Source organism: Oncorhynchus keta, chromosome 15, assembly GCF_023373465.1.
Source record: "Oncorhynchus keta strain PuntledgeMale-10-30-2019 chromosome 15, Oket_V2, whole genome shotgun sequence".
In the NCBI taxonomy this organism is placed as follows: Eukaryota; Metazoa; Chordata; class Actinopteri; order Salmoniformes; family Salmonidae; genus Oncorhynchus; species Oncorhynchus keta.
The window spans coordinates 41194607-41316502 of record NC_068435.1 but is presented as its reverse complement, the minus strand read 5'-3'; the positions used below and the strand labels follow the sequence as shown (position 1 = coordinate 41316502).

Here is a 121896-nt window from a genome sequence, read left to right as displayed (position 1 = left end):
AATGTGATGGAGAGAAATAAAAGCTGAAATAAATCATTCTCTCTACTATTATTCTGACATTTCACATTTTTTAAATAAAGTGGCGATCCTAACGGACTTAAGACATGGACTTTTTACTTGGATTAAATGTCAGGAATTGTGGAAAAACTGAGTTTAAATGTATTTGGCTAAGGTGTATGTAAACTTCAACTGTATATCTTAGTCATTGTCATTAGTGGCCTGCATACTCAGACATGTCACCCATTAAGCATGTTTGGGATGCTCTGGATTGACGTGTACGACAGCGTATTCCAGTTCCTGCCAATATCCGGCAACTTCACACAGCCATTGAAGAGTGGGACAACATTCCACAATCAACAGCCTGATCATCTCTATGCAAAGATGTGTCGCGTGCATGAGTCAAATGGTGGTCACACCAGATACCGACTGGTTTTCTGATCCAAGCCAAAACCTTTTTTTTGTTTTGACATATCTGTGACCAAACGATGCATCTGTATTCCCATATTCATGTGAAATCCATAGATTAGGGCCTCATTTATTTATTTCAATTGACTGATTTCCTTAAATGAACTGTAACTCAAATCTTTGAAATTGTTGCATGTTTGTTCAGTATATATATATATCTCTATATCTCATATGTTAACTGCAGTGTTTTCCTTTAACACACATGAACACAAATACTTTGGTATTATTTAGAATAGCCTCATCTACAAAGAGCAATAGGCCTAGCTACCTGTGCGCTTTGGCACTCTTAACGTTTTGCGCAAAAGATTTGGTAAGGTACTCACCCGTTTGTCATGGAATCCTCGCTATCGTCAGCTCATTTTCCATCAGTAGCAATTTTCTCCTCAGCATTTCATTTTGGTTCCAAGATATTTCAAAATGTAATACAGTTGTCATCGATAAGTTAGACAATTTCTGCCACCACTGCTTTGGCTAAAACCTCCACGAGCGAGGTTAGTTGTGCATGAAGGGTGATACAGGTAGACATTTTGAGAGTCGTTAAGAAACAAACAAAAAAAAACGAGTCAAAGTTAAGTCTATGAATGTGAATTTTAATTCTAAAAGCTAGCTACATCAACCATGGACCCATCAACCAAACCGCATCAAGTTTTTGTTACTGAAAATACTAGAAAAGTGAACACCAAAGTTGGAATGGCAAAAAATAGGAATCCTCTTATAAAATATTTTATTTTTACTGACAAGTAAAACAGTGAACCCACAAAATTGAGACATTCACAATTTTACATTTACTTGAAAAAAATATATACAAGCAGAAAAATAACCAAATTTTACTCAAACGTGGCTGATTTTCCTGTTTTTGGTAGCTTGAGTAAAGAAAACTCAATTTGAACAACTCATTCATTGAGTAGTAGACAAACTTACCATCAAGGTCTTCTCAGAAAAAATGGTTACGTAACCCTATTAATTGGATAAACTATCCATATGTTTGATGTAGAAAAAAAAAATCATTCATTATTCCAAGTTTTTCTTGAACCTTTTTTACACATTATTGGAGATACCTGATGACAACAAACTAAGCACTACTCAAATATTCCATTTAATCAAGTGTAGTGGAAACAACCATATAAAACAAACATATTAATAAGTCTTATCAACACAATATAGTTGGACTTCCAAATTGTTGCAACACCGAGTTATTACCAATAGCAGCCATATGTCCAATTCTCATTTTACAACACTAGTATTGATTGAATTTTGATTAAGCACATCTGGCCTTTGATTAACTACCCTGTATGAAGTCTCTGATGAGCTTTCAGGCTGCTCTTCTGAGTGAAACTCTTACCACATATCTCACAGCAGTAGGGTTTCTCACCAGTATGAGTGCGCTGGTGTCTTTCAAAATGACTATGGCGATCAAAACTCTTTCCACAAATGGAGCATATGAAACATCTATTTCTTGTGTTGTCTGTGGTGGCACTGCTGCCCTCTGTGCTGTCAAAACCGTCTATACCAAGGGCAAATAAAATGCCTTCTTTACTGTTTGGTTCTGTGATGTACTCTCTCATTGCCGTTTCCTTCACCGCAGGTAGTGGTACCCGGTCCTGAAACCTGGGTAGTATTGTCCCATTGCCATCCTCTCGGTTCCTTGCATGTAGAGCCATTCCTGCATACTGCTCTTGCTCAATCATTTCCAACTTGTTTTTCTCATCCTGAAAAGACAAGTGTTCAAGTTCCACCTCTCTAGAAGCTGACGAATAGAACCCGTGGTGGTGGTGCATTCCATCAAAGAGACGGTGATTGTATTGGACACTGGGCGAATCTGGGTGGGACTTCTGCTGCTTTATACCATCGAAGGAGCAACCTGGATGTACAGATCCAGACTCGTTATCATTGTGCCTCTCTGCTGTAAAAGATCTACACAGCTGACTCTCCCTCTCATCCATGACATACTCTGGGTCATCCTGATAACCTGGTCGCTCTGTGCTTTGTTGGTGTTGATGTCCAGACAGATTGATTGTCTGGGCTTTAAACTCCTTCTCTCGCTCCGCTTTCACTACTAACCCCTGCCCCCTTCCCCCCTCCTCATCTTCACTGTCCTCAGAGCTAGGCTGTTCTTCAGCAAGTGAGGCCTGAGCCCTCTGTTCCTCTGGGTTCTCTGAGGGTCTAGGATGGACATCAGGCTTCTTATCAAGTTGAGGTTGTTCCGTTAGCATTTCAACACCATCTGCTTGACAAAACAAGAGTACCAAATATTTTAGCATTGATTATAACATCAAAATAGCAATCTAACATTAGCTGTTAAACTTCATCCTAAACCACCGAAAGAGACCAGGAAAACATTTAGTATCTGTCCCAAAAGACACCTTTTTCTGTATGTAGTGCACTACTTTGATCAGAGCCCTATGGGCCAAGGTCAAAAGTAGTATACTATAAAGGGAATAGGGTGCCATTTAGGATGGAACCTTAGAACAATTAAAATATTGACATTTTTCATGTATGAAAAACATCAACACGATTTTTGTCTCTTACCTCTGTGAGTCTTCAGATGTCCTTTGAGGCTGCTCTTCTGGTTGAAACACCTTCCGCATATTTCACATCTGTACGGTTTCTCACCCGTATGAATTCGCTGGTGCCGTTCCAGATGACCAACCCGCTCAAAGACCTTCCCACAGAATGAACAGATGAAGCACTTCTTGTCCTTGGTGACTCCTTGGAAGGTTCTCACTTTCCTTGGAAAACTAGAGAAGATAGGGCTATGGTTCAGTGTAACCCCTTCCATGCCCTGTGAGTCTGACTGTACTGTGCCGTCACTTGCTATCAAGAGTGTGTCTGAATGTCCATAATGTTGCTGTCTGAGCTGCAAAATCATATCCTCTCTGACATCAACATATGTTTTTCCTGGAAATGAAGCACTGCTGCATGATGCTTCCACCCTTCCTGGGACATGATTTAAAGCTGAGTGGTCAGGGAGACACTGTGACTTGTGACCAGAACTGCTGAAATATTCTGAATTGCTTGTCTCAATATCATGGTCTGCTTGTGAACCGGACATCCACGACTGGCTCCCTCTCTCACACAACGACAAGTTAGCAGCCAGTTCTTCTGCGTTTCCTGCAGTCCGTTCTTCTCCTTTATGATTCAGTGTCTGGGATGCATCCTTCTGCTCCTCTGGCTCCGACTTCACAGGTATCTCAGGAGTTTGGACCACTTCATTATTTTTGTTGCATTGCTCTTCCTCAGACTGACTTCTATCCAGGGGAGGCATCTCCTCGTTGTTAGCTTCTCCGTCTATCGACACTGTGTGGAAATATTACATTTGATTAATAAAATAAGAGGCAGGGAATTGCTTGTGAGTGTTCCAAATTGTACCCAATTACCTATATAATGCACTACTTTTGACCAGAGCCCTATGGGCTCTACACGATATAGGGTATAGGGTGTCATTTGGTACGCAGCCATGGAATTGCCTGTGATCTATAACCAATTTACTGTTTACATAATGATTCTAATCTCTTACCTCTGTGAGTCTTCAGATGCCCTTTGAGGCTACTCTTCTGGTTGAAACACCTTCCACATAGGTCACAGCTGTATGGTTTCTCACCCGTATGAATTCGCAGATGTCTTTCAAGATGGCCGTAACGTTCAAAACTCTTCCCACACAGTGTGCAAATGAAGTGTTTCTTAACCTGGCAAAACCTCTTGGTCCTCGCTCTCCTTGCAGTATTATAATTTGAGCCAAAGCCCAACACACTTCTAGGGTCTGGGTTTGACTGTACTGTGCCGTCACTTGTTCTCTTGAGTGTGTCTGACTGCCGATAATGTTGTGGCTGTCTGAGCTGTGAAATCATATCCTCTCTGACATCAACATATGGTTTCCCTGGAAACGAAGCACTGCTGCATGACGCTTCCACCTTTCCAGGAGGTACAGAAGAGTGATCAGGGAGACACTGGGAGTTTTGCCCTGAACTATTCAAATATTCTGAATGACTCATCTCCATATCATTGTCTGCTTGTGAACTGGACATCCACTGCTGGCTGTCTCTGTCATACATTGACAGTTCAGCATCCAGACGACCTTTGTCCTTTCTCTCTGTACTTTGCTTTGCTTGTTCCAGCTCCACTCCTGGCTCAGTCTTCACCCGAGTCTCATCTGCACGTCGAATGTCTTCTTCATCCCTTTTGTTACCATCCCCCCCAGACTGCAGTTTCTCAAGCGAGGTCCTCCCTACACAAGTAGTACCGCTTTTACCTGGCCCTGTGGAAATGAAGAAGTATTGCATGTCATCAAAATCCTTCATTGTTTGTTTTAATAATAATCCAAATGGAGCCGTGTCTGTTAGGGTTGGGCAATGGGAGACCTCTACTCCAAATATTGCGATATAGTCATTTTAGCGCAGTTAATGACTAGATAATTCCAGACTGTGCATTTTTTTTGCTTATTTGTTTACGATATTAGTCGCATTCTCATTAAATAATGTTATGTCGGAAAAATATGGCTTAGTTTTTTCATTAAGAAGCGGTCAGATGACGTGGATGCTACTGACAGGACTGTTTTGCTAGCACAACCTTGAATATGTTCTGGGATTCGTCCGACCGTCCCCACAGTGACCGTACGTACATATCCCAACCAGAAATCATGGATTACAGGCAACATCCGCACCGAGCTACTGGCAAGAGCTGACACTTTCAAGGTTCGGGACACTAACCCGAATGCTTATAAGAAATCCCACTATGCCCTCTGACGAACCATCAAACAGGCAAAGCATCAATAAAGGACAATGATTGAATCCTTCTACACCCGACTCGGATGCTTGTCAGATGTGGCATGGCTTGCAAACTTTTACAGACTACAAAGGGAAACCCAGCTGCGACCTGCCCAGTGACACGAGCCTACCAGACATAATATTAACTTTACCTCAATTACCTCAACTAACCTGTACCCCCACACATTGACTCGGTACCAGTACCCCCAGTATATAGCCTCGTTATTGTTATTTAATTGTGTTACTTTTTTTCGTTTATTTAGTCAATATTTTCTGAAAACTGCATTGTTGGTTAAGGGCTTGTAAGTAAGCATTTCACGTTACAAACCTGTTGTATTCGGCACATGTATAAAAAAATGGATTTGCACCATAGTGATACTGCATAATTGGTAAAACTGCAGTTTGGATTTGTAAATATAAGGCTCTTGCACTTTACAATATATTGTCAATGTCAAATATCACAACATTCAATTTAATCAACCCTAGTTTCTGAGGGGTTGTGTCAAAGAAGGGTGTAACAGTATGTAATAATGACATGACTTCACAATCACACCATCACTAGCCTTGTCCAAGCCAGAATAACTTACATTTTAGCAGACACTCTTATCTAGAGCTCTTAACCTCTAGGTTTCTGCCCCTATCACTCATCTGCAGGAAGAGGTCATTGATTTTATCCAGAGAGGCAGCAGCGAAACAAGTAGTTTCACTCACCCCAAAATAAACCGGTATGCATTATTTTGACCTAAGCTTTTTTGTTGACCTAAGCCCGTCCCTTGCCTTCCCGCCTTTGGGACAACGACTCCCATTGTTAGGGCAGAGATATGCGCATCTCGTAATTATATAGAGATCTCTGCTTTATCCCCTTACAACAGTGTATGATCATATCAATCGGTTTCACCGGCGCTACACGGAATGCAATAATATGTATTGTAAGTAGACAATAGTGCACGCTTTTACAGTGATTGTACATAAAGATAGGCTTGATTTAGTGTATATTAATTCCATTACAAATATTGCAGGAGGTGCATGCGCACTTGGTCAAAAACAATACTTAAATTCTTTAAAGACGATTTTTTTCGGTGCATGTAACTTTTTATTTGGAGCTTTTTGGAAGTACATACCGTCTGTAAACGACATTAAACTACATTCGTTATTAAGTACCGTTCGTATTTGTACATTACTAATCTTGAAAAACTGGTGAATGGCTGCGTCCTGGGTTAAAGGATAATCAACATATTCTGTAAATCCAGATTTTGGTTCAATGTGAACGTGAGTTGGCAGATTAAATAAACCTACATTGTTTACCTGAAATCGTGCTATTGCTAGCTGACCAATGTTACGTGCACAGTTACGTATTGCTAACTATTGATCGATAGTAGAGTTGCTGCTAACAGTACGTCGTCGTACCCACCTCCTCTCCCAAGATTCTCAGCAGCGACTGATCGACCATGATGAATGCGTCTCCGAGCCTGAATCCCACGAGTTCGAGCTCTTCGAAGCTCGCTGTCAAGTTGTTGCACATTATTTTTCAGGACGTTGATTTCATTTTCCCGTTGACACATTTCCACACGTAACACAACTATACCATCGTCGACTACTTTGCTAATTTCTGCAACCGCAGCTTTAGAAAGTACCTCTATGATGGAAGCGATCTGCGCCCGTAGAGAAACACTGCTCAACATTTTCAAACGTTTGATTAATCTTAACGCAGCTCTATCGTGCTCCTGCAAAAGATTGGAACTTTGTTACAAAGTAACGTTAATATGCTACTAGTGGGCTAATCATTAGGTTTAAAAAATGCTAGCTACAATGTTTCCCGTGTAGTGCTGTGTCGCTGCTCGTTTCTTCTTCTTCTTTGAGATTGGGTTTGCGGATCGCATACACCGCCATCTACTGTACTGGAGTGTGAGGTCAGTCATGGTCTACCTACAATACGTACAATTATTTTAATTAGTCTGGTTCCTCTATAGATTGTCGCCATAGTCTAGGACCTATAGGAACGTTGACTGAATAGTCTGCTTTCTACTATTTAGCGAGAGGCAATACCTATTTCTATAGATGAAGCACATTTTTATTCTCAGCTTCTTAACTCATCATCTAATTTATCCAGATGGCCAGCAGTAGCAGTGAGTGGGTAAAATCAATGGGGAAACCAAGCCCCCCCCCAGAAAAAGCCATACTACAACCTATGTGTTGTGATAATTGCTTTGTTTGCTCTATGATTTATCTTGTTCATTCATATGCCTCGCAACAGTGATATTTAGGCCTGAAGACAGTGGCAGAATAAATTCAACCACACCTTTGTTTTATCACAAAACCAGATAGCAACCTCTGTCCAGTGAAGTTCACAAAGCATATTGCATGTCCAGTAACAGTTACATGACCTATCTACAGCTTGGTCAAGCAAGTTAATGTTTCTGAAATTTTCAGGCCACTAAACATCTACTGATTTCACACCACAGAGAGTTACGGCAAGTCACAAAGAAAACAGGAGCTGTCTCCACTAATCCAGCACCATTTCAACTTCATCAAATCGCCTTTTGCTTAGTCTAATACAGTGATAACTAAAAGATACCAAAAACAATTTAGTCCAATCAATGTAAGCTAAATATGATGTGGCTGTCCATGGTTCTGACTTCTGTGTTTGTGTGTGTGTGTGTGTGTGTGTGTGTGTGTGTGGATGCGTGTTTGTGCAAGTAGAAAAACATGTTGACTCACCCTTGTAGAGAAACGCCAATGCCCTCCTCTCTTTCATGTTGATGAAATGGTCTTATCACTCTGTCATACAGTGCAGTACACACCATTATTTTTTGTTGTCCTAGGCTACCTGACTAAAATGCTTGCTCGCTAGCCTAACTTCCATTCATGGGCAACGTTAGCTAGCGAGCCACCGGAGGACAACAACACAACTAGATGTAACAATTCTAGTTTTTCTGTCAGTGACGTATGCTCTCAATGGGATTTGATAGGAGTGACGCCAAATCCAAGCTGGCTTCCCTTGACACTTTTTTTTTTGGTTTCACGGTTGAGCTCGATCAGTTTAGCTCATTGGATTTTTAAAAAATACTTTTTTTTTGTCAAGGGAGGCTAGATGCTCACTGGCTTCCCTTGTCTTCAATGCTACGGGCTGCAACAATGTCATACTCGTGGACCAGACAGCATTGGAGCGATGGCCTACACTGATGATTTCTAATGTAAGATACATTCAGCCTCTTGCGAATTGAAGGAAAATGTGGAAACCGAGAGATGAAAGATATGTGAAGACATCAAAAGTATGAAATAGCACACATGGAATCATGTAGTAACCAACAAGCTGTTAAACAAATCCAAATATATTTTATGTTCTTCAAAGTAGCCACCCTTTACCTTGATGACAGCTTTGCACACTCAAACCCCAACTGATATACATTTCAAAGATAAGATCGTAGCTGAGAATGAATCAAGGACATTTTACCTGGGAAATAGTATTTGTCTTGCTCACGTTGATGGAGCGGTTGGTGCCAGGACAACACACTGCCAGGTCTCTGACCTCCTTCCTATAGACCGTCTCATCATTGTTGGTGATCAGGCCTAACACTGTTGTGTTGTCAGCAAAATTAATGATGGTGGTGTTGGAGTCGTGCTTGGCCACGCAGGCGTGGGTGAATAGGGAGTACAGGAGGGGACTAAGCACGCACCTCTGAGTGGCCTCCGTGTTGAGGATCAGGGTGGCAGATGTTTTGCTGCCTACCCTTATCACCTGGCCTGTCAGTAAGTCCAGTATCCAGTTGCAGAGGGAGGTGTTTTAGTCCCAGGGTCCTTAGCTTAGTGATGAGCTTTATGGGCACTATGGTGTTCATTTTTTGTCCAGGTGGGAAAGAGCGTGGAGTGCGATTGCGTCATCTGTTGGGGCGGTATGCAAATTGGAGTGGGTCTAGGGTTTCCGGGAGGATGGTGTTGATGATCAGCCTTTCAAAGCACTTCATGGCTATTTAGACAGGTTACCTTTGCTTTCTTCGGCACAGGGACTATGGTGGTCTGCTTGAAACATGTAGGTATTACAGACTCGGACAGAGGGGTTGAAAATGTCAGTGAAGACACTTGCCAGTTGGGCCGTACATGCTCTGAGTACACGTCCTGGTAATCCATCTGGCCCCACGGCCTTGTGAATGTTGACCTGTTTAAAGGATTAGTGTCCCGCTCCTTGAAAGCGGCAGCTCTAGCCTTTAGCTCGGTGCGGATGTTGCCTGTAATCCATGGCTTCTGGTTGGGATATGTACACTGTGGGGACAACGTCGTCGATACACTTATTGATGAAGCCGGTGACTGAGGTGGTATAATCCTCAATGCCATTTGATGAATCCCGAAAGATATTCCAATCTGTGCTAGCAAAACAGTCCTGTTGCGTGGCATCTGTGTCATCTGACCACTTTTGTAATGAGCGAGTTAGTAGTACTTCCTGCTTTAGTCTTTGCTTGTGAGCAGGAATCAGGAGGATATAATTATGGTCAGATTTGCCAAATGGAGTTTGAGGGAGAGTTTTGTATGCGTCTCTGTGTGGAGTGAGGGTGGTCTCGAATTTATTTTTTATTTATTTTTTTGGTTGCACATGTGACATGCTGGTACAGATTAGGTACATTGGGTTTAAGTTTGCCTGCATTAAAGGCCCCTGTCCATTAGGAGCGCCGCTTCTGGATTAGCATTTTTTTTATTTGCTTATGGACTTATACAACTTGTTGAGTGCGGTCTTAGTGCCAGCATCGGTTTTTGGTGGTAAGTAAATATTTTTATATTTTCTCTTTTTTTTGTTGCTAAATCAGAGTAGAACATGTCAATTAAACGGATTTGTATTTTGCTGTTTCATATCTCTAATACATATATGGGACAATGATCACTGAGATCATATGCAAATATTCCACTAGACAAATAGTTATCATATCAACCTTGTTATCATTGAAGAGATAACAAGGTTTTTCACATTTGGTTTTGAGATCAATTGAGTCAGATTAAAATCAATGCATATACTCGTAAATGCAAATGAATTACTTAAAAATCATACAATGTGATTTTCTGGATTTTTTGTTTTAGATTCCGTCTCTCACAGTTGAAGTGCACCTATGATAAAAATGACAGACCTCTACATGCTTTATAAGTAGGAAAACCTGCAAAATCGTCAGTGTATCAAATACTTGTTCTCCCCACTGTATATGGAGCAATTTCAGTGTCAATTATCAACACTTATTGCAGGCATTTTGCTGGTATGGTTTATTACGATAAGTAGCCTGTACTAGAGAAATGTGAAGTTTAAAATAAAATAAATATGCTAATTGTTAATGGCTACAACCATCGAACTAGCAGTAGCAGTTTAAAGGATAATACAAAACATTATAAACACATCTCATTTATCGTTATCACTTCAATTTAGGGATAAGTTCAGGAAGTTCATGTAAAGCACAACACGTTGCTTGCTTAATGAGTTATTCCCTCGATCAGATCACACCTAGACTCGAACTCATGACCTCTGCCACGCAAACACACATGACCCCCCTCCAAAATGCAATTTCTCCCCCATTCATTTTGATGTTAACTTTGTTGTTGTGGGCCCCCCAAGTGACGCAGTGGTCTAAGGCTGCGTTACTACAGATCCTGGTTCAATACCAGGCTGTGTCGCAGCCGGCCGCGACCGGAAGACCCATGAGGAGACGCACAATTGGCCCAGCGTTGTCCGGGTTAGGGGAGGGTTTGGCCGGCCGGGATGTCCTTGTCCCATCACGCTCTAGCGACTCCTGTGGCGGGCCGGGTGCATGCACACTGACAAGGTCGCCAGGTGTACGGTGTTTCCTCCGACACATTGGTGCGGCTGGCTTCTGGGTTAGGCGTGCATTGTGTGAATATTATGTAAGAATGCTGTGCATTGACTACAGCTCAGCATTCAACACCATAGTAGCCTCCAAGCTCATCATCAAGCTGGAGGCCCTGGGTCTCAACCCCTCCCTGTGCAATTGGGTCCTGGACTTTCTGATGGGCCGCCCCCAGGTGGTGAAGGTAAGAAACAACATCTCCACTTCACTGACCCTCAACACTGGGGCACCACAAGGGTGTATGCTCAGCCCCCTCCTGTACTCACTGTTCACCCACGACTGCGTGGCCATGCACGCCTCCAACTCCATCATCAAGTTTGCAGACGACACAACAGTAGTGAGCTTGATGATCAACAACGACGAGACCGTCTACAGGGAGGAGGCGAGGGCACTCGGAGTGTGGTGTCAGGAAAACAACCTCTCACTCATCATCAACAAAACAAAGGAGATGATTGTGGACTTCAGGAAACAGAAGAGGGAGCACCCCCCTATCCACATCGAAGGGACAGCAGTGGAGAAGTATGGAAAGTTTTAAGTTCCTTAGCATAGACATCACAGACAAACTGAAATGGTCCACTCATACAAACAGTGTGGTGAAGAAGGCGCAACAGCACCTCTTCAACCTCGGGAGTCTGAAGAAATGTGGCTTGTCACCTAAAACCCTGACAAACTTTTACAGATGCAAAGTGAGAGCTTCCTGTCGGACTGTATCACAGCCTGGTACGGCAACTGTACCGCCCTCAACTGCAAGGCTCTCCGGAGGGTTTTGCTGTCTACACAACTCATCACTGGGGGCAAACTACCTGCCCTCCATGACACATACAGCACCCGATGTCACAGAAAGGCCAAAAAGATCATCAAGGACATCAACCACCCGAGCTACTGCCTGTTCACATCGCTACCATCCAGAAGGCGAGGTCAGTACAGGTGCATCAAAGCTGGGACCGAGAGACTGAAAAACAGCTTCTATATCAAGGCCATCAGACTGCGAAACAGCAATCACTAACCGAGAGGCTGCTGCTTACATTGAGATCCAATCACTGGTCACTTTAATAAATGTATCGCTAGTCACTTTATACAATGCACTCTAAATAATGCCACTTTAATAATGTTTACATATCTTACATTACTCATATCACATACCATCTATTGCACCTTGCCTATGCCGCTCGGCCATCACCTATCCATACACGTACATGTACATATTCTCATTCACCCCTTTAGATGTGTGTGTATTAGGTAGTTGTTGGGTAATTGTTAGATTACTTGTTAGATATTACTGCACTGTTGGAACTAGAAGCACAAGCACTTTGCTACACTTGCATTAACATCTACTAACCATGTGTATGTGACAAAAACAATTTGATTTGATAAAAAGGGCTTCATAAATACATTTGATTAATGATCATGCTGTTTAATCAGCTTCTTGATATGCCACACCTGTCAGGTGGATTGGATCGATTATCTTGGCAAAAGAGAAACGCTCACTAACAGGGATGTAAACAAATTTGTGCACAACATTTGAGAGAAATAATATGTTTGTGCATTTGGAACATTTCTGGGATCTTTTATTTCAGCTCATGCAACATGGGACCAACACTTTACATTTTTGTTCAGTATAGATTTTATTCTGGCAAATGTTGGACAAATTGAGTTTGGAGTCAATTCAGTTTAGCATACCTGCTAACATTTTTATAAAACCTATATCCGAGATAGCCCTCGAGCAGTTTTCTTGATGTCTGTAATCTTTTGCTGTTTCAGATAAGTAAATGGACAGCTGTGCTTCAGGCTGGAGACCCAGTCAATGAGGAGATGAGGATGCATTTGGTGTGAAGGACATTCCACTTGGGTCGGCTTTGGTAGATGTCAAGGTCTCTGTGTCCCATGATTCTTGTGTAGTTGAATCAGAGATTGTACCAATCTTATTCTTTTTGGATCCTAGGGGAGCAAAGGGCCTCAACGGTGCATCTCTGTTGAGGCCCTTTGCTCCACTAGGAGCTGCAAGGGACACATAACTCTAGAAAATCCATCTTTAACTCAGTCTTAGACTTAAAACCTGACAAGTTGACAATGCTGTCTGATAATTTCATCCTTCTAGTTTGCAGATTTAGAGTCAACTTTCATGAAGGTAGAGAGACCGGATGCAGGACCACGTGGATGGGGTAACTGAATTTATTGGGTCATTGGACAGGCCTACTTCCGTTCAAAACAGGGTCTCTGTCCCAAATGGCACCCTATTCCCTATATAGTGCACTACTTTTAAACAGGGCCCATAGGGCTTTGGTCAAACGTAGTGCACTCTGTCGGGAATAGGGTGCCATTTGGAATGCATTCATAGGGTGAGCTTACTTGGTTTCCAAACCTTGTTATACTGACCATGGTTTTAATTTGATAACATTTTTTGGTCCATATAAAGAGGGCATCAAATTCTTGACGTAAGTACATGTACAGTTGAAGTCGGAAGTTTACATACACTTAGGTTGGAGTCATTAAAACTCGTTTTTCAACCACTCCACACATTTATTGTTAACAACCTATAGTTTTGGCAAGTCGGTTAGGACATCTACTTTGTGCATGACACATTTTTCCAATAATTGTTTATTTCACTGTATCACAAATCCAGTGGGTCAGAAGTTTACATACACTAAGTTGGCTGTGCCTTTAAACAGCTTGGATTATGTAATGGCTTCAGAAGCTTCTGATAGGCTAATTGACATAATTTGAGTCAATTGGAGGTGTACCTGTGGATGTATTTGAGGCCTACCTTCAAACTCAGTGCTTCTTTGCTTGACATTATGGGAAAATCTAAATAAATCAGCCAAGACTTCATAAAAAAATTGTAGACCTCCACAAGTCTTGGGAGCAATTTCCAAACGCCTGAAGATACCACGTTCATCTGTACAAACAATAGGGCGCAAGTATGAACATCATGGAGCCACACAGCCATCTTACAGCTCAGGAAGGAGACGCGTTCTGTCTCCTAGAGAACGTACTTTGGTGTGAAAAGTGCAAATCAATCCCAGAACAGCAGCAAAGGACCCTGAGAAGATTCTGGAGGAAACAGATACACAAGTGTCTATGTCCACAGTAATGTCCACAGTAAAACGAGTCCTATACCGCTCAGCAAGGAAGAAGCCACTGCTCCAAGACCGCCATAAAAAAGCCAGACTACGGTTTGCACATGGGGACAAAGATTGAACTTTTTGGAGAAATGTCCTCTGGTCTGATGAAACAAAAATAGAACTGTTTGCCCATAATGACCATTGTTATTTTTGGAGGAAAAAGAGGGAGGCCTGCAAGCTGAAGAACACCATCCCAACTGTGAAGCATGGGGGTGGCAGCATTATGTTGTGGGGTGCTGTAGGAGGGACTGGTGCACTTCACAAAATAGATGGCATCATGAGGTAGGAAAATGATGTGGATATATTAAAGCAACATCTCAAAACATCAGTCAGGAAGTTAAAGCTTGGTTGCAAATGGGTTTTCCAAATGGACAATGACCCCAAGCATACTTCCAAAGTTGTGGAAGAATGGCTTAAGGACAACAAAGTCAAGGTATTGGAGTGGCCATCACAAAGCCCTGACCTCAATCCTATAGAAAATCTGAAAAAGCTTGTGTGAGCAAGGAGGCCAATAACCCTGACTCAGTTACACCAGTTCTGTCAAGAGGAATGGGCCAAAATTCACCCAACTTATTGTGGAAAGCTTGTGAAAGGCTACCTAAAGTTTGACTCAAGTTAAACAATTTATAGGCAATGCTACCAAATTCTAATTAAGTGTATGTAAACGTCTGACCCACTGGGAATGTGATGAAAGAAATAAAAGCTGAAATTAATAATTCTCTCTAATATTATTCTGACATTTCATTTTTTTAAAGTAAAGAGGTGATCCTAACTGACCTAAGACAGGGAATTTTTACTTAGATTAAATGTCGGAAATTGTGAAAAACTGAGTTTAAATGTATTTGGCTAAGGTGTATGTAAACTTACGACTTCAACTGTATCTTTTTTTGGCTTTGCAATTATAACTGAGTGATGTCTTTGCAGGAAACACCAGATACAGTGATAATGCCATCCAGAATCTCCCCATTGAGAATAATCAGCACTTGGAAGAAGAGGAGAATCATGCCCCACTAACCCTCCTAGAGGAGCAGCTGGCAGAAGATCCAGAGAAGCTCAGTAAGCTGCACCCGTCTGGGAACCGTGGAGAGCAGGAGATCAGTGTTCTGGAGTTTGTAATAAAGATGGAGAAGGACGAAAAACATTCTGGATTCGGTCAGGATGGATGTCAATAGAGGAACACAGAAAAGCAGGAGAACCCCTTGAGATCTGAGTTTGTAATGGATGAAAGAGACCGTCAAATGTGGTCATCTATAGTTCAAGGGAATGACTCTGACATAGTCATAGACACTGACTTTCCTAATTTCTCTTGTTGCAGTATTCAACAGTTTTTCAGATTGCACAGATGCTCAGGTACTATCCAAATAGCACCCTATATTCCCTATTTAGTGCACTACTTTTGACCAGAGTCCTGACCTTTTGTTTTGGATCTGAAACTAAATAATTGTGTTCATTGCTACACACCAGAGGGCAGTGTAACACTTCATTCACAGTCACTCCAGTGTAGTTTTGCTGAGGGAACAAGAACTAACCCAAATTTAAAGTTGTCCTTTACTGTTGGGTCCTTTCAAATAAAAAAATACAACTGTAATGGAGGGGTTGTCAACTCTGGAGGGGTTGTCATATGCCAGAAATAGAGAAAGCTATGATGCATTTCCAAGAAGTAAGAGCTTTTCAATACAACACAACTTTATTTGCTATTAGTTACAGCAAACAACGGAAAGGTGTCTTCCCCTTGCACCCTTGCACCAAGCCGTATTTCACTGGTGTAGACAGGAGGCAGTCGCAGGTTTACAACTACTGAATTTATTTAAGCACCATAGAACAAAGCGGGAAAAAACCCAAACACCGATGTGCTCAAAATATATCTTCACAATCAAAAGGAACAGGGCGAACCCAAAGTGCAAAATATAAAGTACTCAGAAAATAGTAGGAGAGATTCCTTTCAGGAAAACAAGTAACATTTACAATGACTGACAAAGACAAATGACAGAGGGAGTATATATACAGTGATAGAGTGCGGATTGGAACCAGGTGTGTGTAATGATGACGAGGGAGGGGGAGCCAAACGCTTAGGTACCCCCCCAGAGACACAGCTCCAGCAGCGGGGCGCCACCGATCTTGGGGACGGCCCCCAGGTACTGGAGAAGCTCACCATGAAGCAGTGAGTCCAACAGGCTGCGGACGGAGTACGCCGGGGCCCCCTCGACGTCCAAGGGAGGCGGAGGTGCTTCGTGGGGTCTAGCACTAGCCAAGGGACCAGCTGCCACCGGCCTGAGGAGAGATACATGAAATGAAGAGTGAGATACGGTAATTGACGGGGAGCTGTAATCTGTACGTCACCTCATTGACTCTCCTCAGGACTGGCTCAGCTTCCTGCAGTTCAGGCGAAGGGGCATGTCCTTTGTAGAAAGCCAGACCCTGTCACCGGGGTGAAAGACCGGGGCCACACTGCTGTGATGATTGGCCTGCGCCTTTTGCCGGTGGGTGACATGCTGGAGACTGGTGTGCGCTGTTCCCTACCACCTCGACATACTGGAACCAATCGTCCACCGCAGGAGCCTCAATCTGACTCTGGTGCCATGGTGCCAGGGTCAGCTGATAGCCTAGAACACAATGAAATTGTGTGAGGTTAGTGGAGGAGTGACAGAGGGGGTTTTGTGCGTATTCTGCCCAAGGCAGCAATGTAGCCCACTCCCCTGGCCGGTCCTAACAGTAACTACGAAGGTACCTACCCAGTTCCTGATTTACCCTTTCCATCTGGCCATTTGAATGGGGACCGTGACCCCCAGTCGTTCCATGAAGGCCTACCAGACACAGGTGGTGAAACTGAGGACCACGGTCCGACACAATGTCCTCCTGGATCCCAAAGTGTCAGAAGACGTGAGAGAAGAGAGCCTCCGCGGTCTGCAGGGCCATAGGGAGACCAGGTAGAGGAATCAAACGACAAGCTTTGGTAAAATACCAGTCCACAATGACCAGGATGGTGGTGTGCCCCTCCGATGGGTGAAGGTCTGTGACAAAGTCCACGGAGAGATGGGTGGAGTTTGCCATAGGGGAGGTGTCTAGGTGTCTTGTTCTATGCGCAGGTGGAGCAGAATGAGATTTAAACCCAGACGTCCTGGGACAAGGTGGGCCACCAGTACTTTGCGGAGAGACAGTCGATAGTATGGGCTATACCCGGGTGCCCCGACACAGGTGCTGTGTGTGCCCAGGCAAAGAGACGATCCCGCACATCGGAGGGCATGTAGATACGCCCCTCGGGACAGTGGGCAGGTGAGGGCTCCTGACGCAGGGCTCGATGGATGTTCGCGTCCACATTCCACACGACAGGAGCCACAATGCGACAGAGGGGAATAATGGGTGTCACTTTCTCCCTCCGATCCTCTGTGTCATGCACCCGGGACAATGCATCGGCTCAGTCTCGCTGGAGGTTCCTGGGAGAGGGTGATGATTGGCACGCAGGAGATTATCAAGGCAGATGGCCATGGCGATGAGCTGGTCCAGCGTGAGGTCCTCATTGTAACAGGCTAGCTTGGTCTGGATGTCCGCCTGTAGCCCCCTGCAGAAAACCGTCAACAGGGCCTGGTTGTTCCAGCCAGTGGACGCCGCCACGGTCCGGAAACCTAGAGAGCTTACTCCGACGCTGTCCTAGACCCCTGTCGTAGATGGAGGAGATGCTCACCTCCCTCTCGGCCCTCTATAGGGTGGTCGAAGACGGCACGGAAAGGTTGGGTGAAGCACTCATAGGACTGCACTTCTGGTCCATCCCTCTTCCAGCCAGAGCCCAGCCTGTCAGCACCTAGATCACAAAGGCTACCTTGTCCCTCTCGGAAGCCGTCCCAGCATGGCAGGCCAGGTGGAGATCACACTGCAAGAGAAACCTCCTACACTGAGCTGGGGTGCCGTCAAACCACTCCGGGAGGGGCAGGTGAATGTTGCAGATCAGATCGGGTGATGTAGATGGTGGTGGGGTGGCTTGAATGACCGCGGGGAGCTGGGAAGGTGGTGGTGTAGCCTGCAGTTGGTGTACGGCCTGGAGCACCTCGTTCATGGTAGTCCCGAGGTGCTCCAGGCACGAGTCGTGGTGGCGGAGCTTCGCTCCTACGGCGGAGAGTTCGGGATGTCCTGCAGCTTCCTGTTTTCTTGGGTCGGTCATTCTGTCACTGGTGTAGGCAGTCACAGGTTTAGAACTACTGAATTTATTTAAGCACTATAGATCAAAGCAGGAAAACCCCCAAAACTGCTGTGCTCAAAATATATCTTCATAAACAAAATGGCACAGGGCGGACCCAAAGTGCAAAATATACTCCGGAGATAGTAGGAGAGGGTCCTCTCAGGAAAACAAGTAACATTTACAATGACCCGACAAAGACAAATGGCAGAGGGAGTATATATACAGTGATAGAGTGGGAATTGGAACCAGGTGTGTAATGATGATGAGACAAGTCCGGGGTTGATGAGTGAAGGGCGTTTGCCAGCATTCGTTTCGGCAGCAGCTGGAGGACTTGGTGTGACACCGTCGGGGGAATTTGGGAAGGTTGTGGCTGTTTTAACTTCACTTATTGTGGTTTTCTATTCTGCACCATGGATAGTGCTGGGGTTGATCAATTGCCCGCGAATCTAAACCCACTGTGAATCATGTGCTAAAACCTAACATTTACTTATTGCATTCTTTTGCCTAAAAATCTATGGTTGGCCCATTTCTAGCAATAAAGTAAATGATCATCTCTCAAGGTTTTGTTTCAAAATGTTTATTTTGTCACAGCATAAAATAAATGAACCGTGAGCCTTCTGGCTACACAATCGTGGACTATACAAAGGGGGTACATAACATTAGGAACTCCTGCTCTTTCCATGACATAGACTGACAATGTGAATCCAGGTGAAAGCAACGATCCCTTATTGATGTCACCGTATTGATGTTAAATCCACTTCAATCAGTGTAGATGAAAGGGAGAAAACAGGTTTAAAGAAGCATTTTTAAGTCTTGAGACAATTGAGACATCGATTGCGTATGTGTGCCATTCAGAGGGTGAATGAGCAAGACAAAAGATGCGAGTGCCTTTGAATGGGGTATGGTAGTAGGTGCGAGTGGCACCGGTTTGATTGTGTCAAGAACTGCAACGTTGCCGGGTTTTTCACGCTCTACAGTTTCCCGTGTGTATCAAGAATGGTCCACCACCCCCCCCAAAGAATATCCAGCCAACTTGACCCAACTGTGGGAAGCATTGGGGTCAATATGGGCCAGCATCCCTGTGGGAAGCTTTCGACACCTCGTAGAGTCCATGCCCCTGCGAATTGAGGCAGTTCTGAGGGTAAAAGGGATACAACTCAATTTTTGTTCCTAATGTTTTGTTCACTCTGTGTATGATCTAATTAAATAAACAAGTCAAGACCCAGCAATTATTATTTTCCATTATTACTTTTATTCAAGACAGAAAAAACAAAATGTTCATAAAGCAGTTCAGTTCGAGTTTATTAAAAGATTTTTAAAAATGACTTGAACGTAAAAAACATGAAAAACAGTCTTAGTCTGTAATTTTAGATGGGCCGAACTGTAATTGTAGCTGACTGATTCTTAAGACCCAGCCAAGCACAGTGGTGTAAAGTACAGTACTTAAGTAAAAATACTTTAAAGTACTACTTAAGTCGTTTTTGGGGGTATCTGTACTTTACTTACTATTTATATTTTTTACTACTTTTACTTCACTATATTCCTTAAGAAAATATACTTTCTACTCCATACATATTCCTTGTCACCCAAAATTAGTTACATTTTGAATGCTTAGCAGGACATGAAAATAGTCCAATTTACACACTTATCAACCGAACATCTCTGGTCATCCCTACTGCCTCTCACCTGGGGGACTCACTAAACACACATGCTTCGTTTGTAAAAGATGTCTGAATGTTGGAGTCCGTGTCTTTCTGGAAAGAAAGAAAAAGAAAATGGTGCCATCTGGTTTGCTAAATATAAGGAATTTGAAATTACTTATAATTTTACTTTTAATACTTAAGTATATTTTAAACCAAATACTTTTGTACTTTTACTCAAGTTGAATTTTACTGGGTGACTTTTACTTTTACTTGAGTCATTTTCTATTAGGGTATCTTTACTTTTACTCAAGTAAGATAGTTTGGTACTTTTTCCACCACTGGGAAAACACATGTAGAATAACATTCTACACACAAACTAAGGTTATAGGCTACATCAAATAACCCGTTAGGCCTACCCTGTAGCAAACAAACAAAGTATTTGCTTAGGCTATAGGCCTATCTGTTTAACTTTTCTCTTTTATGCTGAAGTGGGCTCCAAAAAGCATGTGCATCAATGAATTGGCCACAGACTGAGAAGGCTCTCTTGACCTCCATAGAGGTAGCCTGGATCTTGGCGAGAGAGGATGCATGTTTTTTAACCAGTTTTTTTGTTGCTTAAATCAGGCAGAATTCCCTTAGATAGGATTTTTAACACGTTGGTTTTGTAGTAGGCCTCATTGGCATTAGTTTGAATAAAGCTGTGCCACACAGACAACCTTTTTTTAGTTCATAAAAGCTGTTAGGACAAACAGTAGCTCAAAAGCTGGAGCCAATTTTGTTACCTATTAACTGCAATTCAAGGTTGTGTATAGTTTCAGCATAAACAATGCGTGAGGTTTGAATTTATGGAGACTTTGTGTAAGTATATATGGTAGGCTACAAGAGCATTGATTATTGCTAATAAAGATAGCAGCTCAGAAATGGCCACATAATGACAGATTTAGACATTGCATATAATTTAACAGTTCCATTTCACGTCATGCAGTAGAAATAGTGTCTTGGCACACTTAGAGTATTTGAAAGGTATTCAGACGCCTTCACTTTCTCCACATTTTGTTACGTTATACACAATACAAAACAAAATCCCTTATTTACATAAGTATTCAGACCATTTGCTATGAGACTCGAAATTGAGTTCAGGTGCATCCTGTTTCCATTGATCATCCTTGAGATGTTTCTACAACTTGATTGGAGTCAACCTGTTGTAAATTCAATTGATTGGACATGATTTGGAAAGGCACACACCTGTCTATATAAGATCCCACAGTTGACAGGGAATGTCAGAGCAAAAACTAAGCCATGAAGTCGAAGGAATTGTTCGTAGAGCCCCGAGACAGGATTGTGTTGAGGCACAGATCTGGGGAAGGGTACCAAAACATTTCTGCAGCATTGAAGGTTCCCAAGAACACAGTGGCCTCCATCATTCTTAAATGGAAGAAGTTTGGAACCAACAAGACCCTTCCTAGAGCTGGTAGCCCGGCCAAACTGAGCAATTGGGGAGAGAAGGGCTTTGGTCAGGGAGGTGACCAAGAACCCGATGGTCACTCTGACAGAGCTCCAGAGTTCCTCTGTTGAGATGGGAGAACCTTCGAGAAGTGCAACCATCTCTGCAACACTCCAATCAGGCCTTTATGGTAGAGTGGCCAGACGGAAGCCACTTGTCAGTAAAAGGCACATCACAGCCCGCTTGGAGTTTGCCAAAAGGCACATAAAGATGAGAAATAAGATTCTCTTATCTGATGAAACCAAGATTGAACTTTTTGGCCTGAATGCCAAGCATCACGTCTGGAGGAAACCTGGCACCATCCCCACAGAGAAGCATGGTGGTGGAAGAATGCTGTGGGGATGTTTTTCAAAATATGAACGAAGCAAAGTACAGAGAGATCCTTGATGAAAATCTGCACTGGAGCACTCAGGAATTTGGACTGTTGCAAATATTCACCTTCGACCCTAAGCGCAAGCCTCTTCTGTTGCACAGTTGGTAGAGCATGGCGCTTGTAACGCCAGGGTAGTGGGTTCGATTCCCGGGACCACCCATACGTAGAATGTATGCACACATGACTGTAAGTCGCTTTGGATAAAAGCGTCTGCTAAATGGCATATATATGTCCTTGAGTGGCCCAGCCAGAGCCTGGACTGGATCCTGATCAAACATTTCTGGAGAGACCTATGGAGCGACGCATCCCATCCAACCTGACAGAGCTTGAGAGGATTGGCAGAGAAGAATGGGAGAAACTCCCCAAATACAGGTGTGCCAAGCTTGTAGTGTCATACCCAAGAAGACTCGATGCTGTATTCCCTGCCAAAGCTGCTTCAACAAAGTACTGAGTAAAGAGTCTGAATACTTATGTAAATCGATGTATTTTTATTTTGTATTTTTTTTATAAATGAGCAAAAGTGTATATAAACCTGTTTTTGGCTTTGTCGTTATGGGGTATTGTGTGTAGATTGATGAGGGAAAAAATTATTTAATACATTTTAGAATAAGGCTGTAACGTAACAAGATTTGGAAAAAGTCAAGGTGTCTGAACACTTTCCGAATGCACTGTATGTATCCAGGGAAAAGGGAGTGGGTTTAGGTGGGAAACCACAGTAAATCTTGTTAACCTGGTTCCCGTCATTAAACCTTAATAGGCCTTGATAGTGAAGGAAAAGAAGGCGAGTAGAGATAGTGGTAAAATATAGTTTGGGCCAACCCCCCACAAAATACAACTCAGTCTCAACTTACTATTGAGGGTAAGAATAGTAGAATACGCCAGGTGTAAGAATAGTAGAATACGCCAGGTGTAAGAATAGTAGAATACGCCAGGTGTAAGAATAGTAGAATACGCCAGGTGTAAGAATAGTAGAATACGCCAGGTGTAAGAATAGTAGAATACGCCAGGTGTAAGAATAGTAGAATACGCCAGGTGTAAGAATAATAGAATACGCCAGGTGTAAGAATAGTAGAATACGCCAGGTGTAAGAATAGTAGAATACGCCAGGTGTAAGAATAGTAGAATACGCCAGGTGTAAGAATAGTAGAATACGCCAGGTGTAAGAATAATAGAATATGCCAGGTGTAAGAATAGTAGAATACGCCAGGTGTAAGAATAGTAGAATACGCCAGGTGTAAGAATAGTAGAATACGCCAGGTGTAAGAATAATAGAATACGCCAGGTGTAAGAATAATAGAATACGCCAGGTGTAAGAATAGTAGAATACGCCAGGTGTAGGAATAGTAGAATACGCCAGGCGAAAGAATAATAGAATACGCCAGGTGTAAGAATAATAGAATACGCCAGGTGTAAGAATAATAGAATACGCCAGGTGTAAGAATAGTAGAATACGCCAGCTGTAAGAATAATAGAATACGCCAGGTGTAAGAATAATAGAATACGCCAGGTGTCAGAATAATAGAATACGCCAGGTGTAAGAATAGTAGAATACGCCAGCTGTAAGAATAGTAGAATACGCCAGGTGTAAGAATAATAGAATACGCCAGGTGTAAGAATAATAGAATATGCCAGGTGTCAGAATAGTAGAATACGCCAGGTGTCAGAATAATAGAATACGTCAGGTGTAAGAATAATAGAATACGCCAGGTGTAAGAATAGTAGAATACGCCAGGTGTAAGAATAGTAGAATACGCCAGATGTCAGAATAATAGAATACGCCAGGTGTAAGAATAATAGAATACGCCAGGTGTAAGAATAATAGAATACGCCAGGTGTAAGAATAATAGAATACGCCAGGTGTAAGAATAGTAGAATACGCCAGGTGTAAGAATAATAGAATATGCCAGGTGTCAGAATAGTAGAATACGCCAGGTGTAAGAATAGTAGAATACACCAGGTGTAAGAATAATAGAATACGCCAGGTGTAAGAATAGTAGAATACGCCAGGTGTAAGAATAGTAGCTGATATATCAAATATATCAAAGTGCTGTACAGACACCCAGCCTAAAACCCCAAACAGCAAGCAATGCACGCGTAGAAGCACGGTGGCTAGGAAAAACTCCATAGAAAGGCCAAAACCTAGGAAGAAACCTAGAGAGGAACCAGGCTATGAGGGGTGGCCAGTCCTCTTCTGGCTGTGCTGGGTAGAGAGGAACCAGGCTATGAGGGGTGGCCAGTCCTCTTCTGGCTGTGCCGGGCGGAGATTATAACAGAACATGGCCAAGATGTTCAAATGTTCATACAGTAAATGACCAGCATGGTCAAATAATAGGTCTGGAACAGGTAGCACGTCCAGTGAACAGGTCAGGATTCAATAGCCGCAGGCAGAACAGTTGAAACTGGAGCAGCAGCACGGCCAGGTTGGACTGGGGACAGCAAGGAGTCATCATGCAGGTAGTCCCGAGGCATGGTCCTACGGCTCAGGTCCTCCAAGAGAGAGAAAGAAAGAGAGAAAGAGAGAATTAGAGAGAGCATACTCAAATTCACACAGGACACCGGATAAGACAGGAGAAGTACTCATACTAATATTGCAGACGATGCCAAAGTGAGTCTTATTAATTACCCAGTGGCCACCATCTTCTCCCAAGTGGATGTGACTTTGGATGAACGCCTAATCAGTCAAGGCAGTGCCAATACCCTTATAGGGCCATCATGGAGTGCTTACTCAACTACTCTGAAGACACTCTCAAGACACAATTCAGCGCCAGGCTGTTTAGCAAGGATACTGCAGGAGTCTCTATGGAATCGATAGACCCATCCACCTGTGCAAACAAAGGACTGGAGGCGCGCGCTCGCTACAGTGCCAAATCTCGAGAGTTTCATCTGCTAGGGCCTATACACTCTCACGTTTACTCTTAAATTCGGTTGATTTAAGAATACAATTAACCAGGGCCAAGGATGAGTTTTGCCTGATGTCTGCCCAGAACGGGGACTTTAGTTTAAAAGTGTTGGGGGCAACACTTTTTATTAAAAAAGTGTCTGTATCTCCGGCAGTTTGTCTGGGTCACACACAGGCTTTGATGAAAGGAAATGCCCTTTACCCTCTCCAAAGAATTACCATGAAAACCTTTAGCATATCTGTGGGCAGCGGAATCTGCAGTCAAGAAAACCTTTTTCAAGGCCCTTTACCCCGATACATTGTTATAGGTTTGGTTGATCACGCCTCTAATACGGGCAGCTTACATAAAAACCCATTTAATTTTCAACACTTCAATGCAGAGTATGTAGCTCTCTGTCAGGACGGACATCAGATCCCTGCTAATGCTTTCCAACCGCAATTTAATAACAACATATCTGTGCGAGAATTTTACAATCTATTCCTGGCGACCAGGAGGCATCTAAAAGATCTCTCTTTACCTATTGACAGAAATTATTTTGTAGAGGGTTACACATTGTATGCTTTCAATTTATCACCTGATGATGACACCACAGGAAATTTGTTGGTGGTGTCCCAAGGTAACCTCTGGAAATGTGTTTCCGTACACCTTTAGCCTGTACCGTTAGCATGATTGTTTATGCATGCTCTGATTCAATCTTGGAAGTGAATGCCCGAAGAAAGGTCTTAGTGGATTATTATTAAGGATCGTTGAGCAAAGACATGAATACCCAAGAGTTGGAAGGGCTCATGAGCCGATTGATTGGAAAACAATTTTGTGGAGTGTTGGCTTGTGATGACCTATTGAGAAATGGCTGGAGCGGCCGGCCATGTTTATTGTCAATACCCATCCTCCTTTGTCATTCCAAGTAGCGGTCCCATTTGAGTCTTTTATCTTGTTCATAATGTATCTAACATTTTTCCTGTCACGTGCCGGAACATGTGTCAATATGTCCTGCATAACTTTATCTTCAACAGGCATTTGATCTTCAGCCGGTAAGATCGCAGGTACAGGCATTACAGGGGCTTGGCTCTCGCTAGGCGCGTCATCTTTTAAATGGTCCGGTAGGGAAAAAGTTAAATGGTTGGTCTCTCTCTCATCTTGTTTTACCAAAGCCAAATACCTTTGCAATAGGTTTGTGTATTTTTGGACCTTATCATAGGGGTTCAATCCTTTTCGATTCAAAATATCCTTCATGGCCGTATCCAAATCATTTTCCGCTGTTTGTCTGATATTTTCAGGACTCTGCATTGTTTTTTAAGTCTATCCAACTCTTGTTGTGGCACCAAATACATTTTATTGGCCATCACACTCTGTGTTCAACCCCCACGTTTGGCAGCGATAAGGCTGGTGATGAAGGGCATGGCTATACTTAGTAAAGGTAGAGGAAAACCCCAAGACTGGTGTATGCTATGTCTTTTCTTTTGAAGACTGGCCCTTTTATTGGCAAAGAGTGTGATTGTGGTCTTTTGTCTCTTTAATTTTTTCAATTGGGTCAGGTAGAGTGGAATGTGTCCTTTGAGAAGATTCAAAGCAATCTCACATAGGGATAATATGAGATCTGAAGAACAGTGATCCAAGATGGCCTTCCGTTCTGTAGCCCCAACTAGGCTTCTCAAGAGGGGCAGGTTTCTTTTTAAACGCAGAGACATAGCGGTTACTTTTTAGGAATGTACGCAGCCGGCCACTCCCACGGGAACAGACCTGTTCGTAGCCTCGGGTGTTCTGGAGTATTTGCTTTTAAATCCAGTATTAAATAAGAAAATGGCGCTTTGGTAGCATCCTCGTAGCTCTCCATGAAGTAGGATTTCCTTCCCGGGTACATCTGCTGAGTGTTAATTTGTAGTTTGTCTCTAAGGTTTTTGAACAAAGCCATGTAATTGATGTTCAAACTAATGGTATGGCTATTTTTACCTTGGTGAAACATATTCTGCACCAAGTAAAGCACGGACAGGTTTCTATGATGAGTATATTGGGTAAAAGCTTGTGCAATTTCGGGATGTTCGCTACCTGCAAATAGCATATCGTCCAAAACCAGCAGATTGTTTTTATGAGGAGGGAGAAGTTCATCATCAGACAGGGATTCAGATATTGCCACGCCCTGACCTTAGTTTGCTTTCTGTGTTTATAGGTTTTGTTTGGTCAGGGTGTGATCTGAGTGGGCATTCTATGTTGTATGTCTAGTTTGTCTGTTTCTGTGTTTGGCCTGATATGGTTCTCAATCAGAGGCAGGTGTTAGTCGTTGTCTCTGATTGGGAAAGATATTTAGGTAGCCTGTTTTGTCATTGTGGGTTGTCGGTGACTGTCTATGTTAGTTGCTTGTGTCAGCACAGTTCGTATATAGCGTCACGGTTGTTGTTCATTTATTGTTTTGTTCAGTTTACTTAGTGTTTTTGTCATCCATTAAAATGATGCATTCACATTGGTCCGCTTCTTACGACGATCGTGACAGAATCACCCACCACAACTGGACCAAGCGACGTGGTAACGGGCAGCAGCAACAGCAGCGGCCAGCATCATAAGACTCATGGACATGGGAGGACGAGTTGCACGGAAAAGGACCCTGGGCACAGCCAGGGGAATATCGCCGCCCCAAAGCAGAGCTGGAGGCAGCGAAGGCAGAGAGGCGCTGGTATGAGGAGGCAGCACTGCGGTGCGGTTGGAAACCCGAGAGTCAGCCCCAAAAATGTATTGGGAGGAGGCACACGGGGAGTGTGGCGAAGCCAGGTAGGAGATCTGCGGAAACTCCCCGTGCTTACCAGAGAGCGAGAGGGACCGGGAAGGCACCGTGTTATGCTGTGGAGCACACAGTGTCCCCGGTGCGGGTGTATAGCCCGGTGCGTTACATTCCAGCTCCTCGTATCGGCCGGGCTAGAGTAGGCATCGAGCCAGGTGCCATGAAGCCGGCTCTACGCATCTGGTCTCCAGTGCGTCTCCTTGGGCCGGCGTACATGGCACCAGCCTTACGCATGGTGTCCCCGGTTCGCCAGCACAGCCCAGTGTGGGCTATTCCACCTTGCCGCACTGGCCTGGCTACCTCGAGCATGCAACCAGGTAAGGTTGGGCAGGCTCGGTGCTCAAGAGCTCCAGTGCGCCTGCACGGTCCGGTCTATCCAGTGCCACCTCCACCCCCCAGCACTCTGGTGGCAGCCCCCCGCACCAGGCTGTCTCTCCGTCTTCTGCCTACAGGTGCTCCCTCCATTCCAGTGCTGCCAGAGCCTTCCTCCTGTCCTGAGCCGCCAGAGTCTCCCGCCTGTCCAGCGCTGCCAGAGCCTTCCTCCTCTCCAACGCTGCCAGAGTCTCCCGCCTGTCCAGCGCCGCCAGAGTCTCCCGCATGTCCAGCGCCGCCAGAGTCTCCCGCATGTCCAGCGCCGCCAGAGTCTCCCGCCTGTCCAGCGCCGCCAGAGTCTCCCGCCTGTCCAGCGCCGCCAGCGTCTCCCGCCTGTCCAGCGCCGCCAGAGTCTCCCGCCTGTCCAGCGCCGCCAGAGTCTCCCGCCTGTCCAGAGCCGCCAGAGTCTCCCGCCAGCCAGGAGCTGCCAGAGACGTCAGCCAGTCCCGAGCTGCCCCTTCATTTTCATAGTTTTGAGTCACGCCTTTGGCTTTCAACACCACTTGATTGTCTTTAGTCCTAAAAGCATAGCTTTTGGGACCACAGCAGGACCATTCTGTGATATGGTCACCATCTTTGAGTTTACTCGTTAAACCAACCAGATAGCTGGGCTTCCAATCACCATGTTTGCTTACATAGACCACAGAGTCTGTGTAGTGGTAAAGAATCTGCCTCTGTAGCTAGTTACTGACACTACCTGGGTGGGGGCACCCCACCGGAAACCCCACCAGCTAGATACAAGGTCGTCAAGGTTCTCATTAGCAGCTTTGAGAATTGTCTTGTATTTTATGCTCTCCCCTCAGGGACTTTGGCTTTGTAGGACCAACCCTGACAGGCAGGCTCAGAATCTTGAGAGGGCTGTGCTGCTCTAGTAGGTCTCTGTCCACATTCCTCTATCAGTTTTGGCTGCATACAGGAAACTAACAGTAAGCCCATAAAACAGACACACCCTTAGCAAAACAATCTGGTGCGATAAAGTCTTCAATAGACCGATATAACGGATGCAAGAGAAATCTGATTATTTCATGAGATGATGATCAATTGTGCAAATACTCTGAATGTAGACCAGGGGTCCCCAACTATATTCTGCCGCGGGCCATTTTCCTCTGATAGGGGGCTGGAATATAATTCTAAATAATTTGTACACTGCAAATTGACTGCAAGAAGCCCAGAAAAAAAACACAATAATTTATTACATTGGGATATCATTACATATGTGTCTTTATTTAAGCGTAGGAATACTTCGGAACAGATTTCCTGAATTAAAATTAAATTGAGGTCATTTCCTGGTGATTGTACAGTCTTTTTGTTCAACAAATGAAAAAACAAACAACAAACAACAAAACATTTGTAAATCACTTAATAAATAATTTAAAGATGCAATCTGTGATGTTAAGCACAACAAATTCGTAACAGATTGTACGATTATTTATTTAAATGTTCTATGTTTTGAGGGATGTATCATACGAAATGGATGACAGTACACAAATGGATGACGTCGAACACAAAAACAGAGACCACTTTTGGCTCGTGAGCACCACTTTCAAAATATTTGCGGAAATTATACAAAAGATTTGAGATTTAATAATAAATCACAAACATTTTATTGTTTGGAGACTTTTACTTGCATCCCAAATGGCACCATATTCTCTACATAGTGCACTACATAGTACATAGTGCACTACTGGCCTTGGTCTAAAGTAGTGCACTTGATAGGGAATGGGGTGCAATTCCACACTTTCAGGTATGAAGACTGAGCTAAACTGCAGAAGCCTAATAGCTTGACTGGAATGCTCCAGGAGAGGTATCGCACTACCTGGTTGTGTATCCTTACATCAACCTAAATCCTTGCATATCAACCAATGGCTGAGAAGATGTAAGAAGAAGAATAGACATCTGGCTCATTCTACTGGCCAAACGGTAAACTGTGAGTTGCATCGTAGATCATTAATTACACTGTCACACACTGGTACTTCTGGGTCGTGTTCATTTGGAACCAAATGGAAGAAACGGACTGAAACAGGGAGAGGCTATCTGAATTTCTCCAATAAGAAACACTGTTTCTGTTGCAAAACTTTTTGCTACAGTGTGCACTAATGAAATCCACTCTGGTGAGTTTCATTGTGCAGCCTCACAATGGCAGACCCAGTCCTGAATATCCAGAGTGAGAAAGGAATGTACAGTATGAACAGAATTATAATATCATTTTTTATAAAAGGTGATGCTTAAAAGGTCCGTTGTGATGACTTTGTTTTTTCTACCATTGAATCATGCATTATAATGAAGATTGTTATGATCATATTATTCATTTTTGGGATTGAAATATGGGAAGGAAATGTAGAGCTAAATTGTGTTTATGCAGAGGAAAGAGCGTTAATTGGCTTGTTCAACCAGCCTGATCTCACAAGCTTGCATTCTTTTTCAATGCACGTATCAAGGGAAGTGAAACGATCGTGAGCGCAATGGTCAGTCTGGTTTCACGAAGTTTGAACCTGAAGAAGAACGGAGCTACAAGCATAAAAAAAGCCTGTTTCCGAACAAAAACCGAAAGGATCAGAGGACAGGGTGCATCCCATATGGGTTATAGGCACCCTTTTCCCTATAAAGTGCACTACCTTTGAACCCTTTGGTCAACAGTAGTGCACTATGTAGGGAATAGGATGCCATTTGGGATGAAGACAGATTGTGCAAAGGAAGTGAATGCTAATGCAGATGACAGAATAGGAAACTGTATCAAAAGGCTGTAAAGAATGCCAACAGATGAATAAAGCGGAGGTAACACTCTACACTTCGGTGTGTGTGTGTGTGTGTGTGTGTGTGTGTGTGTGTGTGTGTGTGTGTGTGTGTGTGTGTGTGTGTGTGTGTGTGTGTGTGTGTGTGTGTGTGTGTGTGTGTGTGTGTGTGTGTGCAAGGCTGTTTCTAGCTTTTTGGGGGCCCTAAGTGAGATTTGGTTACACCCCCCACCTCCAGGGCAAAACATTTTAGTGCCCCCCCCTGCAATTCTCCCCAAAATATCTATAGGGCAGAGAGAACATTTAGCAGTTTTAAAACACATTTCCTGCAATTGTACACATTTTGCCATGCGGTCGAAAGAAAAATGTGACATTTTAAAGCGGATTTTCTGCAGTTCTACACATTTTGGCATGGGAGGAGAGAAAATATTCTAGCTTTAAAGCAAATGTCCTGTAATTTTACACATTTTACCATGACTTATGCCAAGTTCATATGACATCAGTGAGATTAACTAGCAAAATCCATTAGGGCCCCCTAGAGGTCAGGGCCCCTAGGCCCGTGCCTTGAGTGCCCAGTCAGTAGTTCAGCTACGATTACTACAAGGTTAAGATAGCTGGCTGGATGAACTTACCTAGCAATCTATAAAATGTTAGCTAATTCAGTAACTGTCAGTGACTGACATAACAAATGGGAAACTGCTGATGCATTGCTAAATTTAATTTCAAAATGGCACGTTGTGCATTTTACTTTCCTAACTAACAGTGAGTTGAGACACTGACCGACTTCCTGTTTGGGGGCCCCCTAACGGCCGCTTACGTCACTTATGTCTAGAAACGGCACTGTGTGTGTGTGTGTGTGTGTGTGTGTGTGTGTGTGTGTGTGTGTGTGTGTGTGTGTGTGTGTGTGTGTGTGTGTGTGTGTGTGTGTGTGTGTGTGTGTGTGTGTAAAGCGGAGGTAACATTACCGGTAGCAATGAGCCAAGAGCACTGACCCCGCCAAGTACAATACCCCCTAATTTCTCCTCCTCTCTTTTTCTACTCTGTCCTTCCTCTTCCTCTGTCTATCCGTTAACCCCTCTCTGAACCTGTTCTTACAGTGAGGAAGTGATTTGGTTTAATATAAAAAAAAATATTCAGCATTCCAAAAACTATAATGCTAAGATTCTAGAGCAACTTCAAAACGGCCAAAAAGTGAAGTGACTGAGCCAGAAAATAAATGTTTTCAAGAGAGGCTTCTTAGTTGTGCAGTTCGAACTCTGAATGACCACCATCATCCAATACGGGGGGGGGGGATTATATAAAATATTTTTGAGGGATGCATTTTGACATATAATGCAACATGTATTTGAAATGCATCTGAAAATGTATTTGTGCATGTACATGAAATGTAACACAAAAACAATTTTAAATATGTCATATACAATCCGGAAATGCATCCAAAATATATATTTGACATGCAGTTCAATTAAATGTAACATGAATAAACACTTAATTACCCCTTAATATGTAAATGTTTTATTCAAAATAATTCTGCAACTGAATGATTGCATCTAGTGGGGTGTTCCATCTAGTTTCATATCTGTAAAGAAAAAGAAAACGTTGAATCAAATTGGGGAAAAAATATAGATTGATTGAGCGTTTATTGAAAACATGTTCAACTAAAGATCAATCTTACCTTCAATACTGACACTGAGCCTCACTGAGCCTCAGATATCAGGCAGGCACCCTCAGTTAGCACCATCGATGTTGCTGTGGACAGGGGAATGAGTAATTAGGGCGGTATTTATTAATTGCAGATCAGCAATTTTGAATTTAAAGTGACATACATTGTTCTGAAAAAGGATTGCAGCTAACATTTTTCTTCCACATTTAGTATATTTCCTTGGACAAAATTCTTAGCAAGCCTTTCATTTCTGCTATCAATTATGTTATGTCCTTCCACAATGCTCCACAGCACATTCTCTCTCAAGCCTATGGAAACAAAAGGGGACAGACACATTTGAAGAGAGCTATTGAAGTAATTAGAAACAAACATGACTGTCAAAGCTTACAAAGTCATGAAGCTATCTTATATCTTCACATCTTTAAAGAAAAAGGAAATGGTGGATCAAATTTGAAAGAAATGTACATGACCAAAAGTAATGCATCAAAAATGCAAAAATAATGCTTCTATCATTAAGATTTCAGGCACCATCTGTTTGCATCCCCAATGTTTCTGTGGAAAGGTTAGGGGGATGTATTAATTGCAGATCAGCTATTTAGAATTAAAAGGTGCTGCATGGTTTTACATGTTCTGAAGATTTGCAGTTTAAAATTATTCCGACGCATTTAGTCTATTCCCTTGAACATTCTTACCTAGCGTTGACCCACACAATTCCAAGGCTTGTTCATCTCTTCTGTAATTTGCACTTCCTCGGGTCTGCACAGTTTATTCTCTCCATTCAGCATATGGAAACAAAACAAATGCTCAAATACATTACAATCCCTTTTAGGCCTGTGTATTAAATGTAACAAAAACCAATGAAGAGGAAACAACAACAGAAGCTCAACAAAGCTAAGGAGAAATTGGTATCTACCTCAAAGATAGCGAGCGGTTAGCTGCTAGCATGTGACTGTTATACAAATGTTATCAAATGTAACCTTCTAAAATACATTTCATTAGCGTTGTTCATGTAGACAAGGACCACAAGACTCACAAGATTATATTATACACACTATATTCAAACTCACTCACACACACTACACTGGCACTCTCACATAAATCCCACAAACATTCACATACACTACATACGCACACACACACATATCCGACACAACACAAACACACGCAAACGCACACACACACACACACACACACACACTGCTGCTACTCAGTTCTTTATTTTACTCTTATACTCTTATTATCATCTATTCTGATGCCTGGTCACTTTACCCTGCCTTCATATACAGACACCTGATCTGGTACGGTTACTCCCTGTATATTCCTCTTACATTATATTTGCATAATTTTTTAAAACTCTATATTGTTGAATTTCAGAGGAAAGTCTACACCCATTGTTTTCGGTTGCATGTGACAAATACAATTTGATGTAAGTACTTCTTATACAAGCACACATTTGTAAAAAATAAACAATTTAAGAGCCAAAAGGTGTATAACGGAAATAAATTGTTATCCTTGACTTGCATGAAAAAAGTGAGCTATCTAGCCAGCTATCTACTTTTTGGGGGCTATACTTATGAATAGGAAAAACCCACTCGGTCAAAATACCTAAATTATTCAGTACCAGTCAAAAGTTTGGACACATCTACTCATTCAAGGGTTTTTCTTTATTTATACTATTTTCTGCATTGCAGAATAATAGTGAAGACATCTAAACTCTGAAATAACACTTATGGAATCATATAGTAACCAAACATATTTTAGATTCTTCAACTCTTTGCCTTGATGACAGCTTTGCACACTCTTGGCATTCTCTCAACCAGCTTCACCTGGAATGCTTTTCCAACAGCTTCAAGACAAGTTCCCACATATGCTGAGCACTTGTTGGCTGCTTTTCCGTCACTCTGCAGTCCAACTCATCCCAAACCATCTAAATTGGGTTGAGGTCGGGGGATTGTGGAGGCCAGGTCATCTGATGCAGCACTCCATCACTCTCCTTCTTGGTCAAATAGCCCTTAAACAGCCCAGAGGTGTGTTGGGTAATTTCCTGTTGAAAAAACAAATGATTGTCCCACAAAGCGCAAACCAGATGGGATGGTGTATCGCTGCAGAATGCTGTGGTAGACATGCTGGTTACGTGTGCCTTGAATTCTAAATAAATCACAGACAGTGTCACCAGCAAAGCACCCTCACACCTCCTCCTCCATGCTTCACGGTGGGAACCTCACATGTGGAGATCATCCGTTCACCTACTCTGCTTCTCACAAAGACACGGCGGCTGGAATCCAAAAATTATAATTTTGGACTCATCAGACCAAAAGACAGATTTCCACTGGTCTAATGTCCCAAGCAAGTCTCTTCTTTTTATTGGTGTCCTTTAGTAGTGGTTTCTTTGCAGCAATTCGACCATGAAGGCCTGATTCATGCAGTGTCTGTTACTTGAACTCTGTGAAGCATTTATGTGGGCTGCAATCTGAGGTTTAGTTAACTCTAATGAATTATCCTCTGCACCAGAGGTAACTCTGGGTTTTCCTTTCCTGTGGTAGTCCACATGAGAGCCAGTTTCATCATAGCGCTTGATGGCTTTTGCGACTGCACTTGAAGAAACCTTCAAAGTTCTTGAAATGTTCCAAATTGACTGACCGTCATGTCTTAAAGTAATGACGGACTGTCGTTTCTCTTTGCTGATTTGAGCTGTTCTTGCCAAAAAATTGACTTGGTCTTTTACCAAAGGAATATCTTCTGTATACCACCCCTACCTTGTCACAACACAACTGATTGGCTCTAATGTATTAAGATGGAAAGAACTTCCAAAAAAAAGAACTTTTAACAAGGCACACCTGTTAGTTGAAATGAATTCCAGGTGACTGTCATGAAGCTGGTTGAGAGAATGCCAATCGTGTGCAAAGCTGTCATCAAGGCAGAGGCTAATTACTTTAAAGAATCTCAATTATAAAATATTTTTTTATTTGTTTAACACTTTTTTGGTTACTACATTATTCCATGTCTCATTTCATTGTTTTGATGTCTTCACTATCATACCACAATGTAGAAAATAGTAAAAATTAAGAAAAGCGCTTGAATGAGTAGATGTGTCTGAACTTTTGACTGTCTGAAGTTTACAAATACATTCAAACTCAGTTTTTCACAACTCCTGACATTTAATCAGAGGAAAAAATCCCTGTTTTAGGTCAGTTAGGATCACCACTATTTTTTTCAGCTTTTATTTCTTTCATCACATTCCCAGTGGGTGAGAAGTTATCATACACTCAATTAGTATTTGGCAGCATTGCCTCTAAAATTGTTTAATTTTGGTCAAATGTTTCACATGCCTTCCACAAGCTTCCCACAAAAGGTTGGATGAATTTTGGCCCATTCCTCCTGATAGAGCTGGTGTAACCGAGTCAGGTTTGTAGGCCTCCTTGCTCACACATGCTTTTTCAGTTCTTCCCACAAATGTTCTATGCGATTGAGGTCAAGGCTTTGTGATGGACACTCCAATACCTTGACTTTGTTGTACTTAAGCCATTTTGCAACCACTTTGGAAGTATGCTTGGGGTCATTGTCCATTTGGAAGACACATTTGTGACCAAGCTCCTGCAGTAAAGCACCCCCACAACATGATGCTGCCACCCCTGTGCTTCATGGTTGGGATGGTGTTCTTCGGTTTGCAAGCATCCCCATTTTTCCTCCAAACATAACGATGGTCATTATGGCCAAACAGTGTTTTTGTTTCATCAGACCATAGAACATTTCTCCAAAATGTACAATCTTTGTCCCCATGTGCAGTTGCAAATGGTAATCTGTCTTTTTTATGGCGGTTTTGGAGCAGTGACTTCTTACTTGCTGGACGACCTTTCAGGTTATGTCTATAAAGGACTTGTTTTACTGTGAATATAGTTACTTTTGTACCTGTTTCCTCCAGCATCTTCACAAGGTCCTTTGCTGTTATTGTGGAATTGATTTGCACTTTTCTCACCAATGTACGTTCATCTCTATGAGACAGAAAGCGTCTCCTTCCTGAGCGGTATCATGGCTGCGTGGTCCCATGATGTTTATACTTGCGTACTATTGTTTATACAGATGAACGTGGTACCTTCAGGTGTGTGGAAATTGCTCCCAAGGATGAACCAGACTTGTGGAGGTCTTGGCAGATTTCTTTTGATTTTCCCATGATGTCAAGCAAAGAGGCACTGCGTTTGAAGGTAGGCCTTGAAATACATCCATAAGTACACCTCCAATTGACTGGAATTATGTCAATTAGTCCATCAGAAGCTTCTAAAGCCATGACATAATTTTCTGGAATTTTCAGAGCTGTTTAAAGGCACAGTCAACTCAGTGTATGTAAACTTCTGACCCTCTGGAATTGTGATACAGTGAATTATAAGTGAAATAATCTGTCTGTAAACAGTTGTTGGAAAAATGACTTGTGTTGTGCACAAAGTAGATGTCCTAACCGACTTGTCAAAACTATAGTTTGTTATTAACAATACATTTGTGGAGTGGTTGAAAAACTAGTTTTAGTGACTCCAACCTAAGTGTATGTAAACGTCCGATTTCAACTGTACTAAACAAAACATATAAACGCAAAATTGAACAATTTCAACAATTTACAGTTACAGTTCATGTAAGCAAATGAGTCAATTGAAATAATTTCATCAGGCCCTAATCTCCGGATTTCACATGACTGGGCAGGGGCGGGGTGGGCCTGGGTGTGCACCCACTTCTGGGAACGCTTGCAAAACAGACCAAACAGAGCAGGCTGGCTCGAGAAGTCAATGAGAGAAATACAAAATTAATATTTTGTTGTTAATTTGTTTTTAAATCTAAAGGCACAACCAGTGTCTTAAGTAGTTGAACATGTTTTACTACAACCTCGAGAAAGTGACAAACTGCCAAGTTTTTGAGACCTGCACGTGCTCAGTTCGTCGCGAAACGACCGTTAGACCCAATAACTTGTTTCTATGCATGAGCTTAGATAGCCAATGTTGCCATGACATCGCCTTCAAGTGTGATTGGGGATTTTGATTGGAGAAGCAGTATTAACATATGTTCATACTGTACTGCCTTTGGCTATAATGACAAGCTAACATTGTAAACACTACCATGTGAATACCCTCTATGCCTATGAAATAGGAAGCAATGTAACACCCATTCAAAACAGCTTTCATTTTTGAACTTTCAAACTACATTTCAATCGGATACAGGCTTTACTGAATGGACAACAAAGACAGAATGCAACATGGAATTTGTATTTAAATAGACTAGGGTAGGCCTCCTCTCTGAAGAAATGCTCCTTTGAGGTAGATGTGGATGACAGATAATCCCTTAGCATGGGAGCTGGAATCGAAAATTACTCACCAAGAAGTAGGGATACAGCAGAGCAAAGGTCTAAAGATTGAAGACAAGTTCATTAGATATCAAAGACATGCAAGCAAAGTATAAAAACAGATGTGCATTCTGCTGTCATGGAAATAATTCAATGTTTACTCATGCAAGGTGCGCTGAGTGCAGGATTAAAAACAACGTATTATGTGTTTTGTTCAAATAAGACATCTGCAAGTACATCTACCCAACAACATATTCCACAATGTGAAAAGTATGATTAACATGAAACGCTAGCTGAGTGTTGAGCCCAATAGTATATGCCGAAATACGGCCCAATGCTAGCGTGCTGTGTGCTAGCATTGTAACATTTGAAATGTATGATTATCAAATAACCATCAAACGACTGTGAGCGTGTTTGAGATTGGGTACTCGCAAGATTGAGGTACTTTAGCTATGTGTAGTTAGATTTGAGGGATCATTGGGCTGCGAGGATGGCCGATTGAATTGGCCTGACGTATGACTTGCTGGGCAGAGGCGGGGGAACTCCTGGGAATGGAAATGATTATGAATGACAGACTGCCATGTAAGCGCCTAAAAAGGGTAAAGATTACATTGGCTGACGAGCGTCCTTTATTAATTATGACAATTGCGGCTTAACTTTCACGGTGAACAGTTATGCGTTTCCCTTCCATACATGGCCCCCAAGCCCCACAGATGGGACACCATTCGTGAAGAACTTGAGGGGATCCGAGGACACAGGCATCTCATCAAAGAAACAAAGAGATGCCGTTCCAGCTATTAAGCTACATAGACCAAAACCGGAGGTCTGAATGGCAGCCCTCATCCAGGATTACTCGGAACCTGGACTGAGGAAGCTAGCATTAGGAGCCATGATATAAAGGCCCGCCCTCGAGGGATGATTCGCATCACAAAGTTAAGTTGTCCAGTAGAGACAATAAGTCACATTTCCTGATGGGCTGCCCATCAGTGAAGGACTACACTGATTCGCAGATCCGTAGCAGTTTATCTAGGGGGAGGGAGGTGCACATATTGGTGCTGTCTGGAATTATGCCTAGGAACTCGAGAGAAGTCAGGGGTCTGACAGTTTTCTCCTCTGACAGCTATGAATTTGTTCAGAAGTACTGAGATAGCGTGGCCTGAATTGTCGGGAGGGAAATTGTTAACCAGAAAATTGTTTCGAAGATGCCACACGAAAGGCAAATGGCAGTTAGTTAACAAGATCCAACACAAGGCTTCAGACAGAGAATGTCAAATATGGGGCTACTCCTGCACCCGAAGGAGAGCCTGACAACTAAATAATACTGCGATTCCCACATGACACTAAACATGGGCCATTATGAGCAGTGGAGTGGCATGATTTTGAAAGCATCTGTGATGTCTACTTTGGATAACTTGGAGCCCGTAACCACCAGCTTTATGAGCTTAATAGCATGATCCAGGGCAGCATAATACAGACTAAAATCTTTGTGGGGAATGCTCTCAATTACTGACATTATGAACTTAAAGAAAGGATCTTCTTATCCAACAATTGCTGCACTACCACAATTGGCTTATTGAGAGCAGACTGGAGATTCTGAACTTTGTGACTGCCCACCTTAAAGCCCTGGAAAAGACCAGTGACCAAGTAATCTACAAAGGGGGTGCCAGGATGGTACCACAGTTAGTGGCCAGGGCTTGGATGTTGACTGGAGTGGAAGTTTCTTTAGAATTTCTTTGAACCTTTACCCTTCCAGGAGGCCTTCGGGGGGGCATAACCGGCATGGGCAGACAGACTTGGGGTAAGGATCGAAGCATGAGATGCAGATGTAGAGGAAGATGTAGAGGAAGAAGCTATTATAGAAGGTGCAGACATTCTCATTAAAATTACTGCATATGGGGGTGTTATTATGAAACTCCACCTGGTGTCCCTGGAGGTCAGACTTGACAATGAAACTTGGCGCTGGATCACGGAGGACCTCTGGAGGCTTAACTCTGAAAGCAGCTTTTAGGCACATCCCGGGGCCTGCCCTGGCTGGCCACAATCTGGGCAGGTTAGGACCCTAGCAGTGTGTAAACATGGGCACTCCGGAGAAGAACATCTCAGGAATGGTTGCGGGACCCCCACTTGCTACTTTGGGCAGTGCAAGTGAGGCTGGAACTGATAACGGAAGCAGAGCTGCCTCCTTCGATCACTTCGAGTCATGCTTCAATAGAGCCCATGGTGTCGAGGGCACCGGGTCATTGGTCACAGCCACAAGAAGAGGGGCCTTGTTAAAGGTAGCCTCAGCGGCGGGGTGGGGAGTAGAAGAAGAAGGACCAGCCTGGTCGAGGGCACTTCTGCCCTCACGTCTTGGAATCTTCCCCTTTGCTGATGAAGCCGATTTCTGGAGTCTTTTGTTGCCTCTGGGTGAACCAAGGACAGGACTCCATCATCTGGGCGGCAGGGTAGCCTAGTAGTTAGAGCGTTGGACTAGTAACCGAAAGGTTGCAAGTTCAAATCCCTGAGCTGACAAGGTACAAATCTGCCGTTCTTCCCCTGAACAGGCAGTTAACCCACTGTTCCTAGGCCGTCATTGAAAATAAGAATTTGTTCTTAACTGACTTGCCTAGTTAAATAAAGGTAAGATAAAATAAATAAATAAAACCTGGGAGTTGCAGAGAAGAGCACATTTGTAGCCAGTTGGAGGAACTCATGGCTGGACATGCCTTCCACCACTGTGATACCCTTATCGGCCAGAATGCCCAGAAGTTGGGCGTTTCTCTCACTCCTTCTTGGGGAAATCCTGGTCGTAGAGGAATCACCTGGATTGCCCGGGCGTGGGTGTAGATTGACGCAGATTGATCGTTGAAAAAAAGGGGATATTTCTCCGTCTGACACGGAAAGCACTGACCATCGCTTGGAAGACTGTTGCTGTAAACAACACTAGTGAGCCCATATTATGCTTACTGAATAGATATACAAGTGACACCCGTTCAGACCATCCTTACTGATTGAGGTTTCGTAAACCACATTGTGGTTTTATCCCGTAGGGTATCACAATGCTTGAAATTCTGCATTGCACTGAAAGTATTATTTTGACCAGCTTTTTAACCTGGGGGGGGTCAATTATTAGGCTTCTGTGGTAAAATAGAGCTAGATTTGAACTTTCATTGATTATTTGCTACTTTATCAGCTATTTGTTTATCTGATCAGTGGCCCTTTGTTTTCCACTTTAAATGTGTGTTAACACTTCCCCTGGAATCTTATTCCTTCTCTGTCTTTCATTAGAGAAACGCTTGGTCACCCTCTTATTCATAAGCCAGGGCTGAGTCCCAAATAGCACGCTATTTCCTATATGGTGCACTACCCTGGCCAGAAGTAATGCACTATTATATAGGGAATAGGGTGCCATTTGGGACACACTCAAGGAAAGCAGTATTCTCCTCACGGATGTTTCTCTTTATGTGTTCCCTCCAACAGGACACCGTGTACAGACGCTCTTGGCCACATGCAATGCGGGCAGCGAATACAGAGGCATTGAGGGCATGCTAAGGGGCATTTCACAAATGACACCCTATTCCCTATATAGTGGCCCATACAAAAAGAGTACACTTCATAGGAAATAAGGGGCCATTTGGGATCAAACAAAAAGAGAGGGGGATAAACAGCAAGATGCCCAAAAGAACAGGTGGCCATCTTCAAAGAAATTGATATAGCATACATGATTTAATGCAATTGACAACTAGAAAACATGCCCCCTTCCAAAATGGATGGAAACAATTCAGTGTAGTGTTCATTTCGTAGAGATATGTTATTTATATTTGGTAAATATGACTAAGGGGTTAAAAAGCACATTGGGACTGCAGATAATGTGTCCACAAAGACAGTTAACGGCCAAACTGCAACACTTCAAACCACCACAGCAAGATGCGGACTAGCTCTGGTCCAGTGCGTTACGTGCGGCTAGACGATGAGTCTTAAGCATCAGCAATACGCACGTAACACCCTGGACGAGAGCCATCATCGGACATGCTCGGTAGGATAGACCATTGACGAAGTGCTGCCAATTACAGCAATTACACGGCCAGCCGAGAATAAGAGAGAGAGAGAGAGAGAGAGAGAGAGAGAGAGAGAGAGAGAGAGAGAGAGAGAGAGAGAGAGAGAGAGAGAGAGATCAACTGACCACTTATAAACCCAACACAAATCTTGTCACAAATCTACGGCTTGGTTCAAGAGAAGAGCCTGAGCTATCAATGATAGTTTTGTGTATTTTATATTTTAAAGAAGGTATAGGCTATCTATTTCTAGTTGACAATCTTACTGTAGTTTCTTCCAATACACCATCCAAGTTGGATTGCAATGACTGGGTTGCATGAGCATGCGTATGATAACAATGCAGACAAGTGCACTAGACAAATGTCAAGGAGTCTCACGGTTTAGAACTAGAAGAACTTTGCCTTCTTCTGACGCACTTTCAATTAGTTTTTAAACACGGCTTGCAAGACACATCAAGTCAAGGTAAGTTCAACTTTTTGGGGGCAAATAAGTATCACTTCAGATAAAGATATAAATGTATTTTGCTGATTGGCCTTTCAATTAGGCCCACTCTCCAAATAAAGATGGGGAAATAATAATAAGATGATCAACTACAGTATTACTAGCTAGGTTTCCGTCCAATTGGCGACAGATTTTCTTGCAAATATTCTAAACCGTGTTTCCATCAAATTGCCTTGTTGCAGATCAAAAAAAGATGTGTGATGACATGGGGCACATAAAAACGTACCAATATTTTTTTGCGGTTAAAAAAATACAAGTAAATGGGGTTCCAGCTCATGTTAAACTCTACAGGTCGTTTTGTCACGACAAAAATTGCAATACGTAGCGAATGTGCCCACTCTTTGCACTGGCCAACAGCTCACAGACAACGGTGCGGGTGCCTACCTACAAGATGAGAATATTATGGAAAAAATAGTCAAATCAAAAGGCTGCCAAGCATCGATCATCATGTCACCAGAATATCCCCGAAAAAAATCGAAAAATAATAATATATATATTAATAAAAAATATGAACAAAAGTAGTGTACCAGGCCTTTACTAGTACTGTATATAGCTGTCTGTAGCAAAAAAAACATATTCTGCTGCAACACTACACTATCAGATACAAATGAAACAGCCGGTATTTATTAGTTAATATTTCAAGGTTGCTTAATTAAGGACTTACATCAGAGTAGCCTTCATTAATACCTCAATAAATATGAAGAGGAGATATTACATTTACATGATCAATTTCTCTAGTTTTCATTGGCTACCTCTTTCATTTCATAACTTGGCTATTTTGGGTCAGTGGGAGGGTTTTGCAGTTGATGAGTGACATATGACTGTTGATCGAAAGTCACGACGCTTCAGCATCCTAAAAGGTGTTTATTTCAGATGTTTGTTAATTCATGGTCAAATACACATCAACCTATAATCATAATCTATAACCTATAATCATAATGCCTATCATTAAAACAAATAACCCACTTAGTAATGTCCTCTAATTTGGAGGTGACACGTGACAATTGGTGTGTGCCAGAGACTTAACCAAAGAGTAGGCTAATAAGGGAAACACATTTTCACCACGGCTTCGTGGTTCCTGCACCATGTTACATCTCTACTGCACGGCCTGGGGTCAATTCAAATGGACGCCAATGTATTACAGAAGTCAAATGAACGAACGTTTTTGTAAACATTGCATCAATTTTCAATGATCCCCGAGTTAACCAAAACAATAGAGGAACAGAGGACAGCATATGGATTTCAAATATATATATTTTTACATTTGATTTGATTTATTGGACAATGTCAAACACAATTCAACCACAAATGTGGGTACAGTACATTTACAATAATGGAGGATAACACCAACAACATGTTTTACTACTTCTTTCCATTGTGGTCCTGGAGCAGAGAAGGGAACCTGAGGGGTTGTGGAGCTCTGTGGTTTGGCCATCACTTTGGTTATACAGAGGTTGTTGATTCTGCTCTTCACAAGTCCTCAGTGTCAGCCCTAGCTATGGAAACACAATGTCCCTCGTATAACTTCAAGGTGAATTCACCGGTGTCACAGTTGAAGAGCAGCTTTCAGTAGCTAGCGATGAGAGGAACAGCTGTACGGAACTATTCAGTATGGATCTGGAAGCAGTGATCTGTGTAAACTGAGGTGGTAATTAACGTTATGTTGTGTTCCTATGACGGCTTCTTTCTATGCTGTGCAACAATGAACGACGATTGGTGTGTGTGTCTGTGAGAGAGATGGAGAGGGAGGGAGACATCGTGAGCGGTAAAGAACGAGAGCGGGGAAGAGAGAGAAAGCGAGGAAGAGAGAGATAGGGGTAGAAAGGGAGAGAGGGAATGGGGGCAACAGTGGGGGTAATAGCGTGTTTCAGTATCTACTTGTGGGGGATTACTCTACACTCTGGAATATTAACGAGGGCCTTTTGTCACAGATCTCTTTCTCTCTTTTCCTTTCACACACCAGGCACACACACACACACACACACACACACACACACACACACACACACACACACACACACACACACACACACACACACACACACACACGCACTCACACACGCACAGCACACACACACACACACACACACACACACACACACACACACACACACACACACACACACACACACACACACACACACACACACACACACACACACACACACACACACACACACACACACACACACACACACACGCATGCACGCGCACGCACGCACACAGACAGTCGTTTTTGTCAATGGTCTCTTTTGTTCCTTTCATCTCTGACCCAAACAAAGCATTCCTGTGTACACAGGAGAGAGAGGAGAGATAGAGAGGGAGCGAGCGAGAGAAAGGGAGAGAGAGCAAGAGGGTGAGAGAGGGAGAGAGAGCAAGAGGGTGAGAGAGGGAGAGAGAGGGAGCAGGAGAGGGAAAGGAAAAGGAGAGGGAGATCAGGAAAACATGCAAAACGCCTTTGTAGTTTAGAGGGACAAGTTTTGATTCAGTTGATCATTCTGATATTAGAGTAATAATACCGTTGTACAAAAGTAGATGTGTTGTCATGGAGATGGAATACATCCTATTGGAAAGGTATTGATTGGTTACGCTTCTTCTTTTGTTAAAGTTTTTATTAATAAGATGTTATCTTCTTGTGTACAAGTTGTAGGCCTTGAGGCTGCACATTCAGAAAAAAGGGGGGGTGAGAAAGAAAGAGCGTGTGTGTGAGAGAGGGAGAGAGGGATGAAGGGGGACACGGTGAAAGTTTTCAATACTGTCATTGTAACTATGAAAGAGTTGCATAACCAGAGATGTGTAATTAACAGTAATTGCTTACGTAAAACTTTGCATTGTTGCTGAGCTATTTCGGTGTTTATTTTTTACGTCACTTAGTTGGAATTTGTGTGTATGTCGTGTGTATGTCGTGTGTATGTGCATGAGAACATTGTGTTTTTTGTCAATGTGATTTTAAAAGGTCTTATTACTATACTCCTGTAGACTACAATCACTGCCTGGTAACATCAGTGACACACAATGGGGGAAATACTGTGTGTGTGTGTGTGTGTGTGTGTGTGTGTGTGTGTGTGTGTGTGTGTGTGTGTGTGTGTGTGTGTGTGTGTGTGTGTGTGTGTGTGTGTGTGTGTGTGTGTGTGTGTGTGTGTGTGTGTGTGTGTGTGTGTGTGTGTGTGTGTGTGTGTGTGTGTGTGTGTGTGTGTGTGTGTGTGTGTGTGTGTGTGTGTGTGTGTGAGAGAGAGAGAGACAGAGAGAGAGAGAGAGAGAGAGAGAGAGAGAGAGACAGAGAGAGAGAGAGAGAGAGAGAGAGAGAGAGAGAGAGAGAGAGAGAGAGAGAGAGAGAGAGAGAGAGAGAGAGAGAGAGAGAGAGAGAGAGAGAGAGAGACCAGCATGAGAGTTAAGAAGGGAAGGCCTATAAAAGCCTCCTTAATTTTCCATCTGTAAAACCCTGATGAAGGCTATGCTACGGGCCAAAGGGTATTGGTTTTAACAATAAAGAAGAATTTATATAATTCACTGACCTCTAGGAGTTGTTGAATTCAAGAAGGGACACGGCTTGAAAGGTGCAGGGCAACCAGAAAGGGAATGTTGGCCTTCTTCCTTGTTAACTCTTATCGCCATATCCTGTTTCTAGACAGAAGTTCACTCTTTGTCCACTAAAGGGCCCTCTATTTGGAATCAGCAGCACAGTCACGTCTCTTTTTACTTCATCTAGATAACCTCAGTGTTTTTAACAGAGCATTGGCCTTAATTTAATCGGCCCAGTTTCCCTTTTTGTATGGCTCACAAAGTGAGTCCCTGTATCTATTGTCTGTTTTGATGCAGTAATGTTAATCTGGTCAATCCTAATTCTACACCTTCTTATTCCCATTTCCCTTATCAAACCATTTTATCTCTCATTTGTGTCTCTCCCACTTCTCTTTGCCATGTTCAACTTCTGGTCTACGTGCTTTGTGGAAGTAAGTGAGAGAATGACATTAGCTTGGTTTCCATCCAATTGGCGACAGATTTCCACGCGAATATTCTAAAATCCGCGTAAATATGAAGTGCAAATTGTCACACCAGCGATGCGTTTCCATCGAACTGACTTGTTGTGGATAAAAGTAGTTGCGTAATGACACAGTGCACATAAAAGTCACTTTTGCCGTTAAATTGCGAGTGAATAACAAAGATACAGTAATAAAACATACGAGTTAAATGGGTTTCCATCGTATTTTCAATGGCTTTGTCACAAAACAATTTGCGTTACATTGCAAATGTGCCCACTCTGGTATTGGTTCATGTGCTCTAGTCAACAGCTTTGCAGATACAGTACGAGTATAGACTACATGATGAGATTATTATGGACAAAAGTGCAAGAATATGTTTATTTGTCAAACGGCAACCAAGCATCGATTATCATGTCACCAGAAAAAGACCTTCGATATTTATTGGAAAGGAGCATCAAGCTCATCACCTGGCACTTTCACCACCCTGTGAAGTTCATCGTAACTTATTTCATCTGTAGCCTAATAAACTGCATGTCTTCCTGAGTCGTAGTGGAAGGACCACACACCATATCATCGCGACTTCAAGTTTACTTCGATATGATGGTTATTATATCAATATTTGCACATAAAATGGTGTGACTTTACTCACATACAAACTGTGGATGGAAACGTTGTTACTGTGTAGGACGCCTTTGTCCCAAATGACACCCTATTAATTATATAGTGTATTACTTTTGACAAGAGCTCATAGGGCCCTGGTCAAAATTAGTGAGGGAATAGGTTGCCATTTGGGACACACAATGTGTGGAATCTGCATGTGCTTGTTTGGTCCCTCGTCATGTTGTGTTTGTGTCTTCATCTGTTCTGCAATCTTCCAGCAAAATATGCATATATTTTTTTAACTTTAAGGCTACAGTGCAGTACTTTCGCATTACAATAGTCATGCGAAAGTGCAGTAATTCATTTTATAGTTCTACATTGCCATTTTGAGACTCAACTCTGACAACTGGTTTTGATGTTTTGTCGATCAAAGCTTGAGTGACTTTCTAAATGTTAATGAATTGCAATGCTCTTTTGTTGCTCTTGTGTGGTTTGAGAATATAATCTTAATAGCACTGGTTAACTGGTTAACTGGTTAACATCTGTACTGCAGGATGTCTAAACGTTATTTATAGTTATTATTTCATGCCCTGTCACTGTGCCAAAGACGTCACCTAATCAGTCTCTCCTTCCTTCCTGTTGCGTTGTGACAGATGACATCTGCCACGCCCCCTTCCTCCCGAAGCTGCTCCCCTCAAAAGGTGTGTCACTCGCAGACGCAGACGGACGTTCTAAAGCCCCTATTGGGCCCCGGGGGCTCCGGTGGGGGCGGGACCTTGAGGAGGCGGAGACGTGTTCTGTCTAAGGATGGGCGGAGTAACGTCCGCATCGAACACATCAGCGGACGGTCGGCCCTGTACATGCGTGACCTCTGGACGACGTTCCTGGATATGCAGTGGCGGTGGAAGTTCTTTCTCTTCACCCTCACCTTCACGGGGACGTGGTTCCTGTTCGGGGTTCTGTGGTACCTGGTGGCATTAGTGCATGGAGATCTGCTGGGTGAGAGAGTGGAGAGAATGGAGACATTTTAAAATCCTCAGTACTACAGTACAATTCGCTGTCCCACTGTCGTTTTAGATCAGTACAACTAAACAAAAACCACCAACTCAGTTTTGTGTAACGTACATTGGTTGTCCAAAATGGCACCTTACTCCCTACATAGTTAGTGCACAACTTCTGACCAGAGCCCCTTTCCCAATCTCTCCTCTCACTCTCTGGCCTTTTCTTGTTTGGGCAAAAGTCCGTCCTCTGTCTATTCTCCTCCGCCCTCTCTCCTCCGTGACCCGGAAATCAATAAGTGGTCGAGGAGTGTGTCAATTCTTTAGTAGGCAAAGGTTAAGATGGTCCTCCCCTCCTCGATAGCCTCCTAAGTGGCGAGGAAGCACGAGTCTAGTTGGACTATTCTACCCATTCGGTCCAGTTTACCAGTCTAGTTAGACTGTTAGATCCTACAGCAGAAGAGTTTGGATGTCTTCCACACCCCCTTTGAATCAGCTGTTGTATTGTCGAAGGAGAAAAGCATGCACATATTTAAAAACGATATGCTACTTATCTTTATATCGACAAAATGGTTTTCACAACTAACTTCATTTGCTTTTATCACTTTATGTATTTTGGGATCCACCCCTGTAAATGACCCGCGAGTGGAGAAGTACCTTCTCATTTCATACAAGCGTATTTTCGTCCACGTTCACTCTTCTCATCGCCTCTCTTCGATTACCCTTGACCATTTTCCAAAGGAGGCCAGAGAGGACAGGGAGAGGATGCAGGAGTTGAGCAAATCTAATTGAGAAAAGGCCTCTGTCCTCTCTCTCTTTCTTCCTCTCAATCTCCCTTTGCTCTCTCTCGTCTCCCTCACTCTTTCCTTCTCCTCTCTTTCTCTGTCCTCTCTCCTCTCTCTTTCTCACTTTCTCTCCTCTCTCTGTCTCCCTCTCTCTCTCTCTCTTCTGGGCCCTCTCAGAGTTCAACCCACCGTCGAACCACACCCCGTGTGTGCTGCAGATGCAGACGCTGACTGGGGCATTCCTGTTCTCGCTGGAGTCCCAGACCACCATTGGCTACGGCTTCCGTTGCATCACAGAGGAATGTCCAGCTGCTATCATTCTCCTGATCCTGCAACTCGTCATCACCATGGTGCTGGAGATCTTCATCACCGGAACCTTCCTCGCCAAGGTAGAGTAAGGCTTACTGAGCACTGCACTTGAGGACAAAACACACCGTGCCAATGAACGGTTAAAAGCAGCAGACGGCCGTCCTATCGCTTCTGAACATTGCCGTCATGTTCTGTTCTTTCCCGTCTATTCTACATCTTGAATTGCCACCAATAATGGACTCCCAGCTGGTGATTGCGTGACCACCCACTGCTTTCAAACGTTCGTTGGCCATGGTGCGTTTTGTCCTTTATACCTTCTTACATGACTTGGGTCATCATCGCTGTTTGAAATCTCTGATACACACATTGTTGCGGTCAGTTGAATTGCTCATTAACTTCTACGTGTACTTCAATTGTTGAATGTCTCCTGAATTGACTAAATTGAAATGGAATTGACACCAAACCTGAACACAAGATACAATAGTCTTTACTGCTTTCCTCAGGTGGCTCGGCCAAAGAAGCGAGGTGAGACGGTGAAGTTTAGCCAGCACGCCGTGGTGTCCAGTCACGAAGGCCGACCCTGCCTCATGATCCGAGTGGCCAACATGCGGAAGAGCCTGCTGCTGGGGTGCCAGGTAACTGCTGGGGTGCCGGGGGTCAACAGCAAGTGTAAAGTACACTGAACAAAAATATGAATGCAACATGCAATATATATATATATTTTTCTCATTGAGTTACGGTTCATATTAGGAAATCAGTCAATTGAAATACATTCATTTGGCACTAATCTATGGATTTCACATGATTGGGAATACATACAGTATATGCATCTGTTGGTCACATATACCTTAGCGAAAGGGTAGGGGCGTGGATCAGAAAACCAGTCAGTATTTGCCTCATGCAGCGCAATAAATCTCCTTCACATAGAGTTGATCAGGCTGTTGATTGTGGCCTATGGAACGTTGTCCCACTCCTCTTAAAAATTGCTGGATATTGGTGGGAACTGGAACTGTCGTACATGTCGATACAGAGCATCCCAAATATGCTTAATGGGTGACATGTCTGGTGAGTATGCAGGCCATGGAAGAACTGTGGCACTTTCAGCTTCCAGGAAGTGTGTACAGATCCTTGCGACATGGGGCCATCCGTGCATGATGATGATGAAACATGCTGTAATGGCGGCGGATGAATGGCACAACAATGGGATCTCGTCATGGTATCTCTGTGTATTCAAATTTCCATCGGTAAAATGCAATTCTGTTCGTTGTCCGTAACTTATGCCTGCCCATAACATAACCCCACCACCACCATGGGACACTCTGTTCACAACGTTGATCAACAAACCGTTTGCCCAAATGACGCCATACCTGCTGCCTGTCATCTGCCCAGTACAGTTAAGACCTGGATTCATCCATGAAGAGCACACTTCTCCAGCGTGCCAGTGGCCATCAAAGGTGAGCTTTTGTCCACTGAGGTTGGTTACGACGCCGAACTGTAGTCAGGTCAAGACCCTGGTGAGGATGACGAGCAAGCAGATGAGCTTCCCTGAAATGGTTTCTGACAGTTTGTGCAGAAATTCTTTGGTTGTTCAAACCCACAGTTTCATCAGCTGTCCAGGTCGCTGTTCTCAGATGATCCCGCAGGTGAAGAAGCCAGATGTGGAGGTCCTGGGCTGGCTTAGTTACACGTGGTCTGCGGTTGTGAGGCTGGTTGGAAGTGCAGTATTGCCAAATTCTCTAAAATGATATTGGAGGTGGCTTACGGTAGAGAAATTACATTCTCTGGCAACAGCTCCTGCAGTCAGCATGCCAATTGCATGCTCCCTCAAAACATTGAGACCTCTGTGTCATTGTGTTGTGTGACAAAACTGCACATTTTAGAGTGGCCTTTTATTGTCCCCAGCACAAGGTGCACCTGTGTAATGACCATGCTGTTTCAACAGCTTCTTGCTATGCCACACCTGTCAGGTGTATGGATTATCTTCCCACTTAACTTTCTCTTTTACAACCTGTCTGTGATGAAGAAGAAAAATATGAGCAGAGTTGATCCTCTCTAAAATCAAACGTGACGGGCTGTTGTCCCCTTAGCGCAGGGGTTTTCAAACGTTTTAACGTCAAGCACCCCAAATATTATGAGCCCCTTGGTGAGGACATGAGTCTGAGAAAATTGTGCAGTTTTAAAGCAAATGTCCTACTACTCTACACATATATGCTATCTGAGCAGGGCCTGCTCTCGCCTTTTGGGGCTAGAGTTTTGTTTGGGGGCCTTTGCACCCTGCCGCCGGGAAATAATAATAATATTAGTTGGGGCCCCCTGGAGGTCAGGGCCCCAGGGCAGAGTGAGACAGGAAAATGCAACGGTTATTTGTATACTGATCAAAAAACATGTTCTGTAGGTATTATAAGGTATTATAAAAAAACTACATTTAATTTAGTGTAAAAAAAATTAGAAGAAAATGCTTTTTGTTTATTTATAAACATTTTCCACGGACCCCCTGGCACCCCTTTGTGGAACCCCGGGCGTCCGCAGACCTCAGTTTGAAAACACCTGCCCTAGGGATTGTGTGCACCCCCTAGGTGACGGGGAAGCTGCTGCAGACATCTCATACTAAGGAGGGGGAGACGGTGCGTCTGGACCAGAGGAACGTTCCCTTCCAGGTGGACACGTCCAGCGACAGCCCCTTCCTCATCCTCCCCCTCACATTTTACCACATCATAGACGACAACAGCCCGCTCAGGGCCTGGGCCGCCAAGGGTACGCCTGGTTATTACTGTGGGAATGGATCTGTGTGTGCATCCCAAATGGCACCCTATACGCTATATAGTGCACTACTTTTGAACAGGGCCCTATGGGCTCTGGTCAAAGCAGTGCGCTGTATAGGGAATAGAGTGCCATTTGGGACCAGCCTAGAACTACGGGAATGGATCTGTGTGTTTGTGTGTGCGTCAGGGCCTTTAATTTGAGATATCTTTCTCTCTCTCTCTCTCTCTCTCTCTCTCTCTCTCTCTCTCTCTCTCTCTCCTCAGGCGGAGGATGGACAGATCCTGAGCTGGCGGACTTTGAGCTGCTGGTTATTATGAGTGCCACGGTAGAGCCCACCTCAGCCACCTGCCAGGTGCGTACCTCCTACCTGCCTGACGAGATCCTGTGGGGGTACGAGTTCCCCCCTGTGGTCTCCCTCTCCCCCTCAGGGAAGTACGTGGCCGACTTTGCCTTCTTCGACAAAGTGGCCAAAACCAAGACCACGCCCCTCTTCAAAACATCCCGCCCACAGAGCTACCATGGCAACGGAGGAGGAGGAGGAGGGGGGGTGGAGGGGACTGACCCGGAGAAGATCCGATTGGAGCAGAGCTACAGGGAGAGAGGAGAGGAAGGGAGAGGGAGGGTCAGAGACAGTAGCCCTCTCAGTGTCCGCATCAGCAATGTCTGAGAGCCTACACACTGAGACGCATACACCAGACCTGGGTTCAAATACTATTGGAAATCATTTGAAATACTTTTGTCTGTGCTTGATTGAGCTTTGCCTGGCTTAATGGATCCAATAGAATAGTCCGGAAACCGCAAACCCTGCCCATCTGGCACTTCAGTAAGACTAAAGCAAACTCAAACTGTTTGAAAGATGTAAATAGTATATGAACCTAGGTCTAGCATACACTGGATTCTAAGCAGGGTCTGTTACAGTTTACTACAAATATTGAAATGATTAATTCATTGCTTGTTGTTTATTTACATGAAATTGGTACGTATAGAAATATTGAGGGGCAAAGTGTGTTATGGCTGGAGAGGGGGAAGCCCTGGAAAGGATTTGAATGCTTAGCGTGGATCGCAAATGGCACCCCACTCCCTTTATATCCCCTACGGGCCCTGGTCAAAAGTAGTGCACTATATATAGGGAATAGGGTGCCATTTGGGATTCAGACATTGTACTGATGCTTCTCTGCCAACGTACTGGACATCCGTCCATAAATACACTGTAAAAACATACAAATATGTAACACTTTAGAATGCCTTATGATTTTGTTATTTGTTATTGGTACGTGCCAATGTACTGTAGAATATGCTAGCTTAAAGCACTTTGGTGAAATGATAACACTAATGTATCAATACAAAGAATGTAGACCTGTTGTGGACTTTGACTGGATATGAAGAAGACGAGAGAAGATGATTTTAAGGTGCTGTGTATAGTCGTCAGTATGCCTTTTCTGCACAGATATATCTGTTATTGTTGATACAGAGGACTGCAGTTAGCACTTTATTAAGTACATTTGCACCTTAGGAGCGTTTGTAGCACTTAATATTACTGGAATGTATATAGATTTGTGCTTGTAACCCAACTAAAAGCACTTTAACACTGGATGAAATGTTTGAATGATGCTTTCTATTCATATTTTATGATTGGGATTTTAACAATTACGATTTTGTCGATTTTCCTCTCTTCAGTCAGTTTGCCATGTGTTGTTTCTGTGGCACATCGATAGAAAATAATATTTTTGTAAATAATCACAAACAGCCATTTAGAAGGTTCAATGCTAACAGCAGGATACGTTCTAGGCCTTTTCGAGACACCAGATTGCCTTTACATAGAGTCAAAAAACACTCCATTCCCTATAGTGCACCACTTTTCACCTTTGATTAAGGCCCACAGGGCTCTGGTCAAAAGTAGTGCACTATATATGGAATAGGGTGCCATTTGGGATGCACACCCAGGGACTCACATGAGTACAAGCTTCTATTTCTTCCTCTGGTGGTAATCATGGCTTCATGTGTAAAGTAGGCTTCGGGGAAATTTGGGTGGGGTAACTTAAGTTGAGAGAGGTGTGTCAAGACCTAATCATGGCTTTAGATTAGAATATTAACCCATGCCTTCATTTGGTTTACAGGAGAGAACGTACACGGACTGTTGGTATTGCTGAGGTGTTTTGAGAGGAAGCAAATGTGATTATTGTGATTATGGTGTCCATGATTAGACTTGGGTTCAAATGCAATTGGAATCATAACAACAAAAAAATCCTGGCCTTGATTGAGTTTGCCTGGCGCAAAGGAACCAATCGAATAGTCTCAAAACTGCAAACTCCACCCAGACTCTGGCAGTCTAGACAGACTGAAGCAAATGCTAAGGGGCAGGTTTTCCAGACAAAGATGAATCCTCGTCTGAGACTAAAAAAAACATTTTTAATGGAGAGATTCTCCATTGAAAGTGCTTCTTAGTCCATGTCAAGGCTTAATCTGTGTCAGGGAAACTGGTCATAAAAGTAAATATTTGTAGCCAGGTCTGATCATGATTTTGCCATTATGATCTCTCAGAGGCCTTGAAGCCTGAGTGCTTTGTTGATATGAACTATTAACTGTGGGAGAGGTTTGATATTTTGTCTTCAACTTGTCTAGGTTTTTCACTGGAAAACTTGAATGTTGTCTTCTAGATCTTTAACAGCATAAGCTAATTTGAAATAAAGAATTATCAAAGTATAGAGGAGTCATTTTTTAAGATTTATTTAAAATATTACACTGAATATATGTGTCAGTAATTTGGTAGGGGCTGCCCTACTGGACATGTACATGTTGAAAATACTACAATTTCACAATAACAAATCTCATTGTAACACAACTTGGCTTGTAACATGAAAATGCATTCTACCCCATCTTCTCTTTCACAAACACTTGCGTTTGGTGCTCATTTTCTGTCCCTAAATACATTAAAAATGTATTGGAAACAGGTTATCAAATCATTTCGCATGCCACGGTACATGTTAGAATTGCAAACAGAATGTGTTTATCATGGATGTAAAAAGCTCGTGGAGGAAGAGGAAGTAACTTCAAGACAAAAGTTTTTGAATATACTCTAGATTTAAACATGTTTTGAAGCTGTTACATGTCGGATTACGAAGACTCAAATTAAACAAAAACATAAACAATTGAGTAATATAGCAATTTTGGATTTGGATACTTTAATGTAGCCTCTTACTTGGGAGAAAAAGTTAACAAAGTGTTAGTTAGGCTCCAGGAAAGTCAGTAACAGGAAACTGCGCCACAAGGTCATTTGAAGGATGGAAACTTCTCACTACCAGAAAGTCACACCACAGACCGCTATGCATAGCTCAACTCATTTTTGGACATGTCTGTCAATCGACCACAAATAAGTGGGCTGAAAAACCTGACACACTCTCTGTGCATCAAAGTGAACTACGCTTTTAGGCAGATTAGGTTTCCTTCATGGATTTCTACTTCATAAAGTTGCTGAAAAGTAATGTTTTCTGAAACAGAATAGTTGAAATCGTGTGCATCATATCCTTGTTCTTTATTGCCAAGGTACTTCTGTATTAGTTGTTAACAAAGGCAGCTCTAGGATGCTCTAAAGGCAGCTCTAGGATGCTCTAAAGGCAGCTCTAGGATGCGCTAAAGGCAGCTCTAGGATGCGCTAAAGGCAGCTCTAGGATGCTCTAAAGGCAGCTCTAGGATGCTCTAAAGGCAGCCCTAGGATGCTCTAAAGGCAGCTCTAGGATGCTCTAAAGGCAGCTCTAGGATGCTCTAAAGGCAGCTCTAGGATGCGCTAAAGGCAGCTCTAGGATGCTCTAAAGGCAGCTCTAGGATGCTCTAAAGGCAGCTCTAGGATGCTCTAAAGGCAGCCCTAGGATGCTCTAAAGGCAGCTCTAGGATGCTCTAAAGGCAGCCCTAGGATGCTCTAAAGGCAACTCTATGATGCTCTAAAGGCAGCCCTAGGATGCTCTAAAGGCAGCCCTAGGATGCTCTAAAGGCAGCTCTAGGATGCTCTAAAGGCAACTCTATGATGCTCTAAAGGCAGCCCTAGGATGCTCTAAAGGCAGCCCTAGGATGCTCTAAAGGCAGCCCTAGGATGCTCTAAAGGCAACTCTATGATGCTCTAAAGGCAGCCCTAGGATGCTCTAAAGGCAGCCCTAGGATGCTCTAAAGGCAGCCCTAGGATGCTCTAAAGGCAACTCTATGATGCTCTAAAGGCAGCTCTAGGATGCTCTAAAGGCAGCCCTAGGATGCTCTAAAGGCAGCCCTAGGATGCTCTAAAGGCAGCTCTAGGATGCTCTAAAGGCAGCCCTAGGATGCTCTAAAGGCAGCTCTAGGATGCTCTAAAGGCAGCCCTAGGATGCTCTAAAGGCAGCCCTAGGATGCTCTAAAGGCAACTCTATGATGCTCTAAAGGCAGCCCTAGGATGCTCTAAAGGCAGCCCTAGGATGCTCTAAAGGCAGCCCTAGGATGCTCTAAAGGCAACTCTATGATGCTCTAAAGGCAGCCCTAGGATGCTCTAAAGGCAGCTCTAGGATGCTCTAAAGGCAGCTCTAGGATGCTCTAAAGGCAGCCCTAGGATGCTCTAAAGGCAGCCCTAGGATGCTCTAAAGGCAGCTCTAGGATGCTCTAAAGGCAGCCCTAGGATGCTCTAAAGGCAGCTCTAGGATGCTCTAAAGGCAGCTCTAGGATGCTCTAAAGGCAGCCCTAGGATGCTCTAAAGGCAGCTCTAGGATGCTCTAAAGGCAGCTAACCTTTTTGATCAGTTCATCTATAAACCATTTTGCAAATGGGTATTTCTATAAATAATGGGTGACATTGGGTTAAACATTTCAACATGATTTGCAACAAACATTTCATAGATGTTTATGCAGTGTACATAGAGGAATAAAAGTGAATTCTGTATATGCAAATTGCTCTTAACTCCAGCTATACAACAACATAGGTCTACTGTTGGACTATACATCCTTCAAGCAGGGTTCATACAGACATTGTCAAATTCAAGGACTTTCAGGGACTTTTTCAAGCACTTAATTGTAATTTTCACGGACCTCAATTTCATGCAATTGTTTTATTTATATATATGAACACACTATATAGGACACACTTCCCAAAAAGTATTGCAAAAGTGTAAATAAAAAGTAGGCCATTACCACTTTAAGAATAATAACTGTTTTAGACCTTGATATTCTAATTATTATTACATTCTAAAATATGTGAGAATAAACTGGAAATAGCCTGACCAAATAGATGGGATCCATGCATGGCAATTTTTCTTGACGCAGCTATATAGGCGACGCAGGCACACAATTAACGAGTGATTAGCGGTAGCATTAATCTCACCAGCGTTGTTTAATAATGAGAAAGTGACCAAAAGGCAGGTTTCTTGGTTAAGGATTTGTTTGGAAAGCCAAGTTGAAGCCAACATTAGATGTGGTCGTCCTCATAATAACCACACGTGGTTTCACCTCAACAAAGTAGAGTAATTATTCTACATCTTTTTATTTAACCTTTACTTCACTAGGCAAGTCAGTTAAGAACAAATTATTGTTCACAATTACGGCCTACCAAAAGGCAAAAGGCCTCTCATGGGGGATGGGATAAAAAAATATATATATATAGGACAAAACACACATCACGACAAGGGAGACACCACAACAATACGTAAAGAGAGACCTAAGACAACAACACAGCAAATCAAATCAAATCCTAGTTTATTTGTCAAGTGCGCCGAATACAACAGGTACAATACAACCTTACAGTGAAAGGCTTACTTACAGGCTCTAAACAATAGTGCAAAAAAAAGTATTAGGTGAACAATAGGAAAGTGAAGAAATAAAACAACAGTAAAAAGACAGGCTATATACAGTAGCGAGGCTATAACAGTAGCGAGGCTACATACAGGCACCGGTTAGTCAGGCTGATTGAGGTACTATGTACATGTAGATATGGTTAAAGTGACTACGCGTATATGATGAACAGAGAGTAGCAGCAGCGTAAAAAGAGGGGATGCGGGGGGGGTTTGGGGGTGCTCACAATGCAAAATGCAAATATGGTCCATGACAACACAGCATGGTAGCAACACATGACAACACAGCATGGTAGCAACACATGACAACACAGCATGGTAGCAACACATGACAACACGAGTGATGAACTTGCTGTCTCTGCCTGGCCAGCTCCTCTCTCTCCACTGGGTTTCTCTGCCTCTGACAATATTACGGGGGCTGAGTCACTGGCTTACTCGTGCTCTTCCATGCTGTCCCTAGGCGGGGTGCGTCACGTGCCAGGCTTTTTTTTCTCTATACTTGACTTGATTGGGTTGGGTCACTGACGTGATCTTGCTGTCCGGTTTTGCGCCCTCTCAGGCTCATGCGGTGGAGGAGATCTTCATGGCCTAAACTCAGCCTTATCTCAGGGTAGTAAGTTGGTGGTCTGTTGATATCCTTCTAGTGGTGTGGGGGCTGTGCTTTGGCAAAGTGGGTGGGGTTATATCCTGCCCGGTTGGGCCACAGTGTCACCAGACCCTCCCTGTCTCATTCTCCAGTATCTATGCTGCAATAGTCTGCTGGGGGGCTGGGGTCAGTCTGTATCCTACCTGGTGAAATTCTCCTGTCTTATCTGGTGTCCTGTGTGAACTTGAGTAAACATTACACTCACAAAAGTTCCAAAATAGTTAAGACATGTCAAATGTCATATTATGTCTGTATACAGTGTTGTAATGATGTGAAAATAGTTCAACTACAAAAGGGAAAATAAATAAACATAAATATAGGTTGTATTTACAATGGTGTTTGTTCTTCACTGGTTGCCCCTTTCTTGTGGCAACAGGTCACAAATCTTGCTGCTGTGAAATCACACTGTGGTATTTCACCTAATAGATGTGTGAGTTTATCAAAATTGGATTTGTTTTCTAATTCATATTGGGTCTGTGTAATCTGAGGGAAATATGTGTACATTTGGCAGGCAAGGAAGTGCAGCTCAGTTTCCACTTCATTTTGTGGGCAGTCTGCACATAGCCTGTCTTCTCTCGAGAGGCTGGTCTGCCTTTCGGCTGCCTTTCTCAATAGCAAGGCTATGCTCACTGAGTCTGTACATGGTCAAAGATTTCATTCATTTTGGGTCAGTCACAGTGGTCAGGTATTCTGCAACTGTGTACTCCCTGTTAATGGCCAAATAGCATTCTAGTTCGCTCAGATTTTTTGTAAATTCTTTCCAATGTATCAACTGATTATATTTTTGTTTTCTCATGATTTGGTTAGGTCTAATTGTATTGCTGTCCTGGGGCTCTGTGGGGTCTGTTTGTGTTTGTGAACAGGACCAGCTTGCTTATGGGGCTTTTCTCCAAATTCATTTCTCTGTAGGTGATGGTTTTGTTATGGAAGTTTTGGGAATCGCTTCCTTTTAGGTGTTTGTAGAATTTAACGTCTCTTTTCTGGATTTTGATAATTAGCGGGTATCGGCCTAATTTTGCTTTGCATGCGATATTTGGTGTTTTACATTGTACACTGAGATTTTTTTAGCAGAATTCTGCATGCAGTCTCAATTTGGTGTTTGTCCCATTTTGTGAATACTTGGTTGGTGAGCGGACCCCGGACCTCACAACCATGAAGGGCAATGGATTCTATAACTGATTCAAGTATTTTTTAGACAGATCCTAATTGGTATGTCGAATTTCATCCTTCTTGCCTTGTCTCTCGTTCACAGCTTTGTGGAAGTTACCTGTGGCGCTGATGTTTAGGCCGAGGTATGTATATTTTTTTGTGTGCTCTTGGGCAACGGTGTCTAACTTGAATTTGTATTTGTATTTTGGAACACCATTATTTTAGTCTTACTGAGATATACTGTCAGGGCCCGGGTCTGACAGAATCTGTGCAGAAGATCTAGGTGCTGCTGTAGGCCCTCCTTTGATGGGAACAGATCTAGGTGCTGCTGTAGGCCCTCCTTTGATGGGAACAGATCTAGGTGCTGCTGTAGGCCCTCCTTTGATGGGAACAGATCTAGGTGCTGCTGTAGGCCCTCCTTTGATGGGAACAGATCTAGGTGCTGCTGTAGGCCCTCCTTTGATGGGAACAGATCTAGGTGCTGCTGTAGGCCCTCCTTTGATGGGAACAGATCTAGGTGCTGCTGTAGGCCCCCCTTTGTTGGGAACAGATCTAGGTGCTGCTGTATGCCCTCCTTTGATGGGAACAGATCTAGGTGCTGCTGTAGGCCCTCCTTTGATGGGAACAGATCTAGGTGCTGCTAGGCCCTCCTTTGATGGGAACAGATTGAGGTGCTGCTGTAGGCCCTCCTTTGATGGGAACAGATCTAGGTGCTGCTGTAGGCCCTCCTTGGTTGGGAACAGATCTAGGTGCTGCTGTAGGCCCTCCTTTGTTGGGAACAGATCTAGGTGCTGCTGTAGGCTCTCCTTTGATGGGAACAGATCTAGGTGCTGCTGTAGGCCCTCCTTTGATGGGAACAGATCTAGGTGCTGCTGTAGGCCCTCCTTGGTTGGGAAGAGATCTAGGTGCTGCTGTAGGCCCTCCTTTGATGGGAACAGATCTAGGTGCTGCTGTAGGCCCTCCGTTGATGGGAACAGATCTAGGTGCTGCTGTAGGCCCTCCTTTGTTGGGAACAGATCTAGGTGCTGCTGTAGGCCCTCCTTGGTTGGGAACAGATCTAGGTGCTGCTGTAGGCCCTCCTTTGTTGGGAACAGATCTAGGTGCTGCTGTAGGCCCCCTTTGTTGGGAACAGATCTAGGTGCTGCTGTAGGCCCTCCTTTGTTGGGAACAGATCTAGGTGCTGCTGTAGGCCCTCCTTTGTTGGGAAAAGATCTAGGTGCTGCTGTAGGCCCTCCTTTGTTGGGAACAGATCTAGGTGCTGCTGTAGGCCCTCCTTTGATGGGAACAGATCTAGGTGCTGCTGTATGCCCTCCTTTGATGGGAACAGATCTAGGTGCTGCTGTAGGCCCTCCTTTGATGGGAACAGATCTAGGTGCTGCTGTAGGCCCTCCTTTGATGGGAACAGATCTAGGTGCTGCTGTAGGCCCTCCTTTGATGGGAACAGATCTAGGTGCTGCTGTATGCCCTCCTTTGATGGGAACAGATCTAGGTGCTGCTGTAGGCCCTCCTTTGATGGGAACAGATCTAGGTGCTGCTGTAGGCCCTCCTTTGATGGGAACAGATCTAGGTGCTGCTGTAGGCCCTCCTTTGATGGGAACAGATCTAGGTGCTGCTGTAGGCCCTCCTTTGATGGGAACAGATCTAGGTGCTGCTGTAGGCCCTCCTTTGATGGGAACAGATCTAGGTGCTGCTGTAGGCCCTCCTTTGATGGGAACAGATCTAGGTGCTGCTGTAGGCCCTCTTTTGATGGGAACAGATCTAGGTGCTGCTGTAGGCCCTCCTTTGATGGGAACAGATCTAGGTGCTGCTGTAGGCCCTCCTTTGATGGGAACAGATCTAGGTGCTGCTGTAGGCCCTCCTTTGATGGGAACAGATCTAGGTGCTGCTGTAGGCCCTCCTTTGATGGGAACAGATTGAGGTGCTGCTGTAGGCCCTCCTTTGATGGGAACAGATCTAGGTGCTGCTGTAGGCCCTCCTTGGTTGGGAACAGATCTAGGTGCTGCTGTAGGCCCTCCTTGGTTGGGAACAGATCTAGGTGCTGCTGTAGGCCCTCCTTTGTTGGGAACAGACCTAGGTGCTGCTGTAGGCCCCCTTTGTTGGGAACAGATCTAGGTGCTGCTGTAGGCCCTCCTTTGTTGGGAACAGATCTAGGTGCTGCTGTATGCCCTCCTTTGATGGGAACAGATCTAGGTGCTGCTGTAGGCCCTCCTTTGTTGGGAACAGATCTAGGTGCTGCTGTAGGCCCTCCTTTGATGGGAACAGATCTAGGTGCTGCTGTATGCCCTCCTTTGATGGGAACAGATCTAGGTGCTGCTGTAGGCCCTCCTTTGATGGGAACAGATCTAGGTGCTGCTGTAGGCCCTCCTTTGATGGGAACAGATCTAGGTGCTGCTGTAGGCCCTCCTTTGATGGGAACAGATCTAGGTGCTGCTGTAGGCCCTCCTTTGATGGGAACAGATCTAGGTGCTGCTGTAGGCCCTCCTTTGATGGGAACAGATCTAGGTGCTGCTGTAGGCCCTCCTTTGTTGGGAACAGATCTAGGTGCTGCTGTAGGCCCTCCTTTGATGGGAACAGATCTAGGTGCTGCTGTAGGCCCTCCTTTGATGGGAACAGATCTAGGTGCTGCTGTAGGCCCTCCTTTGATGGGAACAGATCTAGGTGCTGCTGTAGGCCCTCCTTTGATGGGAACAGATCTAGGTGCTGCTGTAGGCCCTCCTTTGATGGGAACAGATCTAGGTGCTGCTGTAGGCCCTCCTTTGTTGGGAACAGATCTAGGTGCTGCTGTAGGCCCTCCTTTGATGGGAACAGATCTAGGTGCTGCTGTAGGCCCTCCTTTGATGGGAACAGATCTAGGTGCTGCTGTAGGCCCTCCTTTGATGGGAACAGATTGAGGTGCTGCTGAGGCCCTCCTTTGATGGGAACAGATCTAGGTGCTGCTGTAGGCCCTCCTTGGTTGGGAACAGATCTAGGTGCTGCTGTAGGCCCTCCTTTGTTGGGAACAGATCTAGGTGCTGCTGTAGGCTCTCCTTTGATGGGAACAGATCTAGGTGCTGCTGTAGGCCCTCCTTTGATGGGAACAGATCTAGGTGCTGCTGTAGGCCCTCCTTGGTTGGGAACAGATCTAGGTGCTGCTGTAGGCCCTCCTTTGATGGGAACAGATCTAGGTGCTGCTGTAGGCCCTCCGTTGATGGGAACAGATCTAGGTGCTGCTGTAGGCCCTCCTTTGTTGGGAACAGATCTAGGTGCTGCTGTAGGCCCTCCTTGGTTGGGAACAGATCTAGGTGCTGCTGTAGGCCCTCCTTTGTTGGGAACAGATCTAGGTGCTGCTGTAGGCCCTCCTTTGATGGGAACAGATCTAGGTGCTGCTGTAGGCCCTCCTTTGTTGGGAACAGATCTAGGTGCTGCTGTAGGCCCTCCTTTGTTGGGAACAGATCTAGGTGCTGCTGTAGGCCCTCCTTTGTTGGGAACAGATCTAGGTGCTGCTGTAGGCCCTCCTTTGTTGGGAACAGATCTAGGTGCTGCTGTAGGCCCTCCTTTGATGGGAACAGATCTAGGTGCTGCTGTAGGCCCTCCTTTGTTGGGAACAGAAGCACCAGATCATCAGCAAACAGTAGATATTTGACTTAATATTCTAGTTGGGTGCTGCAGACTGTTCTAGTGCCCTCGCCAATTCGTTGATATATACAAGTATATCACAAAAGTGATTACACCCCTCACATTTTTGTAAATATTTGAGTAAATATTTTCATGTGACAACACTGAAGAAATGACACTTTGCTACAATGTAAAGTAGTGAGTGTACAGCTTGTATAACAGTGTACATTTGCTGTCCCCTCAAAATAACTCAACACACAGTCATCAATGTCTAAACCGCTGGCAACAAAAGTGAGTACACCCCTCAGTGAAAATGTCCAAATTGGGCCCAATTAGCCATTTCCCTTCCCAGTGTCATGTGACTCGTTAGTGTTACAAAGTCTCAGTGGTGAATGGGGAGCAGGTGTGTTACATTTGGTGTCATCGCTCTCACACTCCCTCATACTGACTGGTCACTTGATGTTCAACATGGCACCTCATGGCAAAGAACTCTCTGAGGATCTGAAAAAAAGAATTGTTGCTCTATATAAAGATGGCCTGGGCTATAAGAAGATTGCCAAGACCCTCTCTCTCTCTCCCGCACCTCCCGTCTCAACCTCTGAATGCTCGGCTATGAAAAGCATACTGAAATGTACTCCTGAGGAGCTGATCTGTTGCACCCTCTACAACCACTGTGATTATTAGACCCTGCTGGTCATCTATGAACATTTGAACATCTTGAAGAACGATCTGGCCTTTAATAGCCATGTACTCTTCTAATCTCCACCCAGAACAGCCAGAAGAAAACTGGCCACCCCTTAGAGCCTGGTTACTCTCTATGTTTTTTCCTAGGTTTCTGCATTTTGAGTTTTTCCTAGCCATCATGCTTCTACATCTGCATTACTTGCTGTTTGGGGTTTTAGGCTGGGTTTCTGTAGAAGCACTTTGTGACATCTGCTGATGTAAAAAGGTCTTCATAAATACATTTGATTTAATTTGATTATGTGCAAATACATAGTTTTGGCAAATCAGGAAATAATGTGTCAGCACATTTGGCTATTTGCCAAAATGATCCATTTGCACGTATTCCTTTTGGAGGTTGCGTTGCGAAATTCGATATCATACATCTATTTGTCACATACTGTAGTTTTTTAAAACCTGTGCTGTGACCTCTGTGTTCGTGTTGAAGGGACAGGATGTTCATCTGGATGTCCAGTTAAATTTAGAACTGCAAAAGTGCAATGCTTTTATGTGGAAGCTTAACAGTTTAGGCAACCTAGTAAAAATACACATATGGAGTCGGGACAGTCCACAACAGCACTGAGTTTAGTGAGGACAACTTCTCTCTGCTCTTGAATAACCAACCGGAAAGAGACAGTGGACTTTATGTATTTGTTGTGAGTGGTAAAAATACAAACATGTTGCAAACTATCAGATATCAGTTCGAAGTTGTTTTTTTTCTCTCTCTTTATTTAAGTACAGTGATAGTTATTAAGATAATCAATGCAGTTAAATTCAAACCCTGTCAGTAGTACGTAGTTACAGCAAATCCACACACAAGAGTGAGTTATGACCTAAATATCAAAGGTGACATACACTGAGTACACCAAACATTAGGAACCCCTGCCTTTTGCCCTCAGAACAGACTCAATTCGTAGTGGCATGAACTCTACAAGGTGTTGAAAGTGTTCCACAGGGATGTTGACTCCAATACTTCCCACAGATGTGTCAAGTTGGCTGGATGTCCTTTGGGTGGTGGACCATTCTCTATACACACAGGAAACTGTTGAGCGTGAAAAACCCAGTCGTGTTGCAGTTCTAGACACAAACTGGTGTGCCTGGCACCTACTACCATACCCCGTTAAAAAGCACTTAAATCTTTTGTCTTGCCTATTCAACCTCTGAATGGCACACATAAACAATTCAAGGCTAAAAAATCCTTCTTTTACATGTCTCCTCCTCTTCATCTACACTGATTGAAGTGAATGTATCAAGTGACAAAAAGTGACAATAAGGGATCATAGCTTTCACCAGGATTCTACATCAGTCTATGTCATGGAAAGAGCAGGTGTTTTAATGTTTTGAATACTTAGTGCACATGTACTCACGTAAAATAGGTCAGGTTGTTTAGACACTGGAGGTTTTTGTCCAATCAGGAATGTGGGAGTATTCCCATGATGATGTATGTGCGTTTGCGTGTACATACATACGTACGTACAGTATATGTGTACAATTCGTAGAATTAGTGTTTGTCCCCAAAAAAACGTTTGTATGTACAGGACAGGTGTGTGGTGGTGTGAGTCTAAAGACACATTGTGTGGGGCCCATACCCGGCCCTGTAGTCTCGGGGGGAGGAAAAGCACTTAGGCACTGTGGGGATAGTGTGTGCAAGTAGTTCTTACAAAACAAGTCAGGTCCTCATAGGAGTTTCTACGAAACTGTTTGTTCAAACCATTTGGACTTGTGACTTTCCCTTCCATATCCATAAACAAAGAGTTGCAGTCACCCTGCAATTAGCGTGGCTGTCAACCGGTCTATCCAAATAGTATGCTAGACTTTAAGCTGTTTTCTACACCAGAAGAAGTAGACGTTTAATTAGTCTCGACGTTCCAGTTCCTGAGTGCTCCAGATCCGTTCGAGGTCCTTCCAAAAATATGCAGTCTGAATCCAGAGCCCCCCAAAGAGGGTCTCATGTATAGTTGAAATTGGGAGTGTTTTGCAGAGTCACAAACTAAGTACAATTGATTTTGGCACCTCAGGTCAAATGTCTTTGTGATTTGGAGTATATCTTTGGAAAATCTTCTTTGGTTAGGCCCCAGCTACAAGAGTGTTACAGAATCTCTGTTCTGAGAGGACATATGTTTTCTCTAGAAGGTACATACAGTAGAACAGCGTGACACTGCAGTTTTGCAACATTGTATTGATATTTCGCCAGTATGCAAGTAGTTAGAAAGTTATCATTACTAGCTTTGGGATGCACTGTTTCCTGCATTACACAGAGAAGAGTGTGTGCTGGTATGTGCAGAAAAGATTGTGGAGGAGATTATGGATTTTTTTTAAAGGAAATAAGATACTGTGATTCCTCAGACCACTTGGTTGAGCAAACTTGTAAAATCTTCTTTGGTTAGTCTTCAGTTACAGAAGAGTTACAGAACTATTACAGCATCTTGTCTAGAAGGTACTTATACATACAGTATACTTGATACTACTACTATTACTGGGACGTATGAGGTAGTGTTGTGTTATTACAGCTTGATTTGACAATATAAGTGCGTAAGAAAAGAGGGATCTGCCTTATCAATAGTCGGAGAGATACTGTTGACGACTTCAGTGAAAAACTTATGGTATGTACTGTATCATATAGTATATTGAACTAATACTAATATTGAACATGCACCTCTGATGCATAGGGAAACAGAATATTGAAGTTGTACATTTCCAGCAATTTGATTGTTGATTATTATCCAATCTTTTGGCCAGGGTGACCGCAGAGATTTGAGAATATGACATGTCATTGCGACAGCATTGCTATGGCACTCTGAGACCAACACCCGCAGAGAACTCACAGCAAACACAGCAAACCCACTTTTGTTCAGCTACATTCTATCGCAAACTAGACTCGAAGGTCTAATAAGTCGTTTATGGGGAGAGATGTGTTAGATGCCAAGTTAATTGGTTTATGGTTTAGATACTTGGTGGTTTAGATACTTGCTCCTCAGGCTCAACTATTATAATCTTATTCCAGTATGTGTTAGACTACCCAGTCTGGGTTTTGTAGAGTGACACGGCTGTGTCTTGTCTGTGCATTGTATGTTTTAGCATGTCTCTGTCTCCAGTAATTTGTGTATTGAAAGCTTCACCTTCTTTTGCCGAGTGTGTATGCACCTGTCTTGTTTGTGTGTATACTGTTCTCTGGAAGTAAAATACAAACAGAAACTGATCCTGTGAAAGCCTCTGAAAGTCTATAAATTGCATTCGACAGAAAGATTTTGGTTGAAATAATATTTATCAATATGAACATGCTATAAATGATTTTCTTCAATTACAGGTAAACATGCCCAGATGATGTGATTAATAACTTACAATGATCTCCATATGGGTACACTTATTACAGTCTTGGTATTTGTCATATGATTTAGATTATGGTATTTGTATTTTCTAAGACAATGTATTCATATTGTATGTATGCATGTATGTATGTATGTATTCATATATACATTTTTGTCACCAAGATGGCGTAGTAGTCAGATGTCTTTTGTCCTCGTCTTGTCGTGTCCCGTATATATATATTTACAACTTTCTTCGCATACCTTTTTATATATATTTTTTATTTTCCATAAACTCATCTTCAAAACACTCTCCTGCAAACCGCCTCACCAATTTATATATATAAAAAAAGAAAGTATTATTTACCTCAAATCTGTAATCCTCCATAGAAGCTAACCAGAAGCTAGCCAGAAGCTAACCAGAAGCTAGCCAGAAGCTAGTTAGCTTCTTTACTGGCTAATCGTTAGTATATTCAGCTAACCACGGTTTGTGGTCATCAGATATTTTTATTTTTTCTTGGGCCTCTATAACTATATATATATATATATATTATTTTTTTTGCAAATTGGATTGATCCCCTCACGGAACCCCACTAATCCTACCGACGGAAACACACAAGGTGGCTAAAAACAGACCTCTATCCTATGCTAGCTTGCTACTGATGGCCCGGCTAGCTGTCTGAATCTCCGTGACCCCAACCAACCTCACTACTCACTGGACCCTTTTGATCACTCGACTAAGCATGCCTCTCCTTCATGTCAATATGGCTTGTCCATTGCTGTTCTGGTTAGTGTTTATTGGCTTATTTCACTGTAGAGCCTGTAGTCCTGCTCACTATACCTTATCCAACCTATTAGTTCCACCACCAACACATGTGATGACATCTCCTGGTTTCAATGATGTTTCTAGAGACACTATCTCTCTCATCATCACTTAATACCTAAGTTTACCTCCACTGTATTCACATCCCACCATACCTTTGTCTGTACATTATACCTTGAAGCTATTTTATCGCCCCCAGAAACCTCCTTTTACTCTCTGTTCCAGACGTTCAAGATGACCAATTCTCATTGCTTTTAGCCGTACCCTTATCCTACTCTTCTTTTCCTCTTGTGATGTAGAGGTGAATCCAGGCCCTGCAGTGCCTAGCTCCACTCCTATTCCCCAAGCGCTCTCTTTTGATGACTTCTGTAACCGTAATAGCCTTGGTTTCATGCATGTTAACATTAGAAGCCTCCTCCCTAAGTTTGTTTTATTCACTGCTTTAGCACACTCTGCCAACCCGGATGTTCTAGCTGTGTCTGAATCCTGGCTTAGGAAGACCCCCAAAAATACGGAAATGTTCATCCCAAACTACAACATTTTCAGACAAGATAGAACTGCCAAAGGGGGCGGTGTTGCAATCTACTGCAAAGATAGCCTGGAGAGTTCTGTCCAACTATCCAGGTCTGTACCCAAACAATTTGAACTTTTACTTTTAAAAATACACCTCTCTAAAAACAAGTCTCTCACCGTTGCCGCCTGCTATAGACCACCCTCTGCCCCCAGCTGTGCTCTGGACACCATATGTGAACTGATTGCCCCCCATCTATCTTCAGAGCTTGTGCTGCTAGGCGACCTAAACTGGAACATGCTTAACACCCCAGCCATCCTACAATCGAATCTTGATGCCCTCGATCTCACACAATTTATCAATGAACCTACCAGGTACCTCCCCAAAGCCGTAAACATGGGCACCCTCATAGATATCATCCTAACCAACTTGCCCTCTAAATACACCTCTGCTGTCTTCAACCAAGATCTCAGCGATCACTGCCTCATTGCCTGCATCCGTAATGGTTCAGCGGTGAAACGACCTCCACTCATCACTGTCAAACGCTGTGAAACACTTCAGGGAGCAGGCCTTTCTAATCGACCTGGCCGGGGTATCCTGGAAGGATATTGATCTCATCCCATCAGTAGAGGATGCCTGGTTATTTATTTATTTTTATTTAATGACTTCCTTGCCATCTTAAATAAGCATGCCCCATTCAGGAAATTTAAAACCAGGAACAGATATAGCCCTTGGTTCTCCCCAGACCTGACTGCCCTTAACCAACGCAAAAACATCCTATGACGTTCTCCATTAGCATCGAACAGCCCCCGTGATATGCAGCTTTTCAGGGAAGCTAGAAACCATTATACACAGGCAGTTAGAAAAGCCAGGGTGAGCTTTTTCAAGCAGAAATGTGCTTCCTGCAACAATAACTCAAAAAAGTTCTGGGACACTGTAAAGTCCATGGAGAATAAGAACACCTCCTCCCAGCTGCCCACTGCACTGAAGATAAGAAACACTGTCACCACTGATAAATCCACTAAAACTGAGAATTTCAATAAGCATGCTTTCCACCTGGCTACCCCTACCCCGGTACAAATCTGTCATTCTGCCCCTGAACAGGCAATTAACCCACTAGGCCATCATTGAAAATAATAATTTGTTCTTAACTGACTTGCCTAGTAAAATAAAGGTAAAAATAAATGTAAAAAATTCTCCTTCTCCCAAATCCAGTCAGCTGATCTTCTGGAAGAGCTGCAAAATCTGGACCCCTACAAATCAGCCAGGCTCGACAATCTGGACCGTGTCTTTCTAAAAAATTATCTGCCGAAATTGTTGCCAGCCCTATTACTCGCCTGTTCAACCTCTGTTTCATGTCGTCTGAGATTCCCAAAGATTGGAAAGCAGCTGCGGTCATCCCCCTCTTCAAAGGGGGGCACACTCTTGACCCAAACTGCTACAGACCTATATCTATCCTGCCCTGCCTTTCTAAGGTCTTCGAAAGCCAAGTCAACAAACAGATTACCGACCATTTCGAATCTCACCATACCCTCTCTGCTATGCAATCTGGTTTCAGAGCTGGTCATGGGTGCACCTCAGCCACGCTCAAGGTCCTAAACGATATCTTAACCGCCATCGCTAAGAAACATTACTGTGCAGCCGTATTCATTGATCTGGCCAAGGCTTTCGACTCTGTCAATCACCACATTCTCATCTGCAGACTCGACAGCCTTGGTTTCTCAAATGATGGCCTCGCCTGGTTCACCAACTACTTCTCTGATAGAGTTCAGTGTGTCAAATCGGAGGGTCTGCTGTCCGGACCTCTGGCAGTCTCTATGGGGGTGCCACAGGGTTCAATTCTTGGACCGACTCTCTTCTCTGTATACACCAATGATGTCACTCTTGCTGCTGGTGAGTCTCTGATCCACCTCTACGCAGACGACATCTATATACTTCTGGCCCTTCTTTGGACACTGTGTTAACAACCCTCCAGGCAAGCTTCAAATCCATACAACTCTCCTTCCGTGGCCTCCAATTGCTCTTAAATACAAGTAAAACTAAATGCATGCTCTTCAACCGATCGCTGCCTGCACATGCCCGCCTGTCCAACATCACTACTCTGGACTGCTCTGACTTAGAATACGTGGACAACTACAAATACCTAGGTGTCTGGTTAGACTGTAAACTCTCCTTCCAGACCCACATCAAACATCTCAAATCTAAAGTTAAATCTAGAATTGGCTTCCTATTTTGCAGCAAAGCATCCTTCACTCATGCTGCCAAACATACCCTTGTAAAACTGACCATCCCACCAATCCTCGACTTCGGCGATGTCATTTACAAAATAGCCTCCAATACCCCACTCAACAAATTGGATGCAGTCTATCACAGTGCCATCCGTTTTGTCACCAAAGCCCCATATACTACCCACCATTGCGACCTGTATGCTCTCGTTGGCTGGCCTTCGCTTCATACTCGTCGCCAAACCCACTGGCTCCATGTCATCTACAAGACCCTGCTAGGTAAAGTCCCCCCTTATCTCAGCTCGCTGGTCACCATAGCATCACCCACCTGTAGCACGCGCTCCAGCAGGTATATCTCTCTGGTCACCCCCAAAACCAATTCTTTCTTTGGCCGCCTCTCTTTCCAGTTCTCTGCTGCCAATGACTGGAACAATCTACAAAAATCTCTGAAACTGGAAACACTTATCTCCTTCACTAGCTTTAAGCACCAGCTGTCAGAGCAGCTCACAGATTACTGCACCTGTACATAGCCCACCTATAATTTAGCCCAAACAACTACCTCTTTCCCTACTGTATTTATTTTATTTCATTTAAAAAAAATATTTTGCTCCTTTGCACCCCATTATCTTTATTTCTACTTTGCACATTCTTCCACTGCAAATCTACCATTCCAGTGTTTTACTTGCTATATTGTATTTACTTTGCCACCATAGCCTTTTTTTGCCTTTACCTCCCTTATCTCACATCATTTCCTCACATTGTATATAGAGTTGTTTCTTCTGTATTATTGACTGTATGTTTGTTTTACTCCATGTGTAACTCTGTGTCGTTGTATGTGTCGAACTGCTTTGCTTTATCTTGGCCAGGTCGCAATTGTAAATGAGAACTTGTTCTCAACTTGCCTACCTGGTTAAAAAAGGTGACTTTTTTTTTTACAGTATATGACTTGATATTTACTATCATCAGGTCATTCAGCTGCCACCATTTTTATTTGATTTTAGATTGAAAAAAACTAATGGAAACCTGCGAAATGTGGTAAAGAAAATAAATACTAAAATCCCCTTGAACCTCTCACACACTAGAACATGTGGTAGTAGTAATTCATACAAAATTGACTAGAAGGCCAGCATCCAGGTGTCGCTTCTTCACTGTTGACTTTGAGACTGGTGTTTTGCGGGTACTATTTCTCTAAAGTTTTGTGCAGAAATTGAGCATTTCTCTTTTGCCAAGGTAATTCATTCACCTGTAAAAAAAGCTGATTAAACAGCATGATCATTACACAGTTCATCTTGTGCTGGGGACAATAAAAGGCCACTTTAAAATGTGCAGTTTTGTCACACAACACAATGGCACAGATATCTCAAGTTTTGACAGAGCGTGCAATTGGCATGTTGACCGCAGGAATGTCCACAAGAGCTGTTGCCAGAGAATAGAATGTTAATTTATCTACCATAAACCGCCTCCAATGTCGCTTTAGAGAATTTGGCAGTACATCCAACCAGCCTCACAACCGCAGACCACGTGTATGGAGTCGTGTGGGCAACCGGTTTGCTGATGTCAATGTTGTGAACAGAGTAACCCATGGTGGCAGTGGGGTGATGTTATGGGAAGGCATAAGCTATGGACAATGAACACAATTGCATTTTATCGATGGCAATTTGAATGCACAGAGATACCGTGACGAGATCCTGAGGCCCATCGTCCTGCCATTCATCCGCTGCCATCACCTCATGTTTCAGCATGATATAATGCTCTGCCCCATGTGGCAAAGATCTTTACAATTCCTGGAGGCTGAAAATGTCCCAGTTCTTCCATGGCCTGCATACTCACCAGACATGTCACCCATTGAGCATGTTTGGGATGCTCTGAATTGACTTGTACGACAGCGTGTTCCAGTTCCCGCCAATATCCATCAACTTTGCCCAGTCATTGAAGTGGAGTGCGACAACATTACAAACGCCACAATCAACAGCCTGATCAACTCTATGCGAAGGAGATTTCAGGCAGTCTTTGCAAACAGCTCTTACACTAAAAGGACATTATCATTTTCACAATTTCAAGGTATTATTCCAACTTCAGCATGGATATATACAGTGGGGCAAAAAAGTATTTAGTCAGCCACCAATTGTGCAAGTTCTCCCACTTAAAAAGATAAGAGAGGCCTGTAATTTTCATCATAGGTACACTTCAACCATGACAGACAAAATTAGAAAAGAAATCCAGAAAATCACATTGTAGGATTTTTTATGAATTTATTTGCCAATTTATGGTGGAAAGTAAGTATTTGGTCAATAATAAAAGTTAACTCAAGACTTTGTTATATACCCTTTGTTGGCAATGACAGAGGTCAAATGTTTTCTGTAAGTCTTCACAAGGGTTTCACACACTGTTGCTGGTATTTTGGCCCATTCCTCCATGCAGATCTCCTCTAGAGCAGTGATGGCTGTTGCTGGGCAACACGGACTTTCAACTCCCTCCAACTCCCTCCAACTCCCTGTTGCTGGGGTTGAGATCTGGAGACTGGCTAGGCCACTCCAGGACCTTGAAATGCTTCTTACGAAGCCACTCCTTCGTTGCCCGGGCGGTGTGTTTGGGATCATTGTCATGCTGATAGACCCAGCCACATTTCATCTTCAATGCCCTTGCTGATGGAAGGAGGTTTTCACTCAAAATCTCACGATACATGGCCCCATTCATTCTTTCCTTTACACGGATCAGTCATCCTGGTCCCTTTGCAGAAAAACAGCCCCAAAGCATGATGTTTCCACCCCCATGCTTCACAGTAGGTATGGTGTTCTTTGGATGCAACTCAGCATTCTTTGTCCTCCATACACTACGAGTTGAGTTTTTACCAAAAAGTTATATTTTGGTTTCATCTGACCATATGACATTCTCCCAATCTTCTTCTGGATCATCCAAATGCTCTCTAGCAAACTTCAGACGGGCCTGGACATGTACCGGCTTTAGCAGGGGGACACGTCTGGCACTGCAGGATTTGAGTCCCTGGCGGCGTACGGTGTTACTGATGGTAGGCTTTGTTACTTTGGTACCAGCTCTCTGCAGGTCATTCACTAGGTCCCCCCGTGTGGTTCTGTGATTTTTGCTCACCGTTCTTGTGAAGTGTTCTTGTGGAGCCCCAGATCGAGGGAGATTATCAGTGGTCTTGTATGTCTTCCATTTCCTAATAATTGCTCCCACAGTTGATTTCTTCAAACCAAGCTGCTTACCTATTGCAGATTCAGTCTTCCCAGCCTGGTGCAGATATACGATTTTGTTTCTGGTGTCCTTTGACAGCTCTTTGGTCTTGGCCATAGTGGAGTTTGGAGTGTGACTGTTTGAGGTTGTGGACAGGTGTCTTTTATACTGATAACAAGTTCAAACAGGTGCCATTAATACAGGCGGACAGAGTGGAGGACAGATGAGCCTCTAAAAGAAGAAGTTACAGGTCTGTGAGAGCCAGAAATCTTGCTTGTTTGTAGGTGACCAAATACTTATTTTCCACCATAATTTGCAAATAAATTCATTAAAAATCCTACAATGTGATTTTCTGGATTTTGTTTTTTCATTTTGTGTGTCATAGTTGAAGTGTACCTATGATGAAAATTACAGGCCTCTCTCATCTTTTTAAGTCGGAGAACTTGCACAATTGGTGGCTGACTAAATACTTTTTTGCCCCACTGTATATAAAACACAGGACTATTAAATGTTTGACTGCACAGGGACTTTAATAAAGAACTGTAGGCTACGCCTGCCATTTTGGGTCATGCTGGATCAGATGTAGATGTCACAATCGCTGCATTTACACAGGCAGACAAATTCTGATATTCTGAATTGGTCTTTTGACCACTCAACATCAGACCTTTAACATCAGCTATTTTTCAGAGCTGATCTGATTGGTCAAAATACTGTGTGTACTGCCTGTGTAAACGCAGCCATAGCGCTCCAATGAACCCACTTAACCTAAAGTCTGATATTCAAGGAACACCATTAATGTCTGGCTGAAAATGTGTGCTTAGTGCAGGAGAGTTTGGAGCTTTAGACAACTGCCCTTGAAATGCACTTTGTATGCTTTATTTATAATGACATTTATTAATGCTTGTATTCCTCTGAGGAAATAGTTGCTCCCCCCAATATGTATTTACCTCCATATGCATTTACCAACGTGCAAAATATCATGACACAGTTACATTTAGCAAGACCACTGACATAATCTCACATTTATCTAAATAAAATAGATACATTTTTATTCATATAGACAGTACATGTTTACATGTATACATTATGTTTCCCAATAAGCACAGTGAATATGATACACCTGACTTTCCATAGATTGAACAGCAATTGAATTTGTCCTTCTTTTATCACATTTCTTGGGACCAACGTTAACACATTTTTTGTATATATAAGTTATTAACCAAAGTTATGGGCAGGGGTGTTGGTCCAATTTGTTAGATGACATTATATTGCTAAGTATTATGCTTTAAAAAGGACATGAATGTAACTATCAAATGTTTCATTTGTTGGTTGTGTGTTTTAACCTGGTTACCTCTGAGATGTTAGATCTTTAAAACATTACTTGTAAGTGTGTAACCTATGTTTTCCATTATGGGAGACATTCAACAGTCTTATATTTTCAAATGTCCATATCAATAGAGGCATTAGAACACTAATATATAAATGCACTCTCTATTTGCAGGCAGCAGGGTAGCTTAGTGGTTAGAGTGTTGGACTAGTAACCGGAAAGGTTGCAAGTTCAAAGCTGACAAGGTCTGACAAAGTTACATCTGTTGTTCTGCCCCTGAACAGGCAGTTGTTGAACAGGCACTGTTCCTAGGCCATCATTGAAAATAAGAATTTGTTCTTAACTGACTTGCCTAGTTAAATAAAGGTAAATGCATGAATTTGGTGCAATTTGAGATCAACATTGAGAGATGAGATATTTTCCAGTTAACTTGCACCTCCCCACCTGCCATAGCAGACACTGCTAATACTCAATTACAGTTGCTAATGTGGGTACTCTCTACTCTGGAACAATCTCTACTCTGTAACATTTATACCTACAGTGTATTGCCAAAAACCACTCAACAACTTCAAACATAGGCTCTGACCTGTCCAATAAGCCAAACTGATTAAAGAATCCCACAGTACACACACACACAGAGCACAGTAATTATAATCCATAGAGCAGCTTTAAGTGATACTGTGTGCTTACCCCTCTGCCTCTCTCTCCATCACTTTTTCTGTGACATCTGTTGCTGTTTCTCTTGTCTGCCCTCTGTTGCTATCTCTCAATATTCTATTTTGCTGTCTCTTGTCTACACTCTCTTGTCCAGTCCTGGTTATAAAAAATATTCAAGTTAACAATCTCTCGCCCTGTCCTGGTTATAAAAAGTATTATTCTTAGGGATAGGGGGCAGTATTCTGAAGTTTGGATGACTGAGGTGCCCAAAGTAAACTGCCTGTTACTCAGTCCCAGAAGCTAGGATATGCATATAATTGTCTGTGAGTATAACAGAACTGATATGACGGGCGAAAACCCAAGGAGAGTCCACCCGGAACATTTTTTTTAGGTCACCACTCATTGAAATGGCTGTCTGTGGGAAAGTCAAAGGAATTACCTCCCAGATTGCAGTTCCTAGGGCTTCCAGTAGATGTCAACAGTCTTTAGAAAGGGTTTCAGGCTTGTTTTTTTGAAAAATTAGCTAGAATTTGTTGCTTTTCTTGGTGGCTCCCACTTTGGCTGTACTATTGTGGCGCGCGTGGGTGAGGGTGCACACTTCCTCATTTATCTCCGGTAATGGTCTCCGGCTTAAATTTTCACTTTTATTTACATATTTGGGTACCTGAGGATTGGTTAGAAATGTTGTTTGATTTGTTTGGATGAAGTTTATTGGTAACTTTTGGGATTCCTTTGTATGCATTTTGAACAAGGGAAACCGGTAGATTACTGAATCAAACGCGCCAACTAAACTGACTTTTTTGGGATATAAAGAAGGACTTTATTGAACAAAATGACCATTTGTTATGTAGCTGGCACTCTTGGGATTGCAAACAGAGGAAGATCTTCAAAGGTAAGTGATTTATTTTATTGTCACTTTCGTGACACCTCTGCTTGTTTGAAAAATCTTTGTAATGCTTTTGTACGCGGGGCCCTGTCCTCAAATAATCGCATGGTATGCTTTTGCTGTAAAGCCTTTTTGACAAAGCGACTGGATTAACAGGAAGTTAAGCTTTTTTGTATTTTCATGAATGTTTAATATTACGAATATTGTATTTTGAATTTCGCACTCTGCAATTTCACCGGATGTAGTCGAGGTGGGGGCGCTAGCGGCACACCTAGCCCAAAGAGGTAAACTATTTTTTTTTTTTTCTTTTTGAATTTTATCCCTTTTTCTCCCCAATTTCGTGGTATCCAATTGTTGTAGTAGCTACTATCTTGTCTCATCGCTACAACTCCCGTACGGGCTCGGGAGAGACGAAGGTTGAAAGTCATGCGTCCTCCGATACACAACCCAACCAAGCCGCACTGCTTCTTAACACAGTGCGCATCCAACCCAGAATGCGCCGGAGGAAACACCGTGCACCTGGCCACATTGGCATGCGCACACTGCGCCTAGCCCGCCACAGGAATCGCTGGTGCGCAATGAGACAAGGACACCCCTACCGACCAAGCCCTCCCTAACCCGGGCGACGCTAGGCCAATTGTGCGTCGCCCCACGGACCTCCCGGTCACGGCCGGTTACGACAGAGCCTGGGCGCGAACCCAGGGACTCTGATGGCACAGCTGGCGCTGCAGTACAGCGCCCTTAACCACTGCGCCACCCGGGAGGCCCAAACAATTGTTTTAATAGCAATTTCAATTTCAATTTCACTGCACATGCAAATTCTTTGTAAACCATATTTTACTTCTTCAATTTCTGTATGTCATCTGTTATAATTTGTGCAAATAAATACAAATAATTTGAATTTAGAGCAGCTTGAAGTAATACAATCTACTGTGGGCTCAACCCACCTCTGTTCTCTCTACATCTGCCCTCTTCTGTCACTTTCTGTGTCTTGTCTGTTGCTGTCTGCTTCTTCCATTCTCTTCGACAGGGCTATAGTGGAACAGGTTGAGAGCTTCAAGTCCCTTGGCATCTACATCACCAACAAACTAACATGGTCCAAGCACACCAAGACAGTTGTGAAGAGGGCACAACAAAACCTATTCCCCCTCAGGAGAAATATTTGGCATGGGACCTCAGATCCTCAAAAGTTTCTACAGCTGCACCACCAAGAGCATCCTGATGGGTTGCATCACTGCCTGGTATGGAAACTGCTACAGAGGATAGTGCGTACGGCCCAGTACATCACTGGGGCCAAGCTTCCTGCCAACCAGGACCTCTATACCAGGCGGTGTCAGAGGAAGGCCCTGAAAATTGTCAAACACCCCAGCCACCCTAGTCATAGACTGTCCTCTCTGCTACCGCACGGCAAGTGGTACCGGAGCGCCGAGGCTGGGTCCAAGAGGCTTCTAAACAGCTTCTACCCCCAAGCCATTAAGACTCCTGAACAGCTAATCAACCCGGACCTGTTGCATTGGTTATTCCAGTCACTGGGCTGGAGGAGAGGGAAGGAGAGGAGAGGGGGACTGAAAAGAGGAGAAGGGGACTGAGGAGGGGGAAGGAGAGTAGAGGGGGACTGAAAAGAGGAGAAGGGGACTGAGGAGAGGGAAGGAGAGGAGAGGGGGACTGAAAAGAGGAGAAGGGGACTGAGGAGAGGGAAGGAGAGGAGAGGGGGACTGAAAAGAGGAGAAGGGGACTGATGAGAGGGAAGGTGAGTAGAGGGGGACTGAAAAGAGGAGAAGGGGACTGAGGAGAGGGAAGGAGAGGAGAGGGGGACTGAAAAGAGGAGAAGGGGACTGAGAGGAAAGGAGATTAGAGGGGGGCTGAAGAGAGGAGAAGGTGACTGAGGAGAGGGAAGCACAGGGCTTTAGCATAATGACTGCTAAACCACCCAGGATGAATCAGTCACCCCTCCTATCCACCTCCTGCTCTCTCTATCTCTCTTGCAATCTCTCTGTCTCTCTCCCTTTCTTTTGCTTCCCTGCGCACTCTTTCTCTCTCTCCCTCCATCTTGCTCCCTCCCTCCATCTCTGTCTGTCTCCCTTTCTCTTGCTCTCTCTCTCTCTCTCTCTGTCTTGCTCCCCTGCGCTGTCTCTCTCCCTTTCATTCTCTCCCTCTCTCTCCTGTGTATGTCGAAGAAGGGGGCTGTGGTTATCTGTAAAGACCTTTCTGAATGTATTGCTTACAGAAAAGCTATGAACACTATGTACTGCACTCTTAGAAAAAAAGGTGCTACACTACATGTATGTGGACACCTTTTCGTCGAACATCTCACTTCAAAATCATTGATATTTTTTTATTTAACAAGGCAAGCCAGTTAAGAACAAATCCTTATATACAATGACAGCCTACCCCTTTCAAACCCTCCCTTAACCCGGACGGAGCTGGGGCAAATTGTGTGCCGCCCTATGGGGCTCCCGATCACTGCTGGTTGTGATACAGCCTGGGATCAAACCCGGGTCTGTAGTAATGCCTCTAGCACTGTGATGCAGTGCCTAAGACCACTGTGCCACTCGCTCCCCAATTAATATGGAGTTGGTTTCCCCATTTTCTGCTTTAACAGCTCACACTATTCTGGAAAGGCATTCCATTAGGTGTTAGAACATTGCTGCAGGGACTTGCTTCCATTCAGCCACAAGAGCATTACTAAAGTTGGGCACTGATGTTGGGCGATTAGGCTTGGCTCACAGTCGGTGTTCCAATTCATCCCAAAGGTGTTCGATGGGGTCAGGGCTCTGTGCAAGCCAGTCAAGTTCTTCCACATCGATGTTGACAAACCAGTTATGCTGAAACAGGAACGGGCCTTCCCCAAACTGTTGCCACAAAGTTGGAAGCACAGACTCGTCTAGGATGTCATTGCATCATGCTGTAGCATTATGATTTCCCTTCACTGGAACTAAAGGGCATAGCCCAAACCATGAAAACAGCCCCAGACCATTTATTTATCCTCCACCATTCATTACAGTTGGTACTATGCATTCGGGCAGGTAGCGGTCTCCTGGCATCAACCAAACCCAGATTAATTCATAATTCCAGAGAACGCGTTTCCACTACTCCAGAGTCCAATGGCAGCGAGCTTTACACCACACCAGCCTATGCTTGCCATTGCGCGTTGTGATCTTAGGCTTGTGTGCTGCTGCTCGGCCACGGAAAATCAATTCATGAAGCTCCCAACAAACAGTTATTTTGATGACGTTGCTTCCAGAGGCAATTTGGAACTCAGCAGTGAGTGTTGCAACTGAGGACAGACCATTTTTACACGCTACACGCTTCAACACTCAGCAATCCCATTCTGTGAGCTTGTGTGACCTACCACTTTGCTGCTGAAGAGTTGTTGCTTCAACACGTTTCCACTTCACAATAACAGCACTTACAGTTAACTGGGGAAGCTCTAGAAGGGCAGACATTTTATGAACTGACTTTTGGAAAGGCTGCATCCTATGACGGTGCCACGTTGAAAGTCACTGAGCTCTACATTAAGGCCAGTCTATGGAGATTGCATGTCTATGAGCTTGATTTCATACACCTGTCAGCAACGGGTGTGGCTGAAATAGCCAAATCCACAAATTTGAAGATACTGTATAGTGTATCTAGAACCTAAACGGTTCTTCAAAAGGAGGACCCTTTGGAAAACTATTTTTGGTTTGAGGTAGAACTTTTTGGTTGTACAACTGACTAGGTATCCCCCTTTAACTTTCCCTTTGGGTTCCATGTAAAACCCTTTCTACATGGAACTGAAATTCTACACAGGGACACCAAGTCAATCTTAAATGACTGATTCCTTATTATCAGCGTGCTGGAGAGGTTGCAAATAGCTCAATGCACCAAATGCACATGTCGATCAGGAGCTCTACTGGGTTCAGTCCCGTTAGTTCTCTTATATACTGCAGACAACTTATATTTGCATGATTTAGCTTATTCATCACTCATAATTAATTAATCATTCATGTTTCTTCATTCATGTGACTGACCGATTCTGAGTTATACATGTGACAGACTGTTACGTTCCCCAGTTTCTGTGTTGTTGTGGGTTTGTACGTGTGTATTTCAGGAAATGGAATCCTGGATTCCTCAAGCAGCTGATTGGTCGGCCCCATTGATGATTGGAGCTCTGAACCCTCCCTCTCGTCAGGGGAAACAGCTGTCTTCAATTACCAACTCCTTCTCCAGCTGGATAAAAGCCAGTGCTCCTTTGTCAGGAAAGAGAGCTTCTTTGATGTTGGTTGTTAGTCTGTGGAAGTTTTGTTGAAGGTATTTTGTAGCAGCTACTCCTGGGGTATGTGTATGCCAATAGGACTTAGTGTTTTTGATTATTGAAATTGTTCCCTTAAAGTATTAGCAATTATTTTGTTTAATTTGTTCCCGGGGGGAACGCACCTTGGGAGTGTTTAGGCAGGGGCCTGCGTGCATACATAACCCGTAGTATTTACTGTCTATGCACACTAGGTAAGACCTGGGTGGACCACCCCTGTATTTTGGTTAGTGCGCCAGGTGATGCCAAAAGATAGGTAAGTAGTGGGAAGGCAGGTAAGGTAGGAGAGGGGTCTCTTTAATTTTTACTTTCTTTGCTTTGGTTCCGTCCAGCCCCTTTCCCCACCTTACTGTGTTAAGGAAGAATAAATTCCCTATAAACTGTATTTTTCTCTGCCTCTGATGTCCTTCCTCGCACCTACGATCACATACTTTTTCACGCCACGGGGAGTTGAGATGTAGCAGGGTGTTGTGTTCCCTCCAAGAGGCGTACATAACACAAACCAATATCTCACAAGGATTCTTCTCTCTAAGCTGAGAGAAGCTGAGATTTCGTTCTCAAAACAAGGGTCTAGGCGGACCGCCAAATTGCAGATGCTGATAGTGAGGATTTCACTTTTATGAACACAGAAATTGTTTCACTGTCAAAAATAAAATGAAACCATCTAGTGTTCAGTGAAATAACAACACAATGTCACACAGGTAGCCAGGTCTGTTCAACGCTGGTCCGACCAATCTGATTCCATGCTTAAAGACTGCTTCGATCATGTGGATTGGGATATGTTCCGCATTGCGTCCAACAACAACATTGACGAATACGCTGATTGGTGAGCAACTTCATTAGATAGTGCATTGATGATGTCGTTCCCATAGCAACGATTAAAACATTCCCAAACCAGAAACCGTGGATTGATGGCAGCATTCGTGTGGAACTGAAAGCCCGAACAACTGCTTTTAATCAGGGCAAGGTGACCCGAAACATGACCGAATACAAACAGTGTAACTATTCCCTCCCGCAAGGCAATCAAACAAGCTAAGCGTCAGTATAGAGACAAAGTAGAATCTCAATTCAACGGCTCAGACACAAGAGGTATGTGGCAGGGTCTACAGTCAATCACTGATTACAAAAAGAATACCAGCCCCGCCACGGACCAGGATGTTTTGCTCCCAGACAGACTAAATAACTTTTTTTGCCCGCTTTGAGGACAATACAGTGCCACTGACACGGCCTACAACCAAAACCTACGGACTCTCCTTCACTGCAGCCGAAGTGAGGAAAACATTTAAACGTGTTAACCCTCGCAAGGCTGCAGGCCCAGACGGCATCCCCAGCCGCGTCCTCAGAACATGCGCAGACCAGCTGGTTAGTGTGTTTACGGACATATTCAATCAATTCTTATTTATTTATTCTTAATCCCAGTCTGCTGTTCCCACATGCTTCAAGAGGGCCACCATTGTCCCTGTTCCCAAGAAAGCTAAGGTAAGTGAGCTAAACGACTACTGCCCCGTAGCACTCACTTCCGTCATCATGAAGTGCTTTGAGAGACTAGTCAAGGACCATATCACCTCCACCCTACCTGACACCCTAGGCCCACTCCAATTTGCTTACCGCCCAAATAGGTCCACAGACGATGCAATCTCAACCACACTGCACACTGCCCTAACCAATCTGGACAAGAGGAATACCTATGTGAGAATGCTGTTCATCGACTACAGCTCAGCATTTAACACCATAGTACCCTCCAAACTCGTCATCAAGCTCGTCATCAGGTGGTGAGGTTGGGTAATACAAGGGTGCGTTCTGATCCCTCTCCTGTACTCCCTGTTCACCCATGACTACGTGGCCATGCACGCCTCCAACTCAATCATCAAGTTTGCGGACGACACTACAGTACTAGGCTTGATACCAACAACGACGAGACGGCCTACATGGAGGAGGTGAGGGCCCTCGGAGTGTGGTGTCAGGAAAATAACCTCACACTCAACGTCAACAAAACAAAGGAGATGATTGTGGACTTCAGGAAACAGCAGAGGGAGCACCCCCCTATCCACATCGATGGGACAGTAGTGGAGAGGGCAGTAAGTTTTAAGTTCCTCGGCGTACACATCACGGACAAACTGAATTGGTCCACCCACACAGACAGCGTCGTGAAGAAGGCGCAGCAGCGCCTCTTCAACCTCAGGAGGCTGAAGAAATTCGGCTTGTCACCAAAAGCACTCACAAACTTCTACAGATGCACAATCGAGAGCATCCTGTCAGGCTGTATCACCGCCTGGTACGGCAACTGCTCCGCCCACAACCGTAAGGCTCTCCAGAGGGTAGTGAGGTCTGCACAACGCATCACCGGGGGCAAACCACCTGACCTCCAGGACACCTACACCACCCAATGTCACAGGAAGGCCATAAAGATCATCAAGGACAACAACCACCGAGCCACTGCCTGTTCACCCCGCTATCATCCAGAAGACGACGTCAGTACAGGTGCATCAAAGCAGGGACCGAGAGACTGAAAAACAGCTTCTATTTCAAGGCCATAAGACTGTTAAACAGCCACCACTAACATTGAGTGGCTGCTGCCAACACACTGACTCAACTCCAGCCACTTTAATAATGGGAATTGATGGAAATTGATGTAAAATATATTACTAGCCACTTTAAACAATGCTACTTCATATAATGTTTACATATGTTTACACATTACACACTACATTACTCATCTCATATGTATATGTATATACTGTACCCTATATCATCTACTGCATCTTTATGTAATACATGTATCACTAGCCACTTTAAACTATGTCACTTTGTTTACATAACCTACATTACTCATCTCATATGTATGTACTGTACTCGATACCATCTACTGCATCTTGCCTATGCCGTTCTGTACCATCACTCATTCATATATCTTTATGTACATATTCTGTATCCCTTTACACTTGTGTGTATAAGGTAGTAGTTTTGGAATTGTTAGGTTAGATTACTCGTTGGTTATTACTGCATTGTCGGAACTAGAAGCACAAGTATTTCGCTACACTCGCATTAACATCTGCTAACCATGTGTATGTGACAAATACATTTGATTTGATTTATTGGTAGTACTGCTTGACATCTTGGAAAAATCAAAAGAAATCAGCCAAGACCTCAGAAAAAAAAGTCTGGTTCATCCTTGGGAGCAATTTCCAAACTCCTAAAGGTACCACGTTCATCTGTACAAACGATAGTACGCAAGTATAAACACTATGGGACCACGCAGCCGTCACACCGCTCAGGAAGGAGACGCGTTCTGTGATGAATGCACTTTGATGCAAAAAGGGCAAAACAATCCCAGAACAACAGCAAAGGACCTTGTGAAGATGCTGGAGGAAACAGGTACAACATTATCTATATCCACAGTTAAACAAGTCCTATATCGACATAACCTGTAAGGCCACTCAGCAAGGAAAAAGAAACTGCTCCAAAACCACCATAAAAAAGCCAGACTACAGTTTGCAACTGCTCATGAGGACAAAGATTGTACTTTTGGAGAAATGTCCTCTGGTCTGATGAAACAAAAATAGAACTGTTTGGCGATAATGACCATCATTATGTTTGGAGGAAAAAGGGGGAAGCTTGCAAGCCAAAGAACACCAACCGTGAAGCACGGGGGTGGCAGCATCATGTTGTGGGGGGGCTTTGCTGCAGGAGGGGCCAGTGCAATTCACAAAATAGATGGCTTCATGAGGGGGGAAATTATGTGGATATATTGAAGCAACATCTCAAGACATCAGTCAGGAAGCTAAAGCTTGGTCGCAAATGGGTCTTCCAAATGGACAATGACCCCAAGCATACTTCCAAAGTTGTGGCAAAATGGCTTAATGACAACAAAAGTCAAGGTATTGGAGTGGCCATCACAAAGCCCTGACCTCAATCCTATAGAAAATGTGTGGGCAGAACTGAAAAAGCATGTTCGAGCAAGGAGGCCTACAAACCTGACTCAGTTACACCAGCTCTGTCAGGAGGAATGGGCCTAAATTCACCCAGCATATTGTGGGAAGCTTGTGGAAGTCTACCCGTAACGTTTGACCCAAGTTAAACAATTTAAAGGCAATGCTACCAAATACTAATTGAGTGTATGTAAACGTCTGACCCACTGGGAATGTGATGAAAGAAATGAAAGCTGAAATAAATCATTCGCTGTACTATTATTCTGACATTTCACATTCTTAAAATAAAGTGGTGATCCTAACTGACCTAAGACAGGGAATCTTTACTAGGATTAAATGTCAGGAATTGTGAAAAACTGAGTTTAAATGTACTTGGCCAAGGTGTATGTAAACTTTCGACTTCAACCGTACCTTAAACCGTGATAGTATAAGCTAATGATAGGATGCCATTTGGGACAAAACAAAAGTAGTTCCCTACACAGGGAATAGGGTACAATTTCAGACATACATTGTGTGTTTGTTGGTGATTATTTAATTTAATTTCAAATGTGAAATAAGGCAGGTTATCCTTGTCTTATGAAGGCTGTGTCTTTTTATTTTCTGCAATACTGTGGAAAAATAATTACATACAATTTGAAAAAAAACTAGGAAATAAAACAAAAATGTAAATAAAAGCACATTTTTATAATATCTTTGTTTCTGTAAAATAATCAAGTAGAACCGTTATACAGAGGAGTATTACTTAATGTTAAATTATAATTACAATAATACAAGGTATACAGTCCTGTCGGAGAAATGAGAGAATATAAAATTATTGTGAACGTATGATATGAAATGCACTCACGCCAAACCAAATGGCACCCTATTCCCTTTATAGTGCACATCTTTATACCAGTGCCCAAAAGGCTCAAGTCAAAAGTAGTGCACTATACAGGGAATAGGGTGCCGTTTGGGAAACATTCCACATCTCAATCATGGACGTTCTTGGAGCTTAAACACACTCAACAGCAGCATGAAGGATGAGTGGACTCAGTCTGCTAACTCTTCATGTGCTAAGGCCACATAATGGCTCCATGTCTGCATCCCAAATGGCCCCCCATGGGTTCTGGTCAAAGGTAGTGCACTATGTTGGTGATAGAGGCGTGGGCAGCATCCCAAATTGTACCCTGTCTCTCATCTGTCTCTTTCCTACATTTTCCTCACAGTCCAACATCCCATTTCCACACACACACACACACACACACACACACACACACACACACACACACACACACACACACACACACACACACACACACACACACACACACACACACATACACATACACATACACATAACACACACACACAGATCAAAACATTAGGGTCAGAGGTCATACACACACACACACACACACAAATGGCTGCTGCATTTTATGTCTGCTTTGTTCATTGTAGTTTTTGCTGCAGTCTTTTGGCACCCATTAGATTAGAGATTCCAAACACAAGGCTGATACCAAACCATGTGCATAACTATCTATCCCTCCTGGTACATACATGTATCACCACTCCCTACGTACCAAACGTATTCCATACATAGAGCACTAATATTGACCAGAGTCCTATTGGCCCTGGTGTAAAGCATTGCACTACATAGGGAATAGGTTGCCATGGTCTTTCTATGATAATAACCCCCTTTAAATACACACATACATCAAAAAACGAAGTAAAGGATACAGTATGTGTATAAAAGTTTAAACACTGTAGTATAACCTCAATCATCACTTCGTTGGTGGCACAATAATACCATTAATATAATATGCTGATAAAATAAACAGATTTCACACAGGGAAGGCATTTATTTAGAAAGAAAATGCATGAGGAAGTAAAAAGATTGTAACGAGTTTATGAATGAAGCGGAATCTTTGAACAGAGGGCCCCCATCCTCATCCCTTCCGTCCTACCAACCCCGCCCCATCAAACTGATGTTTATTTACAGAAATGTACTCTAATCTACTCCTATGTTTTCAATTGGAAGGAAAGGTGAGAGCTGGAAGAAAGATATATAGAAGAAAGCCAAGAGGACTCTAGTAGAAACAGAGATCTAAGAAGGACATTTCTTTCTCTTCTGATCTGTGGCTGGCAGCAACATTATGTCCCCCAAATGGCACCCTATTCCTTATGTAGAGCAATACTTTTGAGTAGTACCCATAAGTATCTGAGCAAAAGCAGTGCACTATATAGGGAATAGGGCACTGAGATCCTATATGTTATATATGGGTTCTATATGTCATTTTATAGGGTGCCACTTGGGACACACAGAAGTCACAGTATTGAAACATGGCCCCTACAGATGGACCACGCCACCTCCGTCCTCCAGCATGAGTACCGTGTCCTCCTGTATGCATTCCAAATGGCACCCTATCCCCTGTGTAGTTCACTTTTTTTGATGAGGACTCATAGGGCTCTGGTTAAAAGTAGGGCACTATATAGGGAATCAGGTGCCATTTGGCATGGAACTCATGGCCCTCCTCTCTCCTCCATAGTGGGTTCGATTCCCGGGACCAACCATACGTAAAATGTATGCAATGCATAAGTTACTTTGGCTAAAAGTGTCTGCTGAAATGGCATATATTATTATTATCATATTATTAAGTCAAATCAACAATGATTGTCAACGTCTTAAGTGAATAATGAGGGTGGATGACATAATCAGAGTTTACCTACAGCCACAGGTTAGCCTCTGTGTGTAGGCTTACACATCCACCACTATAGAGCACTGTACCAAATACCCAAATGGGGTAAAGCAAAGTAACAACTATTATATTATACGTACAACATCAAAACTGTACCATAGCCAGCATCAAACTGAAGAGTACACTAACCAGTACCATATCGGGCCACGTCCTCGATCTGTATCTCTTGATAAACGTATGCCGTTCCCCCCAAGACCTCGCAAAACTTTAGAGTGAACCATATCCTCCTCTCGATCACCCCAGAGCCCATCACTACCTCCCAAATGGCATCCTATTCCCGATATCTTATGGTGAGGCTCTGGTCAAAAGTAGTGCACTATATAGGGGATGGGGTGCCTTTTGAGACGCTACCCTAGTCTACAACAACAGCCTGCTACATCAAAACTCAACCATGGTTGAACCTGGACAACAGAAGCCTCAGCACATTGAATTTTAAAAGTGAATGTCACTCAAAACTCTGAACCTCCATATAAACATATAAACTCCATATAAAAATACTAAAAAATGTTTCTAAATGCCGTTTTCTTCTTCTTCTATTTAGGTATAAATATGGATATTCTACTGTGCAAGTGAGATAAACCAATACAATCATATTTGAGGATGGGGGACTGAGGGTATTTTGTACGAATTGTAGAGATGTATTTAAATACAAAAGCTCTTTCACCCACTTCCAAAACACACAGCATTGACCTCAGGTGGGTGTAATGTGGGGTAGTCGTAGATCGTAATGAGATGAGATAGAAAATTACAGAGAAGGAGGAAGAAGCATTTGAAGAAGCTTGCTACAGCTCCATCCTTCCCCGATTAGGTTACCTTATATAAGTGGCATACTGTATAAAACACTGTATTTCATTATATAGTCCACACATACAGTGCCTTGCAAAAGTATTCATTCCCCTTGGTGTTTATCCTATTTTGTTGCATTTACAACCTGTCATTTAAATTGATTTTTATTTGGATTTCATGTAATGGACATACACAAAATAGTCCAAATTTGTGAGGTGAAATTTTAAAAATTACTTATTTTTTAAAATGTATTTATTTTTATTAAAAGGGAAAAGTGGTGTGTGCATACTGTATGTATTCACCCCCTTTGCTATGAAGCCCCTAAATAAGATATTGTGCAACCAATTACCTCCAGAAGTCACATAATTAGTTAAATAAAGTCGACCTTTGTGCCATCTAAGTGTCACATGATCTCAGTATACCTGTTCTAAAAGGCCCCAGAGTCTGCAACACCACCGAGCAAGGGGCACCACCAAGCAAGCGGCACCATGAAGACCAAGGAGCTCTACAAACAGGTCAGGGACAAAGTTGTGGAGAAGTACAGATCAGGGTTGGGTTATAAAAAAATATCAGAAACTTTGAACATCCCACAGAGCACCATTAAATCCATTATTAAAAATTGAAAGAACATGGCACCAAAACAAACCTGCCAAGAGAAGCCCCCAACCAAACCTCACAGACCAGGCCAGGAGGGTGTTAAATCAGAGAGGCAACAAAGAGACCAAAGATAAACCTGAAGGATCTGAAAAGTTCCAGAGCGGAGATTGGAGTATCTGTCCATAGGACCACTTTAAGCCGTACACTCCACAGAGCTGGGCTTTACGGAAGAGTGGCCAGAAAAAAGCCATTGCTTGAAGAAAAAAATAAGCAAACATGTTTGGTGTCCACCAAAAGGCATGTGGGAGACTCCCAAAACATAAGGAAGAAGGTACTCTGGTCAGATGAGACTAAAATTGAGCTTTTTGGCCATCAAGGAAAACACTATGTCTGGCGCAAACCCAACACCTCTCATCACTCCAAGAACCCCATGCTGCCACCACCATGCTGTGGGGCTGTTTTTAATTGGCAAGGACTGGGAAACTGGTCAGAATGATGGATGGCGCTAAATACAGGGAAATTCTTGAGGGAAACCTGTTTCAGTCCTTCCAGCAGGACAATGACCATAAGCATACTGCTAAAGCAACACTCGAGTGGTTTAAGGGGAAACATTTAAATGTCTTGGAATGGCCTAGTCGAAGCCCAGACCTCAATCCAATTGAGAATCTGTAGTATGACTTAAAGATTGCTGTACACCACCAGAACCCATACAACTTGAAGGAGCTGGAGCAGTTTCTCCTTGAAGAATCGGTAAAAAGCCCAGTGGCTAGATGTGCCAAGCTTATAGAGACATACCCCAAGAGACTTGCAGCTGTAATTGTTGCAAAAGGTGGTTCTACAAGGTATTGACTTTGGGAGTGAATAGTTATGCACGCTCAAGTTCAGTTTTTTTGTCTTATTTCTTGTTTGTTTCACAATAAAAATCTGTTGCATGTTGTGCTAATCAAATGATACAAACCCACCAAATTCCTTTTTAATACCAGGTTGTAAGACAACAAAATAGGAAAAATGCCAAGGGAGGTGAATACTTTCGCAAGCCACTGTACCCCTCTTCTGGTAATGGAGAGTCGCACTCCACCGTAACATGAAGAGTCGAACACCACAGTACCATGGAGTCGTATCTCACCGTACCATGGAGAGTCGTACCCCACCGTACCATGGAGAGTCATACTCCACCGTACCATGGAGAGTCGTACCCCACCGTACCATGGAGAGTCGTACCCCACCGTACCATGGAGAGTCGTACCCCACCGTACCATGGAGAGTCGTACCCCACCGTACCATGGAGAGTCGTACCCAGCCGTATCATGGAGAGTCATACTCCACCGTACCATGGAGAGTCATACCCCACCGTACCATGGAGAGTCATACCCCACCGTACCATGGAGAGTCGTACCCCACCGTACCATGGAGAGTCGTACCCCACCGTACCATGGAGAGTCATACCCCACCGTATCATGGAGAGTCATACCCCACCGTACCATGGAGAGTCGTACCCCACCGTACCATGGAGAGTCGTACCCCACCGTATCATGGAGAGTCATACTCCACCGTACCATGGAGAGTCATACTCCACCGTACCATGGAGAGTCGTACCCCACCGTACCATGGAGAGTCGTACCCCACCGTACCATGGAGAGTCGTACCCCACCGTACCATGGAGAGTCATACTCCACCGTACCATGGAGAGCCGTACACAGCCGTACCATGGAGAGTCGTACCCCACCGTACCATGGAGAGTCATACTCCACCGTACCATGGAGAGCCGTACACAGCCGTACCATGGAGAGTCGTACCCCACCGTACCATGGAGAGTCATACTCCACCGTACCATGGAGAGTCATACTCCACCGTACCATGGAGAGTCGTACCCAGCCGTACCATGGAGAGTCATACTCCACCGTACCATGGAGAGTCATACCCCACCGTACCATGGAGAGTCGTACCCCACCGTACCATGGAGAGTCGTACCCCACCGTACCATGGAGAGTCATACTCCACCGTACCATGGAGAGCCGTACACAGCCGTACCATGGAGAGGTATCATGGAGAGTCGTACCCCACCGTACCATGGAGAGTCCCAGCCGTACCATGGAGAGTCATACTCCACCGTACCATGGAGAGTCGTACTCCACCGTACCATGGAGAGTCGTACCCCACCGTACCATGGAGAGTCATACTCCACCGTACCATGGAGAGCCGTACACAGCCGTACCATGGAGAGTCATACCCACCGTACCATGGAGAGTCATACTCCACCGTACCATGGAGAGTCATACTCCACCGTACCATGGAGAGCCGTACCCAGCCGTACCATGGAGAGTCATACTCCACCGTACCATGGAGAGTCATACTCCACCGTACCATGGAGAGTCATACTCCACCGTACCATGGAGAGCCGTACACAGCCGTACCATGGAGAGTCGTACCCAGCCGTACCATGGAGAGTCATACTCCACCGTACCATGGAGAGTCATACTCCACCGTACCATGGAGAGTCATACTCCACCGTACCATGGAGAGCCATACTCCAGCCGTACCATGGAGAGTCATACTCCACCGTACCATGGAGAGTCGTCCACCCCACCGTACCATGGAGAGCCGTACCCAGCCGTACCATGGAGAGTCATACTCCACCGTACCATGGAGAGCCGTACCCAGCCGTACCATGGAGAGTCATACTCCACCGTACCATGGAGAGTCGTACCCCACCGTACCATGGAGAGTCATACTCCACCGTACCATGGAGAGTCATACTCCACCGTACCATGGAGAGTCGTACCCCACCGTACCATGGAGAGTCATACTCCACCGTACCATGGAGAGCCGTACCCAGCCGTACCATGGAGAGTCGTACCCCACCGTACCATGGACAGCCGTACCCAGCCGTACCATGGAGAGTCATACTCCACCGTACCATGGAGAGTCGTACCCCACCGCACCATGGACAGCCGTACCCAGCCGTACCATGGAGAGTCATACTCCACCGTACCATGGAGAGCCGTACCCAGCCGTACCATGGAGAGTCGTACCCCACCGTACCATGGACAGCCGTACCCAGCCGTACCATGGAGAGTCATACTCCACCGTACCATGGAGAGTCATACTTCACCGTACCATGGAGAGTCATACTCTACCGCACCATGGACAGCCGTACCCCACCGTACCATGGAGAGCCGTACGTGGAGACACCCCACCGTACCATGGAGAGTCGTACCCCACCGTACCATGGAGAGTCGTACCCCACCGTACCATGGAGAGTCATACTCCACCGTACCATGGGGAGTCGTACCCCACCGCACCATGGACAGCCGTACCCAGCCGTACCATGGAGAGTCATACTCCACCGTACCATGGAGAGTCGTACCCCACCGTACCATGGACAGCCGTACCATGGAGAGCCGTACACAGCCGTACCACGGAGAGTCGTACTCCACCGTACCATGGAGAGTCGTACCCCACCGTACCATGGAGAGTCATACTCTACCGTACCATGGAGAGTCATACTTCACCGTATTATGGAGAGTCATACCCCACCGTACCATGGAGAGTCGTACCCCACCGTACCATGGAGAGTCATACTCCTCCGTACCATGGAGAGTCGTACCCCACCGTACCATGGAGAGTCGTACCCCACCGTACCATGGAGAGTCACCGTACCATGGAGAGTCGTACCCCACCGTACCATGGAGAGTCATACCCCCCTCCGTACCATGGAGAGTCATACTCATCCGTACCATGGAGAGTCATAGTTCACCGTATTATGGAGAGTCATACCCCACAGTACCATGGAGGGTCGTTCTTCACCGTACCATGGAGAGTCGTTCTTCACCGTACCATGGAGAGTCGTTCTCCAACATACCTTATAGGTGTGCAGCACGTGGTCCTTGACCCACCAGTTGTTCTCTTTCTTGTCGGATGTAAAATCACCATATTGGCGTGAAGGCTATTATACCGTGATGCCTTGTGTGTGTCCCGAATGGCACCCTATTCCCTATGTAGTGCACATCTTTTGATCAGAGCCCTATGGCCTTGGTCAAAACTAGTGCACTACATGGGGATTATGTTTAATTTTCCTTCACTTCTTGGGGGCGCCCTTTGGCCATGCCAGTTGAGCAGTTTGTGGTGGCATCGAGAACAAGCAGGTTAAAAAGAGGTCCACTTACGGAGTACAAGCGGTCGCCTTGCCTGAGCACAGCAGTGAGAGCAAGACCATCTTCTTGAACATGTAAGAGAGTGTGTGTGTTAATATCTGTGAGTGTAAAGGAGTGTGTGGAGAGCAGGTCCATAGATGTAGTTGTATACAGTATGTTTATACAAGGACATATTAACGTTAAAATAATATAATCTTCATATCTTTACCCCAATGAGATTATAGTTGAAGTCGGAAGTTTAGATACAGTCCTGTGAAAAAGTATTTACCCACTTCCGAATTTCTTATTTGTTGTCACACTTAAATGTTTCAGATCAAACAGATTTTTATATTACACAAAGAGTAAACATAAAATGTCGTTTTTAAGTGATCATTTTATTTATTATTTTATTTATTAAGGGAAAAAAGCTATCCGAACCTTCATGGCCCTATGTGAAAAAGTAATTGCTCCCTAAACCTAATAACTGGTTGTTTGCGATAACTGACAATGAGTCTTTCACATCGCTGTGGAGGAATTGTGGCCCACTCTTCTTTGCAGAATTGTTTTAAATCAGCCACATTGGAGTGTTTTCGAGCATGAACCGCCTTTTTAAGGTCATGCCACAGCAACTCAATCGGATTCAAGTTTGACTAGGCCACTCCAAAACCATTTGTTTTTTTTAAAGCCATTCAGAGGTGGACTTGCTGGTGTGTCTTGGATCATTGTCCTGCTGCAGAACCCAAGTGCGCTTCAGCTTGAGGTCACGAACGGATGGTCAGACATTCTCCTTCAGGATATTTTGGTAGATAGCAGAATTCATGGTTCCATCAATCACAGCAAGTGGTCCAGGTCCTGAAGCAGCAAAGTAGCCCCAGACCATCACACTACCACCACCATATTTGACTGTTGGTATGATTTTATTTTTCTGAAATGCTCTGTTTCTTTTATGCCAGATGTAACGGGACACACACCTTCCAAAAAGTTCAACTTTTGTCTCCTCAGTATTTTCCCAAAGGTCTTGGGGATTATCAAGATGGCAAAAGTGAGACAAGCCTTTATGTTATTCTTGGTCAGCAGTGGTTTTCGCCTTGGAACTCTGCCATGGATGGCATTTTTGCCCAGTCTCTTTCTTCTGGTTGAGACATGAAAACGGACCTTAACTGAGGCAAGTGAGGCCTGCAGTTCTTTAGATGTTGTTGTGGGTTCTGTTGTGACCTCTTGGATGAGTTGTCGCTGCGCTCTTGGGGTAATTTTGGTAGGCCGGCCATTCCTGGGAATGTTCACCACTGTTCCAAATGTTCTCCATTTGTGGATAATGGCTCTCAACGTGGTTCGCTGGAGTCCCAAAGCTTTAGAAATGGCTTTGTAACCCTTTCCAGACTGATAGATGTCAATTACTTTGTTCCTCATCTGTTCCTGAATTTCTTTGGATCACGGCATGATGTCTTGCTTTTTGAGATCTTTTGTGATTTCCTGAGTCAACAGGTCTGGCAGGAATCAGGCCTGGGTGTGGCTAGTGAAATTGAACTCAGCTTTCCAAAAAATGTGATTAACCACAATAAATTCATGATTTAACAAGGGGGGAAATTACTTTGTCACATAGGGCCATGAAGGTCCGGATAGCTTTTTCCCTTAATAAATCAAATGATCACTTAAAAACTGCATTTTGTGTTTACTTGGGTTATCTTTGTGTAATATAAACATTTGTTTGACGATCTGAAACATTTAAGTGCGACAAATGTGCAAAACAAATAAGAAATCAGGAAGACTTTTTCACAGCACTGTACACTTAGGTTGGAGTCATTACAACTTGTTGTTCAACCGCTCCACAAATGTCTTGTTAACAAACTATAGTTTTGGCAAGTCGGTTATGACATCTACTTTGTGCAGGGCACAAGTATTTTTCCAACATTTGTATACAGACAGATTAATTCACAAGTCCAGTGGGTCAGAAGTGTACATACACTAAGTTGACTGTGCCTTTAAACAGCTTGGAAAATTCCAGAAAATGATGTCATGGCTTTAGAAGTTTCTGATAGGCTGATTGACATAATTTGTGGATGTATTTCAAGGCCTTCTTTCAAACTAAGTGCCTCTTTGCTTGACATCATGGAAAATCTAAAGAAATCAGCCAAGACCTCGGAAAAAACATTGTAGACCTCCAAGAGTCTGGTTCATCCTTGGGAGCAATTTCCAAATGCCTGAAGGTACCACATTCATCTGTACAAACAATAGTACGCAAGTATAAACTCCATGGACAACGAAGCCGTCATACCGCTCAGGTATGTCTCCTAGAGATGAACGTACTTTGGTGCGAAAAGTGCAAACCAATCCCAGAACAACAGCAAAGAACCTTGTGAAGATGCTGGAGGAAACAGGTGCAACAGTATCTATATACACAGTAAAAACTAGTCCTATATCGACATAACCTGAATGGCCGCTCAGCAAGGAAAAAGACACTGTTCCAAAACCTCCATAAAAAAGCCAGACTACGGTTTGCAACTGCACACAAGAAAAAAATTGTACTTTTTGGAGAAATGTAATCTGGTCTGATGAAACAAAAATAGAACATTTTGGCCATAATGACCATCGTTATGTTTGGAGGAAAAAGGGGGAGGCTTGCAAGCCAAAGAACACCATCCCAACCGTGAAGCACGGGGGTGGCAGCATCATGTTGTGGGGGTGCTTTGCTGCAGGAGGGACTGGTGCACTTCACAAATAAATGTCATCATGAGGTAGGAAAATTATGTGGATATATTGAAGCAACATCTCAAGACATCAGTCAGGAAGTAAAAGCTTGGTTGCAAATGGGTCTTCCAAATGGACAATGACCCCAAGCATACTTCCAAAGTTGTGGCAAAATGGCTTAAGGACAACACAGTCAATGTATTGGAGTGGCCATCACAAAGCCCTGACCTAAATCGAAAATTTGTGCGCAAAACTGAAAAACTGTGTGCGAGCAAGGAGGCCTACAAACCTGATTCAGTTACACCATCTCTGTCAGGAGGAATGGGCCAAAATTCACCCACTTATTGTGGGAAGCTTGTGGAAGGCTACCCAAAATGTTTGACCCAAGTTAAACTTCTGATCCACTGGGAATGTGATGAAAGAAATAAAAGCTGAAATAAATCATTATCTCTACTATTCTTCTGACATTTCACGTTCTTAAAATAAAGTGGTGATTCTAGCTGACCTAAAACAGGGAATTTTTACTAGGATTAAATATCAGGAATTGTGAAAAACTGAGTGTGTATATAAACTTCTGACTTCAACTGTATATACAGAGATGGGTTGAGAGGAAAGAGAAAGAGAGTCAAACTGAGAGGAGGTGTGAAGGTGAAGAGATATATCTAGGAGGCTTTCTATCAGCATGTAAATAATCACACTCTGTGAAACACCCTCCTCTCCTCGTTTAAGAAAAGTACTCCCAGCTTCTCTTTCTCTTATCATTTCATGTCTTCCCTCCCTTGATTGTGGCTTTCGCTTTATCAGCTCTCAGAGCTTAAGATTGCACACAATAGAGTGTTTGAGAGAAACTGTGTAAGATTGTTTGTGTATATGGGATAGAGCAAGTGTGTAGAGAGCAGAAATGCATAGACCCCCAAAAATATGGACGAAGCCATCAATGACGTAGTTTCCTATGAGAATGCTCAGTGGCGCATTTGATGAAGACGAAGTGTCATTTCAGCGTGTCGCAATCTTGCTACATGGAAGAGTTTTTGGATACATTGCATGGGCAATTTGAGCTACTCTAGGAAGTGATGTTGCAGGCTAGCTCTGTGCTGCCCCCTCTCATGGAGTTTATCAAGTTCAAGGCTGACCGAGGTACTGCAGGCTGACATTAGCAACGAAATGATCCCATAACTTTGTCTGTGTGTGATTTAAAGTAGCCGGTTCAAGGACATACATCTGGTGAAAAAGAATACATTATTGGTACCAATATTTGTGTATTTAACAAAAATGTATATTCACAAATATTGACCACGAAGATTGACACTTCCCCAGTCACTTTAATTAGGGATCCTGTTATCTGGAAACAATGACTGCAGTATTACGTCGGTCTTCAAATCCTCAATGCGAGGGGGACAGTCGTTCTCCCCGGGTGAGTGTATCTTTCTGCTTCACTCACACAAGTACATTTGTTTTTAGGTGCATACAGTACATTCTGAAAGTATTCAGACCCATTCACTTTTCCACATTTTGTTACGTTACAGCCGTATTCTAACATGGATTACAATGATTTATTTCTCATCAATCTACACATAATACCCCATAATAACATAGCGAAAACAGGTTTCTATACATTTTTGAAAATGTATTACGAATAAAAAACAAAATGACCTCATTTACATAAGTATTCAGACCCTTTGCTATGAGACTCAAAACTGAGCTCAGGTGCATCCTGTTTCCATTGATAATCCTTGAGATGTGTCTAAACTCCACCTGTGGTAAATTCAATTGATTAGACATGATTTTGAAAGTCACACACCTGTCTATATAAGGTCCCACAGTTGACAGTGCATATCCGTACAGACCGAGACATGTTTGTGTTGGGACACAGATCTGGAGAAGGGTACCAAAACATTTCTGCAGCATTGAAGGTCCCCAAGAAGACAGTGGCCTCCATCATTATTAAATGGAAGAAGTTTGGAACCACCAAGACTTTTACTAGAGCTGGCCACCCGGCAAACGGAGCAATCGGGGAGAAGGGCCTTGGTCAGGGAGATGACCAAGAACCCGGGGTCAAGGGGTCACTCTAATAGAGCTCCAGAGTTCCTCTGTGGAGGTGGGAGGACCTTCCAGAAGAAAATGTTTAAAAACCTGTTTTTGCATTATGGGGTATTGTGTGTAAAATATTGAGGGGAAAAACGATTTATTCAATTTTAGAATAAGGCTGTACCATAACAAAATGTGGAAAAAGTCAAGGGTTCTGAATACTTCTAGAATGCACTGTATGCACGTATCTGTGTGTATGAAAACCACTGTGTACTACTCAATACATCAATCACACGTGTGTCTGCATCCTCTGCGTGTGTCTCTGATTGTAGTCCGTACCAGGAGGAGAGGAGTAGGAGAAGCGGGTGGAGGTACCATACTTCCCAAGCAGAGTTTCTGGACCAGGACCTAGTCCTTGGACTGGCCCTGGTCCCACCCCTTGTCCAGTCGGGTACATCTCATTGGCTGGCTCTACTTCCGGGGGCGGGGCAAAGCCCATCCGATAGGTGGGATACTTGGCGGGGTAGCCGTAGTTGTCATAGGTGAGCTGAGTGTTGTTGTCCAATAGGCCGCAGTCACCGGGGAATTCGCTGGTCTGTGAAGTGGGATGGGAGGGATGATTGACGTTGGGCGGGGCTTGGCTCTGCCCAGCCCTAGTGAAGGTGTTGAACTGGGCGTAGCTAGTATGAGACATCCTGGATGGAGGTCGGGGGTCGTAGCACCCTGCCCGTGACCCCGGATTCCCCGGGACCCCTCCTGCCACCACCGCCCCACCGGGGCCCCCTGGTGGTCCACTGGAGTTAGCCCCTGTAGCTCCCCCCAGAAGGTTGGAGTTCCGGAACTCTCCCTGGTACATCATAGAGCGGGACGACGGCCTGGCATCGTCGTGGGTGGTCGCGCGGACATTGTAGTAGCCGTTCGTTGGATCCTAAGAATAGAGATGATGAGGAAATAGTGAGATTTTTTACATGGGTTAAAATGTGAGGTTTGAGCATTATTTGAGGTGTGAGCTAGTCATGTTTGATATGTTGTGTGTTAGTTGTGCATTGTACTGTCCTAAGGATAGAGGTGAGGCGATAGTGAGCTTTTTTCAAGCTTACATGAGTGTTTACATTTGAGATGTGAGCATATTTGAGGTGAGGTAGTAGTCAATGTGATAATTTGTGCGATGGGTTTATGTGTATTGTGTTGTATACAGTCACCCATCTACACACAATATCCCATAATGACAAAGTGAAAACTTGTTTTTAGAAATGTTTATGAAATACAGAAATATCTCATTTTCAATACATGTTAGAATCACATTTGGCGGCAATTACAGCTGTGAGTCTTTCTTGGTAAGTCTCTCAGAGCTTTGCAGACCTGGATTGTACAATATTTGCACATTTTCATAAAAAAAAAAATCAAGCTCTGGCAAGTTCATTGTGGATCATTGATAGACATTTTCTAGTCTTGCCATGGATTTTCAATCCGATTTAAGTCAAAACTGTAACTAGTATATTTGGCCTTGTGTTTTAGGTTATTGTCCTGCTGAAAGGTGAATTTGTCTCCCAGTGTCTGTTGGAAAGCAGACTGAAGCAGGTTTTCCTTTAGGATTTTGCCTGTGCTTAGCTCTATTCCATTTCTTTTTATACTAAAAAACACCCAAGTCCTTGCTGATGATAAGCATACACACATAACATGATCTAGCCAACACCATGCTTGAAAATATGAAGAGTGGTACTCAGTGATATGTTGTGTTGGATTTGCCACAAACATAACATTTTGTATTTAGGACATTAAGTTGGAAAACCTCCCTGGTCTGATTGAATCTGTGTTTGAAATTCACTGCTCCGCTAAGGGACATTACAGATCATTGCATGTGTGGGGAGGTGAGGTAGTCATTAAAAAATCATGTTAAACACTATTATTGTACACAGAGTGAGACCATGCAACTTATTATGTGACTTGTTAGCATTCTTTTCCTATTTAGGCCACAACAAAGGGTTTGAATCATACTTATTGACTCGAGATATTTCAGCTTTTCATTTTTTATTAATTTTGTAAACCTTTCGACAGTGACTATTTTCAATTCAGGCTGTAACAAAATGTAGAAAACCTCAAAGGGTGTGAATACTTTCTGAAGGCACTGAATGTATGAGATTTATTTTTATTTGACCTTTATTTAACCAGGCAAGTCAGTTAAGAACAAATTCTTATTTTCAATGACGGCCCAGGAACAGTGGGTTAACTGCCTGTTCAGGGGCAGAACGACAGATTTGTACCTCGTCAGCTCAGGGGTTTGAACTTGCAACCTTCCGGTTACTAGTCCAACTCTCTAACCACTAGGCTACCCTGCCACCCCAGTTGTTTGTTGTTTTGAGGTAGGTTGTATGAAGTGAGTAGGCAGAGAGAGAGAGTTGCTCACCTTCAGTTCGTACTCCTCGCGGGTATCTAGCTCACTGCGCAGGTCCTGCTTCAGATCCATATGGTCTTTGAATGGCTGAGTGGAGGGAGAGAGGGAGACAGAGGGCAGAAACTAAACCATCAAACGACAAAACACACACAGGGAGAGAGAGAAAGGAGGGAAGGAAGAGGAAAACAGAATATCAGGTTTTTCATATGATCAAAACAATATAAATGTTATTTGATAAATGTTTGTTGACTACAGTTAAACATGTTATAGCCAGGGCTATGCAGCTCATAAGGGGGAACTCAGTCAGTGGTTTGTTCTCAAACAACAATTAAATGCTTCAGCACCTTATAGCTTCTATAACACTTTCTGTCTTAAAGCTGCAATAGGTCACTTTTTGGGCGACCCAACCAAATTCACATGGAAATGTGAGTTATAGATCTGTCATTATCGTTGAAAGCAAGAATAAGAAGCCGTAGATCAGTTCAATGTGTGCTATTTCTATGCTTCCCGTTCTTAAGTTGAGTCTTTGAGTCTTTTACTTTCGGTTTTGTAGTTTCAACCAGCTGAAATATAATGTTTTTGGTTATGGAAAAGATATTTCACAGCGGTTAGATAATAATAAATAATGATTCTTTACACTATACTTGCTTGTTTTGTCACAGGGAATAGAGTGCTATTTGGGACACACCCTCAGCCTGTGAGAAGTCTTCAGGTAAAAGATAACATAAACACTCTATCCACGTCCCCCTTATCCTTAATGGTTTTGTTTTACTATAAAGTCTAAATGCACTTGAAATAAACAGCAAAAGTAAAGAAAGGTTCAGGACTGCACTTTAAATTCCCTTCAACATGGTATAGTTGGCACATTTCTTTTTTTGAGGAGACGCGCTCCTTTGTCAAAACAGTTGCCCTTTAAATAAAGTTTGATTTGTAATTATAGAGGTGGGTGTTGTGGGGTACTCACAGAGTACATGGTCTTGACCATGCGTGTTGCCGTGGAAATGCTCCCTGACTCCTCCTCCAGACTGTGTGTCTCCTTGTTGACCGTCTCCACCTTGATGTCTGGCTTCCCCAGAGTGACCCCACGTCGACCTGGAACCCAAACAAGACAGAGGCTGCTGTCAAACACAAACGCAAACATGTACGCATGCATGCACACACACACACACAAACATATACAACAAAACACACCTATTCAATGACAGACATATGGCCTGTATCAAATGGCACCCTGAACAAAAATAGTACACTATAAAGGGAATCAGGTGATTTTCAGGACACGTCCTATATGAATGACAGACACACAGACATGCACACACAGAGAGATGCTGCATGCAGAGGGCGTGGTAGCTGATTGGTACAATACTCACTGCCTTTTCGTTGGCGGTAGAGGAAGAAGGCCAGAGCCAGCAGAAAGATCAGGAGCAGGATGGAGGATCCTACTGTTCCACCAGCTATAATCCCCACTGGAACTATCTCTGTACACAGAGACGAGACAGACAGAGACACATGGTTATACCACCATATAATGCTAATATATGCCATTTAGCAGACACTTTTATCCAAAGTGACTTACTTTTTAAGGTGTGGATGTGGAGTGGATATTTGATTTAGATATTGATAGATACATACATGAATGAGAGAGGGAGATTAGTGTTGGAAACAGAGAGGAAAGGGGCAAGTGATGGACCCGGGGATCGCCTCTTCAGGGGATGAATCCAGCCAGCTTTAAGGTGTACCTTTCTCCTCCAAGGTGATGATCATAGTCCCCGGTCCGAAGGCGTTCCAGGCGGTGCAGTTGTACGGAGAGTGGAAGTCAGACTGCATGACGTTGTTGATGGTGAGGGTGGAGAGGACAGCCCCTCCCTGGGAGTGAGGTTTACTCTGCTCCACCGTGTACCTCTCCAGCAGAGTCCCCTTCTCCTTCTCCCACACGTTCTCCTTCCACGCCCACACCTGGGAGGAGTCAAACACACATGCACGCACAACAATAACAACTGTGAGTCAATGGAGAATAGAACATCTGTTTATACAGTCATACTGTATATTCAAACACAACATATAAGTACTCATATAACCATACATACACCCCACCCACACACACACACACACACACACACACACACACACACACACACACACACACACACACACACACACACACACACACACACACACACACACACACACACACTTTAACACAAACACACCCAAGGACACACGCATGCATGCAGACACACACACACACACACACACACAATACATTGGGTTCCGTGTCTTTAACACAAACACACCCAAGGACACACACATGCATGCAGACACACACACACCGAAGCAGGTGTACACAAGCAATAAAGAATCTAGCAGATTTTTCTACTGTAAATCTGCTGAAGTAGTTAAACTATTAAATATGGAGCATAAATACATCAAACATGTTTTACTAATGTACCTTTAAACCCCCCAAAATGAGAAAGGCAAAGAGACTGGAGGAGGCAGAAAAAGAAATAAAAGATTTGAACTTATCCCCTCCTCTTCCCTCCCTCCCATTCACCAGCCCCCTGTCTCCTTTCTCACACGTACACAGCACCATATTTCATAGGTCCTCTTTCTAAGTTAAATCTATAATGTCGTATCACACTATATGCTCCAAGCTCCCACTGGCTGTCACAAATGTCTCACTATTCCCTTTATAGTGCACTACTTTCAGACCTCTGGGCAAAAGTAGTGCACTATAAAGGGAATATGGTGCCATTTGGGATGTAACCACTAAAAGGCAGGAGTGGAGACTTTTTTAATAAAGCACAGATTTCTGTCATGTCTCTGCTGGTCTAGTGGATAATCAATACTGAAAGGTACAGAATTTTACTCTCCCCTTCACTCTCACATCATCCCCCTCTCACACCCCGTGTTGTCAGTACAGCTACTATTCATGCATTCACTCGCTCTTTTCACAAAGACTTACAATTAATAAGAAAATATACAATTTACAAAGGATTTATAAGCATTTATAAATGCATATACATGAAAGTTATTATGAAGTGTTACAGATATTTCATAGGATATCTCACAGAGTTCACTTCACTTACAATCTTATCGGGTGGAGGGGTGCTAGCGATATAGCACTTGACCTCTCCTCTCTCCCCTCTCACTGCGTACTGCACTGGTTCGCTGGAGATGATGGGAGGGCCTGGGTGAGACAGACAGATACAGCTATTTAGACTCCACTCATGACAAAACAAGTGATAATGAGGGGAAATATGTGGTAGACAAGGGGAACATAATCCTATATCAGCACTCCTATTCTGAGACACTTTATGAATATGGGCCCAGAAGTAATAACAGCAGAATCGAAAGGGCAGTAATGTTAAAAGTGACACTGTGTGTGTGTGTGTGTGTGTGTGTGTGTGTGTGCGTGTGTGTGTGTGTGTATACACTATACACGGCTGTACTCTAACTGACCGTTGACTATAAGATAGACCTCAGTCTCTTTCACTCCGATCCTGGGGACGATAGCCTTACACACATACTGGCCCGCGTCTGCCTGGCTCACGGACTTCAGGACCAGCTCCTCATTGTTACTAAGGACCTGAAAAGGACACACACAGGCACGCACACAAGTACGGGAGGGAGATTAGAAGGAACCGAGTTGTAAAGGAAGGGAGGGAGGAAGGGAGATATAGGTTAGGAGTTCAACATTAGTTGATTTGGGGGGGTTAGATTTAGGTTTGGGGAGAGTAAGAAGTGCAGGTGGGACAAGGTTCAATGTAGTGCTGCTTTTATGGGTTTAGGGTATTTAAATTGGGCCGGTGGGCAATATTAACCTTAAATGTGATGATTACCAGGACCTAAATATAAAGAGTACCAGCACCCAAAATGAGTTACATCTGGCACCTCTTTCAGTCCAAGTCAAGCACTGGTAGAATGGATATGGAGGTCCCGATATGGGGTTTCAGGGTCCTGGGTAGCAGCAGTGCTGGGGTCAATTCCATTTTATTTCAGTCAGTTGTGTAAGTAAAGTGAAATTCCAATTCCCAATTGTTTCTCATAGACAAGCTTTGTGAAAAATTAGAATTAGAATTATTTACTGAATTGAATTCATTTAAATGGATTTGACCCCAACCCAGGATTTATAGCAGAGGATAGCTTCTCAGTTTTCACCATGTTCGATCCCTTCTTGGTCCAGGTGAGTGTGAGTGGAGGGTTTCCGGCCCACTTGCAATTGAGTTTGGCGTCAAAGTCCATGTCCACTGTAATCGGTGTGAGCGCCCCCTTCAGGATAGGACCATCTGACAGACAGACATACAGATAGATACAGTAGTTAAACAGGAATATAGAATAGAATTTGTTCTTAACTGACTTGCCTATAAATATAAAATATAGGCAGACATATACAGTGCCAGTCAAAAGTTTGGACACAGATACTCATTCAAGGGTTTTTCTTTATTTTTATTATTTTCTACATTGCAGAATAATAGAGAAGACATCAAAACTATGAAATAACAAATATAGAATCATGAAGTAACCAAATAAATGTGTTAAACAAATCCAAATATATTTGAGATTTGAGATTCTTCAAAGTAGCCACCCTTTGCCTTAATGACTGCTTTGCACACTCTTTGCAATCTCTCAACCAGCTACATGAGGTACAGTAGTCACCCGGAATGCATTTCAATTAACAGGTGTGCCTTGTTAAGAGTTTATTTGTGACATTTCTTTCCTTCTTAATGTGTTTGAGCCAATCAGTTGTGTTGTGACAAGGTAGGGGGGTATACAGAAGATAGCCCTATTTGCTAAAAGACTAAGTCCATATTATGGCAAGAACAGCTCCAATAAGCAAAAAGAAACGACAGACCATCATAACTTTAAGAGAAGGTCAGTCAATACGGAACATTTCAATAACTTTTAAAGTTTCATCAAAAAACATCAAGTGCTTTGATGAAACTGGCTCTCATGAGGACCGCCACAGGAAAGGAAGACCCAGAGTTACCTCTGCTGCAGAGGATACGTTCATTAAAGTAGGGATGCACGATATATCGGTGAACATATCGGAAACGGACGACATTAGCTAAAAATGCCAACATCGGTATCGGCCCGATCTCTAGTTTAACGGCGATGTTAAAAATCGATGTCAAAGCTACCGTGCATACCTATATGACCTAATGACGCCACGTAAAATTTTGTCTGCCATTATTTTCATTGTCTGCCACAATGTCTGCTGTGTGGATCAAGCAGTCGAGCAGTCATTTGAAAGAGTAAGACATTTTCAGTGAGACAACTTAATAGCGAAATCCATTAAAGCCAAGATAATGGAATTCATTGCCCTTGACAATCAACCGTTCTCTGTCGTGGGTGATGTTAGTGCACTTGGTAATGTGTACCAGTGCTCAACAATTTTTCAGACGTTGCCCTACCAGAGATAGACAGTAGTAGCGTCACTGCTATTAGCTTCATGATATACATACTATGGAATGCCGTTTGGGTCATTGTGTATCAAAGAAGATACAGTAGCACTGTCAAAGCTGTACAAAAAAAGTATGCAAACAAGCAAATACCAGCCAAGAACGATGAGTTTACAATACCGAGTTGGCAATAAAGCATCATTTGTTCGACCGCAACATCCGGGTTAGCGAGCTTTAGCTAGAAGCAAAAGCATTTCGCTACACCCGTGATAACATCTGCTAATCACGTGTATGTGACCAATAAAATGTATTTTATTTGTGTGGTTCCTACTGAGAAGCATGGAGGAGGTGTAATGGTGTGGGGGTGCTTTGCTGGTGACACTGTCTGCAGCGATACGCCATCCCATCTGGTTTCTGCTTAGTGGGACTGTCATTTGTTTTTCAACAGGACAATGACCCAGCACACCTCCAGGCTATTTGACCAAGAAGGAGAGTGATGGAGTGCTGTATCAGATGACCTGGCTTCCACAATCACCCGATCTCAACCCAATTGAGATTTGTATATCTATTGAACCTTTATTTATCTACACAAGTCAGTTAAGAACAAATTCTTATTTACAATGACGGCCTACCCCTGGCCAAACCCGGACAACGCTGGGCTAATTGTGCGCCAACCTATGGGACTCCCAATCACAGCCAGATGTTATGCAGCCTAGATTCGAACCAGGTACTGCCACTCGGCAGCATGGTTTGGGACGAGTTGTTCCACGGGGTCTGAGATAAAATGTTGCTGTTTTTAAGCTAATTTACTGCAATTCTACAAATGGGGGTCACGTGCCCTGCATGCCCTGGGATAGATGGACGGACAGACAGACAGATACAGTAGAAAAGAAAGCAAATAAACAGACAACAGACTAATGTGCGGTCTCAGTCTTCTATATGTTTATCTGCTGTCTTAAGTGTATGGAGGTTTGGAACTGTAAATGACAAGTCTAGGTGATGTGTTTGTTGGTCTTGATATGCAAATGTATGAGCTGTGGAAATGATTTCCTCTTCAGAGGACAATAACATCTAATAGTCTGACTCACAGTGTACATCGACCACGATGCTGAGGTTGGTGTGTCCCACAGCGTTGAACACAGAGCAGGAGACCGGCTCGGTGTGAAAGGAGTGGTCTACTGGGGTCACAAACACACTCTCCCTCGCCCCCTCCAGGAGAACACCACCCTTCGCCCACCTGAGAGAGACACAGGTGTCACATAGCAACACTGATCTTCACTACAGTACATGTTCACATAGCACAAACAGATACACTTTCACAGGTTGTATTCACAAGACATCAAATGGAAGAAAACAGACTGAAACGGGGAGGGACTACCTGAACTTGTCCAATATGAAATGCTTGTTTTTGGTTTTCTGTTGCAAAATGTTTTACTACGTTTTGCCGATAGGGGAGAGTAGGGTAAATTAAGCCAAATGGTTAGTTGAGCCACCCATTGTTTCTAGGAAACCATACACAGCATGTATAATTTAACCAAATATTTAGGAAGAGGTCATCATTTCATGGACGTCCTAAAAACAGATTTTCACAAAGTCAAATTAATGTGTTCTAGGTTTCATGAGGCTACCATCTAAACAAACGTAGATAGTTTTAATATTGTTTTGTACATCAGTTGGGGTCCCCATAAGCTAAAGTATGAGGTCCTAAACCTAGCATTAAAATGTATCCTTGTAGCTGTGTTGGATAATATAGTCAAAATGTTTGCATTTGGGTAAGTTGAGCCAATGTTCATGGAGTAAGTTGAGCCAATGGGAACCATACCCCATACAAATGAGGATGGCATTTTGTCAGTTTTATGCATAATATGCGTAACATGTATAGTATTTTTGCAATGATTAATGCATATGATAGTGCATTTGTATTGTAACAGAGCAGAAATCACCGTTCCCTGTGTATGCCAAACATAAAACAAGCAGGGGTCTAGCCCCCCTTGACATTCTTGAGAGAGCAGCCAAGGAAGTGAGAGAAGGGAAGAAGTCCATTTGAGCAGCAACAATGGATGAAATACATTGACTGAATGACACTGAAGAAAACAAACATGAACCCGTGTGAAAGATGACACGGAGTCTGAGCTTGCTAAACATATCAAGAATCTTGTTTTATGGACTTAGTGGCCTCAACTAAAGAGAATTTGCCTACAAATTGGCACATTGAAACAACCTCCCTGTCCCAAACAACTGGTCGCAAAATGGAAGAGTAAGTGATATTGAACAAAGAGATCTACATCTGAATGTAGGCATATATATTATTTACAATATACATTACAATAGGATAGGAATAAAAACAAAAGATAACTATTGTCAAATAGATTGTGTCTGTAAAATGCATATAGTATGTGTTGTTTGTCATTAGTTTACTCCAATTAGGGGAGGGGTGGTAGGGTTAGAGGGTAATAATAAAGCAACACATATTTTTAAAAGATGTCTATACATACAGTAGCAGTCAAGTTTGGACACACCTACTCATTCAATGGTTTTTCTTTCTTTATTTTCTACAATGTAGAATATTAGTGAAGACATCAAAACTATGAAATAACACATACGGAATCATGTAGTCACCAGAAAGTGTTAAACAAATCAAAATACATTTGATATTTTAGTGTCTTCAAAGTAGCCACCATTTGCCTTGATGACAGCTTGGGGGATTGGAAATGATGCAGACAATTACATAGATGGAAGCTACAATCTATCTGCAATATTAAAGCTGATCTACAACCCCATTCCATGTCACAGGACAACATCACCCACTTACTCCGGCTCAACTTGCTCAACTTACCCCATACCGAATGGCGGAACTAGAGTTCTATACATGGGGTTGCCAAGGCTACTTCAGGGGGTCATTAGACCATGACAGAAACGTTGTGTGTAACCCTAACGTGGCATCTAAGGAGCATGAGTGAATCCTATGATTGCTGATTAGAGGTAGAAGTGATAATTCACTTAACCAGGAGTTCTTCAATGTGACAGTGTGGTCCAAAAAGGTTACTTCACTAGAATTCAGTGTGATAGTGTGGTCCAAAAGGGTTACTTCACTAGAATTCAATGTGACAGTGTGGTCCATAAGGGTTACTTCACTAGAATTCAATGTGACAGTGTGGTCCAAAATGGTTACTACACTAGAATTCAATGTGACAGTGTGGTCCAAAAGGGTTACTTCACTAGAATTCAATGTGACAGTGTGGTCCAAAAGGGTTACTTCACAAGAATTCAATGTGACAGTGTGGTCCAAAAGGGTTACTTCACTAGAATTCAATGTGACACTGTGGTCCAAAAGGGTTACTTCACTAGAATTCAATGTGACAGTGTGGTCCAAAAGGGTTACTACACTAGAATTCAATGTGACAGTGTGGTCCAAAAGGGTTACTACACTAGAATTCAATGTGACACTGTGGTCCAAAAGGGTTACTTCACTAGAATTCAATGTGACAGTGTGGTCCAAAAGGGTTACTTCACTAGAATTCAATGTGACAGTGTGGTCCATAAGGGTTACTTCACTAGAATTCAATGTGACAGTGTGGTCCATAAGGGTTACTACACTAGAATTCAATGTGACACTGTAGTCCAAAAGGGTTACTTCACTAGAATTCAATGTGACAGTGTGGTCCAAAAGGGTTACTACACTAGAATTCAGTGTGGTCCAAAAGGGACAGACTAGTGAGGTCCAAAAGGGTTACTTCACTAGAATTCAATGTGACACTGTGGTCCAAAAGGGTTACTTCACTAGAATTCAATGTGACAGTGTGGTCCAAAAGGGTTACTTCACTAGAATTCAATGTGACAGTGTGGTCCATAAGGGTTACTTCACTAGAATTCAATGTGACAGTGTGGTCCATAAGGGTTACTTCACTAGAATTCAATGTGACAGTGTGGTCCAAAAGGGTTACTTCACTAGAATTCAATGTGACAGTGTGGTCCAAAAGGGTTACTTCACTAGAATTCAATGTGACAGTGTGGTCCATAAGGGTTACTTCACTAGAATTCAATGTGACAGTGTGGTCCATAAGGGTTACTACACTAGAATTCAATGTGACAGTGTGGTCCAAAAGGGTTACTTCACTAGAATTCAATGTGACAGTGAGGTCCATAAGGGTTACTTCACTAGAATTCAATGTGACAGTGTGGTCCATAAGGGTTACTACACTAGAATTCAATGTGACAGTGTGGTCCAAAAGGGTTACTACACTAGAATTCAATGTGACAGTGTGGTCCAAAAGGGTTACTTCACTAGAATTCAATGTGACAGTGTGGTCCAAAAGGGTTACTACACTAGAATTCAATGTGACAGTGGGGTCCAAAAGGGTTACTACACTAGAATTCAATGTGACAGTGGGGTCCAAAAGGGTTACTACACGAGAACTCAATGTGACAGTGTGGTCTAAAAGGGTTACTTCACTAGAATGCTTTAACATACTATGAATAGTCAATGTCTCTACCTCGGAACTGCAGCTCAATATCACACGCACACACACACACACACACACACACACACACACACACACACACACACACACACACACACACACACACACACACACACACACACACACACACACACACACACACACACACACACACACACACACACACACACACACACTGAAGAGACTTTGGTCACTTTGTTTTCATGAATATAATCTGAATCTATAAGTGTTGAACATCCAAAATATTTTCAGAAAACAAAGCTCAAGCACCAAGGAGATAAGATAACATTTGTGTGTTACATAAATTGCATAGTTTATTTACAACAAAAAAACACACTGCAATTTGACATACCAGGTATCAAGCAGAAATGGAATTGAAAAATAAAAATAATTTTGGTGCCCATCAAAATTACAAACGTATCATATTTATGCTCATATATATTATGTTAACTAATAGCAAAGAACGTTTTGGAATTGGCCTAATCAAGACCAAATTAAATCTGTGTGACGTGATACCCTTTGGATGTATCATTTTAGAATGTCAGTGTAGCTAGCTAGTAGCTAGTACACAGTGCAGGTTTTAATCATGACCAGAGGGACCACCGAAGTAGATTTAAAACAGCATAATTATGTGGTTCTGGTGAGAACTGGCAAAGTGTTTCACAAACTCATCCATGTTGAGGGAGCGTGCCCTACTTCACTCAACACTGAATTCAGAGGTGGCTTAACCTGTCATCAACCATCGTTGTCCTAAAGTGGCTTTTAATCCATTTCAAAGCTGAGAAGCTTCTCTCACAAGAAGCACTGCTGACTGGTGTAACAACAGAAATCTTACAAAGTGGAAATAGCTCATGGAAGACCTCTTTATAAGGTTCTAGAAACACAACAAAGTCAAGGAGAGTAGTCGGTCTGTCCCTTCCCATTTTCTCCTATCAAGAAGCCGCTTGGTTTGATTGAACCTCATGTTTGGGGTCCTCTGAAATCTGACTCAAAGGTCTGAGCAAAGGCAAACAGAGGCACCTCATTCAAGAATGTTGTCCTCTTTGGGTTGAGAGACTGGACCCCTTGCATTATCTTGCAATTCTTCTTTGGAAACGCCTCTGCAGCTCAGCTGTGAGACTGTCAAGCACCTGATAAAAGATAGCTCTATGGAAGCTCTCACCATCACTTTAGTCACAATTTTCTGTAATTACAGTGCTCATCATCAATAAGTTGTGAAATCTTAAGCTTGTTTTAGGCTCTTTTACACACTGTTTGTACATTTATTTTGCAGTGTTCTGCAATATCTTATATATATATATATATATATATCTTCAACCTCTTTCCATTGTAACCCTCACTTCTGTAGTCCTGTAATGTGTCTGTAAGGGCACGCACTAGATCCACAGACCTTGCTAGGTCAAGAGAGCTTGATTGGAGCATGTCAGAAAGACATTTGGCATCACCAAGCACTTTACAAAAGGTAACTTAAAGTCCTATGAAATATAAATCTATCTGAGAAAGAATGCCCCTTGCCTCAACTGATCTATCACCACTATTTTCAAGTGTGATATCCTGTAGCACTCAGAACTGCTGGAAGCCTGTCCCTCAGATTACGTCATGCCATGTATCTGCATGCCCACCTTACATCCGTAAGTCTCCGTAGTTCCCTGGGCTGCTGCTGTGGATACAGATCTTTCTGAACTGCAAGCCACTTGAGATGAACGTTTGAGCCAGATACAAAGTTAGAAAGCTTCCACAGGAGACCAATAAAGTGAACTGCCTGTTTGTTAATAATGGAGCCAAAGGTCTAACATTAACTTACACGGTGACTCAACTTTCGTAAAAGTTATTCAGGAAACCTAAACCCGATGCTAAACCTTAAAACTCACTTGATGATGCTTTCGCCAATCATGAAAAGAGCTTGTGGAGCTGTGGAAATATTCTCTCTTCTTCTTCTGTATGTTCTTCTTATTCTTCTGTATCTCACAACTAAAGTTAATATTCTCTCTTCCTCATCCTCGATTTAAAAAATGCACCACGGAACGTCATAAATCTTCTTTCAACAAGGGATGAAATGAGATGTCAATCAGCATCATACTGCCAGTAGCGAATACAATTTTGGGGTGGCCAATCAGATGTCAGAGGTGTCAAGTGTCAACCCGGACACCACTCTGGCTCCACCCCTGCCCATACACAGGGTAAGATGTGCCAAGACACCACTTTTTTTGGACATCTACAGTATGTTTTCAAAAGGGAGCAGGCTAGATGGCGGACTGAACAGCTGTCACGTTCTGACCATAGTTCTTGTGTGTTTTCCTTGTTTTAGTGTTGGTCAGGACATGAGCTGGGTGGGCATTCTATGTTGTGTGTCTGGTTTGTCTATTTTTATGTTTGGCCTGATATGGTTCTCAATCAGAGGCAGGTGTTAGTCATTGTCTCTGATTGGGAACCATATTTAGGTAGCCTGTTTTGTGTTGGGTTTTGTGGGTGGTTGTTTCCTGTCTTTGTGTTTTCTGCACCAGTTAGGACTGTTTCGGTTTTCACGTTTATTGTTTTGTAGTTAGTTCATGTTAAGTGTCTCTTATTTAAGAACCATGAACTATAACCACGCTGCGTTTTGGTCCTCCTCTCCTTCCCAGGAAGAAAGCCGTTACAGAACCACCCACCACAACAGGACCAAGCGGCGTGGTGAAAAGCAGCAACAGCAAGAGAGGCAGAACTATTTGGAAAAATGGACTTGGGAGGAGATCCTGGAGACGGGAAAGGACCCTGGCCACAGCCAGGAGAATATCGCCGCCCCAAAGAAGAGTAGAGGCGCTGGTATGAGGAGGCAGCACGGCGGCGCGGATGGCAGCCTGAGAGTCAGCCTCAAAAATTTATTGGGGGGGCACACAGGAAGTGTGGGGAAGCCAGGTAGGAGACCTGCTCCAACTGTGCTTACCGGAGGGCGAGTGAGACCGGGCAGGTACTGTGTTATGCTGTGGAGCGCATGGTGTCCCCAGTGTGGGTGCATAGCCCGGTGCGGTACATACCAGCTCCTTGGATCGGCCGGGCTAGAGTGGGCATCGTGCCAGGTGCCATGATGCCGGCTCTACGGATCTGGTCTCCAGTGTGTCTCCTTGGGCCGGTATACATGGCACCAGCCTTGCGCATGGTGTCCCCGGTTCACCTGCACAGCCCAGTGCAGGCTATTCCACCTCGCCGCACTGGCAGGGCGACCGGGAGCATTCAACCAGGTAAGGTTGGGCAGGCTCGGTGCTCAAGAGCTCCAGTGCGCCTGCACGGTCCGGTCTATCCAGTACCACCTCCGAGCATCAGCCTTCCGGTGGCAGATCCCCGCACTCGCCCTGAGGTGCGTGTCCTCGGCCCAAGTACCACCAGTGCCGGCATCACGCACCAGGCCTACAGTGCGCCTCGTCTGTACAGCGCTGCCAGAGCCTTGCTCCTCTCCAGCTCAGCCGGAGTCTCCCGCCTGTCCGGCGCTGCCTGAGCTGCCCGTCTGCCCGGCGACACCTGAGCTGCCCGTCTGCCCAGCGCCGCCTGAGCTGCCCGTCTGTCCAGAGCTGCTAGAGTCTCCCGTCTGTCATGAGCCGCCAGAGCCGCCAGTGTGCAGGGAGCCACCAGAGCCGCCAGTGTGCAGGGAGCCACCAGAGCTGCCAGTCTGCAAGGAGCCGCCAGAGCCGCCGGTCAACCAGGATCATCCAGAGCCGCCAGAGCCGCCAACAGCAGTGTAGATCACCTCAAGATAAAAACTTAATATTCAATTGCGGTAAGTTAGACTAAATAATAGCACTTCACAAACTGGTCGGTTATAACCTTCAATCTGGATAACAATACAAAACAAATCATGAGACTAGAGAAATATATCAACACATATTACGAAAACAAGTAACATCCAAACACGACGGAGAGTAAAACAGGGGAACTAATGCCGAAACAAAAACAGGACTTTTCTACAGACAATTTTTAAAAATTCACCATCGAGAATGGTAAAGGTCGAAACCGATCTGTTAAAATCAATAAATGACAAACTGGGCATACTTGAATTAGTCAGTAAGGATATAAAGGAGTTGAAGGCGAGCCTCAAGATGAGTGACGAAAAACTGCGACATTGGAGAAAGATTCAAACAAGCTAAAAGGGACCGTCAATAAATTGAAACCGATGTTAATGAACATGAAAAGGAGAACACCGTTCTGAGAGAAGCCTTACTTGACATACAGACTAGATCCATGAGAGAAAATCTGGTACTTACTGGTATCCAAGCGAAAGAAGTTCCTGAATCTGTAGTTAGGGAGTTCCTCCTTACAGCGCTTCAGATCCCACGCGAAGCTGTCAACGAAATCCAACTCGAACGTGTAGACCATTTCAGACAGAAAAGCGACTGATCTTTAAATAAAACCTCGGTAAAAGACTTGCTGACACGAAAATAGGCATGAAGGTTCAGTTCCCGAAGGAAAAGTGTAGCTCTCGTTGTCGATTAACCTTTTATTGATAACCAAATGCTCAGAGACACAAAGACTACTCCATGGCTATTCTAAATATTACAACGTTCCCATAGATTTGAATAATGGAACACACACTACTAGATATGTTAGAGATCGTAAAAAAATATACATATATATAGAAAAGCAATCAAATACAACAATTGTTAAAGAAATACACTATAACTACAATATACCATTTTAGATAGGGAATGTTAGAAAATAATTAGTTTTAGAGTTTCCATTTACAGTATTTCATCATTTGATAAGACAGTATTAGAAGAAAGGGTAATTGGTGAAATAATACATCATCAAATATAAATAACGAACACAAAAATAATTAACATGGTAGAGATAAAACACAGAGGTACATAGAAGGCACAGTACGTGAGTATGTGTTGTGATCGAAGGTGGGGTGTGTGTTTTTGTGTTTGAAAAAGTTAAGTGACTGAAAAACTATGCAGGTTTCAAATCCCAGAGCCCATGTGTGTTTGTGAGCAGGGGTTAAAAGAGAGAGCATTCAATTGTGTGCAGATATGGGATATACATTTTAAAATAAATTATTAATATGTATTTATTTACTGCCCTATCATGATGGAATGGTCCCCAACCCTATACCCTAGACACCCACCTGAGAGACCCATACATGAAGGAGAAGTCCTTATCTGTTTTATGGGCCTACTGTAAGTAGCCGATACACAGCCAATTCAGAAAGATGAATGTGGTGAAAGACCTGCTAAAGCAACACCGTCCCCTCAAGATTCTGAGCCTGTCTGGCAGGGTTGGTCCTGCAAAGCAACACCGCCCCCTCGAGATTCTGAGCCTACCTGGCAGGGTTGGTCCTACAAAGCAACACCGCCCCCTAAAGATTCTGAGCCTGTCTGGCAGGGTTGGTCCTGCAAAGCAACACCGCCCCCTCAAGATTCTGAGCCTACCTGGCGGGGTTGGTCCTACAAAGCAACACCGCCCCCTCAAGATTCTGAGCCTGTCTGGCGGGGTTGGTCCTACAAAGCAACACCGCCCCCTAAAGATTCTGAGCCTACCTGGCGGGGTTGGTCCTACAAAGCAACACCACCCCCTCGAGATTCTGAGCCTGTCTGGCAGGGTTGGTCCTACAAAGCAACACCGCCCCCTCAAGATTCTGAGCCTGTCTGGCAGGGTTGGTCCTACAAAGCAACACCGCCCCCTCAAAATTCTGAGCCTGTCTGGCAGGGTTGGTCCTACAAAGCAACACCACCCCCTCGAGGTTCTGAGCCTGTCTGGCAGGGTTGGTCCTACAAAGCAACACCGCCCCCTCGAGATTCTGAGCCTGTCTGGCAGGGTTGGTCCTACAAAGCAACACCGCCCCCTCAAGATTCTGAGCCTACCTGGCAGGGTTGGTCCTACAAAGCCAAAGCCCCCTCAAGATTCTGAGCCTGTCTGGCGGGGTTGGTCCTACAAAGCTAAAGCCCCCTCAAGATTCTGAGCCTGTCTGGCAGGGTTGGTCTTACAAAGCAACACCACCCCCTCGAGATTCTGAGCCTGTCTGGCAGGGTTGGTCCTACAAAGCAACACCGCCCCCTCAAGATTCTGAGCCTATCTGGCAGGGTTGGTCCTACAAAGCCAAAGCCCCTCAAGATTCTGAGCCTGTCTGGCAGGGTTGGTCCTACAAAGCAACACCGCCCCCTCAAGATTCTGAGCCTACCTGGCAGGGTTGGTCCTACAAAGCAACACCGCCCCCTCAAGATTCTGAGCCTGTCTGGCAGGGTTGGTCTACAAAGCAACACCGCCCCCTCAAGATTCTGAGCCTGTCTGGCAGGGTTGGTCCTACAAAGCCAAAGCCCCCTCAAGATTCTGAGCCTGTCTGGCAGGGTTGGTCCTACATTGCCAAAGCCCTCTGAAGATTCTGAGCCTGTCTGGCAGGGTTGGTCCTACAAAGCCAAAGCCCTCTCAAGATTCTGAGCCTACCTGGCAGGGTTGGTCCTACATTGCCAAAGCCCCCTCAAGATTCTGAGCCTGTCTGGCAGGGTTGGTCCTACAAAGCCCTCTCAAGATTCTGAGCCTACCTGGCAGGGTTGGTCCTACAAAGCCAAAGCTGAGTATATGGTTGTTTGTGGGGAAAGGGGTTGAGTGTTTATGAGTGTATGTATGTGTGAGTGCTATGATGTATGTGTGTGTGTGTGTGTGTGTGTGTGTGTGTGTGTGTGTGTGTGTGTGTGTGTGTGTGTGTGTGTGTGTATCCCACAACTGTTGCGTATGTTAGGGACAATACAGGATGAATCACAATAATTGTTTCCTCAAAATTTATTTTTTGTAATGGCAAGATTCTGAGCCTGTCTGGCAGGGTTGGTCCTACAAAGCCAAAGCCCCCTCAAGATTCTGAGCCTACCTGGCAGGGTTGGTCCTACAAAACCAAAGCTTTGTAGGACCAATGCTCTCCCCCCTCATGGGAGAGCATAATATTCAAGTAAATTCTCAAAGCTGCGAATGAGAACCTTGACAACCTTGTATCTATCCGGTGGGGATTCCAGTGGGGTACACCCACCCAGGCAGTGGCAGTACTGGCAACACTAGCTGCAGTAACTCATGGGGAGGTGTTTCACACTTGGACATTTAGAGAGCATATTAGCGTGACCCTGGTGGCACAAAATCATCAAAGGTCTGACTGCACAGAGATGCTTGTGTGAGTGTTTCAGGGGAAGGGCGTATATCTGATCTCCATCACCTAAGACGTGACAATCGTTAATTGTCAAAGCCTTTCTTAGGTTGGGCTCTGGGATGGTGCAACTGTTGAGAATCTGAGTATATGGTTGTTTGTGGGGGAAAGGGGTTGAGTGTTTATGAGTGTATGTATGTGTGTGAGTGCTTATGAGTGTATGTGTGTGTGTGTGTGTGTGTGTGTGTGTGTGTGTGTGTGTGTGTGTGTGTGTGTGTGTGTGTGTGTGTGTGTGTGTGTGTGTGTGTGTGTGTATCCCACAACTGTTGCGAGGGAGTGAAAGATGTTAGGGACAATACAGGATGAATCACAATAATTGTTTCCTAAAATAATAATTGCTTGCCAAAATTTTATTTTTGTAATGGCAATACTAGTAAGAAGTAACAATCCTTTGAATAAACTGCCTACATTACTACAAATATTAATGGCTAATTATGGAAATTTAGATAAGCAGGATTTTTTAAGTATATATTTTTGAATATGTATATTAAAATACAAATCAAGGTGAGGGCGTTAGAAATGCTTTCGGCGGTTGATCTGCTTCTGTTCTGTGGGTGGCACTGTGTGCTCTTTTTGAAGGTCTCCTGGTCTCTCGGGAGCCATGGGATCCAGGGGGTTGGGGTTGATCTGCTTCTGTTCTGTGGGTGGCACTGTGTGCTCTTTTTGAAGGTCTCCTGGTCTCTCGGGAGCCATGGGATCCAGGGGTTGGGGTTGATCTGCTTCTGTTCTGTGGGTGGCACTGTGTGCTCTTTTTGAAGGTCTCCTGGTCTCTCGGGAGCCATGGGATCCAGGGGGTTGGGGTTGATCTGCTTCTGTTCTGTGGGTGGCACTGTGTGCTCTTTTTGAAGGTCTCCTGGTCTCTCGGGAGCCATGGTTGATCTGAAAAAACCTCCTGGGGTTGGGGTCTCCTTCTCTCCGCTATCTCTCTCAGAATGATCTGCTTCTGTTCTGTGGGTGGCACTGTGTGCTCTTTTTGAAGGTCTCCTGGTCTCTCGGGAGCCATGGGATCCAGGGGGTTGGGGTTGATCTGCCGGTCATTGGGGTGACAACCCAACTCGGGATGAGGAGGGGTTTTAGAGGGTAGAACAGTGGGGACCAATTTGAGGTGGCAATGCAAATATCATGGTACAGCCATATAGACACTCAATCGTCATGTTACTTTATAGTGGTACGTTTACAAACATATATTATGATAAATAGAAATGAAACTTGTCGCATGATTGTAATTGGTGAAATAAGTATATCTAGTTATAATTGTAATGGCTTAGCAGATAATAAGAAAAGACTATCAGTATTTACCTGGCTAAAAGAGAAGGAATATAATATCTATTGTTTACAGGAAACCCATTCAACAGTTTTAGATGAAGTTTTGTGGAAAAAGAACTGGGGAGGGCGAAATATACTTCTCCCATGGGCAAAGAAATTCAAAAGGAGTGATGATATTAATTGATAGTAAATTTGATCCAAATGTGTAAATTGTCCAAGGAGATCCTCAAGGTAGATGGATGATTTTAAATATGTTATTGAATCATAAACAGATATGACTTATTAACCTATACGCTCCTTTGAAAATATATATAATAATTTATCAACCCTACAAGCAACACAAGACTGTATTATTATGGTGGGAGATTATAATACTGTTTAAATACCTCTATAGACCGTAAAGGAAAACACACTACAAACTAATCACCCTCCTGCACTTAAGGATATGATGAATGTCATGGATATATTAGTGGATATATGGAGGCTTAAATACCCTGACCTAGTGAGATATACATGGTGAAGGTTTAATTAAGCTAGTCGTCTTGATTACTTACTTATGTCATTCTCTCGGTCGAACTATCACATAATTAGAATATATATTACTCTTACATAATTTCCACGTGGGTGAGGACATTGGTCATTTAATCAAAGCCTACTGGATCATAACTTGTTTTTAACTAGGACAGAAGAATTTATAACGGACTTTTTCCCGACATAACACACCAGCGTTCGAAAGTTTGGGGTCACTTAGAAATGTCTTTGATTTTGAATGAAAAGCAAAAATGATTGTCAATTAAAATAACATCAAATTGATCAGAAATACAGTGTAGGCATTGTTAATGTTGCAAATGACTATTGTAGCTGGAAACGGCAGATTTTCTATGGAATATCTACATTGGTGTACAGAGGCCCATTAACGGCAACCATCACTCCTGTGTTCCAATGGCACATTGTGTTAGCTAATTTATCATTTTAAAAAGGCTAATTGATCATTAGAAAACCCTTTGGCAATTATGTTAGCAAAGCTGAAAACTGTTGTCCTGATTAAAGAAGCAATAAAACTGGCCTTCTTTAGACTAGTTGTGTATCTGGAGCATCAGCATTTTGGGTTCGATTACAGGCTCAAAAAGTCCAGAAACAAATAACTTTCTTCTGAAACTTGTCAGTCTATTCTTGTTCTGAGAAATGAAGGCTATTCCATGTGAGATATTGCCAAGAAACTGAAGATCTGGTACAACGCTGAGTACTACTCCCTTCACAGAACAGCGCAAACTGGCTATAACCAGAATAGAAAGAGGAGTGGGAGGCCCTGGTGCACAACTGAGCAAGAGGACATGTACATTAGAGTGTCCAGTTTGAGAAACAGACGCCTCACAAGTCCTCAACTGGCAGCTTCATTAAATAGTACCCGCAAAACACCAGTCTCAATGTCAACAGTGAAGAGGCGACTCCGGCCTTCTAGGCAGATTTGCAAAGAAAAAGCCCTATCTCAGACTGACCAATAAAAAGACAAGTTTAAGATGGACAAAAGAACACAGACACTGGACAGAGGAACTCAACTCTACAATTAGTTTTGGTCTCAAATAATCACGGTCTGTGAAGAGGGTTTAACTAAAATAAGTGAAGAGTCAGTCGGAGAGCGACCTGTTTAAATTATATGAGCAACAAATATTCAATTTTATTTGGAATTGGCAAGCCAGACAAAAATAAAAGGGCTGATTGTCTCCCCCAATGTTTAAGAATGGCCTTTTCCAACCGCTCACTTTCGGTTATTTGAAAACAAAATCATCTCCAAAATATGGTAAATGACTGTAATTAATACATTGATTCAATACATTTGAATACAAAAGTAGCCATCCATCTACCTGTTGACGGAATTTATAGGTTTAAATGAATGATTAGAATACTCTACCCTGAAACCATATACAGTGGGGCAAAAAAGTATTTAGTCAGCCACCAATTGTGCAAGTTCTCCCACTTAAAAAGATGAGAGAGGTCTGTAATTTTCATCATAGGTACACTTCAACTATGATAGACAAACGTAGAAAAATAAATCCAAGAAATCACATTGTAGGATTTTTAATGAATGTATTTGCAAATTATGGTGGAAAATAAGTATTTGGTCACCTACAAACAAGCAAGATTTCTGGCTCTCACAGACCTGTAACTTCTTCTTTGAGAGGCTCCTCTGTTCTTCACTCGTTACCTGTATTAATGGCACCTGTTTGAACTTGTTATCAGTATAAAAGACACCTGTCCACAACCTCAAACAGTCACACTCCAAACTCCACTATGGCCAAGACCAAAGAGCTGTCAAAGGACACCAGAAACAAAATTGTAGACCTGCACCAGGCTGAGAAGACTGAATCTGCAATAGTTAAGCAGCTTGGTTTGAAGAAATCAACTGTGGGAGCAATTATTAGGAAATGGAAGACATACAAGACCACTGATAATCTCCCTCGATCTCACCCCGTGGGGTCAAAATGATCACAAGAACGGTGAGCAAAAATCCCAGAACCACACGGGGGGACCTAGTGAATGACCTGCAGAGAGTTGGGACCAAAGTAACAAAGCCTACCATCAGCAAGGGCATTGAAAATGAAACGTGGCTGGGTCTTTCAGCATGACAATGATCCCAAACACATTGCCAGGATGAAGGAGTGGCTTTGTAAGAAGCATTTCAAGGTCCTGGAGTGGCCTAGCCAGTCTCCAGATCTCAACCCCATAGAAATCTTTGGAGGGAGTTGAAAGTCTGTGTTGCCCAGCAACAGCCCCAAAACATCACTGCTCTAGAGGAGATCTGCATGGAGGAATGGGCCAAAATACCAGCAACAGTGTGTGGAAACCTTGTGAAGACTACAGAAAACGTTTGACCTCTGTCATTGCCAACAAAGGCTATATAACAAAGTATTGAGATAAACTTTTGTTATTGACCAAATACTTATTTTCCACCATAATTTGCAAATAAATTAATAAAAAATCCTACAATGTGATTTTCTGGATTTTATTCTTCTCATTTTGTCTGTCATAGTTGAAGTGTACCTATGATGAAAATGACAGAACTCGCACAATTGGTGGATGACTAAATACTTTTTTGCCCCATTGTAATTGTATGAAATTGATTAAAATCCAAATTAATTAATGATGGGTGTAGTTTTAGTCAGTAAAACAATATATCTGTACAAATATGTCTCTACAGTATCTTAAACACAGACTATCTGAGCAAAATTCGGTGCCGACTTTGGCTGGGGGCCACTGAGAGTACTTCCCAGGGTCTCCCTATCTTGAGGGAGGACGGTGAGTGATTCTCACGGACTCCCCTAATCTTTGTGGGCTGGGTAGCAGGACAGTGTGTGCGTAGGATACCTAATATTTGTGTGTGAAAGTATGTGCGTAAGAAGCCAGTATAAAATCAATGGTTTTGTACAAGCGCTCTCGTGAATAAACCTTATTGACTATTTTAGCTGGGCCTCCGTCTGTTACATTTCAATCAGTATCTTACATATGATGATTAGCAGACTGAGTAGTTTAATTGAATTGGTTTATG

The 121896-nt window shown here is 43.5% G+C and overlaps 4 protein-coding genes and 1 long non-coding RNA gene across 11 annotated transcripts in view; 3 read left to right on the top strand and 2 right to left on the bottom strand.

The window, feature by feature from the left end:
* Positions 1-1172: 1172 nt before the first annotated feature.
* On the bottom strand, positions 1173-7084 carry LOC118394947 (zinc finger protein 420-like). Of its 2 annotated transcripts, none has more exons than XM_035788656.2 (4): positions 6640-7084; positions 3983-4720; positions 2995-3762; positions 1173-2692 (listed from the first exon to the last, which is right to left on the bottom strand). In XM_035788656.2, the coding sequence occupies exons 1-4, from the start codon at positions 6908-6910 to the stop codon at positions 1749-1751; spliced, it is 2721 nt and encodes a 906-aa protein (XP_035644549.1). In that variant the 5' UTR covers positions 6911-7084; the 3' UTR covers positions 1173-1748. The 2 variants fall into 2 exon arrangements, with proteins under 2 accessions (XP_035644549.1, XP_035644550.1); XM_035788657.2 differs by having other exon boundaries at positions 1173-2689; positions 6640-7080.
* Positions 6022-16212, top strand: LOC118394964 (uncharacterized). Of its 2 annotated transcripts, none has more exons than XR_004827856.2 (4): positions 6022-6157; positions 12830-12939; positions 13167-13230; positions 15115-16212. It is a non-coding gene; the product is annotated as an uncharacterized LOC118394964 (long non-coding RNA). The 2 variants fall into 2 exon arrangements; XR_004827857.2 differs by lacking the exon at positions 6022-6157 and adding an exon at positions 7020-7138.
* Positions 16213-41834: 25622 nt separating this feature from the next.
* LOC118394946 (ATP-sensitive inward rectifier potassium channel 10-like) lies at positions 41835-54327 on the top strand. 3 transcript variants are annotated; one of them, XM_035788655.1, is made up of 6 exons: positions 41835-42147; positions 47423-47768; positions 48730-48941; positions 49365-49496; positions 51438-51615; positions 51888-54327. In XM_035788655.1, the coding sequence occupies exons 2-6, from the start codon at positions 47423-47425 to the stop codon at positions 52289-52291; spliced, it is 1272 nt and encodes a 423-aa protein (XP_035644548.1). In that variant the 5' UTR covers positions 41835-42147; the 3' UTR covers positions 52292-54327. The 3 variants fall into 3 exon arrangements, with proteins under 3 accessions (XP_035644548.1, XP_052320082.1, XP_052320083.1); XM_052464122.1 differs by lacking the exon at positions 41835-42147 and adding an exon at positions 44579-44760; XM_052464123.1 differs by lacking the exon at positions 41835-42147 and adding an exon at positions 44588-44760 and having other exon boundaries at positions 47455-47768.
* A 35655-nt stretch (positions 54328-89982) lies between these two features.
* Positions 89983-92691, top strand: LOC127907694 (uncharacterized). The gene has a single exon (XM_052464275.1). It carries the CDS (start codon positions 89983-89985, stop codon positions 92689-92691), a length of 2709 nt encoding a protein of 902 aa, XP_052320235.1.
* Positions 92555-121896, bottom strand: part of LOC118395247 (kin of IRRE-like protein 1) — a 104350-nt gene continuing 75008 nt past the window's right edge. For 2 of the 3 annotated variants that reach the window (XM_052464119.1, XM_052464120.1), the window contains exons 7-15: positions 106532-106680; positions 104203-104330; positions 103504-103630; positions 103131-103231; positions 101784-102000; positions 101415-101522; positions 101009-101136; positions 100057-100167; positions 92555-98577 (exon numbers count right to left, since the gene is read on the bottom strand). In XM_052464119.1, the coding sequence (XP_052320079.1) occupies positions 97939-98577; positions 100057-100167; positions 101009-101136; positions 101415-101522; positions 101784-102000; positions 103131-103231; positions 103504-103630; positions 104203-104330; positions 106532-106680 (1708 nt within the window). In that variant the 3' untranslated portion in view covers positions 92555-97938. The remainder of the gene's footprint in view (positions 98578-100056; positions 100168-101008; positions 101137-101414; positions 101523-101783; positions 102001-103130; positions 103232-103503; positions 103631-104202; positions 104331-106531; positions 106681-121896) is intronic. The other variant, XM_052464121.1, reaches the window with a different exon arrangement.

Coding starts and splice junctions, on each gene's coding strand:
- LOC118394947 (XM_035788656.2), bottom strand. CDS start 6,910: ATGTTGAGCAGTGTTTCTCTACGGGCGCAGATCGCTTCCATCATAGAG. Junction 4,721..6,639: donor TGAGAATCTTGGGAGAGGAG/GTGGGTACGACG, acceptor TCATTTCCACAG/GGCCAGGTAAAAGCGGTACT. Junction 2,693..2,994: donor ACATCTGAAGACTCACAGAG/GTAAGAGACAAA, acceptor TGTTTTGTCAAG/CAGATGGTGTTGAAATGCTA.
- LOC118394946 (XM_052464122.1), top strand. CDS start 44,722: ATGTGTTGTCATGGAGATGGAATACATCCTATTGGAAAG. Junction 44,761..47,422: donor GAATACATCCTATTGGAAAG/GTATTGATTGGT, acceptor GCGTTGTGACAG/ATGACATCTGCCACGCCCCC. Junction 47,769..48,729: donor AGTGCATGGAGATCTGCTGG/GTGAGAGAGTGG, acceptor GGGCCCTCTCAG/AGTTCAACCCACCGTCGAAC.
- LOC127907694 (XM_052464275.1), top strand. CDS start 89,983: ATGGAGAGTCGTACCCCACCGTACCATGGAGAGTCGTACCCCACCGTA.